At 40.6% G+C, this 138,040-nt stretch overlaps 2 protein-coding genes across 3 annotated transcripts; both read left to right on the forward strand.

The window, feature by feature from the left end:
- Nucleotides 1-5,525: 5,525 nt before the first annotated feature.
- On the forward strand, nt 5,526-90,994 carry tcf12 (transcription factor 12). Its single transcript, XM_080032549.1, has 20 exons — nt 5,526-5,668; nt 6,469-6,557; nt 6,780-6,852; nt 19,063-19,136; nt 28,072-28,174; nt 43,620-43,681; nt 47,254-47,386; nt 47,996-48,048; nt 71,641-71,740; nt 72,103-72,242; nt 72,876-73,017; nt 73,212-73,282; nt 76,609-76,750; nt 79,925-79,998; nt 82,487-82,678; nt 84,646-84,760; nt 84,885-85,035; nt 86,674-86,930; nt 87,457-87,610; nt 88,498-90,994. The coding sequence occupies exons 2-19, from the start codon at nt 6,486-6,488 to the stop codon at nt 87,597-87,599; spliced, it is 2,097 nt and encodes a 698-aa protein (XP_079888675.1). The 5' UTR covers nt 5,526-5,668; nt 6,469-6,485; the 3' UTR covers nt 87,600-87,610; nt 88,498-90,994.
- Nucleotides 90,995-95,265: 4,271 nt separating this feature from the next.
- Nucleotides 95,266-130,561, forward strand: cgnl1 (cingulin-like 1). 2 transcript variants are annotated; one of them, XM_080054001.1, is made up of 19 exons: nt 95,266-95,400; nt 97,792-99,522; nt 99,739-99,833; nt 101,730-101,835; nt 102,180-102,269; nt 108,808-108,944; nt 110,136-110,274; nt 110,814-111,026; nt 120,894-121,100; nt 121,372-121,476; nt 121,562-121,714; nt 122,151-122,321; nt 124,627-124,788; nt 125,388-125,477; nt 127,708-127,791; nt 128,023-128,147; nt 128,442-128,550; nt 128,691-128,854; nt 129,119-130,561. In XM_080054001.1, exons 2-19 carry the CDS (start codon nt 97,846-97,848, stop codon nt 129,270-129,272), a joined length of 3,981 nt encoding a protein of 1,326 aa, XP_079910127.1. In that variant the 5' UTR covers nt 95,266-95,400; nt 97,792-97,845; the 3' UTR covers nt 129,273-130,561. The 2 variants fall into 2 exon arrangements, with proteins under 2 accessions (XP_079910127.1, XP_079910128.1); XM_080054002.1 differs by having other exon boundaries at nt 108,811-108,944.
- The last annotated feature ends 7,479 nt before the right edge of the window (nt 130,562-138,040 follow it).

The following is a 138,040-nucleotide window of genomic DNA, read 5'->3' on the forward strand; positions in this document are numbered from 1 at the left end:
AAGGCCCCTGATCTAAGAAGGCCACGCACATTGTCATTTAAATAAATTATTGACTGGCTCATGATAGGCCCCTGATCTTAGGGGGGCGTAGAGAGATCAGGGGCCCGTCATGAACCAGTACATTTTTGTTATTTTTGTTTAAATAACATTGTTCGGGGCAACGCAGATCAAGGGCCTATATTGAGATGAGCCATTAAAAACAAAACGAAGAATTCAAAGAGAGAAGTAGCTTTGGGATAAGGGGTTATAAAAAAAAAAATTGGAATGCTGACTGACTGGATTTTTTAAACCTGTATATATTTGTTTCTGCTTTTTGGTATTTCTGTGTCTCCAAATGATTTCAGAAAATAGCTCACATAGGACACAGTTGATTTAGCCTTAGTTTTCTTCTCAAAGTGCACCAGATTGATGCATTTTACTTTAAAAGGTTCAAATTTTTCTTCCGGGGGGGCATGCCCCCGGACCCCCCTAGAAGGTCCTGGGTCCCCACCGCTGTCTCTTCAATAACTTGGAAAAACACAGTAACCAACCATGTGTGTTTGGTTATTAAAAGTCATTAGACCAGGAGGGGGTTTAAGTACATGTTACCTTAAGTGATTTTGTATTTCATCAATAGAGATATTGTGGTGTAGACTAACATGGCTTTAACGCATCTGTATTGCAAGACCGCCGCCCGGGGGGGCCTACAAAACCTCTCAGCCCCAGGGCCTAGTGGCAGGTAAAAGCAGCCCTGTGTCTGACCTCAGTCTCTTCTTTCTTTCTTTTTTCGGCGCTCTCCAGCGAGGAAAGGCTTCACCAATGGTTATCCGTGTTTGTCTTCGCCGTCGGTCACTTTCTTTTTTGAACAACTGAAACATTCTGTGGGCGCTTATTGGTGTTTTCAGCCATGCTTTCACCTATTGCTGTCATAGACTGTACTGTAAAAGGTAGCTGCTGTCCTATTTGTATCCAATCCTCTGTCGTGACTCGTGACGTTAAACTCCTCACTTCCTGTGCGCCTGCACGTCAATGTCGACGGACGACAATAGTTTGAAAACATTGCCATAGTACAGAGAGTTTTGTGGAACGGACAGGCTTAACTAACATTGGGTAAACTCGTTTTGCCAATGGCTTGAATGTGACGGACATATATCGATGAAAAAGCTACGCAATGCAGCTCATACTTTAACTAATTACGCACGTTGTGCATCGACAAGCCACAGCGACAGCCAAAGTGAACCCAACTCCACTGCAGTCCTCTTGTCTGGTTTCTCGCAAGCGCGGCGGAGGAAAAAGTAGTCCCACACATTGAAAGTAGGCTACAGGACTGTGTTATACACATAGATACTACCATATATAAAAGGTTTTACATCGGTCTCGGAGTAGCATATTCCAAGAAAAACATGTAAGTGTTTAAACACACCATGCACACCATTCTACATAGGCCCATTAAATATTTCTACAGGGTTTTACTTGACAATGGTGGACTGAAATCAAGTTGTATACATCTCTTTAGTACAATATACAACTCTGCTACTAATCTAGAAATTATCTGTTTCACTCTCTCACACGTAGGCTAGTGAAACACTTAGCCTAGTTATTCATTGATTGTTGAGTATAGGGCCGCAGCAACTTTAGTAAAAACTGATTGCAGACAACATACTGCAGAATAGTTTTTTCCATACAGCAGGACAGGTTATTAACAAGCAGACAACTGAGGTAGCAGCATTGTTTAAATAAAAAAGTGTGCTATGCTACATACCAGAAATAGATACACGGCGGTATCTGACTTCATCCCCTTTATGTTTCAACGCCTTCCACCTGAGCAAGGCTTCGCCAATTGTAATCCTGGTTTTTGCACGCTCAGGCCAAATATGCGCACAGTAGCCTACGTAGCCTAATAGGTTGACTGTTTTTTAGCCATTTTCATTATATATCAAATCAGAATGTTTACACTCTTCTATGACCTTATAATCATTGTCATTGTGAACATTGTGATCCCCTCAGAAAATCTGTAACTTTAAAGGTTTATATACTACGCATATTTAGATATTGCCTAATTTGCATATGTTATTAAATTTTATAGACAAAGTGTAGCCTAATAAAAAAAGTATTTCTCTTAATATGAAGATTAATCTTGTAGAAATGTATGAGGATATATATAAAGGAACAAAAAGTCCCATTCACCATGTAGTGTGTGATACTAGTGTCACCTGTTGTGGTCATTTTCAGGGCTTTCGTCCCGGGTAGAGATTTTGTCACACATCCCACGTTGTTCAATGGGGTCATATTAGTCTATAGCAGTTGAGATATTCTTTGCTAAATGAAGTGCATACAAATCGTATCCAGGACCTCTACTAAAGGGTTTATATAGGCTATGCATATTTAATGAGATATTGCCTCATTTGCATATTTTATAAAACATTTTAGACAAAGTGTAATTCTGGCACACATCCCATGTTGTTCAATGGGGTCATATTAGTCTATAACAGTTGAGATATCCTCCGCTAAATGAAACGCATACAAATCTTACCCAGGACCTAGACCATTGCTTCGGATTCAAAATTGAACGGTCTTCTTTCTTTATCTGTTTATCCACCATTGTGAGTCAATGGGCTACCTGCTGCGCCCGGTCAGTCACTAAAATGTGCTGCGCATTTGGATAATGCGGGAAATTCGGCACCGACCCTCAGATCGTAATAGGCCTACTGGGCAAAGCAGGAAATACAAGATATTTCATCAGTGGGTGGTAGGATCAATCACCATTGTTTTAACTCACTATGACCTTAAAGGTGAAGTAAGCGGTTTATTTATATTAATATAAGTGTTAAATCGCTCTTTATTCCTACAGTAATCACTTACACGATGTGCACGTTTCATAAAGCCAATCTCTTCGTCAGCTGCTCTGCATTTACTAAGCAATTACATTTTATGTAGTATCCCGAAATTTTATCCAATCACAAGAGAGAACGCTATAAACCGACACCCGTCCGCATCCGTCTCACTAATGGTCTCACTGCCGATGCACGCCAGAGCGACACATGGGTGAATGTTTATGCGCCAACAATGGCGGAGCAGGTAAAAATCCTTCTCAATGTCTGTTTTGATGGTTTTTATCATGTTTTATCACACTTATGGATCTGAGATGATGCTAGATAATTTTCTGCTCGAAGACCGCAGTGCATTAATGTGGTGACGTAGGGACGAGCGAGGGGACTGCTAACTGCAGTAACTGACAGGAAGTTAGCTAAAAGAACCATTCCGCTTACAGCTCCTTTAATATAATTGTTAAGAAGCTCTTTAGTCATACAGTGATCACTTTCATAATGTGCGCGTTTCATAGAGCCGATCTCTCAGTCAGCTGCTCTGCATGTAATCGGCAAATAAACTTATTGGAGGATCCCTAAATTTGTATCCAATCACAAGAGAGAACGTTACAAACCGACACCCGTCTCACCCATGGTCTCACTGCTGGTGCACGCCAGAGCAACAGATGGGTGAATGTTTAAGGGCCTACAATGGCGGAGCAGGTAAAAATCCTTCCCAATGTCTGTTTTGATGGTTTTTATCATGTTTTATCACACTTATGGATCTGAGATGATGCTATATAACTCGCTGCTTGAAGATCGCAGTGCATTAATGTGGTGACGTAGGGACGAGCGAGGGGACTGCTAACTGCAGTAACTGACAGGAAGTTAGCTAAAAGAACCATTCCGCTTACAGCACCTTTAACAGACAATAAACTAAATGTAATGCTAGGGATACCAACTTTAAAATGAGATAAAACCATGGACCTATAATTTACAGGAGATTGGATTTCAAGTACCGGTAAATTCCCGCCTGGTTTCCGTCAACAGCGACTACACTTCCTATCTGACCTTCAGATTAAAAGCACAATTTGACTAGAAGTTATACTGTAAAAATAACTTAAAGAGCACCTTGCAGGTTGGATACATGCTGGAAACATGGAAATAACATATATAATGTAGCTTTTTAATTTTTATGATATTTTTCATATGACTTCTGAAGGTCTTCCTGTAAGAGATTATTCTATTAATAGGTGATGTGCCCTTAGTTTAGGGGTTCAATGCCTTGCTCAGTTGTGGCCTGAATCTACACTCTGACTCTTACTATGATGGACTTGAAACGATGACCCTCTGGTTCCCAACCCAAGTCCCCACAGACCGAGCAACTAATGCGTGAATGATAACACAAAAAACAGCACATAGTACGAAGTTAAAATGTGTCAAAATATACATTAAAGTATTAAATAGATAAGAAATAGAATCGTAAAAAAATAATAGAATATTGGATACAGGTGGTATATTAGCCTGGCGCTACCAGACCATCGTACTTCATTTCATTTGTACAGAAGGTCTGGAAGTGCTGTAATTGGCAAACGTTCACTCACTTGGAGGCGGGTGTCTGTTGAAGTTAAAAACTATTGGATCTGCGCAGTGCCACTCTGGCTTATCCAACCAATCGCATAACGTTTGGTCGTGAGCCGGCTGTTGACGGTGCGTTCAGGGAACTCGGAAATTTCCGACTTCACTACATATTGTAGTCTATGGATCTACCGGTACCTGGCAACGGTAACTTGCTAGAGCCTAACGTTTAGTTATTTGGATGAGAAAGGTTGTAGGCGTCCATACTTTCCCGAGCAGATGCACTGGAACACAGACAGGTCGGAACTCGGAACTAACAAGTCGGAAGTTTCCGAGTTCCGAGCATCAGGGAACGCAGCATTCAACTGAAACTGGAGCGCGACTTCGACCCTCATCGTTCTCAGCCACTTCCTCTGTTCGCTGATTGGATACTCAGAAATCTGTTCGGAAAAATCTCACTAATACGCCCCACCACCAGACTGACTACTGCAGGGAAAATGAAATTTGGGCGGAAGTAGGTAGGCGGGCGGAGCCAGGCTAGTGGTATATAGTAAGACAAGTGTAAATATAAAAACATGTAGGCTATGTTCTGCATTCTAAACCTGCAGAAATAAGCTTTGTGATTGTGAGGAAAGATATGGACACAACTGCACAATCAGACAGCAGAGTGTTTGTAGTGGGAGTTCAACGGCAATCATTAGCCTACATGAGAGGACACTCCTCCATTTTAATGCACATTCTTGGTTTAAATGTGCACATTAGTAATATCTTGCATTAAAATCTTATCTATCTATCTATCTATCTGTCTGTCTGTCTGTCTGTCTGTCTGTCTGTCTGTCTGTCTGTCTGTCTGTCTGTCTGTCTGTCTGTCTGTCTGTCTGTCTATCTATCTGTCTATCTATCTCGGCCTATCTAATGCTGTAAAAATATAGCCTTTCAACCAGGACATTATTTGAACATAAAACTTATTCAAAATGAATGTTTAGTACTAGTAGGTATCTAACCTGTTGTAAAGATGTGTTTCTGTGATGCACCTTAGTGGAGGTAAAGCTGACTCCCTGCAGCATCCCCCGCTGAGTGGACCGTCATGTGGCTGAGCGCGGCGGAGGGATACAACACCCACTGTCATCGTGGTGCTGAGTCTTTCGCAAAGCAAAAATGTCTGCCTAAGGGAAACTCGTAACTGATAGAGGATATTTCCCCCTTATATTGCCATTTATGCCCACATTCTGCTTTTTTGACTCCTATTGCAAGAAAACAAGTCTTCACCAGATCACCCTAGTAGGGATTTTAATCGGAAAAAGGTAAAGTATCAGTTGGAGTTCGCCAAAAGCTTTCGGACAGGTCTGTGTGAAATAAGTTGGGGAGTTGAGAAAGAACCATCGTTTTGTATATTCTGGAGCTGGGGATTGAGATTGCCATGTGCATTATGTTTTAGGCTATGTAATTTATCTTGAATAACAATTTATTTTAGGCTATGTCAGAAAATGCATGTTTTGTGTGTACAAGTGTCTACATTGACAACCTCTGCAGCTCGCAATTAAGCTCCTGTTTAAAAAATCCACTCGAACCACTAACTGCAGCTAACGTTAGCTGAGTATCTGAGTGACGTGCGGTTCCTCCACTAAACGTAACCATCCTTAAGGTTTAAAACAAAAAATGCCATAAAAATCACTGACAGGCATCGTGAGTGACAGTCTAACAAATGCATGTCTTACAAGCGGAAACATGTGTTACGGCAATAATGCGATGCTTCAGGTCCCATGGCTCCTCATCCATTCAAAGCGCTTACACCTTTATCATTCTGTTAATCACTAGATAAAGGGGGTTTTAAAGTGTCAGTGTCTCATGATCCAACTTTAATTCACTGTGATGATCTTTTGTTCTGCATCTAGAACTCGTGCTATTCTATCTATCTATCTATCTATCTATCTATCTATCTATCTATCTATCTATCTATCTATCTATCTATCTATCTATCTATCTATCTATCTATCTATCTATCTATCTCGCTTTTATTCCCTCCTATGGAGGCAGTCATTTCCTGCGGCTACTAAATAAACTGACAGAGATGTGAACTGATGGGACGCTGTTTTTTCTTCAGGTCTCTAGATCGCCAGGATGAACCCTCAGCAGCGGATTGCCGCTCTCGGAACCGATAAGGAATTAAGTGACCTGCTAGACTTTAGTGCGGTAGGATGGCTTTTTGTTGTTGTTGTTCTCTTTTTCACCTCTAAGGACCAAATAGGCTAAAAAGCCTGACTCGTTGATCAATGCACATTAGTGGGGAAATTGCGATTTTTACAAAACACCTTTTCAGATGTATCTGCAGCTGTTAACCTTGAATGGTTGCTTATACCTTGTCGAGTCTTTGCTCTAAATGTAGGTGCATGTCTGATATTTTTCCCTTTTTAGATGTTTTCTCCACCTGTAAGCGGAGGGAAAAACAGGCCCACCACACTTGGAAGCAGTCAGTTCAGTGCATCAGGTAGGATCAGATCCCAGTTAAAACCCTATTCCTGCAAACTTGTTCAGTAGTCAGTCTTGCATTGCATGTGGTTCTTTTCCCTCCTCTTTGCTCGTCTTCGCTGTGCACATCTGGCACTTGAAACATAAGCTCTCCACCTGGAATTATAGTGGAGTTCTTTGGTGAATATGTAGAACAAAGCACGGTTTAGGCCATAGGCATGTGTAAATGTTTTTTTGATCTAAGTGCCATCAAGGTGAAACGCAGCACTCGTATTTTACCGTATCGTCAGATCCATAAAGGAGGCATTTCTTGGCCGCTTTGATCATCTTGTTTGATTGAATATAAGTTCACAGATACTGCATGTTGTGTTCTTATCAGGGGTTTGTTGTGAGGTCTTGTAGGCAGATTTCATTGAATTAGGTTAATTAATATGTCCGAGTGAGATCCTTCTGAGCATAATCAGAACTAGAGCTGCTGGTGAATTATAGTGAGTGATGTTATGGCGTTTCACATCTCATATCCCTGATTATCTTTATAGCTTAATAGGATTGTGGATGGTTCAGTCGTCATACCAAGAGTACAGAATTCCCCCGCCTCAAGATCGCTTCCTGGCTATAAATGCTACAGGACAAGAATCGAATCACATCTATTGTCTGATGTGCTACTAGAGACAGTCAACAATCAAGCATTATGTTTTCTGAAAGCATGTTTTGTGTGTGTCCACAAAGCCTTGTTGTAGTCGGTTATCTGTGAAACCAAAGTCGTGCACTTAGTGGACAAAGACAAATGACACAAGAACAGAGCTGTCACTCATGAACTGTTGGACTTGTGAGGATGAATTTAAGAATGCATAGTCATTCAAGTGTGTGTGTGTGTGCTCTTTTCAGTCACTCAAATTACAAGGAAATTTCAGTTAAATTGATTAAGTAATGTCTCGCATGCCAATTAAGGTTCCCACAAAAATGTTTATTTAATTTATTAAAGGTGAAGAAAGCGGTTTATTTATGTTAATATAAGTGTTAAATCGCACTTTATTCATACAGTGATCACTTTCATAATGTGCACATTTCATAAAGACGATTTCTCAGTCAGCTGCTCTGCATGTAATCGGCTAATAAACTTTTCGGGGAATCCCGAAATTATTATCCGATCACAAGAGAGAAAGACCCCCGTCTCACTCATGGTCTCACTGCCGGTGCACGCCAGAGCGACAGATGGGTGAATTTATGCGCCTACGATGGCGGGGCAGTTAAAAATCCTTCCCAATGTCTGTTTTGATGGTTTTTATCATGTTTTTATCACACTTATGGATCTTAGATGATGCTAGATAACTCGCTGCTTGAAGACCGCAGTGCATTAATGTGGTGATGTAGGGACGAGCGAGGGGACTGCTAACTGCAGTAACTGACAGGAAGTTAGCTAAAAGAACCATTCCGCTTACAGCACCTTTAATGACCCAGAAGTAGACATTGGATTTTATCGAAATGTCCTGTCCTGATTACCCTGGCCAAAATAATGATGATAACCCTATCTCACAAGACTGAATCATTGTTATCACGATCCTGAACAAAATATGAACTAAATATTGTTACTTAAAGGCCTACTTCACCGGATTGAATATGAAGGTGTATTGAATTCTGAGATCCTATGTAGTATAAATGTGCAAAAAAAATTAAAATCGGTTCATCCTAGCCTGAGAAAAGGCAGAAAGAGTGTTTTTTTTAACCCTATATTTCTCTTTCTCGTGACATCACAGAAAGAGAAATATAGGGTTAAAAAAAACCGTACTTTGTAAATATTACTGTGATGTCACAGTAAAAGACATCACAGTAATATTTACAAAGTAAGTTTTTTTTACCTTACAATTATTTAAGAATAAAATATTTTTATTACATCCTAGAAAGGACATGTATTTTTTTAATCAAACAATGTTAAAACTTTGTGGAGGATACAATAAGCAAGCCTAGCCTGCAGCCATGGTGACAGGTTCAGGAAAGATGTAGGGCTGGCCCGAATGCCATTTTTCAGGCTTCGAATATTTGTTGGTTTTTCCGAGCGAATATTCGAATATTCGTTCCAGAAAAACACACCATCAAAAACAACATAAAAAAAATATATATATATATATATATAGGGGAAGGTGGGGTGATTTGTGCAACTTTTTACTCAAAGTGATTTTAAAGTGAGGCCTTGACAGTTATGTCTCCAACTCAAATATGTACATATATTTCAGGATGTTGTGCATCCCTGGCAATAAAAACTTTGGATCTGGAATAAACTGTTTAAGAAATATAGCTTTCGGAAAAAAAGTTGTCTTGTCGCACAAATCACCCCACGTAGTGGGGTGATTTGTGCGTCATTGTGTCACAATGACAAAGTCACCATCATCATCTTTCTGGCCATCTGAACTCTCATCAGTGGTGTCGTTAAGTGGAATTGAGATGTCACCCTCTTCTGAGCTACTGTAGACAATCACTTTCTTTTGGTGACCAGCGTATACAGCCATGCCACTGGCACAACTCTCAGAAATGTACTTTGCACTAGTTGCTCCGTGCTTGTGGAACCAACTGCCACCTGACAAATGTGATTCCCCCTACATTTCTGCCTTTAAATCAAGGCTCAAAACCCATATGTACACCCTGGTGTTTCCTCCCCATTAACCTCTGCACTACTTACTTACCTCTGCACTACTATCTGTGTTTATGTGGATGTATGGGCTTTACGTCTTTTATTTTGGTTATTGTTATTTTACCTTCATTGTTTACCTACTGAATGCACTATGTACAGCACTTTGGACAGTGCAAACTGTCATAAATGTGCTTTTATAAATACATTTTACTTACTTACTTACTTATAACTCACCCAGGCCCTTGCGCACAAATCACCCCATCCCCAGAATTTTGGATAATAGGCATGATGCAGCAATTTAGGGTTGACATTGTGCTAACTATATAGACTCAAAGTATAGCATACCAAAGCACTAAAACATGTGTCAAATGTTTTCAAACGTGTCTATAATTGTTCAGACACAATAATCAAAAAACCTTGATCATGGAAATTTTACTTTGAAAGGCAAAACACAGTTTTTTGAGCTTAAATGTGCTTATATCTTATTCCTTGTGTCTCCCTTCTTTACAGGATGAGTCAAATGGATGGCTCTTCTTAAATATGTGGTCACATTTCCAATTTCTTCCACGGTTTTCTAGAAACAAGGGGTTTTGCAACTTCCAAAATGCACAAATCACCCCACCTTCCCCTATATATTTTTTTTTAATAAAAAAAAAAAAAAAAAAAAAAAGTTAATAATCCCTATATACTCCCTGGAACCGATTTTGACAGTATCTGCATATTTTGTTGAAGATTTACACACTCGGAGGTGAAGTAATGGATGCGCTATGACACTTAGTGATGTAATATCCTCCTAAATGAGCAATACTACTACTACTACTACTACAATATTACTAACTTTTATATCCAAATATAAAATTATTTGATGACATTATATTGCAGTACTAGCTTCTTGCAAAAAAAAAATGTTGAAAAAAAAAAAAAAAAAAAAAAAACGAAGCTCCGAATACCAATTTAAGCTCTGAATACTAATTTTCCGAACGAGTATTCGAATATTCGAATAATTCGGGCCAGCCCTAGAAAGATGCAGCACCCCCTTGAGGCAATTCAAAATAAATTAGGAAATCAATGAAGGACTGTGTGTTAGCGAGTTAGAAGCTTTATCCATTATCAGTCACTCATGACTGATAAAGAAAATTCCCCACGATTAACATAATGTGTATTTATAGCCATTTACGATACAATCTTATATCATTCCATACATAAACAAAGGTTTCATACTATACATTGTTATGTTTTTTTTTGGACCATGCTAAAAAGTCCATGACGTCATTGTGCTTTATTGAGAAGTTTACATTTACCGGAACTGCTTGGTTCTGTGCGGCTCAGCCCACTTTTCTTGAGTTTCCATTGCCAAAAGTTGGGTATGGCCCCAAAATAAGCGAGCTAAGCCGCTCCTATTTTCGGTACTCCTCCGTTGGGGTACCAAGCCGTCTGAAAGGTGCCGAAAGGGTGGAGCTACACACTGCTGTCCGTGGATTGGTCGAAAGAATAATTTTTGCGTTAAACAGCCGTGTGTAGTCACCTCGGCGAGAGTGAAGAGAGAAAAATGTCTGTGTCCAGCTCTCTATATTGTGTGGTGTTTTTCCTCTTTGAATTAATCAGCAGGCTACATTGTCCCGCTGCTACGATGTCCCCAAAGTTGCGTAGCTGCAAAAGCCAGCGCTGCTCGCTCATTGTGCCTGTTGGCTCGTCTCTGTGCATTTACCGTAAATATGCTTGCATTAGGGGTTGGCTTTAAATATATGACAGACAATCTTGCTATTGCTCCATAGATTTATTTTTTAAAGAGTTGTTGTTGGCTGATAGAAACACTGATTTCACTTTATCTGTGATGAACTAATTTCAGACGGGCTGATATATTGGTCTAGCTCTAGTTCACAGGTTTTGGCATAAAGCATAAATGATGACATTAGTATCTTATAAGTAATGTCGAGGTAGAAAGACTTGTTTTTATATTTCTAAGGAAACTAAATTATGCAAAATGAAACCTTTACAAAATGATGTCAGAATGAACCCCTGCCATATAAATCCCTTCTTCCTGCAGCCTGATACTATATGTCCTCCTGTGTCTCTCATCCTCAAGGCAGGGGGAGAAGCCACATAAGTGATTGTGAACATAAGGCAAGTGGGTGTGCAGACACAAGTGTGGAAATTGCATGGAATGAGGGTTTGGATTATTGCATCTCAGCTGGGCATAGCCAGATAATTGAGGCAGAGTGGGACTGGCAAGTCCCTTCAAACGTGCGCCAGAGAAAGATGGATGGGAAAAAATACATAAAGTGGCTCAAACCGAGATTCATCATTGCTCTCTTCCAGCTGTGTTGATGATGCAAATGTGATGAGACCATTGACTCTTCAGTGTAGCAGGCTAGTGGATGGCTGCTATTGAAAAAGTAATTTTCATTGTGGGATGTAGTGGAGCATTTGCTAGCTTAGATGAGCAGCTAGTGTGGGATGGTTTGTCAGTGGGGCCCAGAATAAAAGATTAACTGCATGTTTCATTGGTGGGCGACGCTACAAACAGCCTCACTGCTGACTCACTTTTGTTGCTGTCCGGTGATTGGTTGACTGGTTACAAATGACCAGTTATATTATCAGATTTATAATCACTGGAAATAATATTTTATTAATATTTTAGAGAAAATAAATTCAGGTTTTAAACAGGTTGTATTAACTACAACCTCTGCTCATGTAGATGTCGCAGTACAGCTAGTTGCCTCGAACTGCCGTGTTTGTAATTTGAATAAAGGTTTACACTTTACTGTCAAAATAATATGATGTGATGTATTAAGACCACCCATATCTTACACAGCAACTTGGATTTCAGCTCTGTTTTTACATTTTCATTGAACAATGTGGAATATTGCAATATATTGCAACATGCATTGCATTGAAATGCACAATATCATTACCACATCGTGATCCAACTATTGTGATGAGTATCGCATCATGTAGTCCTTGCCAATACACAGCCCTAATATCTTGGCAAATGTAGTGTTGACAACTCTTATTGTAAATGTATTAACGGATTTGAGTTTACTGTTTAAATCAGAAAGCAAATATACTTAGCTGCAAATTATCACTTCATGTTAATTTGAGTGACTCAATGTGCAGCATATTTGCTGCTATTAACTGCTTAAGTTAGATTTACTAAATAAAACACATTGGAATGACCTGAACCTCATTTGCGAAATTCAGGCCGTTACAGCCTAGCTGTTATGTATTTACTGTACTTCACACTGAATAATGCAGTTACCCTGTAAAGGGGCATCATGCAAGCCACAATACTGGGGGGGCACAACAAGAGAAAGGACCATAGGATCCTTCACTGGAAAAAGTATGCAACAAAAAAATTCTTAATTATGCAATTTGACAAATATATTCAATTGATCATAAAGTCCACTATGCCTATGTAAGTTTTAATTACAGTATACAGTCCTGCAAATAAGCCCTGAAAAAGGTGCGCTGTCAGAAAACTAAACCCCTGTAAGAGAGTCTGGGGGCCCCCCTATTTCCCCCTAAGCCTATTGATTTGGTCTTCAACCAAATCAATAGGCTTTCTCTCCTCTTTCCCTGACTTCTCTCTATAAGACAAATGTCCCCACTTCCTCTAGAATATTTCTCTGAATGAAGCAGTTTATACAGAGACATCAAAACCCTTTCTGACCCTGTCTCCATAAAATCTGTTTGGTTCTTCTCAGTCAGGTTTTTACTTCATTATTTGTATACATGCGTCTAATGCAGTCGTTGGTACAGCTCTGAGTTCATATATACAGGAAACCATTACCGGTATGTCAAATAGAGCCAAAGGCTTTGTTCAAGTCAGCAAAGCAGGGGTGTATTTGCTTACATTAACATAGACATAATACGCCAGACTCTGAATGTACATGATTTTCTTTTAGGAGTCAGGTCACTAATTACCCTGCAGTGTTAGTTACACATACTGTATATATTTTCATATTCTCATCAAACAGATGTAACAACTGTTCATCAATGTATTTGTGCAAAGGGACCATTCATTTATTGTGGTTCATACAGTATTTGTGCTGGGAACCAGGTCAACTAGTTTTTAAATGACTGACATTTCTCATTTCTCATTTTAGTCAAGATGCCGTCTGGACCAGATGCCTTTTTTTTCTCATCCATTCTGACCTTGTAGGTTTTGGTGCCAACAGTATGTGATTTGAGATCAATAATATAGATCAATATAAGTTGATCATAGATGCCGTTAATTCTTGCTTCTGAATGTATGGATCATGGTGTTTAAGAGTCTATTGGAAGCATATTAAAATGCCTGTTTGGGTTTATATTGTAAAGGTATGTTATACTGTATGTCCTGGGCAAAATTGTTTGGCCAGTTTAAAGTTTTGATGTTATCGCAGTTGTTATAAAATATGTAAAGCCTAGTATTGCCTGATTTAGATCATTTACAGTAAGCATGTGTTTAACTTTTATGTTTTACAGTCATTTTCTGTATTATCCACAACTGATTTGATTTAGTCAGTCTGTTTGTCTATTTTTCCTTCATAAAATACATCAAACTTTTATACCAATACAACCAAACGTCTTAACTATTTTGCAGCAGATTACAAACAGAACCAATTGTTGTGAATAAAATAAAACAGATCATCGCTCTACTGTATGTATGTATATTTGTATGTATGTATTAATTAACATTACTAATAATAAAGACACTATTGAGTTTATCAGTTAACATACATGTGTGCTATATAGTGATGTTAGAGTTAGAGCGGGAAAGATGAAGCTACACAGACTCATTGATTGGAAGGTTTTGTTGGCATCTTCCAGCTTCATCAGCGCTTCATGGACCCACACACGGTTATAAAGAGCTCACAAAGAAAGAAGTGTTCGTGAGCATTATTTTGTGTCATTTTCCTGCAAATTGATCGCATGTCATTATGAATTATGGGGTGTCTGTATGTGTCTTGTACTCTTGTGTTGTGTACCAGAGTGTGTTTTAACTGAACCGGACTACATGCAAACGCCACCATTATTTTTTGTCTTCTCAGTGCAGGAATGTCTGTTATAGAATGGTTACCGACATGAGACAGTATCACTAAATCGGACATGTTACATGTCAGTAAGCTGGAGGTTTTGCAATGTGGCATGATCTTTCATGATCAGGTGTATTTCCTAAGAGTCACTGAAACAAGTTATCCTTTATAGAGAAGACCTTAGTCTTTCTATTGGACTGGAGCTTGGTCAGGCTGTATATACGATATTTTGAATTCGACCACACCATTTGAAAATGTTCTTTATTTATGCATAGATACGTTATGAATAATGATGTTTCACCTGCATAACCAAGGTCACTCTTCTGATTATTGCCTGTGCACAGGAACTCAAATAGCCACTTTTACTGCAGCAGACAGGCTTTATATTGTGACCTAACAAATAGATGTCAGGGCTGCTTTAGTTCCAGATTTAATTAATACATCTTTAAAATTCTTGTGTGCGCTGAATCCTGACATCCAAGCAGTACAATCAGCACTTATAATTTATGCTGGATATAAAAACACTTCAGGGTCACCATGCTGTCAGGACATTCAAGGATCCAAAATGTATCCACCATTACGGTCTGTTATGAAAGTGCTGAATAAAATGTTTCTAGTCAAGTATTTTTTTATTAGGACTTCTCTCTGCATGTTCCATCACAAACAGCCAGGACAAGCTGAGTGACTGCATAATATTGAATCCTCAAGCAGTGTTGGGTGTAGTGACCACGACCGAAGCTAGACAGAAAAAGTAGAAATTTCCCTCCGGTGTTTCCCTCCAATGTAGCCTTCTTTCATTTAAGTTTTTGTCACTTTCAGTAGTTAAAACCTTTCCCAGAACGGACCCAAAATTTAACCGAACGAGCAAATATGACCCCTGATTTTCCAACACTTAAATCCTTTCCTTAAATTGTACATATCCACAGATTTACAAATAGTAATAGTTTTGTGTTTCTGTTGCATAATTCACACAATTGAAAGGCTGATATTTAGTCTACCCTCAATTATTTGAATGTTAAGGACAAAAGAAAATACATCTCAGTGTCTACCGCACCTCATACTGCATCCTCAAAACACCATTCTAAAAATTAAAATCAGAACTTCAAGGAGGTATGATTATTGCAGTGCTGTTGCGTTTGCTGTATCAAGATGTACACAATAAACTGACATTTGAGTGTGTGCTCATCAAATGATTGCAAACTTTTATTCTCTTGCAGTTTGGTAAATTTGAGGTATTTTTTGATGCTATGCTGGCGCCAATAAATCATGGTTGTTTAGGAAGAAGTTGCTCTATATCTAGTCACTGCATCTCCCCCACACCATTTTATTTAATTTGATAACTCCTTTCCTGCCATTCTGAATTATTAAAAAAAAATCAGTAAACATGCAATGAAATGTTTTTATTTAGTATTTTTCTTTACCCTGAATTGAAATGTCAACATTGGTACAGTGTTACAATAATAAGTGTCCCATCAACAACTGATTGGAACATTAACAATTTAGTCAAACCACACGCAGAACTGCAGTACACTATAATACTAATATAATATTAAAAGTCTTATATTTTGAATTACTAGTACAAATACCAGTAATAAGAATAACAATGTAATTGTTTAGTTATGATGATTATGATTACATTTCATAATGATCGCGATTTCTTGCCTGTCTTAAAAGTATTTATATCAATATATTGGGTGTGTAAATACTGTGTGTGTATGTACTATTATGTTTGTATTTGTGTAAGTTTACACAAGAGTGAAGTAAACCACACAGTACAAGATATATATGCACAGATACATAAAATGTAAAGGTTTTCCAAAACAATTTATTTTCACTGTTTCTTTACATGAGTTCAAAGTTTAACAATGGCTGGTTCTTAAATCTGTACAAATCAAGTTGGGCTGCATGGTAATGCAGCAGCAACAGCTGTAAAGAAACAACAACATCTAGAAGTCCAACATAATTTTTTGAAAAGGGACCTGGATTGACCTAATTACGTACTAATAATTAGCCTGTGGAATATGGATTGGTGACAGTCTAATATCTGATTAAGGTATTAAGGCCATATCAGCACCTGATACCAATATTGGATCGGAATCGGCCCCAGTTCTACAAATCCTTTGACCTAAATCAAAGCCAATGCATTTTTGCAGCTTTTTTCTCCTCTTATGATGCCAGTGAGTAATCTTGTTGTGCTGCCTGCCTGTGCTCAAAGGAGGAGAGGGGACCCTTGAGCACTGGTAGGAGATGGTAATCAGACGAGATGACAGCCAGTGGCCCAGAGAGCGAACACTGACCATTGTTACATTGAGTGCGTAAAAAAAAGGCCCCAGTTAGGCTACAATATGTCACATTCAGGTTGTCACGGCACCACAATTGAGACCAATTTAGTATATCCCTTCAAAGTTGTATAGTGAATGTGAATGATAGAAGTGAGACAATGAACTATTTTATATATTTTTACATTAAAGGTGCATTATACAGTGTCAGGGGAGGCCATGGGGGATTTGTTTAAATTTGCACAGCCTGTTAGTTAACGAAACATATTTTCTCCATATAGAATTCTTAGTATTCAATCATTCTATAATCATGACTGAATAAAAAATATTTTCAGGCAACTGGAACCAAATGTAAAACTAGAATATGTTTGTAAACAAAGCCGTGAGCTCTGCTGCTGTAAAAACTGACAGTGAAACAGCTACTTTTAATGTCGCTTTCTAACTTCAATCAGTGTCCAGGGATCCAATTTTCCTGTGAAGAAAGTTTGTTTATTCAGTTATATGAATGTAACTCACAAAATGTCCACTTCTCGGACACACCCAAAGTTAAGAGTCACCTTTAAGCCACTGAAGACTTTGAAAGAGGAAATGAATCTGCTGAGTGCTAGCAGCAAAACAACATGTTTACGAGGATGAAACTTATCTATAAGTGAAGATCGCTGGAGCATGATTTCTGGTGCGAAAAATGTCGCTGACTTTCTGGTTAAGTGTATAATTAGATTTCTGACTAAGAACTGATAGTTGATAGTTTCAGTAGTTTTGATCTGTGATTACCGACTTTGCTTGCTTTTTGTATGCATATTGTTGAACTTCAGCCTTTATAACTGTGTTCTGTACATTACATTTCATGCTTTGTTCTCATTACCTAACTGCATGCGGGGCACCGAATATCAATTGTTAAATTATAAAGTTGAAAATATTCTTAATATTGAATAGTTTTTATTTGTTTCATTGCTATATTACTTTTCTGAGCATACACATTTTTTTTAAATTATATATTTTTTATTTGGTGTAAAAATAAACAAATGATATTGCATTTTGAGACAGATGTAATGATGACAATCAATAACATGGAGAATGGTGATGCTTTATTTGCTCTGCAATTATATTTGAGGCGACTTTGGCTTTTACTGAAACACAATATTGTTTCGAACAGCAACAACAATTGAGGCATCAAATGTGTTTTGCAGACTATCGCTTAAATTAGATTCTGAAGATCCGATATTATATTTTTCAATATATGCCAGATGGTCTTTGCTTTGCAGTTGGTTGCAGTTATGGATTTTATTTGTTTATCTGTTTGACTTTATGAAACACAGAGGTTTTCTCTTATTTAAGAAGGAGTTGAATCAAGTTTAAGTGCTCAGCTGTCTGGAGTAGCCTGGCTTATATCAGTGCCTAATCATAAAGTTATAAATTGCTTTCTGGTACATTAATCTCATGAAACTTTGCTTAGTTTAGGCCTTGATTTATGAAAAGCAGACAAAATGACACCATGGAAAATGTTATTTTTGTATGTCATGAAGCTTAATATCGACCAGCCACTTTTCTAATTAATCTCCAATCAGAAATATACATGTACAGTTTTAAAATCACTTCCCATTCACACCCATTGTCAGTCGAATTAGTATGTGATACTTAAGTTCAATGTTAAATAGACTTTAGATATAACATAAGCCTGTCCTTTTAATTATCTGCAACATTTCAAACTTTTATAGAGGACACCTCTGAAGAGTAACTTCAATAGGCATATTTATTTGACTATTGACTATTAGCTTCCAATAGCTTCATAAATGCTTCTATTGGAAGATCAAGTTTTGATCAGTTTTTGGGTAAACACATGTGTTAAGCTGCTGACTGCACGTGTTTTTTTCATACCTGTTAATTATGGTTGTTACTATTGATTATATTATCATCAATAATTTCCTTGATTATTATTTTTTTGTCAGAACATTTAGAAATATATCAATAAAAAAGACACATTCACAGGTCTTGTTTGGTCCACCTGCTACATTATTCCCAAATATATTTTATGTATATGAGATAAGGCAAAGAAAAGCAAAAAATACAAACATTTAAGAAGCTGGTGATAACAAAAACAAGTGATTTAATGATTTATAAATTATCAAAATAGTTGCCGATTAATGTTTGTACAAAACAAGCAGAATTGTTTTTATGATTCCACTCTTCATTGTGTCTTTGTGATTCAGTTGTTTTTCACTGGAGAATATAGATGTTCTGTATGTACATTGAACTATGTGTGTTGACTTGTTGACTGAGTCGTGCATCTCTCTCTCTGACAGGTATGGAGGAGCGGACCAACCAAGCGTCTTGGGCCCCAGGTGGCGAGTCCAGTCCCCCCTTTGAGTCCTCCCGGGTAAGATGACACACACTTTAACACCTCTGGATGACCTTTCTGCTCCAACACACATCACTTAACACTAATTACATCCAAGCGCTACATTCACATTGTGTTATTCTCACTTATCCCACTCATGTTGTAAGAGACCGATGTCTCTGTGACAGAAAGGACTGGTTACCGTTTTCATGGGGGGTGGAATGGATGATTTTTTATTTTATTCAACCAAATACATTACAATACACAGGTATTGGAATCAGATATGATTTTCAGATTGAGTATCTTTTTCAAATATTTCAGATCAAATTATATGTTAATGCTGCAAACCTTTGAATATTCGCTATGTATTTTTTCTTACCCCCATGCTGGTTTCTGATACGAAAGAAAATGTTTTTTTGTCCCTCGAGATTGAAGTTATGTAATCTGTTTCTGTGCCATTGAGAAAATAACTTTGCTCTTGATAATTTTAAAATGAAACGGGTAACATTTAAATATCTTTTAAACAGCCTCATGTTTCCTCTGATAATCATAAATTACCTTTAACAGCAAACGAGACCATCAGTGCAAAGAAAGACGTTTTTATATAGTTTTTATTACTGCTTTTGGTCTGGTCGCACACCCAGTCCGATTTTCGGTTCGCTCGTGCAAGCTCTATGGTCACATATTTGAATTGGTCCCAGATTTCAGTGTGGAGCAGCAACGCGATTTGAGAAGCCTATCCCTCCAGGGGCCTCATTTATAAAGCTTGCGGCGCACAAAAACCTTCCGTAGACGGGAAGAAATTTGCGGGAAAATGTGCGGTGGCAAACGTTGGTATTTATAAAGACATTATTTGCGGAGAAGTGTGCGTATTCCTACGCCAACCTTCGACCATGCGTAGAGCTACCACAAGGTTTTCCTGACTCAGGGAATCAGCGACACTCAATGGCAACACCAAGAAATAAAGCTCAGTCATCAGAAAAACACAGACAAATTGTGCTTGGCACCCAATATATTTAGTCAATAAAATATATAAGCTTACCTATAGTTGTGAATATATGGCTACTGTAGTCTATGGCATGCAGTTGTGATGTAGGTTGAATTACTTATCAAGTAGCCTAGGTCTACATGCTTTGGTTATATTTTATAAGTTGAATCTTATAGCGCTACTTTATAATAATATCCTATACGTCGGGAGGTGTTTCCGTGAGTGGTCAGCGGGAGAGCAAATTTTAAGAGGTGTGTAAAAAGTAGTTTTGTACAAAGTTAAGCCCAACAGATATTAATTAAAACGGTAATTTCGTTAGATAAAATCATGTTATGAATTTAGCAAATCATTACACACATCTATTTCCCATAGCAATTCACCCTGGAAGATATAACTATAGGCTACTCTGACGTTGTTGGAAATGTGTGGATCTCACGGGAGATAAACAATTCTCTCGAATTGACTATAGGCATTATTTCACTTGTCACACCATATTTTATATGGGCCTACATATAGGACTACAGGTAGGCCTACGCTAATACGTGATATTTCATACAGTACAAAGTTGGGCGAAACTGCTTTACAAAGACTACAACGACTGTGCCAATCATGATATGTGATAAGCGCGCGGGTGTGTATGTGTGTGTGCCAGTTTCTGCAGCACATGCACGACGTCACAGGCTTTCTTCCTTCACAGTCGCTTTCTTTGCGGCCGCGTTGCCTCCCTTTTTTCCTCATGTCAGTCAAAATTCCGTGCTTATTAAGTGCGTCATCATATTCAGGAGCTATTTAGCATTCGCCATGTATGGTAGATTGTGGGATGAAACTGGGAGGTGAAGTGGGAGGACGGGGTGGAGATCGTCTGCGCACAATTCACCGCAGGTGGGTATTTATAAAGGGAAGATTGCGTGCAACTGTGCGCTGCACAGTTTTATAAATCTGATTTTTTTTTTTGCGCAGCACATTTTTGGCTTTCTGCGGACGCAATGTTTTAGGATGGTTTCTACGCACACCGTTATAAATGAGGCCCCAGGTGAGGGAAGGGGAGCGGGAGCCTTGTTTGAAACAGTTGTTTGTCGTCATAATGACTAATAACGGGGCTGAACCATTCAAGAAAAAAAGAGAAAGCAATGAAGAAAAGCTAAAAGGGAGAGTGATATAGGCTACGGGCGGGACGAGGGCATTGCCAAGCAACGTGTATACAATTTCACGAGAGCGAAACTAGACTGCAGTGTTTACTCCTAAATGAATGAGCGGTTGGTAGCCTACTAACACAAAGTTTGCTTTGCTTCACCATCATCAGATAACCATTATCTGAAATAGTCATTATTTACATCAACAACACAAACACATTACCTCATGGTGATCCATACTAACTGCCGTCTCTCGTTCATTCGCTTTCTGTGAGGACACGTAATCTTTCAGCTCCGTAAGAGAGAGTAGTTAGGTGACGCTGCTGCATCAACTCATTGCAATCAGGTGTGTGTAGCACTGACTGGCATTAGTTGATGCAGTGTCAAAACCACTCTCACGGAGCCGAAAAGAGTCCTCACACTTTCAACACACGGACATGCACTATGGTTGCGTTCCGAATCGCATACTTTCTACTATAGTATGTAGAAAAAAGATTTAGGATGTCCCGATTCTTGTGGCCAGATTTAGGATGGTTAGAATACCCGGATGGTCTACTTCATGCGGCCAAGATTGTTAGTGTTGAAAAGTGCATCCTATTTGGGCGATTCTGACCCACAATCCAGTGCGCACGTGAAGTGACGTAACATCGACGAAGCCTATAGGTCCATGTTATGAAAACAAACGGGGATGCGACGGATATAAAAGCAAGAGGCAAGATCAAGGCGCAATGTTATGATGAAATAAGAGAGAAAAGTATGTCCCAATAGTATGTCTACTGCATCCTAACTAGATTCTTTTTATCGTCGGATGTAGTATGTAGAATAGAAAAAAGAAAGAGTATGCGATTCGGAACGCAACCCATATTGCGCCCTTCTCAGTTCACACTCGCACGCCTGGCACGAGCTAGAAAACAGCTTTGCGACAGCGGGCGTCGTAAAAATACTACCGCTTTTGTCCAAAGGGGACGCCAACGTGCCATATTACTCGTAGTGGCCAAAATCTCCAACTCAACCAAGCTTCTTGTAGGTATTTTGAACTCTAAATAAATAGTGAGGAAATATTAGTAGGTTATATTACCTAAATATTTATTTTCATTATTGATTCATCTGGCAATAATTTCCCTGATTGATCAAATAATGAATTTAGTTGGCAAAATGTAAAAAAAAACAGTGGTAAAAATGTGCACCTCAATTTGTCAGTGTCTCTTGCTCTATATGTGAATAACTGTACAGGAACCAACATATTCAATTTAATTTAATTTAATATGTTGTAAAACAGAACCAGCAAAACGTCTGATTTGAGAATCTGCCACTGGATATTTCTTGGTATTTTTGCTTGAAAAACTTCTGAAGCAATTAAGGGCTGTTACAAGCTGTTTTATAGTTTGCGTCAGGGTCAGAGCAGCTTGTAAGAAGCTTTAAAAGCATCTAAATCAGGGGTTCTCAAACTTTTGATAGCTGAGGGCCAATTTAGGTACCCAACATTGGACCGAGGGCCGCCGAAGGAAAACATTTTTAAAAACTGAAATAATTTCAATGGCCAGCGTCTTTGCGTCTTTACAGTTTACATGTATTGGTCTGCATCCAGTAATGTGTAATTAACAGATTTTAATTAATTAATGAAGGGCTAGGTTTCATTTCAACATTGGGGGGACACATTAAAAGCGGGGGTCTGAGGGTATTTCCCCAGAAAAATGTGAGGTTCAAACACTTCATTTTGTGCATTGTGGTTAATTTTTATGCAGTAATTTGTTTCTTCTGTATTTATTTATGGTGGACATGTTAAGGAAAAGACAACTAGCTCCCATTGACACAAATCTAATGGAATATAAATCAGTAAGGCATTCTGTATTGCATTCAAATATTTATTCTACTTTATTGTTCAAAACTTTCTGCACATTGCTTTAGTAGTGTTTTTTTGTAGGACTCACTACTCATGATGCAGCAGCACAGCAGTGTTAACTATTATGACACTATACATCGGAAATAAACAGGGTGGGCTATCAGCAGTCAACTAGGCAGATAGTTCCATGGCTATCAGCAGCTAGCTAACGTTAGCTTGTTAGCTAAACTTTAGGCAAAAGAGTTAGAAACCAGATAATGTTAGCATCCATCCTTAGACACTTGACCTAATCTAATTCACCTTGAAGGTGAGAAAGTGCATCATATTGGGCTTAACAAGCTCACTATCTAACAACTTACATTGGGACCACTTCATTACCTGCTGCACTTTTGCTTTTTTTCTTCTTTTTTTTACCAACGTTGGCCCGTTTAGATCTGAGATCACTGACAAAATGTCAAAATATAATCTGAAGTATTGAACCAGTTGTTTATACTTTGACAATGATGACAATCACTGTACATGTGTCAACTGTCTGTGCTTCAATATTCCTTTTTTTTTAAATGTTGTCTGCCCCAGACAATTACTGTAAATGCAATATCTACAATATGCTCAGCATTTAAAAGCACAGAACCCAAGCCATTATTTGTCTCACTGTAAATGAGTGTTTAAGAGAGTTCACTCCCACTAGCTTTTACACAATAAGACTGCCCTGTATGTCCTTGAAGGTTTGCCAAATGGATCCCATTACAAAACAATGCTTAAAAACACCAGCAGTGGCTTTTTTTTATCGCTGTTGACAGAATGTTTTCAAATGCATGACCATGAGCAAGTATTCAGTGTCAGGCTCAACAGGTTTACGCCACAGTAATGATAATGTGATTCTGGGCTTGAATCACAAGTTTTATCCGTTTTGCTAAACCTGATTGGCAAGTTAAATATGATTAGATTTATCCTCTGCGGCATGATACTGGTAAAATGTGGTTCCTTGACAATTCAAACAACTCTACTATAATGAGATGAGATTTATTAAAAAAACTCATAAAAGAATAATGTTTTTTTTAAATAAATATATTATGAGAAAAACTCAATATACCTATACAGTATATTTAAAATATATATGACAGATTAACACAAAAAAAAGAAAATGTGAATTTCATTTTTAAAGAATGTATTGCATTTGTATAATAGGCTATACAGTAATAATGTTAATGATAATAATATTCAAAATATATTTTATTGTTGTTACTATTATATAGAAAAACTGAATAGAAGCTGTAGCTACATTGTTTTGTTTAGGTGAGAACATCTCAGTGTTTGTTTTGAATAGCTCTCCTCCCTGTTTGTTTGTCCCTCACACATTGGTTGTTCTGGATGCCCTGTATGAATTTCATTTAATGTCAATCTCCTGTCACTTTCTATTAGTATTCAGTTAAATGTCAGAGCCACTCTGGCTGCGTTACCTTGTTTACTTCTCTGTGCCCTTCCCGAATGAACATCTACAGGCTATGGTAACATAGGCAGCTTGATTTGAATTATAAGGCAGAGACACTTGAGATATCTTCGCTCCAGGTGCATATAAATGAGTGTTTTTGACATTGCAAGCCACAGCTCAGCCAGCAGACAGCTGTTTGCACCTCTGCATTCGCCACACTCACACACAGCTGCACACACACTTCATATGATACAGACTTGATTTATTTAGCCTATAGATTTTGATATCCTATATTCTGCTTTAGAACTGAGTGGTATTTCATCCTCAGATGTCTGTGATAAACTGTTTGTTTGAATGATTTCAGTTTTTCAATGAAAAACACATTTTAAGAATATAGTTAACCATAGGAATTGTGGCAAAATTAGAATCAGAGAAAAGTGACACATTCCTATTATGGATTATAATCAATAAATGATGATCAATACATCCAATTGAATTGAATTTGTTTGATTTATTTATTGATTGATTGATTGGTGAGTTGAGTAGGAATATATGAATGGATGGAAGTGGTTTATTGCTTTCTATTTCATTATTCATTTACCTCTGTTTTGGGACTAAAATTAAAGATACACTGTAAAATTGGCCTGTATGTGATCTGAAAACGATAATGCACATCATGGACAACTCAAACAGGCAGACTGGCTAATTATTAACGTTGTTGTTATTATGTTATAGGTATGGAAGGTTTGACTGCACTCATTGGGCAAGAGGCTCATGTTTACATCTAAAGCTTATACCCAGTTACATTTAAAAGAACCAACTGAAACGAATGTGTTATCTGTATGTTTCTTCCAATTTGCGCAGATGATCCTGTCCCTGAGATTTTAAGATTTCTGTTGTGCTTTAAGGACCTCACTGTCATTCTCTACTTTTCCTTGAGTTTGGATGGCACTGGTAACAGCAGTGTTGCATTGTATAAGACTCTGAGGTGAAGACATCGCTCATGGACACAAGATGTTTTTAGTAGTGACTTGTTTCCTTCTAATACTTTTTTGCATAATCGATTCGATTGAAAAAACATCAGACCAAGGCTCTAGGAAGAAAATCCTCAGCGCTTCATCTTTCAGTCTGTTACAAAGGGAATTCACCCTGTCCCTGAGCTTGTTTGAGCCGGTGAGCTACAAGTGTGTGATCAGTCAACTGTGAAGAGTCCCGAGCCCCACCGTGCTGACCTTGGCTCCCAGCCAGCCGCTATAGTATCCTGGGCAGCTGTAGCTGTAGGCTGGCGGTCTGACAGTCAGGGCTGTGCCCACTGCCACCACACCACAACCCCCATTTCCCCAGTGCCCTGCCCCGACTTGATACTCAACCCCACACGCATCCATCATGATATCATCACTTTCCAAAGCTGCCACACGCAGCCACACGTTCACCTGGAGACGCAGCACATACAGTAGTGTGGAAGAGATGACTTTTTAAACACTGTAGCGGGTGATTGGGGGACAAGGCGTGAGCTCGGGCCTGCCACCGTGATCTGACAGTTATTTAGCCAGTAGTGTACGCAGCCCCGTGGCAGCCATGACAGCGTGCGTTAGTGTCTCAGGATAGATGTAGGCCACCAATGTTTGGGAATGATGAGGGATTTGTGATTGATGATCTAGCTGTACAGTGTGGTGGCATTGACACACACACACACACACACCCACCTACGCACACACACACACACACACACGCACGCACGCACGCACACACACACACACACACACACACACACACACACACACACACCCACGCACACACACACGCACGCACGCACGCACGCACACACACACACACACACACACACACACACACGCAGATCCTGGATTGACATTAACAGTAATAACAATCTCTTCATCAAGTGTTCATTACCGCCAAGTGCTTTCTAATATTTAATTAAAGGAATAGTTTGTAATTTTGGGAAATATAGTTATTTGCTTTCTGGCAGAGAGTTAGATGATCAAATCATAATGACTCTGACATCAGTTTGTTAGATATAAGGCGGCAAATAAATAAATGTATAACATTATGATTAAGTTTTAGAGGTGCTTTCAAGTGTTTTTTAAATGTTAGGAAATAACCAAAGGCTAGCTGTATCTCGCTGTTGGCTGTAGCCTTATATTTAATGGACAGATATGATATCAAATGTAATTTACTAGAAAGAGAATAAATGTTGTTCTTAAAACATTGAACTATTTGTGGCATGTCAATCATTTTCTGTGTTTGGCTACAGAGGACAGGACATTAATTGTTTTGCTTGCTTACGTGAGCTGTGCATGTGTGTGTCTGTGTGTTAGTGTGCTGTAGCCTCTCACTGGGCTGTGATTGTTGTTGAGTCTGTTCATGGTGTGATTAACAGTGTGTGCAGCCTGGAAGAAGCACAATCTGGAGGCTCTGAGGATTCCATCCACACAGAACAGCAGTCCACTGCCTTTGAAATTACTCCATCACCATCCACTCACAAAAAAAAGATGGATAATAAGATATACTTTTTCTCTCTTTGTTTGTATGTTGAATGCAAAGGGTATGTGTCGGTGAATAAAGCGCTATAGAAATGCAAGCCCCAATGCGGCTCGGTCTCTCTGGTGGGAGTTAATGTAGTTTGGGGGGATGTGTTTGACTGGAGCACAGGAGAATTTTCACAGGGTTTGGGATTAGCACTGTAACAGAGTATCTTTTTTATAACGTTGGACCCCAAGTTTAAAAAAACAACATACAAAAAAACATACTGTGACCGATATTTAGACTTAAGACCTCGAAGCTGATAACTGTCATGAAAAGGCACTGTTAAGCTGCTGGAGAAAGAGGGAATTTCTTTTAAGCTGCAGGTACCTGGGAATGATGTAGGATTGCATCTATGTGTTTCTTCCCCCTCTATGTACACCTTATGAACTATGGCTTGGTATAAAAACCTGTTAACATATAGAGAAAACGGTCAAATCTAAAAGAAAACTTGAAGATAAACAGAAATACATTGATGAGGTTTAGGTATTGTTTGTTTTATAGATGCATGTTTAGATATAGGTTTCTGGTTGTTTTCTCTAAGCTAAGAAACCATCACAAGCTAACAATGTTTACAGCCTCTTATGGTGACGATAAGTTGGCAACATACAGTTCATATGCTGAAGAATATAGTTGTGTGTTAAATATTTTTTAAACTATGATTCTACTTTGCCATTATGACGGCCATAATGTTACACATCCTATAGGAGAGCACTATATCACGTTTATCGAAGTGTCTTCATTCCAGGCTAGTGAAAATTGTCCCAATTCCATGGCAAATAATGAGGTTATAAATGCAAATGTGATAGTAATATGAAACCAACAGTTAAGGTGTCATTTATAGAGGTATACAGCTCTGTATTATCCTCATCTTCATCCCTTTATTGGATTATTATACACAAGAAATAAGGCAGTCTGCTATCTTAAGAGACCAATTGTGCTCTTCTTCTCTCTAATTAGTTGTATGCCATATCACCCAATTAGTTAGCTCCCAAGTTGCCCCAAGAAGTGTTTAATATTCTGATCTCTTCCCCCAGGGTTTTGCGGAGAGCCCTCATTACGGCGATCATTTGAGTGACAGTCGATTAGTGTCCCATGAAGGATTGTCCCAAACACCTCTTATGAACTCCAACATAATGGGTAAGTAAGTGATTCTCTTCAGATCACCCATCACATGCCCGTTGGTAGCATAGAGAGCCATCATGTAAAATCATCTGATTGCGGTTAAGGCACATCATGAATCCGGAGGTTGTAGTGCTGTAGGGCTCGCCAAGCTACAGGGCTATTCCCCACCCCCCCCCCATAATCTCCTGCTTTCTTTATTTCCTCCCTTTATTTCCCTCCTCTCTCTGCATCTCACTGTTCTTCCTCCTGTGATGACCATCCCCCAGGCTAGTAGTCACGCCGTCAGTATAGCTTTCTGTCATAAGAAGCTATGTCCTAGACATCAAAAAACCTCCCCTGGCTACTGACACCGGCAGCACAGTGGTGGTTTTAAGGTGCAGGCCAGGGTTAAACAAACTGTGGTATCACAGATCTTATCACATACGAATCAAATATTTTGAATTTATTGGGAAGATTTTTGAATGGTGTTACATTTTCAGTCTTTAACTTTGACTTTGTCAATCGCTCTTGTCCTACTTATTTATGAAATTGTTAGTGCTGTAGTGATTCCCTTTTATTCTAGTCTTTCTTAGACCTGTTTGGTCAGATGTATCACCACAGCCCTATCAGATTAGCTCAAGTATCCTTTTGTCGACACCACCTGTCATGTTCCAGTATGTTCCCAAACTGGATGTTATTTCCCGCCATTATTTATATAAAGGTGAATATCAGCACTATATTATTTTTTGATAAAAGATCTAATTACTTTACCTTAGTCAAAGTTTGGTCTTGGTTTCTTTTCTCAGTACTGTAGGTTTGGTCCAGTTTACATTTGAACCACTTCATTAACATTTCTCATAGAATGTTTAAGCAATCGATTTTGACTTATGGTGCTTGTTTGGTAAATAGTTTTCAGACAATCTCCATTATTTACATCAATCATTTATAATGATAAATATACCATAGATTGGCCTGTGTTGGTCAATCACACGCACGCACGCACGTGCGCGCGCGCACACACACACACACACACACACACACACACACACACACACACACACACACACACACACACACGTATTACTTCTCACAAAAAAAACTCCCATCTACACTCTACAACTGGCTTGCAATATGTTCTCCTTTTATTACAAATAAAAGCTGTGTGATATCCAGCTCTTTGGCCTTGGTCTGTGATGTGTAACCGCTTGACAGTTTTATGGCTAACTACATCTGAGGTCATTATGTAATGGCCCTGGAGACTGATTTCCAAGAAAAGCGATTAGTTGGTTAATGGTTGGTGCTGAATTGAAACAAAATGTTATCTCTCTTGTAATTGATCACATGATTGTTTCACCCACACTGCGTATCTTTCCCCTTTTCAACTGCATCTGTAATTATGCTTATTAGCTGCAGAATAAAGATCTCACCCGTTGCAGTGATACATCAGATTTAGACAGTATGGGTGTGTACTTGGAATTGCTTGTTCTTATCTGAAATTTGGAATTCAAGATGACTTATTGTTTTTCCACAGTAATATCTTGAATTTACATAGATTTATGATCAATAAATCATCCCTGAGGAGCTATTCATCATCAAATATAAACAGGGTAATACAACCACGCAACAGTAAAACATACAGTTATAATAACAATATCTTTAGTAGTGTACAATAGTTCAGTTTCTGAACTGCTGAATGGTTCATTTCAAGTCATGGGGCATCTCCCATGTCTCTCTTGTGAATGGGTCTTCCTAGTAAAATAAAGGTCTTAGTTACTATGAAATAAATCTGTTTATCAGTAATAAATCAGTTTGTTCATTTCTGATATGATTTTTTAAACTGGTAATCAAACCAAGGAGAGAATCCATAACAGAATAGCATCAATACCCGCAAATACCCTGAGTCATCGCGAGTTTTATAGTTATTGTTGGATCCTAGTACGTAAAGATTTCACACACCAAAGTATTTGTAAGATAACATAATGTGGACTTTATGTAAATTCACATCTTCTGTCAAAAGTTACTTGATGACTTTGGCTGTATGTTATCCACCTGTGTGAGATAACATACAGATGAAAGCAAAAATGAAAAGCAGAAGAAACAGAGTTCCTGAAGGACAATCAAACAAACCAAGTTTGTTTTCTGTGTAAATGGAAGCATTGAAAACCAATTAGAATATGTTTGATGAAAATGTGAAACTGGCAATGTAAATAAATGTTTGCTTTGCCTTGCACTGGCATGTCAGTTCTCATTGGGTTGTGTAAAGGAAAAAGGCAACTAGTCTGATTTTCTCATTGACATCCTCCACTGTTAATTTGAAATTATATTTATTAGGTCTAGCTTACAAACCATGAAAGACCAACCTTGTTTTAGAAACTACTTAACAATGAGCCAACGGTGGCCAGCGAGCAGCTTGGTCAGCTTTTCATTTCTTATACAGTGTATTGTTCTTAATGGGGAGTACCCAATTCATAATGACAAACATTCCATGATCGCAAATATTTGTTTAGTCTAGGTTATCAGCACAGTGGATCTCAACCCTGCTTTGTATTAGAAAATGCAGCTCTGATTAGTAATTTCCCTTGGAAAAAATAATGACTAAAATATTTTCCTTTGCTGTTAAAGGAAATATGAGTCCTCATTTAAGATCAGTCATTTCCCTCCTGTTTATCAAATCAGTCATACTGCTGCTTATCCAAATAGCTTCAATATTATTTTAAAACGACTAAGAGTTGGAAAACAGTCTAGACACTTCTTATGATCCAATTTAAAAAGCAGAGTGCTCCTTGTTGAATCCAGTGTTCAACCTTCCATGAAAGCAGGAGCTGCTGCAACCTCTGTGGAATAAGCTGCTGCCCTCCAACATGTGTCTGCCAAATGTCAAAATAATAGTTATACTGCAGATCAAAGAAACCATACACATGCAATCACAAAATATTTGTTACACAGGTTTCTGATCTTGTATATTGTATGATTCGCATGGGCTTGAAATTTGGTCTACTCAAGAAAACTGGACCTTTGCACTTTTAAAACTCTCAGCCACTGCTCGACATCTAGAATAACATGATGACATGCCTGCTTACAAAAGCACGGGTCACATCCCTAGTCTGTGTATTGTCTGATAAATTACTAGTGTACAGTATATGTGATTTGAGTTCACTAAAGCCGTTTATACATACCATTGATTTTTACTGTCATTATGTATTTGTAAATGTGCGCAGAGTGATTCATAGTGAAGAGGAATCCCTTTAACACAGTGAATCGACAAACATTAATCATGTCGGTGTGTGTGTAGCTACTATAAACATTACGTTGTAAACATTTTCCTGTTAAGACACATTTTGTTTAGTAAAAGCAGCTTTCGGTTCTGTGCAATTATACAGTCATAGTGGGTGTTAGATGTTTGGCAAGGGGAGCTCGGACTTTCCTATTGATTTCATAATTGATAAGTCCAAACTCATGGCATGGTCCTATGTGTGTGGGATTTTGAAGCTGTAGATGACTCTGTTCTCCTAGGGGGGCTGACTCCCACGTTGGGGCGAGCGGCAGACTTTGGATAAGCTGGTCTGGGCGCCACGTGCAATCTTAGCCCCACCCTCTGGTCCTTCAATCCTCTAATATACCACACACACACACACACACACACACACACACACACACACACACACACACACACACACACACACACACACACACACACACACACACACACACACACACACACACACACACACACACACACACACACACACACACACACACACACACACACACACACACACACACACACACACACACACACACACACTTGAATGACTATGTATTTCTTAAATTCATCCTCACAAGACAGTCAGACAGACAGACAGACAGACAGACAGACAGACAGACAGACACTGATCCTGTGTCATTATCACCAAGCGTTCTAATATTATAGGATTATCAGACATATTTACATCTACTGTAGTGATGAGTTGCAATGGTCAGACCAACAACTGGCTGTATAAACCTGATCCAATTAGTTGAAATTATATTCATACAGTTGTATTTTAGTCATATGTGTCTGTTTTCTGGCATACTATATTTTGCTAGAAATATCGCTTTTGGAGAAAGAAAAACCTTCTTATACTTTGATATTATTTTACACTTTTCCATCCTGTTGGGATGACAGATAATTTCAATGATCTTTGCGTTACAGTTGTGCATTACTGATTTGCTGGCAATTAAAAGTATAATTTCATTGTTTATAATTAGTGGCATTCACTAATGACTTGCAACCATGATTAAATTGGACTCATAGACATAAGATAAATGCTTAATCCTCCAAATTTTCTAGGATTACACAATCTCTTATTAAAAAACGTCTTTCACACAGTTGTGATTCCCGATTGTTTCGTGTTTGTGCAGCTGATGATGGTTCATCCCTGAACCTTATTCTTCTCTGTGTAGTAAAGCCTGACTTAAAGTCTTCTGTAGGTCTTGTTCTGGAGGCATTATTGATTCTGTCCTTCTAATTGTTTAGTCACAGGGATAGCCAACAGTTCAATGCCCTGACAAGGATCGATTAGATCTAATTACCTGCTAATATTTTTCCCTTTGTTGTATGGCTTGATGAGGAGAAGCCAGTTGGGAAGGCTGATTTTAAGCAATTTGGGCAATTACCACATTCGATGAAAGAGCTGCACTCTGCTCCTTTCTTTCATGCTGTATTGTCATTGGACGTGTGTGTGTGTGTGTGTGTGCGTGTGTGTGTGCGTGTGCGTGTGCGTGTGCGTGTGTGTGTGTGTGTGTGTGTGTGTGTGTGTGTGTGTGCGTGCGTGCGTGTGTGTGTTGTAATGTATTCCTTTTTGTCATTATTTACTTAATGGACTGGTATTTTTTTCCACTAAGTGCAAAAAAGCCTTAGGCTTGTCAGGCCTAACCTCAGATGATGCTCTTATGTTGCTAATTAGCAACAGGCTTGATGTAGCTATTCACAGCTGTCATTGGTCACAGCCTGTGTCCCTTTATTGGATTCTGTCTCTCTCTCCCTATAACATTGTCATGCTTTCTCTTACTCACAAAGAAACACGTTGAGGACCAAGAGCTCAGACTTTGGTTCCTTGTCTATGTCTTGTGTAGTAATATTCACAGATCTTGTTTTCTGTAGTTCTAATACCTGGATTTGTATTTCTGCCAAAACCGATACTGATTCTGATACTATAGAGCTATTTTCTTTGTGAAAATGATTACTTTCATTATTATTGTACAAACAATGTCATGTAAAGTTAGTTACATGAGGCTGTAGTAAACCACACAGCACTTCTTATTAAAATTGCAAAAATACAATTTAAATGTTTTCCAGTGCAAATTATTTGAACTGCTTTTAATATTTTCTAAACATGAGTTCAGAAACAAAATTGACATCCCCTACATTTCAACGTGAGCAATTGAAATAAAAGTGCCATAACTGTAGCCTAGAGAACTACATTTCTACACCCTCAAATAAGTTAAAAACAACAATGGCCGCTTCTTAGAATCTAAACAGGACAAATCAAGGTCAGGCTTTATGGTAACGCAGCAGTAACAACTGTAAAGAAACCTAAGAACAGCATCGTTGAAGTCTGAGGGAATGGTTTGGAAAGGGACCTGGACTAACCTAATTAGCCTGCATTACTGCTGTTCTATGCAGCCACGTGCCTGAGGGCGTGATATCACAACTGCTGAGTAGTACTTTTCATAGGCTACTAGTGTTTCTCTGGTGTGCTCCATACATATTACACATACAGCTTTGAGCCAAGCATGCGACTTATCCAATTAACTCTGTCAACAACACATGCTAGTAGCCGCATGTATCCCGCTCTTGGCCTGTCGTTGTACACATGTTACCGTAGTGTGACAGTCGCAGAATTTGATTGGGTGTTGCAGGTACGTGTAACACCCAGCTCACATGATAGTTAAGTTACTTTCTGTTGTTTTTATAGAACTGCTCTATTTAATCTGTTTATTTTCATCAGACAGGTGGAGTTTTCTGTTGCCATGGAGTTAATTATTATTATTAAGGTATCAAGAAAATGTCAATACAATGCAGATTTCTCATGTGGCTAGAAGTCTTCTCCTAGCCAATGTTTTAGTTGTCATTTGATGGTTTTGCAAATACCTCAGGGTTATAGTCAAACTCTACACATTTGTCTGTTTGATGGTGAAGATGCCAAAAAGGCATGCAGGCATTTTACAACTGTGCGTCATAGTCTTTTGCATGTCAGCAGAATTTCTCTGTTTCAGCCCCTTCTCTTTTCATGTCTAATTGTTCGTCAAAGCTTTTTGTGAAGTGTCAAATCCCACATCACACTGGTATCCCCAGTGTTTTTACTGGGGCAGGTGTCATGTGCTAATGCTCTGTCCCATTAGAGACCGTCCTCACACCCAGGCTGTGAATGTGGCCAGGTGCTGTTCAGGTGTGTGCTTCTCTGCAGTGTGGGTCACCCCATCCCCACCCCCAACCCTGTCATTCACTCACACACACACACACACACACACACACACACACACACACACACACACACACACACACACACACACACACACACACACACACACACACACACACACACACACACACACACACACACACACATGTGCGCACACACACACACACACACACACACACACACACACACACACACACACACACACACACACACACACACACACACACACACACACACTCATAATACACTGCAAAGCCTCATAGTAAGTGTAAACTTAGGTAAACAACCTTTTGCACATTCACTCTATCAAAATGAACTGCACAATGTACTGTATATGTCTACTGAATGTGAATGTACGGCAAGAACAGTGAGCACAGAAGGGGAGAGGAGGACATTTAGTGGATGTAGCCATTCATTATGCAGAGCTGCAGGATGTGCTTATCTATTACCGCGGTCAGTGGAGCATGAAGAGCTGAAGACGAGGAGCTGAATGGGTAGAAAATCCCTTCTCTCCATCCCTACGCCGCCCACATCTTCCCAGCACTCCCTGGCCCCTGTGCTTCCCTCAGCCCATCCTGGCCCCTGCCCAGCCCGGGCCGTGCCTTCCTAAATGCGCCCAGCATGTGGCTGGAGACTAGGCCGTCCAGCTGCAGAGGATCAGCTGTAGTCCCAGAGGGCTGTTTCTCCAAAGAGTGGAGAAGAGATGGGGCAGGGCCGAGGTATGATGACATAACAATGTCTAGGGAAGCAGCTGCAGGGGTCAGAGCACCACGGCTGGAAGAGGTGGACAGGTGTCTTCAAGTACTGTAGATCATTGCACTGTATTTTATTGAGAGAATGATTGTTATGTTTGTTGATTGGCAATGTTAAGGGCAGGCAGCATTGTTGGTTATGAGATGCGTTCTCATGATTGCTTGCATTAAACTTTTATTATTTTTTGCTGAAAACATTAATTTAGTTCAGAAAAATCCAAAGTCTGTTGCTAAGACCCATTGTGTTTGTATATCCCACATCTCCCTCTTCTTTCCCACTATCTTCCTTCCTTCGTTTCTCCCCTCCCCCTTTCTCTTGCCAAATGCTTCCTGCAGCTGATGCCAAGAATAATGTTAGAGATTATTTAATACAAGCTTAAAGCTGAAAGGGAAATGATTCAGTCAGAAATAAATACTCCTAGTGGAACAATTAAAGTGTGCTGACTTCAGCACTTGATGCTGCTATTGTTGCAGACATTATTGAATATATTCTCAGTGTATGACCATTGAGTCTTGTCTTGAGGCTTTCTTCGCAGAAAGCCATACCTACTGTATAGGACTGTAAACACAAACCATGTGACTCACTATTTATTTAGATATTTTTTTTTGCAATACACAACAAACACATCGTTCAACTCTGAAGCATTATTGATCTTTGCGGATCTTTTTTTTCTTTTTCTTGAAACAGATTAACAGAGGATGCATTAAATGTATCCCTGATTCGTGGAGATCACTCGCTGGAACATGGAGATGTCAGGTCTAATGTGACCTTTGTAACGTTTCCATCACTTGAATCAGCAAATTTGAAAACACATCAAAGGTTGTGTCCTTAATTGATATGAGCCACAGACAACCTGGCCAACAGTTGTTGGTTAATTTCCATGCCCACTGTCGCTCATTAGACCCTCCTCCACTCTTTTCCACAGTCACAACTGCTCTCCCAGGCGTCCATGCTAGATGAACTGGTAAACATAACACTAAATAATGTTACACTCCTCGTTGGACTGTAGTGGATTGTGATTGGTTATTAAAATGCAAACATTTGTTTCGCCTTTACTCCCACTTGACAATGGCTGACATTTCCTCCTGCGCTGGCATAGCCCTGAGAGCCTGAATTGTGGGAAGTGTACAGAAAGGCAAGGCTCTCTGAGGCTAATTTATTTACTGCCAGGAATATGGGGGTGGGAAGGTACCTTTTTTCTCTTAACTTAAAATAAACAAGTCTTTTCAAATGGCTGCCCACATACAATGCCATCCCCCACAGTGTGCCATCATCAAAAGATGTATCCCCATCGAGCTGTTTTGATGTTTGATTTAGTGCAGACTTGTGTTCTTAAACTGTAGACCACTTGGGTTTGCAGGGGGTTTTCTGTGTTAGGAAATATGCCCACAGTACTTGGAGCTGGACCAGCATTCCTAACCCATGTGTATATCCTTCCTTGTCCTTTACCTCGACTGTTCTTTTCTGTTCAACAATTGTTTGGCGTCTAATACCAAACATCAACACTAAACTTTGATGTTACAAACTGACTGGATTTCTAATATCCAACTGGGAGACATTATCTTCAGCTTGTTAAATATGCCCTTGTTTCCCCTGACAGCCGCCTCTCAAGCTGAAGGGGACGATGTCGGCGAGCTCACATCTGAATGTGTGATGCGGCGTGTTAGAGTGTTATTGTGTTATTGTGTTAGCGTGTTAGCATCCCTACCAGAGCAGCATCCATTACACTGTTGGTGTTCACATGGTGGGAGACGTTATTAGGGAGCTCATCTCCTTTCTCCTCTGAGAGAATGGATGTGTGATTATGAAGTCATCAGCCATGAACCAGTGAGGCCATGGAGGAGCACCCCTCCTCATGGGTCCTGGGGGTGCCATTGATTGGTGACCATGTGTTTGTGCCTGATAGACTGTGAAATGGTGTGTTGCTGCGCGGCTGTGCCACACCTGCGTCCCACCGAGCTGATTGATTGGTTTGGTCATGTGGAATGTTCCCATCTGGTCCGCAGTAATGCATTTTTTTTTCCTCATTCGTGAATAACAAGCGCTGGCAGGAGAATTGCTAGGCTTGGAAAAAGGCAAAGGCCAAGTGAAAACATTTTCCCCCTTCACTCCTCCCCTTTTTCCTTTTTACCCAGTTAGAAGAAATTCAAATAGACCGAGCCATGGCACCTGATTATCCCGGGAGGGGATGAATGCAATCAGCGAATCCACATATCCTCTCTCACACAGAGATGAAAAAAGTAAACTGTTTAGCTTGTGCGAAGGACATCAGCTCCAGATTTTGAAAGTCATACTTCAGGGCCATTGATTGATCTTTGATCTAACTGAGAATTGAAAGACCTTTTCACCTTTTTGATTAGTAAACCATTCCAGATTTCTTGCCTAATCTAAAAGCAATGGAGGCAATATTTTTCCCCCCAAAGCCTAATGTGTTATTTTGTTTCCCGCTCCTGAATTCCTCCTGGTTTGATTTCTCTAAATCCTGGAGCCTCTCCCTTAATTGATCTATTCATTCTCCCTAATGGCGAATTACACATCAGGCCGCACGAGCAGACGATGTATCATCATAGTACGTAATAATCAGTGACATTTCAACAAAGAAAAAGATAAATATGCAAATAAGAACTCATTAACATTTGCTCTTGCTGTTTTGAATAATGTCAGTGCTGCTGATGAGGCTGTAAGCAGAAATTGATGTTGAGCTCAGGGCAAAGGGAGACATGTTTCCTCTGTGTTTCTCCGTCCAACTGTTGTTACTGATGCTGGGCTGCAGACGTTGTCCTCATCAAGGGAGGAAGTTGATTGAGGGAACATTACCTCACATAATCTAACCTGTAACCCAGCCAGCTTTTATTCACTGTCAAACAGAACCTGCTGGAAGCAACAAACGGCTTTACAGGATGGATGCACACAAACTATTGAGAAAAGGAAACAAAAGGAGGCATTTTAAAAGGTTCGGGGGAACAAGTGAGTGAGCATATGTACATCTGATAATTTGTCCTCTGATTTTATACATGGTAGAGTATGCCTGTTGTCAGTTTATGATTTAATTATGACAGAATCAGGTCCTTGTATTGCACTCCCTTTTATGAAAATCAACAACAAATTCAAAAAACAAAAGGCTGTACAGTATCGAGATCCAGGCTTTGAAATATAGTTTCTTTTGTGCCATGAATCAGTCTCTCAATACAGGCCCCGACATTAAGAAATTGTCTTTTCACTTCAGAGGATGAGTGTTTTGTGTTAAGATGCCATGGCAGTCATCGCATGGGAACATGAGCACAGACACACAGGGACATCAAAAGCAAACACATGTGTGCTCTAAGATGAAAACAAACCAAGTGAGCTGATGCGTGATAAGTTCAATTGGTTTTCTACACAACATTTCCTCATCCTGTATTATGTGTTTGTTGTCATGGTCTTGGCTTCTCTTAAAGCGAGGAAAATGGACCCGTTAACTGGCTTAAGAAAAAGAGAGGTCCTTGGAATGCATCTGAGAGGCGGTGAAGCACGCTCACTAATTGGCTGTTTTTGCGGCAAAGGTTTTGAATTGATCCCGTTAGACGCTTAGGTCACTACCTCTCACATTTTCAAAGGAAGGGTCTAGACAGAGTGCCATGCTGTGCTGTACTGCAACCCCTTGTGATCAATAAGTAGGCACGCTGTGAAGGACTGGCCTGCTTGCCCTTTATTTCAGGTGAATTCCAGCGCCTCCACATTTATATAATTTAAGCCAGATTTTCTAATTAATTAAAGGCAGTATTGGATCAATGATATTTACATAAATGAGTTTATTTATTTGAATTTAATTGTTTGGTTAATACAGTTTATATTTGAACTAACTCCACTTTATGTAACATACAAAGTGTATGTCATGTAATTTCCATTCTCTTTCACATATTAACTTAATAGATAGCCAAACATTTGTTGCTTTTTCACTCATGAAGTCTGATTTAAATTATTGTGCAACAGTCACTCTGTGATCTTCTGTAGGATAACAACTGGTGTGAATTTGTTGGAACTATGTTTACATGAAAAGTGGAATTGTAGCAGTTCCAGAAGCCAACCCATATTTATCAGATTTCTGGTTTAAAAATGATGTAATAGAAAAAAACATCTGGGTGAGGAAGCAAAAGAGAAACAGACTTCTTTCAGTTAAGGAAATAAGGAGAAGGTGGAAGAAGAGAGCTGAAACTGCTCATTCAACTTAGCAACCGGGTAAGGAAACCAACAAGCTCTAAGAAAAACTGATGTATTTATATGCACTTCCTTAGTTGTATTGAAAGAGAAACAAGACCCTCCTGATAAAAGGCACAGGACAGCAGCCTGGAATATGGAAAACAGTGTGAAAGACTGAAAAGCATGTGATTCTTGGGTCTGGCTAAACGTTAGCTTAACTCCAACGGGACGCCCTACCAACTGAGCTAAGGGCGCCCCTCACCTTTGCACATCTGAGTAATATTCTAATAAGATTTTTTTTCCTTTCAAGATTGACTTTTGTATGCATTGAAGATATACTCTGTGATGGCAGTCTGTCTACTAACATTTATATTATTGATTGTGATTGAAGTAATTAAGCTACTTTACTCATATTGGTTTTAGCATTAAGTATATTTGCATCTTTGGTTTCCTTTCAATCACAGCACTTATAGGCTCATCAGCAGGCCTGTGACTCAGAAAGAAAAAAACACACGCTTGGTCCCGCGTTGCCCTGCTTTCTCAACTGGCTCTATTCAAAACAATATAATGACAACAAGAGTGTTGCTCTTGTCGTGAGGCTGTGATCACACAAGACAGCTCAGAGGAGGGAAAACATTGCTTGAGTAACAACAAGCCTGTAACTCATGAAATTGGTTAATTCTGCTTTAATGTTTTTCCGCTTCCCTCACAGTAGGAATGGTCTTTGATTTACAAGCTAGCGTTTCAAACTTCAATACATCAATCAGGCAATTTAAGATTTAACGACTTGTTTTGAGTTTGGCTTTTTTAATGGGTAAAATACAGATTATTACAGTGGCCTATTTTCCTCACAGCATATGCACATCAGACAGGAGATTGTGTCCCTGCATGATAAGGGTATATTTTATTCAGCTAATTTAGGCTGCTGGCTTTAGAACCGGCCAACCCAGCAGTATGTTCCACTTCATATATCACTTTGTTCTACTTTCAGCATCATAAATATACATTCTCTTGAAATTTGAATAGCCACGTAGTCACAAACTGTAAATTTGACTCAGGCTTTTTATAAGCGTTGGGGTTGTTCCTAGGGCTGTTTCTTCATTGGGAGGTTTACAAGGCTGGATTTAAACAATGTTTCTGTTGTCTTACACTTTAAATAATATTTGCTTTATTTGCTAATGAAAGGAAAATACCTGCTATTTTTTTCCAGCATGACTTTCGAAGGAAAGCAGAAGGGCAGACTAGCAACTGATCAAGACATCTTTAGATCACTGCTCTAGCGCTGCTGAGGTCGGAGACAAGATACACAAATAGATCAAGTAGTCAGAGCTGCTGCGTCGTCAGCAAGGCATTCTGAACAAACTGAGAGATCTGCTCATCCATGACCTCAGAACATGGTGCTGAAGTTAATCCTTAAATTTGCTGCTATCCAGGCGTTCCCCATGGCACTGCTGCATCCTTCTCTTATTGCAGGTTGATTCAGGTCATGGGGGGTCGGTGGAGGCAGGAGCGTCTGAATGGGGGGGGGGGGGGGGTGGGCTTCAACGTGTAGTGCTTCTGCAGGCTTCAGTTTCTCAGAAAAGTTTTTGGTGTTGTTTGCAGTGACATGGTATGGCATTTTGAAAGACTTGCAAGGTGATTGAATACTTAATCTTGTATCTAACTCTATTTTTAAGTAGATCTATATTTCACAATATACAGAAATAATAATAAACTGACAATGAAGAGTGACCACTTCTTTTTGAGAAACTCCTTGCATATAAAAGAGTTGAATCAAGAAATAGACCAAAACAACAACATGTTAAAGACAATTACTTTAAACTTGTAGTAATACAGTGGTGTCCCTTAAAGGTCACATATTATGCTAAATGCACTTTTTAAATGTGTTCTAACATATCCATGGGTCCTCGGTTAAACTGTGTATTCTACGTTTGGGCTGCACTGTTGATTGAGCGTCTCAGCAGACTTTCTTTTGCCAGGCTCCACAGTGTGGTCGCTTCTCAGTGTCATGGTGTGGACCGACACATTGTTTTCACCAACACATCTGTCAGACCTGAAACTACATCGCTGACCATCAATTATTAACGTGAGACACAGTATGAGTGACTAAACACATGCTGCCAATTAATATTACACTCCTGCGCTTGGCCGGACCTCTCCCACCAAGGACATTCTAGGAATGAAACATAATTTCACAAAAGCACTTTTGGATATTAGACAGGAAATGAAGAAGAAAAAAAGGATCTTTCAAAAGAGATGTTTCATCATCCTGCCGTGATCTGGGAACATTGGTGGTAACCGACAACTTAATCCTATTTCCTTTTTTGCAAGAGCGATGGCTCAGAACTGTATCCCATTATTGTTACAAGAGAAGCAGCAGCTTTGCCAGTTAAACCATCTTCCCTGATTTCCTCAGCTCCTTTTAGTCTCTAGAGACTGTCTGCACAGATGCAGAACAACTGTCTCCTGCAGGACTGCTCAGATAAGCACAAGTGAATTCTCTTAGATCTGCCTCCGTTCACCTGCGCTCATGAAAGCAGTGTTCAGATCAGTCATCATGTAACAAAAGATCCGCGCTGTGCAAGTTTTTAACTCGCAAAACAAACAAAAAGATATTTACCTTTCCCCTGGAGTAAACAGAATTAAGTTCCGAAGCTTGTGTCTGTGCCTGCGTTGTTTGGAAGTCTGACAAAAAATAATGTACGATGCTGTTAAAGTTATTCATCACACTCCCAGAGGAGCTCTCATTTGTTTGTTTGTTTGTTTTTCCTTGGGAGTAAAACTGCTGAGTGTGGATATTGTGATGTGTGTGATTCATGTGTGCTGTGTGCCGTAAGCTTTATGTTTCCCCTGATGGCTGCTTCCTTTGAGGTGTGCAGAATGGAGGTGACACTGATAGAAGGACTCCCTGACGATTAGCACATTCAGTAATTAATCCAATGAAAACATGGCCTTGCATACTGAAAACTTTGTGACACATAGCATTGAAGTGCAGGTTTCCGTTTTAGGCTTTTCTTTAGAGGTTGCTCATAGTGACGCACCATTCTGCTACAACAATAGGAACTATGAACCACTGCATGGCTGTTAAATAGTTTAGTACATCCAGTACATTGTAACAGGACCTGAGAGTGTCCCATATGATGCAATGATGGAAACCAGAGTTAATTTGTTATGACTGTTTTGTAAGCTTGCGTAGGCAGTTTTATAGTGAAATATATCAAATAAATGTCAGTCCGTCAGTTAATTCATCCACTGATCCACTGCCTTCGTTCCCTATTTGCTTCCAGCAAGCATCTGATAATATGAAAGTAGAAGGCATTTAAAAGCGAAAGAAAACAAACAAAGCTAAGCTTTTAACACACGTATGATTTGCCATAATACGTGTAGTAAACAGCTCCTGCCCTCGCTACAGCCTCTGAAACTCACCCTGTATAGTATTTTTAAGTATTTCTGTGTATTTTTACATGTTATTACTCGTATGTACATGTTACGTCCGTGTAGAGCAACATATAGAAATATGCATTGTTTACATATAAGTTTTTAACCTGTAAGTCTAAAGGTTTCAGTTGTGATGGTTTAAATAGCCTAGTTCTACCAGACCATCATACTTCATTTCATTTGTACAGAAGGTCTGGAATCGCTCAATTGACAAACGTTAACTCACTTGAAGGTGGGTGTCTTAAAACTATTGGATCTGCCCAGTGCCACTCTGGATCTGCCAACCAACCATGTCATGCGCCGGCTTCTGAGCCACTCCTTCTGTTCGCTGATTGGACCGGCAGAAATCTGTCTGGAGAAAACCTAAGAATATACCGCACACCCAGACTGACTACTGAAGGGAAATTAAAATTTAGCGGAAGTAGTAGGCGGGCGGTGCCAGGCTATTAAATAACCACACTGGGACTGCATGTGTGCCTGGCTAAAGGGAATATTTGTGAGGAATTACATTGACTAATGTTACAACCTGTATTTCACTTCAGAACAAAACAATCAGGAAACTGAAGATATTCTGTTATTCTGTGTTAAATCAAGTGTGTGCCCTAGTATCATTAAAGATAACAATTGTTTTTACTGTGCTTTTACAGGTAAATCAGAGAGGGCTTCGTTTCTTGGCTATGGGAGGGATCCTGAAGCGTCTGGATGCCAGGTGAGATTCATTCACTTATGTCAAGTTCATATTTCTCATAAAGTTCTGTCAAGTGCAATTTTAAAACCATAAATCAAGTTTGAGACTCCCCAATATCAATGACACTGGTTGACTTGGAAACAAATAAAAGCAAACATTTTCTAAATTGTGGGACTAAATCTTATCCAAGCAAAATCCATAACAATGGTGAAACACATCCATTCATTCATTACTGCACACACGCATGCCCAGTTTTGACTCTCAGGTAAGAATGGTTGATAATTCAGGTTTTCTACATATTTTAAATAGTGCTAGGCCTTTCCTCTCTTCCAGTGATCCCCAAAAGGGAATCCATGCCTTGATTTAATCATGGTTGGATTATTGTAAATCCCTCTTTTCCTGTCTAAAATAGAGCTCCGTTCACTGTAACTTCATCAACTGGCTACATCAACATAACTATAAAATAACTACCTTTCATTGGCTACCTGTTGATTTAAGAATACATTTCAAGATCTTATTATTTTTTTAGGATAACAAAGATGTCACCTGGGGTTCAAGATGCCCCAAGAACTCAGTTCCAAGGAAATTACAAGAGTTTAAACCTTAAATTGCATCCGACTGGGAATCTGTCAGAGCCTTTCATAAAGCCAACAGAAGAGCCTGTCACTTAAAAATCCCTTCTGGTGTAAATGTCTTAATTTCTAGTTGTGACAAAATGTTTGGTCTCTCTATCATTACGGGATCAGGTACTATTGATCAGATACAGTGAACATAATACATACAGAATGATATAAGCTTTTTCATAGGGGATGCTATTTAAGACATTTTGAGTATGAGTTAAGGAATGTGTGCAGATCTGCAGCTGCACAGATCTGAGATTAATGGACAGGAAGACTAAAAAATAAATGTCTTTCCACAGATTATATGGCAAGAATGAATGGTGGGAATTACCATAACAACATTATGAAAGTAAATTGTAATCACTGGAATACGTAGTTACAAAGCACACCGTTATACATTTTGAGTATTTTAATCATATTATTCCCAAATAAAACTCGATTTATCCCCTGTCCTATATATTTCCTTCCAGAATGTGTTTTTTCAATTGGTTAAGATAAATAATTGAATGAGGCAACTGATCTCATGATCTACTTGATAGGTATGCGGCAAGTACTGCACATTATTAACCCAAAATTGCCCGACAAACATATGATTTATGAGGCTTGGTGTAGAGCCCCGCTATGGTTGTAATTCAGACTTTCACTCAGTGCCTCCTTCAGCACTTCACATAATCTGCACATGATTTTGTTAACATTTCAAATATAAATACTTGAATAGCTGCGTCACAAAGTCTCCCACTAAACTCTGCATATAATATGGACTTAAGTACAAACTCAAGATGCAAAGCAGTTTTGTTTTTCTGATTCTTCCCTTACTGCCTGCTCCCTTCTTTAATTGAGTTGCAAAAGCCCTCACAAATTGAATATTGGGTAGGGGAGAACGGGGTAATTTGTCACACGGGTTGGTTGTCACAATCGTTATATCTCGGAACCAGAAGGCGCTGTCTGTGAAATTTTGGTATGTAAATATCCAGAATTGGGATCAGAGGTCACCTACATAGTCTTCCTTGGAGTTAGACTGCTGAATTTGAGGTGAGACGACTGTTTGTGTTTTTCATGTCAAATTGAAAATATTTAGCTCCTCAGTATTTTTCTTCTAGGCTTTTACACAATGGGTTTCTAACAAAACACTTGTTACCCATACAAAGTGTGAAGGGTAAACTATAGTTTAGATTGTGGTTAGCAAGCTAATTTGTTGTCAGATGGTTGTTGGCCTTGATGCTAGCAACAAATTCAAGTTGGGGTTGGTCGTCATATTTTTTGGGGGGTTGGTTGTCACATGTTATCTCAAAGCTGCAGCCAGAAAAGGAACCCAATAACGAAAGAAATTGTCAAGCTGTATCCTCACTGACACCCCAGAGAAGGAAATAATAGAGCAGGAAAAGGCAGCTAGCATGCAAAAGAAAAAAGGGCAACAAAATCAAAACAACCCAGTGTATCCCAAACTAGACCAGCTGCCAAGGCTACAGTAAGTTATGTAGGCCTATTTGTTAAACTTTGCAATTAAACTTTCAAATTTAGTTCTACTTTCTTGCCTTCTTTTTAAGATTATTCCCATTAAGATAACATTGTGACAAACAACCCCATAGTGTTTGACAACCGACCCCTTGATGGGGTTGGTTGTCACAATGTGTAAGGGTGTCTTTGATGATTAATTTCTTCTTTATTACAATAAGATAGAAAAAGAGAGAGGTACACATTTCAAGCCAACACCTTAAGCTTCAATTTAATGTAGGAATGACTATTGAAAGATGTTTAGGTGACAAGCAATTCTCACTAGCAGGGCTGCCTTTACCTGCCACTAGGCCCTGGGGCTGAGAGGTTTCGTACGCTCCCCCCTCCCCCCCCCCCCCCCCCCCCCCCCCACGAAGATTAGGGGCCTATCATGAGCCAGTCAATAATCTATTGTTTTAAATGACAATGTTCGGGGCCTTCTTAGATTAGGGGCCTATATTGAGATTATTATTATTATTTTTTTTTGAGAGGCCCCTGATCTTCGTAGGCCCTGGGGCTTCAGCCCAGGTAAGCCCGTGCATTAAGGCGGCCCTGCTCACTGGAGTAAAAAGTGTGCCTACTTACCCCGTTCTCCCCTACATTCAATTATATTGAATAAAGCAAATTAAGAAGTGTTCACACAGTCACAAGTAAGGATAGGAGGATAAAATATTTTATTGTAATACAAAACAATTACTAACATATATTTTCCTTGTTGGGATAATATAATTTACAGCCCTTTATCGATTTCCTGATTTATTTTAAATGATCTCAAGGGGGCGCTGCATCTTTCCAGTCTTTCCGAAATTCACCACCATCACCACTGCTCATGAGTTAACTTAAATATAAATACAAAATTTAGAAAAATATAGTTGATGGGGCTTGAAATTACAAGGTGACTATGAGATATTTTTTTATGAAAAACAAAGAAAGCAAACAATGCACTGAAAAGGAAAGCTGATATTATCCTTTTGTTTTAAAGGTGCTGTAAGCGAAATGAATATTTTAGCTAACTTCCTGTCAGTGACTGCAGTTAGCAGTCCCCTCCCTCGTCCCTATGTCACCACATTAATGCACTGTGGTCTTCAAGCAGCGAGTTATCTAGCGTCATTTCAGACCTGCAAGTGCGATAAAACATGATAAAAACCATCAAAACAGACATTGTGAAGGATTTTTACCTGCTCCTCCATTGTAGGCGCATAAACATTCACCCATCTGTCGCTCTGCGCGTTCACCGGCAGTGAGACGTGCCGGTTTGTAGCGTTCTCTCTTCTGATTGGATATCAGTTGTGGGATCCCAGAAAAGTGTATTTGCCGATTACTTGCAGAGCAGGTGACTGAGAGATCGGAGTTATGAAACGTGCACACTATATACGTGATCACTGTATAAATATAGAGCGATTGAACACGCATATTAACATAAATATATCGCTTACTTCACCTTTAAGCATTTGCCGCATGGTTTGTTCTCTCTTTCAGTCTTCTGTGAGACCCGACATTGGATTGGCGAGTCCTAGTCCGGTGACTACGTCAGGAAAGTCAGCTGCGCCATTATTATCCTTCACTGCAGCCAATCCTAGAAGACGTCCTCAACAAGATCCTCCGCCAACCGGTTGGTGGCATTTCAGTAATTATAAGAAAAATCCCCTAAAATGAATCTTTAAAAACATTGTTTTCAGGGACAACTGTATCTCATGCAATATTTAAAATAACCATAACATGAATACTTCCTTTTGGTGACACAGTTTCACTTTACAGTAGTCTTTTACATTTTTTTTGTTTGTTTTTCACTCATTCACAACTGACAGAGATGTTCAGTAAAGATTGCACCAAATCTGAGCCTAAACTGTTTGTACAGTAGTCTTATTTAGTCCACTGCTTTAGTCCATTGTCAACACATGATTTTACCAATATCAACACACCCCAGTTTGGGCTTGAAATGTAGCTCTGCGCCATTAGCACTGTGCAAATGCATTGGAAAACCGTTAAAACTGATGTGCAATTAGGTTAAAGTTAGTAAATAAAGATATATTTATGCACTCAAATACAAAATGAAAATGTAATGTGAGATAATCTAAAATTGTAATATAATCACAGATAATACTTTAAACAGGACAATACCACAAAGCAGATTTTGTTGAGGAGTTGTTTACAACATCTATCATTGCTTCTTTTATCTTTTTGCCTGTGACTGAAAAGATGTGCTTTCATCTCTCCACAGATCCTGTACAAACAAAAAAGGTTCGCAAGGTCCCTCCTGGCCTGCCTTCATCTGTGAGTGGAAGATCATCTACCTCTCATATAAATAGATTTCACAGTGAGCTTACTTAAGCAGACACACACATACATCTATGCCACTCACACACGCCCTCCCTCTCAACACACAAAAAGCACTCTTGACTTCACTGCCACATCACTTGACATCAGTACTGGGAATTCAGTTTCTTTTGTGGGCCTTGCTAAGCAGTGACACAAACGATGGCTGTTCATTTACAATGCTCTGACTTTCAGTGTTTGTTGTTTACATGCATGATTTTTTCTATGAGTATGTAAATGTCTCTGTAGGGCATGTCTTTATTTACATTTCCTGTAGTTGTATGTGTGTGTGTGTGTGTGTGTGTGTGTACATGCATAAATGTGTGTGTGTGTGTGTGTGTGTGTGTGTGCGTGCGTGCGTGCGTGCGTGCGTGTGCGTGCACATGTGCACCTCGAGTTGATTGATTTCCAGTGCTGCCCTGTCACAGTGTAGCCTCCTCACAGCCTCTCCTGGGAGAAAGAGAGGCAGAGCGGATTCCCGGCTCTGCTTTTTTGATGTTTAATTAGTCATTACGTAGCCGAACAGGAGGACAGACAGAGATTAATAGCACAGAATATCTGACATTTCTATTGGTAATGATCCCGGTGGAGCAAAAAGCATTAGGATGCAGAGGAGTGTGGAGCTCAGCTTGCATTCGCTTAGACAGGGGGTGTTGAAGTTCATTAATATGCATAAATCAGCAAGTCAGATGTTCATTGTTAAAACCCTGGTGGATTGGTTTTTATTAAGCCTTGCGTTAAATTAATATAATTTCTTAACTTTTAATGAGAAGCAACTGGTTTGACAAAATCCCACCCTTTTTTTTTAACTTAAACAATGAAAGTACGAATATGAGTCTGAGACTGGATTTGCCTTTCAGAGCTTTGATAATCTTCACCTCTGCTGCTGTGTTTCTCAAATCGAATATGGAGCAGGCCTCTGAACATAAAAGGCTGACATGTGTTTTATTTCTGGATTTGTATTTGAAAAGAAGTTTGTCAGAGCGTGAGGGAGAGATGGAGTGTCTGGCAGCAGCGGGAACGTGTGCTGCCTTCTTCTTAAGTAAGTGATATATTTGAGGTCTTGTCAGATGCTCGCGGGTTACATCTCTTTTGTTGTGTAAATGGACGCCAGGCTTTTATTTGTCAGTACTTAACACATGAGCGCAGGTGCGGTTATGTGACTCATAAGAGTATAATCAAGCAGTACAATGCAAGACGGGGAAAAACAGGGACAGAGCACGGGATAAAATACAGCTTCTTTTTGTCACTCAGCGCTTCTCAGAAGATAAAGCCTGCAGCTTGGAGGAATTATCCCCGTTAGACTTTGATCCCATTTGAGAGAATTAAGATGCTACTGTTGAATAAAGGGCTATAGGTCTCTTCTAACCTGCTGACAGAGACAGGAAAACACAAAGCCATTTTTCGATAGGTGGCATATGTGGAAAATGTTTGAGTGGGAGGTTGTCTGGCAGCTTTCAGGAGGTGTTAGGATGTAGGTATTAATCGGACTAATAGGAAACATAGGTGAGCTCTGGTGGCATTAACCCCGGATGGTGAAAAGAGCTTTTGTGGCCCTTAAAATGTGTATGGTGACTGTTTCACAGTGTGATCGCTGTCATCTGATTGATCAGTCATGACCTATGTTTGCGTCTCTGACAGTGACACTGGCAGTAGCGAGGGTGGTGTTGAAGAAGTGTCGGGGGGAAGGCGCACCTGGAGCCAGAGCTACTTTGCCATAGGCAGCTGTATGAAGTGCCTGCAGCATACCTGTAAAGCATGAATGCAGCTGCAGATGCCAGTGAAAGCTTTTGCTTGTGTAAGCAAGCTTGAGAGCCTCACCAGAGACTTGAATAGAACACAACGCTTCCTATCATTATGTCTACTGCTGGGAATTTTCTTATTTATTTATTTTTTCTCTCAAATCCTCCTTTTCCCTTTAGCTTGTACTCTTGTTCCTCACTCTAAAAATACAATTCGGAGTTTTAAATCACATAGGCGATGTAAGTCACAAGCCCAAGCATGGTGTGTATGTGTACACTTCACGATGGAGCCGAATCAAAATATTTACGGGAGCACATCCTCTGTACATTTAGGTTTTGACACTGCAGAGCACCGGGATGTGAAGGCTATCGAGACAGGCCAGCTGGTGATTGCAAACATTTAAATGTTTCTTCTTTTTTTGTCTTATATACAGAAACCCTCGTCCCTCAGCCACACACACAAACTTCCCTCTGTGGTCCGCTGGATGTATGCTCGCAGACATGGGATACTAACGATGTGATTGTAACTGTGTGATGCATATGCCTAACAGTTGTTATCCTTATATAATTCAGGAAAGTTCAGCATAGTCTGTTATGAGCTTTGGCGTGGAACAATTAAAAAAATCCTTGCTTACAATTTTGCATTAAAAGATAAACCTCTATAAAGTGCTCATGCATGAAAGATTTCCCTTGTATTGATGTTACAGTAGACACCTTTGCTCTGATAAGCTAGCTGCATTATTTGACTGTATAAACTGAGTGCTGAGAGCAATGGACAGAGCATGTTGTCATTGGACAGACAGGCTGCTACTAGGCTAAAGGGATGCTGATGGGCAGCTGCATGGGCACCTGTCTGACGGGAGAGGGAAAGAGAGAGGGTTCTCTGGCTTGTGGGGGGAATGTTACATCTTGTGGGAGATATTTATGGAAAGCTGCAAGGGCATGTTGTGTGTGTGTGTGCATGTCAGTTTGTTTGTGTAAATAGTGCCCCCCCCTCCCCTTGAAACTCTTGTTAGAGGCACTGCGGCTTGATGTGACACTCACTCCCTGGCTTTGGTAACGATATGGCTGCAGGAATTAGAGAAAGAAAGTGGTGGGCTGAAATTTGCAAAGGGAGAACCCTGAGTGTGGATAGATTGACATTTGCTTTTGACACATCACTCAGACAGAATCCCCTTGTTTCTGAGAGGTTTGTACTGTACTGAGCTGTAAGAAAGGAACGTTTCCTCCAGGCTCTGATTCTTAAGACCTAGAAATGTTCCTTGCCCTGCCGTCTGGTGGATGACTTTCAAACACATAGATTTTGTCTCCCTCCATGCATCTGTCTATAACAGCTCAGACACAAGAGATCATAAAATGGCACTACAGCAGTAACCTAATGTTCCTGTTGCTGAGGAAGCGGCTCTTTTGTGTTTCTTCCTATGAACCACACCCAGCCGGCACACAGTAATAGAGCTTGGTGAATACACTATGGATGAAATGCATCAGTAAAGTGTTGCACCCTTAAAGAACGACTCCGTCTTCTTTCGTTTTGGCAACTTTATTCTCCCCGGACTGCATATATTTTTTTTAGAAAGGTTTTCACGAAGCAGCCGGACTTTTTCACAGCATGTCTTATTCACGGTCAACTTTTCAACACCTCACAATCAGGAACGCATCCTGATGACGTACAAGGTCATACTACTACTTCCGCTTTTTAACAAGAAAATAAAGCTATAAAATAACATAGATTTAACTTGTTAAATCTTATTCCCATGTACATTTTTAGCTCAGTGCAATTTAGATATATTACAATTCTAGGTCGCAACACCCTCCCCCACTGAAAAAAATGTTGCCTTACATTTCCTTTTCAAACAATGATACTAAACATGTATCAACAATCAAACTCTTGGTGACGGGTAAATTGTAACACACATTATTACATATAACAGGGTTAGGTAGTACTATCTCTCTTTAGTGTCTCAGTTCTCATCTCTTCAACAGCCATGGCAAAAATACTCGACTCAGTGTCCAAAGTCCAACAGTATTGAAGTGTGAATAGTCCATAGAAGTATTGGTGGGTGCCCAATCTTCACTTAGGGACAAGGAAATTACCATATACACACAATATTATGTTTTAACATATTTCAATGCCACGCATTCAGCTAGTCTATCCAAACAAGTGTACACACAATTCCTTTTCTCATTATCGTGTGAGCCACATGTTGCTTTAACTCGATATAAACCCATTTACTCAGATAGTTACCCTTCACTGTACTTATTCTAACTCAAAGAAAATGTACAGATTGCCTGTTTCTCTATTACTTGTAATACAGGTAGTCACATTACTTCACCATGAACTGTAGCATTGGTTATAGTAGGCCACAATTATAACTTGTCAAATAAACTTAGTGTCTCTGCCTCATTTTTATCTACTCATTACAAGGATACATGGATGATCTAGAAGAGATGGCATGGTTGGTTCTGGGAGATGTTGTGGCGCCAACAGTGCAGGTTTTCAGCAGTTGAAAGGTCGGTTGACCTAGCTGGTCGTACGTGTAGATACGCCTGGGCTGTCTGGCTCTCATCGGTCTTTCAGTCCCTGTTTCCACATCCACCTGTTCGTCCTCAGATCCAGTAGAAGATGCTTCTGCCTGTTCTTCCATCGGGTTTTCATCCTGTACTTGCTCCTCTTCAAGGTTCACCTCAGGTATGAGCAGCTCCTCGGCTCTCTCTTGCTGTGTCTCTCTTTGAGGGCAGAATTCCTGTGCCTCTGCATTAAAGGGAAATTCTTCTTGTCTTGCTTCAGTCCAAACATGATATTCCTCTTCATCAGAGCTGTCTGTATCTGTCAGGTTACGATCATATTTGACTTTCTGATTTTTCTTTACCCTGTGTTTTTCTTTGTTCTCCTTCTCTCTTGGGTTGGGGTCACTGACCTTTCGCTCTTCAACCAGGTAGGGACACGGCAGGAGCAGGTTACGATGCAACACTCGTTTTCTCCCTGTTCCTTGTAGTGGCTCAACTGAATATACAGGGCTGTCAGGGCCTTTCCTCCCACTGACCACATGGACCGTATCCTCCCAGTAGCTACGCAGCTTTCCTGGCCCCCCTCTCGGCGTTAAGTTTCTCACCAGAACATGATCACCTGTCTTGAGAGTGGAGCTCCATGCACGCTGATTGTAGTTTCTCTGTCCTCTTTTTGCACACTTTTTCATGTTTTGCATTGCAATAACATATGCTTCATGCATAGCTTCTCTCCATTTATCTGCGTAGTCAGCGTGTGACCTGTTTCCCTCTTCTGTCCTCCTTGGGAACAATATATCGATTGGCAGACATGGCTCACGCCCAAATAGGAGGAAAAACGGAGAGAACCCTGTCGCTTCATGCACTGTCGAGTTGTAGGCGTGGACTACTTTATTCAAATGCTCTTTCCACTTGGATTTCTGGGTCTCCTCTAATGTGCGCAACATTCCCAGCAGAGTCCTGTTAAAGCGTTCTGCAGGGTTGCCCTGTGGATGGTATGGGCTTGTGCGGGAATGACGAATGCCACAGTAACCTTGGAGTTTGTGAAAGAGGTTATTCTCAAACTCTTTCCCTTGGTCGTGGTGGACCCGAGATGGGAAGCCGAAGCGCATGATATAATCATCATAGAGTTTTCTGGCTGCTGTCTTCCCAGACTTGTCCTTGGTTGCATATGCCTGTGCATATTTCGTGAAATGGTCCACAACAACGAGTATATATTCTTCACCTCCACTGCTCTTCTCCAAGTGTACATAGTCGATTGAAATCATTTCAAAAGGTGCAGAGGTCTCAATGTTTTGGAGTGGCGTCCTAGTTATCCTGTTTGGTTTTTTCCTTTTTACACATTGGCACACATGAGAAATATAGTGCTCTGCTTCCTGTCTCATCTTAGGCCAGAAAAAGCGTTCCCTAGCGAGAGCAACCATCCGATCTCCACCTAAGTGTCCCATTTCCTCGTGGAGGTGTTTGTAGATGAGGGGCTTTAAGGACTCAGGAACCACCAGCTGTGTTCTGGATGCCGTCTCCCTCCTGAGGATCCCCTCGTCGTCGATCTTCAAACGGGGCCACTCTCTGATGAGCTGTCTGACATTTTCATTCTCTGCTAGCTTGTGTTTATGTTTTAGGAATGCATGTGTTTTTTTCAGTGCAAGGATTCTGCTGATGGTTGGGTCTGTGTTTTGGGCAGCTCTGATGTCTTCTACTGCAACAGGCTGAATGGACTCTGGAACAATGGTCTCTTCTGGTAATGCATCTATATTACAGGTGACAGAAGAGATCCAATTCATTTCTCCTGTTCTCTCCCCCTTCAGAGCTTTTCCGATGGCCTCCATAGCTTCCTCTTGAAACTCCTCTGTGCATTCCTGCATAATTTCTTCCATGGGCTTTGGTCGCCGGGAGAGGAAATCTGCATCTCCATTTGATGATCCAGGCCTGTACTTGAGGGTGAACCGGTAATCCGCTAGCTCTGCCACCCAGCGGTGTCCTGTGGCATTGAGTTTTGCTGACTTGGTGACATACGTCAGTGGGTTATTGTCACTGTACACAGTAAAATGAGGTGCATGAAACAAATAGTCACGAAAGCGCTCTGTTACTGCCCATTTCAGCGCCAGGAATTCCAATTTGCCAGAGTGTAACTTGTAGTTCTTTTCGGCGGCTGTCAGTGTCCTGGATCCATATGCGATCACTCTGAGCGCTCCATCTTGTCGCTGGTATACAACAGCACCCAGGCCCTCTTCTGAAGCATCTGTATGCAAGATAAAGGGTTTTTCCAAGTCTGGGTAGGCCATAACAGGTGGGTTTGTCAGCTGATGTATCAACTTACTCAGTATCTCTTGATGGGTTTCTGTCCACAGAATTGGGTGAGATGGTGGTAATTGAGCAGCTTGGCGACTAGACCCCTTTTTCTTTTGAGTGTTCTTTTGTCCAGTCTTTGGCTTGGCTAGAAGCTCATAGAGAGGCTTGGCTGTCCTAGAGAAGTCTGGTATGTACGACCGGTAGTAACTGAGGAAACCCATCAGCTTTCTCACCTCTCGTACAGTAGTTGGCGTCTCATGTCTCAGAGCTTGTACTGCTTCCACCTCTCTAGGATTCATTTTGTAGCCCTCTTCAGAGATCACTCGACCCACATAACACACCTCTCGTTTGAAAAAGTCACATTTCTTTGCCCTCAACTTTATTCCACTCTCCCTTTGTCGCTGCAATACCTGCCTCACGTGTTGGAGGTGTTGCTCGAAGCTGCGGCTGAAAACAAGCACATCGTCCAGGTATGGGACACAAATCTCATCTCTTAGGTCCCCTAGGCATCCCTCCATGTAGCGCTGAAAAGCCGCTGGCGCATTGGTGAGGCCAAATGGGATCCTAGACCATTCGTAAAGTCCCCATGGTGTTATGAATGCCGTACAGGGTCTGCTTTTCTCACTCATGAAGCCCTGATGATAGGCCTTCCCCTGGTCCAGCACTGTGAACCAGGAGTTGCCTCCCAGGTTTTCCAGGATCTCCTGTATTCTCGGGATTGGATGCCGGTCAGGTATTGTCTTCCCATTCAAAAGCCTGTAGTCTATGCACAAGCGAAGACTCCCATCCTTTTTCCGGACGCAAACCACAGGTGAGGAATATGAAGAGCAGGACTTCTGGATCCAGCCTCGGTGTAGTAAGTCCTGTATGTGTGCTTTGACTTCTTGGTAGAGGTGACGAGGGATTGCATTGTAGGTTTTTTGTACTGGGCGATTATCTGTTAGCAGAATGTCCATCTGTAAATCTTTTATGCACCCTGTGTCCCAATCATCCTTTGCAAATATGTCACACTCCTCCCTCAGCATTTGCTTTACCTGCTGTCTTTGTTCCTCTGATAGGTGACTCACGTCCACATCTGGATCCCAGGGCTCACCCTGCGGCGTCTGGCATGGCTGCTTCAATGGAGGTGCAACATCGCTGTCCGATAACTGGGGCTCCTGACACTCCATAGACTCAGTTTCCAGCGGATAAATTGCATCAACACTGTGTAGCCAGCCCAGTGTGGTGCGTCCAGCCAGTGTAATGTCGTTGTCCGTTGTGTTTCTAACAGTCACTACAATTTTCCCTTCATCCTCTTGGGGCAGTTGAATTAACTGTTCTCTGATGGTTAGTCCTGCGGGCCATGTTGCCTCTTGATCTGGCTCCAACAGCACATGTGACCCGCTCAGAACACTTTTATTCAAATGACCACATTTTATTTCCATGGTTTTGTTTTTCGGTATGATAACTGGTAGTCTGCCCAGTCTGGCTATGTGAGGACTGCTTTCTGCCTTTTGTTTTTTTAAAACAGATAATACAGCTCTTGCAGTTTTGCGTCTCACCGCTAGTGCTGAACATAGTCTCTGTACCATGTGATCACGGTGAATACAATCTCCAGAAGTGTCATTTGCCATTGCCAGCTCTTCGATTACATTGAATCCAATGATGGGGCGTTCAAGGTCACCGCTAGCAACCAGAATTGGGACTAGTACTGGTTTGTCACTCATTCCAGACACAGCGTTTTTGGACAGAGTAAACTCGATTCCCATCCATCCTTCATAGGGGATAGCTGTTCCATTTGCTGCTGAAAGATCAAGTTCTTTTTCATCCATCAGTTCTTCAACTGGTCTCACTTCAACATCTGGAAGATATTTTCTTTTCCAGCTGTCTCCCACTATTGACACCTGAGAGCCAGTGTCCCACAGTACTGTTGTATCGACACCACCAAGGAACGCTCGGACAAGACATCTCTTCCCTACCAGCTTAGCGGCTTGTTGTTGCTTACCAGAGAGAGGTGCTGTCAGGGTGAACTGGTCCACTTTATCCTTATCTCCTCCAGGATGTGGAGAGATTTCAATCTTATTGGTGGTGGCTGAGATCTTTTTAGCACGACAACCCGCTGACCAGTGTTCTGCGCTGCCACATTTGTAACAGTGATTACACCTTCCCTCCGGATTGGACACCTGACACTGCTGACATTGTCTTGCGTTTGTGGTACTGGGCTGCAGCTGATATTTCCGATTCGGTTGTTCACTCGCTCTCATTGTTTGGGGTGGGGGCATCTGATTTAGGCTTGCAATGTGAGTGGTAAGGCTTTGGATAGCTTCACATATCGCTTTGTTACCTTGGTCAACCTTTTCCATCAATGTGTCACGTTTTTGTCTTTCACTTTTTTTTAACTTGTCTGGTTCTTGTGTGTCGCTTTCTTCTTCAGTGTTATCATTCGCTTTGCTCACCATTGCAACTCTTGTCGTTCTTGCTTTTGCTGCAGCTGACAACTTGTTCTTTCTTTCCATTTCCAACGTGTATGCAGCCGTCATTTTTTCCAAAAGAGTTTCATCTTTTACTTTTGAGTCTTGTAAATATGGCTTTAAGTCAGCTCGAATAGTGTCATCATGGATACCAGTGATTACCGTTTGTAGGAACTGGTTTTGAATCAATTCAGAGCTATACTTCAGTCCAGACTCAACTCTTTCTGAGGCAAAGAGGATTTGTTGTCGCAGGTCCATTGCCCTCATCAAAAACTGAATTGGCGTTTCCTTTGGCTCCTGGGCCGCAAGAGTGAGGGTGTGATACAGCTCTGTTGCATCCTTTTCGATATAATGCGTCCGTAATATTTGTCTGAGAGCCTGTAATGTCAAATCAACCCTGCTTTCCAGGTAACTCTTCAGCATAGTTCCCGGGACAATGGCTAGAATGACGGCCTCCACAACTTCCCCCTCATCATATCCTTTTTGTAATGCACTTCGGATTTGTCTTTCCAGGCTGGCATATCCCAATTTGTCCTTTTGATTGGGTTCTCCTATTTGCCCAACGATTTTTAAATCTCGTCTGAAGAATGGGTGGACAATTCTGGGTTTTTTGACAGAGACAGTGGCTGATTTTGTGACATTTGGAGCAGGATCGCATTCTCTACCGTCATCTGGACTATTGGGTGCAGTACCATCTATGTCCACCAGGTCGCGCCGTTGCTCTATCTGTCTAGCCTGGGGCTCATCACAGCCGTCACGTTTCCCCTTTATCTCGTCAATAGTGTCATTTATCGTCAGTAATATGGCCATTCCCTCATCTTCTTGGGACGTTACATCTTCACTTTCCAAATATTCAAGGATAAGTCTCCTCAACTTACGTGGTAAGTCTTTGTCACTCTCCTTCACGATCACACTTAGTGCTTCACAGACGTCATTTAGCCTCGGTGCAGATAACGTCAATAACTTTTCTTCTATCTCCGCCAATACACTCTCCCAAGCGAGCGACATTGGTTCTGCCTCAGCCATGATAGAAAACTTTTACCTTCACTACTGCTTTGGTTCGTTTGGTTCACGTTGTTTCAGGTTGTTAGTATGCTAGCTTAGCAGCTATTGTTGCTGTCCGTGTGTCGCGGTATTGCGTTGGTCCGTCTGTTTCCTTTACAATCCATTTGCTTCGTTTCCACAAACTATAAGACCGGGCGGAAACACCAAAATTATGTTGCACCCTTAAAGAACGACTCCGTCTTCTTTCGTTTTGGCAACTTTATTCTCCCCGGACTGCATATATTTTTTTTAGAAAGGTTTTCACGAAGCAGCCGGACTTTTTCACAGCATGTCTTATTCACGGTCAACTTTTCAACACCTCACAATCAGGAACGCATCCTGATGACGTACAAGGTCATACTACTACTTCCGCTTTTTAACAAGAAAATAAAGCTATAAAATAACATAGATTTAACTTGTTAAATCTTATTCCCATGTACATTTTTAGCTCAGTGCAATTTAGATATATTACAATTCTAGGTCGCAACAAAAGCCTTAAGTCAACAGCCAGGACCAGCCCCAGGCCCTTACAAGTCTCTGGGCAAAATTTAGATTCTAGATCTATTCTTATGTTGTCAAAGCACACGCAAATACATTTATCATCAACACAGGGAGGATGAAAACATATAAATAAGTGTGCATGCATACATTTTTCCATGCAAATTTTCTAATAAGTGTTTTTATAATTGTCAATGAGTCACCTCCACCCAGCAGCATAACATCATGGTGATAGGCCCCAATGCAAATTTTTTTTTTGTGCCCCCGCCCTAAACACAGGTGCACACACACACACACACACGCACGCACGCACGCGCACACACACACACACACACACACACACACACACACACACACACACACACACACACACACACACACACACACCCACCCACAGCCACTTGAGAGAACTGCTATTGTCACCATGTAGGCTAACGTTACAGGTAAACATGATGATGCTACCTTTTCTAGTCAACTTACTTTTCTTTCCTGCTGAAAGGAGAAACAACCATAGATAGTATATAAAAGGTAGCAACTCACGTCACGTCATTGCAACTCATCATGACTGACAGCTATCAAGGTGATTGGACAAATGATTATTTCCTATTAAAGGTGCTGTAAGCGGAATGGTTCTTTTAGCTAACTTCCTGTCAGTTACTGCAGTTAGCAGTCCCGTCGCTTGTCCCTACTACGTCACCACATTAATGCACTGCGGTCTTCAAACAGCGAGTTATCTAGCATCATCTCAGATAAGTAATTGTGATAAAACATGATAAAAACCATCAAAACAGATTTTGGGAAGGATTTTTACCTGCTCCGCCATTGTAGGCGCATAAACATTCACCCATCTGTCCTCTGGCGTGCACTGGCAGTGAGACCATGAGTGAGACGGGTGTCGGTGTGTAGCGTTCTCTCTTGTGATTGGATATTAATTTCAGGATCCGACAAAAAGTTTATTTGACGATTACATGCAGAGCAGCTGACTGAGAGATCGGCTTTATGAAACGCGCACATTATGTAAGTGATCACTGTATGAATAAAGAGCGATTTAACACTTATATTAACATAAATAAATCGCTTACTTCACCTTTAAGTATTAAGGCTAAATGAAACTGGTTGCTGCCTAAATGCTTTGGGAGTTGTTCCTCCACGGCTTATTTCAGACTGTGTTTTGATTCACACTATACGTCTGTGTGCGCTGCCGGCTGCCACTAACTTAAATTCATTTTTCGGTTTGTGCACAGTGTTACAAGTTAGCGGCCTTTTGCAAATGACAGGCTTTCTTTTCTGTTCTTTCACCGAGCTGCCCCAGAGTCACAAACGGAAGACTCTGCCAGTGAAGGATGTAGTGCATGTAGTGAGGCTATGTTCCGGTTTGTGCTTCCAAATAAACGTAAATTTTTACTTGACGTTTAGCCGTTTTGCCAGTTAAATGATTTTAATGTGAAGTTACACTGTAGGAAATGTTCAGTTTGAATAAACAGTAACTTAACTGCGAGATAGGCCTACATGTATAGTTTGTGGTGTTGTAGTGTTTTAGCCGACCCAAGCTATTTCATTCACAAAAACAATACAGCTGACAGCTTTTTTTTTTCTTCCTCCATGGGCCCCTGACGGCGCCTGGGCCCACGATATTATTTACGCCACTGCTTGCACCCCAGTCCAGTGTCATTATGAGTATGATGAAGACAGGCAGGTTAGGAAAGAGAAACAGTAAGCGAAGATTAAGGCCAGTAATGTGTTTGTGCCTGCAAGAAGGTCAGACTTTCCAAACTGTTTTCGAGCAGCAGAGTAAGCCAGCAGAATACTTGTTCGCAGTTTATACACCACTGACAACTACAATTACTGGGGTTGTATATATTTTTCATTTTCTATCAAATTTACATCAGTTTTATATCAGTGATTCTTTTTGATAAATTAACAACTTAGAGTCTCAGAGCTTTGCATATTTTTGCATTATATTTGCATACTGGTATTTCTGCATTTAATTTGCATCTTAGGCTTAAACGCTAAGTTAAGTTATACAAATGACCATTTGAGTGCATAAGTTTGAGATGTACATTTGTATTTATTTTGTCCTCTAAATAATTATACCAAATGTGAAAATTGTTGGATAAAGCTTTTTCTTCAATTTTTGAACAGACATTTTGCACAAATGTAAACTTGTACGTTCCAGCTAATTAACCTTTTGATATATACATTCCCAAAACATTGTTTGGGACAATATTTGTTATCTATATACATTCATATATTTCCTTTTGTTACACATTTACATTATATACTAGTGCTTGATTGTATCTAAATATGCAGAGAAAACCGAATCTAAAAAAGTTGATCAGTTAAATAAAAAATAAAAATTGGAATGAGAAGGCTGCTCATTGTGTTATTTTGCCTCCCAATGCCAGTGTCAGAATAACCAGATATTAACAATAAAACAAATAACTACATGTGCTGTGTAAGGTTTGCTCGTGATGCAAAACCTACAGAAAGTTAACAGCCATCTCTGCAGCACTTAGCAACTTTCACCTTCCTGTATATCATTCTTTTGGCTTTCAGGGTCAACAACTGTATCCATATCAAACTATAGTGCCTATGAAACTTCAGAGATGTGGTCATTGCTTTTCATCTATATATAAATAGGTTATTTATCTTCAGTGTACTGTTCAGTGATGGTTATATTTGCAGTTGAAACATGACCGAATTGGACTTTAGTGTATTACAAATTGTAAAGTGTGAATTAAACGTTAGTAAAATGTAAAAGCTATTAGTTCTGTCCGTGTTTATTATTTGCAGGTGCTAGAATTGTTGGGCAGAAAAGTATATTTTAGTGTCTGACCTGACCCTGGTTACTGAGCCCCCCTAGAGACGACCTCATCAGATGGCTGATAAGATAGACACCCTTGGTTTGACAGGGATGATGCTGAACAGTCGCGGCCACCTCTGGGACCTCTGGGCTTTGTGTTTATCTTTGTTTGGGTTGGTGAAATTTACCACTGACATTACAGGCTGCAGATAATGGAACAGGCCCGACCCTCTTTCATGTGCGAGGAGAACAAGGGGTTAAAAGGACAAAGAGTACGAAAATAATGCGCAGATTAAAGTCATTACTCACATTCTGGCCTGTTGTAAATTATTCATGTAGAGTTTGCGTGACTGTACGGCATTAATGCAAACCTTGATTTTTAGATTGCTGGCAGGCTCAAGAACACAGCCTGTCAACAATCACTACTAAGGTAGAGTGTTTGTTATTTAGAGAGCATCAAAGCCAGGCTGCGATGACCTGCAAAGTATGTCTCTAGAACATCGCTGAAGTCCTTGCTGAGGTTCCTAACTCCAGGACTCAGCTGCAGGTCAGAGGTTATGTGTAATGTGAAGTGTGTTAGGGATAGATCACAGCAGTTCCAAAGTAATGTTAACAGTAGGGTGGCCATGCTGCTCAGTTAGTTTTGTTTCCCTTGTTTTGCTAATGCCAGGTGCTTCTATAAATATATATAGGGTTTCCACTGATCCCGTTTTCTTTTCTGATGCCGTTTATAAACTCAAAATAATTGTTAGCATTTAAATCATTTACAAATGCCTTACACATTAAAATCACGCAGATTTAGCATTGCGTGACCTGATATTGTAATGTTGAGACATTTAAGTGACACGTTATTATTTTAAGCTTTATAGTATCATATATATCTTTTAAACATTTGAAGATAATCAGACTTTTTAAATGGACCAAAAGTCATGTTTAATGTTACAAAACAGTAAGTCATATACATTGTGTTTCTTCACTCTTGGTTACTGTAAAATAGTTCTTAAATTTCTCTTCGAGTAGCATTGAAAAAGTCTTTAAAATTCTTCAACCCAACATGCTTTAAGCTGTTGGAACCCTGAGTATAACATGATTGATCAGCTCAGTGGTTACATTTTTGTTTCACTACCCTTACTTTTTTTAGATGTTGATGAATGAATGAGCTTGCCGTCACGTTGTCTAATTGACAGAATAAGTTGTTAGAGTTTTTATAAATGACGATTGAAACAATGTTTCTGTTGGATAGAAAGATCAGTGACTAAGAAGGCAAGAGAGAGTTGGCTAACATTGAGAGTGTTAGGGAAATTCAGCCAACCGGACGATATGATTTTGGTTGTGTGCAGTCAGTTGGTCTGTCCTTGAATCACCCTGTCTCTCTTTCTCGTGTCATTTCTGGCGACCCACTCATGCAGGCACCGTCCTGGTCCTGCAAGAACCGAAGAATCACTGACACTAAACTTTCCATCTCTCCTTCACTTCTTCACATCTCTCTTATACACTTCTGATTAGCATTGCCAGCATTTGTTCTACAATGTGAAACCATACAAATCTGTTTGTGGGAACACAAGAATGTAAACAAAGTGAGCTGTTTGTTAGGGAAACTAATATTTTTAGATTTCAAGGTTTTTAGTTTTTCCAGCATATTGTTTAGCACATATGTCCAACAAATGTGGTGAGTCAGGTTTTCTTTTCCTCTCTTTTTGCTAGCTTGGGAAATGGACATAGTTGCTACGTTCATTTACTGCCATCAGACTTTCAGAGCAACTTTAAAGAGCCGTTGTTTGAAGGCCGCTGCGCCCAGATATTAATCTGTGCAAAGCCTTCTTGCTGCCTTGTAAACTTGATTGAAAACATAAATGCATGTACATCAAAGCAAAATGTAATGTGCAGGAATAGTACAACTTTGCTGCCTAATGATTACCACGCACTGTTTAGTAATGCATTATATATTATTCTATTGTTTTCCACTACATGGAAGTCATGAAAAACTTAAAAGATAGATTCAAAACCAAGTTTCTGCTGCAGAACTGTAGGTTATATATTTGTCAAAATCAAACCCATGCACATAGGAAACCTTGGTTTCTTGTATACATGACATTTAGGAAATAAAATCTCTGCTGAATGGTTAGAACCATTTAAAACAAATTAAGTGCAGCATGCTGGTTAGATTGATTGTTTAAGTAAATCTATTTAATTAATTTCCCTCCCTTTTTAAAAATAACTTTAATGGTCATTAAGCTTAAGATGCAATTTCAAACAAATGCCCTAAATCCCAGAATATTCTTTATTCTTCAATTTAATATATTTCCTCTGTGCGTGGGTCTGCCTTATAAGAGCTGAGGCATTTAAATGAGCAAAAACACATGTTGTGGTTAACAGCTGTGGTTGACTGACGCACAGTCTGAGGTAGTTGTCAATCAAGTTCATATTGATTTCAGATGTATTAAAGTTCATGATGTCTTCTTCGATAACTGTATGTAAGTAGATTATTCTTCTACAGTCACAACATCTCTATCTCTTTCTCTAGAAACAGTGTTGTAGCATAGATGTGTGACACAGGAAGTAAATCACAAAACTATTTGTGACTTGAGCATTTTTTCTACGATACAGTTCACTGTCTTAATGACAATGTTCATGTCATCTTCATGTTGTATGTACATTCGGGTCCAAGAGTCTGTGACCACATTAAAAATATCTATTATTTCCATGGTAACCTTGAAATACCCCAAAAGGTTTAAAGAAACACTGAAAAACACAGATCATATGAAATACGTCTGCACAATTGCAAAATAAAAGTATCTTGACTAGTGGTAGGACCTTTAGATCCCACTGTATGTTGTGCAATGCAATGGGCTTTGCTTACTCTCTCACAAAGACACAAATGTCCCTACTTTACTTTTGAGTCCAGCTGCTTAGCTTGGTTTGCGATTCTCTGTACATTGTTTTCTCTCATTTCTCTACTGTCGGAGGTCGATGCTTGAAAAAGATTTTGGGGGAATGAAAGAGGTCAGTCTGCTCCGTTCGTCCCTCATGAACATTTGTGGTTGTTCGGTTTCTGCAGTGGCGGCTTTCAATACCATTTAAATGCGGGGACATAACTTCATACCACACTTATTTCTTGTTCTATTAAACTCTGATGATTAGGTATGTTGTGGAAGAGGCATGCTGTCATCAAACCCTATGACAAACATGGGTCAGCATCAGTTGCACTTGTATTTGGAATGAAAATATTAAGCAATAGAGACCCTGCACTTTTTCATTGATTATTGAAAATCTGAACAATGTTTTGGGTAAGTGTTTTAAAACCTTATTATTTTCAAGGATTCCGAATTTGTCTCTTCACAGCACAATACTTTCTGGAGAGTAAGTAAAGTCACATCAAATGGTATTCTTATCAAAATATCACAAAAACCCAGCAATTTGCAAAAACTAATTTGAAATGTCTATCAATATTGCTTTTAAAATAAGTTTTAGTCAAATATTTAAAAAAATTATAACTGAATAGATAAAGCAACACATTTTTATAACTAGAGTATTGAATCAAAATAATATTCACATTTAGCAGAATAGATGCAAAAACTGGTACATTTTCCTTTACAGCACGACTATTAACTAAAAACACTATTAACTGATCAAACCAAATTACACATTGCAAGTCATCATAATATCGTTTGTGATCGAGGGACAAATTAAAACAGGAAACACTGTTAAAACTGAAATAGTGATGAGCTGGTAGCTGATTAATGTGGTACTTAAATGTGCTTATTTTGACACAAGTAAAGGAGGAAAACAACACTTATTATATGCTCTTTTGACACTAATAAGTAAAGGAGGAAGAAAGAAATATGCTGCAGAGAGAAAAACTAAATGTAACGTAAAAGTAATAATAAGGCTCTGAATCCCCCATGCACCCCTCACTCTCCTCAGAGCTCTTTAATTAGAGCCAGAGCCTCTTACAGGAAACAATCTTCCTGTTTGATGACATCATCCCTAAATCCATGCACGAGGTGGAGGTGACCTCAGCCTGTGGATTTGCTCTGGGTTTTTTTAAACACCCAAACAAATCCCAAGAAATGTGATGCCTTTAAGGGCACAGTGGGAACAGTTGGGTGGAGCTGAGTCAGAGCAGGGTTTTTTAAAGTCTGACCCTGTAAGCCTAAAGGGTCATGTCCCCCAATTGTTTTTTTAATAACAATCCAACACTTAAATATCTTTAAATTAATTGAAATTACTAAAATGTTCTTAAAATAAGACTTTGACAGACTACAGAATATTTTCTATAATATCAAGTCTTTGACTTGCGTAATGGACATTCATTCATAAGGTTTGATAAATAAAAAACTTCCAAATGCTTGAAATACACAGACATTGTGTCTCCTGCACAGTTAGTATTTATAGAAACATGGTAATGTCCAGTATCAGCCAGCACTGGTATGATACGTGTGCATCATTTCAACAAATGAATGCCCATTTTCCCCCTCTGCTTTCATGTATTTTCCTCGCTACACTGCGCCGTCTGTCTGGACTTGTTTTGGACCCCTTCAAACACTTCTATCATTACCATTTCCCCTTAAAGCATCAACTTGAAACGGCGCCAGATTTAAAGCGGTAACCGCATGTAGAGCCAGTGTTTGGGATGAGTCCCGGAGAAGAAAGGGTTGGATAAATAATAACAGTACTAAAAGGAAAAAAGCATAATTTGGGCCTAGTTTTCTTAGGGAAGTGGAAGCTTTCATCTTTCTATAACAATAATGTTCTCATTGAGGCTACAGGCCTGTGTTTAGTCCAGGAAGCTTGGAGTGGTAGACATGAAAGGGCTCCAGTCAGGGCTGTACAGACCAGGGCTCTCACTGGAATATGGTGTCTGTCCTCTCTCCTTTCTTCTCCTCTCCTTTGCTCTCCTCCCCTCCTCCCACATGATAAAGGTGATGGGGAGCTGTGTGGCTCGCAGTGACAGTTAACCGTGGTGAAATGGCTGTCGATGTGTTGCCCCCCTACCTTCCAGTGCTATACCCTCCTGTTTAAGGCCCCTAGGGTTTAAGAAATGAAGCATTATTTTCATGTTGTGACGTCACGAGCCAGGCCCCTTTGCAGCTGTTGCGTGCTTTACAACTGTGTTTGCTGGCACTTCTCAGCCAAAGGTCTCGCTCTGACAACACCAACACTCTCATATTTCACATTTCATCAGTAGACTGTTAGTCCATCTTTTTCCCCCATCATTTCCTCACCTCCATAATTTTGATTAATTAATTTGCTTTTCCTTTACATGTTGAGCCTTTACTTTCTCTCACTATATGATTCCTAATTGGTGTGCGAGCCGTGTGAGGGAACAGGTTAAAATGTGTTGCCGGATGGTTGTGTTCAAAAGCCATATTTTACCTCACTGCCTGCAGCAGACTCATTTAATCATTGCCAAGACAAAAAAAGATTACACACTTCAGGATTACAGCGTGTGGAAGCGAACAAGCTCACTGCACGTATTTATGCCCCTCTTTTTGTATTGCCTTTTGATTTCACATATTAATGTTAAAATCCTGCATGGAAAATCCTTATTTTAGTTCCAGTTTGTAAGTGCTCCCATGCAGAATATTTTCTTTTTTTATGCCTGGAATTAATTTTTTTCTCTCTCTCTCTCTCTCTCTTTCTCTTTCTCTTTCTCTCTCTTCCTAAATCCGCTCACACATTTGTTTTTCGGTCCCACCCACTTCCCTTTATCTTTTTTTCTACACCCACCTCCCCTCCTCCTTCAGCCTCTTTCCTCTTTGCCTCAGCACTCAGAGGCTTAAGAGAGGGACGTACCACATGAGCCACTCCCTTCTTACAGCCACCCCCTTACCACGGCGCGGAATGGTACAGCCCTGCTTTGCATACGTTTCCTCTGAGTTGGTCCTGTGTGTGGAGGAGGCCAGTACTGCAAGAATTATTAGTCCCTTTTGAACGGTTTGGATGTATGTGTAGAGAGAGAGCCAGTGTGCTGCTGTAGTCTTTCTTGTTCACTTAAATTGTTGAAGCTATAATGTATTGCGCCTACCCAGTCCCTGGAATGGGCAGTAACTCTTTAATGTATTACTACAACGGGAAATCGGTGAGTATTTCTCTTTGGGAAAATGTGTGTATTGGACATAGTAGAGCTGGAAGAAGTGTGAGTGTGTGAGTGTATCCCCCTGACTGTCTGTGTCAGTCTGCTAGTCCACCTGTCATTTTTTGTATTTTATCTATTACAAGATAAAAGCACTGTGTTTCTCCGGGTTAGTGAATGCATGTCTCAGGCTTCTCTATTTGATTTTCCATTTCATCAGATGTGTGACAGTTCAATTTAATAACTCAATGCAAGTGTCTGAAGTGTGTTTTTAACTCGTACAAGCTGGCAAAACAAGTACATATTCTTGGCTACACATTTCATAAAAGAAGAAGTCATCCCATTTTAAAAACTTTTTTTCTCACAAGCAGAATGAAACGCTGTGGCAGAGAAAAAGTTTTTTGCAGCCTTGAATTTATTTTTATTGGCTCGGTGCTTCAGCTCCGAGACTGGGTTGAAATAATAACAAGTGGGAGCCTGGGAATGATTAAGGGAAAGAGGCTGCCTGTTGAGGTTAGACTTTCCTGTTTGCAGATTGAGCTCCAAGCACCAGTGTTGCTGTAATTCCATCTGTGTTTAATCACGTTGGCATTTTTGACACCACAGGGAGCCTAATGTGATCTCTGAACTTCTCTGTAATGACCTCTTTGATTTTTGTGACTTTTTTATGTGTGTGTGTGTGTGTGTGTGTTAGTGTGCGTGCGTGTGTGCGTGCGTGCCTGCGTGTTTGCTGGACTTGGGGCTTGATGGAGTTTTGACTGTTTTGAGTAATGTTATTGATGTACAGATGGTCTGTGTTTGTCAGTGGGATTATGAATCTGCTCAAGGCATAGTTCTGACAATAGCTGAATTAACTCTTTAGTGCATGTCAGTAATCCTTGAGTAATGATCCTTTCATAAGCAAATTATACAGGCACCTGTCATTTCATGTCCTAGTTTTACTATTACTTAGGCACATGAAGGTGCTGCGAGCTTTTTTATGATATTGTTTTGAAAGAGGTCATCTTACTAGCTTGTGTTCAACTTTCCTCATAACCCGCTACAGCATTTCCCCTTTGTTCCCTGCTGCACAAAAGATGACTTTGATCTTTTGCATATTAACTATTAACAGGCTTGTGTTACAGTTGGTGATGGGGAGAAAATTGATAGCATGTGGACAGAACGGGCAAACTTTATGATCAAAAGATCAAGATGCTCATTCTTTGCATCTACTTGATCCACATTAATTTGTTATAATACAGAGTTGCATAGCAGGCTCACCATCTGGAGCACTGGGAGAATTCACTGTGGGCCATTGGCTTGTGAGCTGGTGGCATGAAACCAATACAGATGGCACAACTCGCTGATCTTTCTTTCGTTGCCCATTAGTGAACAAGGAAAAACTGAAGTGAAAGCCCTGCAGTTTTGTTTGTTGTTTGCTTTACCCCACAGCAAGCTGACATCCAAAAGTGAAATTACTTCAAATTAGACAAATGAAATGGTTACACAAACCTGCTCTTTAAGAGTGTGACTTGCCTGTTGTTGTTGATCATTAATGCAACAGGTTACACCATGCTTTTTAGAGGTCAGCAGCACTCATCGCCAGAAGCTAATGTTCACGTCCCCCAAATGTGCAAATGGGTTGCACATTCTCTGGAGCATGCAAGCTTGGGTGGGGGCAGTGTGGTGGTTTGTTTGTGTGTGTGTGTTGACCTATTATATTTTGTATAGTATACTGTGCAAATATGTCGCACATGTGGTGAGTAGTTAATGAGGTTGCATTGATGCCAAAACCAAATGTCTGTGGTGTTAACGACTGGAAGGTAGTATTTGGCAGTGTGGCTGCTCCATTTTTACTATTAATTTTTTTAGACTCCTAGTAGGCTGCGTTGTTGTTAGAATAGGCACTTGAATATATGTTTTAACTGTTTTCCTAAAGAAGAAGAAAACTAAACATGCCAACAAGTGTGAAATGTACAAGACAAGCTCATGGCATCATCAACCTAAAACACTCTAGAAATCTTTGTGAGACTGTAGCTTCATGAAAATACAGAGCTCTTTATTTTCCTGAAAACATTGGCAGCTATCAGGCACAAATGTCGAACAACGCCCCTCCAAGCAGACTGAGCTGAGCAGTAGTTTGAGTCTGTCATGCACAATAAGCCCTGGTGTGGAGGATTTGGACTTGAAACAAAATGCCCCAGAGACACTCACATACATTGCAATAACAGGATATGTCATGCCACTTCATTTTCGTTCCTTTCCTGTTATTTTGTTACATACTTAGTGTAAATTGAACACTGGATAATCAACTTAAAAGCAGCGGCTGATACTTACCAGTTTTCTTTTTTCTGCAATATCTTTTTTCCCCATGGTGGAGTGTTAAATAGAAGCTAATGCTTACATGTTACATTTGATTGTATGAAAAGTGCTATATAAATAAAGTTTGATTGATTTATTGATTAATAATGCAACTTCATTATTGACTGTTACAATTGATAGTATTGGTGTTTATTTGATGTTTTGTCAATGTGTGATCCCAAACACAGCTAAAATACAAGGATAGTATTTATGCCTCTGAGCCTCAGTTTATGTTATGTGAACACTGCTAAAATAAAGGGTACAGGCAGGAATTTTTTTTCTCTATATAAATGAAGCTTGCTGGTGCTTAAACAACTGGTGTACTGTAGGTCTGTGTTGGTGTGCTGATCCATGTGAGTGACGGCTTCTAATTAATGGCCTTGTAAAGGAAACCCAGACGGGCCCTCTCTTCCATAGGCCCGGCGGAATGAGGTACCCAGTGTTTGGGATGGTTTATTAATGCTTTGACTGGTTAGCCCAGGGTAAAAAGGACAATTAGCATTATCCGCTGCCATATGCTGCCCATTGAGCTTCTGACAGAGGCGAAAGACAAAAGCCCGGGCTAACCTGAGATCCTCCATGGAACTACGATCAACCCCGGTCACATGTGTAAACCAGAGGGACCCATGAGAGCCCCACCCTCCTCCCAGAGCACTTTAATTACACACACCCAGACGACAACACGCTGGAGTCCAGCTCACTCTAACAGTCTCACTTAAGCGGCGTCTCTGGATTGATATCATGCTCATGTGTGTGCTGATGTGTGTGTAGCGAGTGATTGAATTTATATACTTGAATTTGTATACTTGGTTGTGCGGAGTATTTCCCATCAGTGCTGTGTGCCATAAAGCATCTTAAGCAAGTAAACAACCTTTGTGGCCCAGCATAATATCGGCAGGCATTAAGAAAAACAATCTTTGAGGTGTGAGCTGTCTTAAATGCCAGTGTGTGGACATTTAATAAGGGGATTCATAGCGGGAAATGTGCAGGTGGAATGTGGCTGGCAGGTCTGTTACACAGCGGCAGTATGGTCATCCATCTCCAGTCCGTGTGAGGGAGAATTTGTTCAGACCTTCTCTCCCTTCTCCCACACCCTCTCTCCCTCCATCTGGAGTGGATGAAGTCAGAGACCACATCACTGGTGTTTGGCCTGCACGTCTCTTTGATCTTCTCCGCCTAGCTTGGCACACGCACAGCTGTACAACAGCGTGCCCATTGTGCCTCTCCTTGCGCCGTATAGCCACCACCAGCTCACAGGTATACAAACATAAAGAAAAAGCAGAGCCGGTTGTTTTTGTACCACTCATTGTCATTGTCTCTCTGGGAATGCTGTACTTTGCCAGGCATTTAGTCTCTACGCAATGTAAGCTGGTATCATTATACTTCCATTAGATGATGAGCTGATCTGAAATGCAAATACCCCTGATAATCCTCTCCTCCCTTCATGAGCTTGATTGCCCGCTAGTCATTAAAGCGTGTGCGTGTTTGTGTTTTTAGGGCCATATCTGTGAGCTTGTGAGATCACATGCTTTTATGTACCCGGATTCCTTACTGTGATTGTACTTTTCATTTACGTTGTAAATTGTTTACTTTACTAGCATTGAGCTAAGGTAACTGACAGCTTTTATGGGTTTCAGCATCATGATACTTGGCACTAAGTTTGTGTGAGCGCCCATGCCTCTATATTCTACACTTGAACTATTCTAAACAAATAATCAGTTGGGTTAGACCCCACAATGTTTTACTGTATGAAGTCCCTCAGGCTGTTTTTGCTAATAACATCCATGTTTTCTCCTGCAGGTGTACGCGCCATCTCCAAACTCTGAAGACTTCAACAGAGATTCAAATTCTTACTCTTCTCCCAAACCCTCCAGCAGTATGTTTGCAAGCACTTTCTTTGGTAAGATCTGTATGTGCTGTCATTTGGAGCAGTTATCAGAAAAACCTGAATATTCTATCAAACTACTTTTAATACTGATATTTTAATGTTGCCGGACAGATTCAGTTTTCTTCTTTCTTTTAGCCTGTTTCCATTTCCATTTATTTCAGTGGGACTGACTCCCAGATCTAGACAGAAAAACAGACTTGTTTGTAGATTCTAGCTTTGTAATCTCAGCTGTGTTCAGAACAAGGAACATGTTTCAGTCCCAAGAGCAAAAGTAAGGTTCCTAGGGTTGTAGGTCAGCTGCCGTCTGTGTCAGAACTAAAGTGCGTGTTGTGTATTGATAACGAGCTGAAACCATTAATTTATTGTTTTTTTAGATGGTACCCACAGTTCGTCTGACCCTTGGAACTCGTCCAATGGGATCAGTCAGCCCGCCTATGGGGGAATGCTCGCCGGATCTTCATCTCACATGCCGCAGTCAGGAAACTACAGCAGCCTGCACTCACACGACCGTCTGGTAAGCAGTATACCTCTCAGCTGGTGATGCCTAAGCATGCTGTATAAACGGGTGATAAACGATGTACAGCCGCTCTGTTTGGCTTCACGCTTACGTCAGAGATCAAACAGGACTTGTTAAAGCCCATGCTGCACGTAAATTACCCCAACCCCTCACACACGCACACACACACACACACACACACACACACACACACACACACACACACACACACACACACACACACACACACACACACACACACACACACACACAGTTGGAGTGAGCGTGTGCGTCTTAAGTTGTTGTCTGGTTTTTATCAGTGGAGACTCTGCTGCTGCTGACCCTCTTTGTGTCATTGTTTGATCTTGTCCGGCCTGCTTCAGCTGGCTGGGCATCACAGGGAGCCTGCAGATGCTGCCTGCCCTCTCTGCCCCCCCCCCCCCTCTCCCACAGTTACTTTTACTGCATTACAGCCTGTGAGACGTTAAAGGAGAATAAATAATTTAGAGAATAGAATAAATACACTACTTCTTTCTCAGTCTCACACACACACACACACACACACACACACACACACACACACACACACACACACACACACACACGTTTGTTACCGAAAATAAAGCGTTTCTGTTTTTCTTTATATTCCAGAATTACCCCGCACACTCGGTCTCTCCAGACATCATTGCCAGTCTTCCTCCAATGTCCAGCTTCCACCGGAGCAACAGCAACACTTCTCCATACGTCAGCACAGCACACACCCCGTCCGCCAACACAGGCGATGGGGTCATGGGTACGTTATTTTGTTCACAGTTCAGCTACCTGCTCATAATGGCAAATTCAATGGCCCCTGATGTAATCATTTCTGCAACATCCATTCTGTAAAAAGTTGTGAGTCAGGCAGTTGGACAGCTGCATTGTGTACCATGACCACTCTTCATTTGTCTGAGTTTGCTGTTACAAAGCCTCCCCTCTGTGTGTTTTTAGCTGCTGCAAATCGGGGGAACGCCACTGGGAGCTCACAGACTGGAGATGCACTGGGCAAAGCTTTAGCCTCGGTGAGTTACAACCCCACATTTAAATTGGATTTGGAGTTTATTTTGCCTGACGAAAGTGAACGATGGGCTTGGAATTGAAACAGAGTTGCACTCTACTATGTATAAATGGCTGCATTTATATAGAACATTTATCCAAAGCTTCACTAGGTTTTTGCCGCTCATTCATCCAGTCATACACACACACTGATGGCAGCTAAGTACCAAGCAAGCGGCTGGCCTGACCATCATGAGCAATATGGGGTTGGGTGTAATCCAAATCTGATGTTAAACATAAAAAACATATTCATATGCCCCTGTAAACATGATTATAACTATATCTAATCTGTGCACAGCTGTGTCCTGATTTCTCAACATCTCAGTCACTTATTTTTCTGCACCAACAAAGAATCTTCTAATGCCTATAGACAAGGTGTTTGTGTGCCACAATATCACGATTTCTATCGGGATTCTCCAGGTAGCATATCCAGCTTTGATATGGTGTTTACACATGGAACACATAACCTCCTAGAACCTGAACATAACCAGGATACTCATACGCTGTTAACTCACTCAATCTGGTTTAACTGTTTGAGAAGCTATACTGTATATTCTTCTGGTCTGACTTTTTCTCAGGGCCTGAAACAACTTAACATCTACAGTATGCATCCATTCTCTCAAATCATTTTATTTAATTTTTTTCTCTGCAAAATAGAATAATGGTCCGTTTCTGTCTCCAAAGAAGGTGACCTGTGTAATCATGCAGGGAATTCAGTGCTATACTGACTGCTGATTAAAAAAGCCCAGAGGAGATGTTTGTAGTTGTTTTTTGGTCTAAGCCAGGATAATTGTGGGCTTAAACTAAGAGTATTCAAGAAAGGGAATTGTATATTGAAAAATACTCCTTAAGCCAGCGGATTACACTTCACTTTGGAAAACCAGCGCTTGATATTTGTGCCATCCTGTGACGTGATGTTAAATAGACAGTTGGTTTTAAGTGTGATTCAGACTCTATTCTGTAAAACGGCACGTCATATCATAGTGACAGTCTAACTGTATGTAACAATGTATACTGTACGATGGTTGGAAGGATCACGCTAGACTGGGCACAAGACTCATTTTCAAGTTTGATTGAAAAGAAAGCTTTGATTTTTACCTAAAAGGGGAATTTCCCCATTTAATTAAAGTGGCGAGCTAAGCAATCCAAGCTATGGCTTAATGTTTGCCCTATAACCTAAACAGTGAGGGAATGGAGAGATGTGTCAGAGACATGATGCAATAAGGAGACTGTGAAGCATAGGAAGCAAGAAATTGACAACCTGAAGTTAGCACAAAATAATGAACTTGAGTTGACATATCTCACAGGTCCACAAACTGTCTAATCGGAATAATAATAATCTTTCTTCTGGGAATGGATTTCTCATTTGTCTTCTTAAATACTGTTGTGTAAGATTTTACGTGTGCTCGTTTTGGAAGAATATTTCTTACCAGTGTAAAGAGAAAATATGAGAGTTGAGCGATGGTAAAAAAAAAACAAATTAGGTTATTTATATCTGCAGACTCAATTCTATTAGCATGACAAAGCTGGAGTGAAATGGACACGGTTGGACTGGGTTGTGGTGGGGGGGCTGGGTGGATGGAGATGAGCACAGAGGGGAGTTTATAACTGCTGTGGCTCAACTCCACGGGCCACCCTTTGTAGAGCTTTTTGTTATCCGCCCTTTTAAATTGGCCTTGCTTATTGGCCCCACGCCGCCTGCGGGACCGTAACTGATGAGGAGGCGCGGCTTCATTTATTCCAGAAAAATTAGCCATGTTTCACTTCTGAAGGCAGTATAAGTAGCCAGTGAGTGAAAAGAATAGAACGTCGTCATACATTGTCCGGTCCGAAGTCACGCTTATAAACAGGTCGCTTTGAGAAAACCAAGCAACATTTTGAAATCGGTCTGTCCTCATCTGTTTCCTCATTAGTTTGTGACTAAATAGTGAGAGAGAAAATGCTGAGGTATGATAAAAAAAAATATATAATCTCAGAGTGTTTACAGTAAAAGCAAAAGTACTCCTTCAACAGCCAATCCCCCTCTACACTCAATGAAACACACTGAACACAGCACAATGACAACCGCTGTCCTGATGCGCGCAAGTTGATTGAAAAACTAAAGCCCAGAGATCAAGATAGAATAAGGAGATTATGAATAATGAATGCATTCTATCATCCCCATACAGAAGTCCAACAGTTTCTAGCAAGCTCAATTTGATCTCAACTTGTAGGAGAAATCTCTGTGGACTCGATATGCAGTTTTTTTCTCTGCTAATTAGTCAGAATGCAGCAGTAATACCCTGAGTTCTCTGAGAAATGTTCCATAATGGCACAATATCCTCTTATTTCAGAAAAAAAAACCTTAGGGATGTGTCTATGCTTTAATCCAGCATTTGTTTAAATATAGGAAATCCCTGTGGAAGTTCTGAAGAGGTAATCTCCTTTTTCCCTTGTGATTGACATGTCATCGTAAAACCCAGTGACCTCGGTCAAACCGAGCGGAGGATGCACTGCCTGGCACAGTGAAATTACTGTGAATTGTTTGTTATTGTAGAAAGAAACCTGAAGCAACTCAAACTTAACTTGGAGCATCAAGCGAAAAAATAATCAATGCATTCGTACTAGTTGTTCTCTTCAGAAAGTTTAGAGACATGCAAAAATATCCAGAAGTTCAATCATAAAAGATACTGATATAATAGATGCTTCACAATAATACAGCATCCGATGCAAGCTGTAATGAGATTTACTTTTGTTGGCTTAGCCGGGTATCCAGGTTTAGCTTTGAGCGCACTTTTTTGAAGCCACAGGGGAATAAAAACTGAGGTGACGTGTACAGGAATAATTGAATTTACAGTTTAAATTCAGTGTCAGTGCAATAAACAGTCGCAAACAAACAGCAACCAAAACTAAACTAAGCTTTATATTAACACTCCCTAATTCGGCAACATTTGTTTAAAATAATTAAAGTAATCCAATATACAATGTTTGTCTCTTGGTGCTCATTCATATAAAGCAAGACACAAGACTTCAAAGTTTGTATAATATAGTTCATTTTGTCGATTATTCTGAGTACAGATGACTGTTAATGGTCCATATGTATGCTCTGAGCATTTTATGACATACATGCACCGTAAAATCATCCACGTGATTGATGATACATGTTTGGCTTGAAGATGGTAATAGCTGTAAAAAAAATATACTGTATATGAAGAAACAGTAACAAATGGATGATTAATGTTACCTCTCTCTCTCTCTCTCTCTCTCTCTCTCTCTCTCTCTCTCTCTCTCTCTCTCTCTCTCTCTCTCTCAGATTTACTCACCTGACCACACTAGCAGCAGTTTTCCCTCCAACCCGTCAACACCCGTGGGTTCTCCTTCACCTCTGACGGCCACAGCAGGTGCTGCCTCAGCAGGCTCTGTGACTGCAGCCGGGATCCCGTCAGGACGGCAAGGTAGAGAAAAACTGCTGCTGTTAAAGACCTACACTCTCATACCAGAATATAACATTTTGTGAGGTGGTATGGGATTAACATTTTTGAAAATGTACAATGTTTTTTTTTCTTTAGTAGAACTGTTATCCTAGTTTCTATGGCTTATAATAGTGGCTCATGGCACCCAAGCTACTTTGCAATTTTGATGTATTATTACATAACCCTGTTTTTCCAGAAAGTTCGTGTTTTCATGGCAGCGTGATTTTTGAGGATGGACAGACAAGCTTTCCCTCCGAGTTGTTTTAATGTTGTGCAACAAGTGCAGAGAACCAAAACAGGAAATATATATAAAAAAACATACATTGTATAGCCCGTGTTGTAACCCATACACAGGAGAGACGACGTGAAGGATGTTCCTGTTTATAATTTTGGGCACAGTGAAAATTGATTTCTATAAGAACAATATAAATTGTCAGATGTGTTGACAGAGGCTAGAGAGTAATGGAGAACCAATAAGGTGGGACAGCAAGGGAAAGCCCAGCGTGTTGTTTTAGCGGGCAGTTGTGTCATGTGCGGTAATGGAGTGGCGACAGCTGTCTCTACGTATGCCCCCCTCATCCTCAGCTGTTGCCCTGCCCCATAAACAGCTGTTCCCCAACACACACACACACACACACACACACACACACACACACACACACACACACACACACACACACACACACACACACACACACACACACACACACACACACACACACACACAGGCTGCAAAAGGCCTCGTTTATCTGCCAGTGGGCGAAGTAGGGTGGCTGTGACTCAGCTGATGAGGAGGACTATGACAGCACATAGGGAGATTCCCCCTCCTGACCTATTTAAAGTACAGCACGCCACACCTGGCAGCGTAACACTGTCCTTTATAGCCTATTATATGTAATATGTTGAGAAATTGAAAATGGATGTGACATGTTCTTATCGGTGTTTTATAATGGGAAAATATATATATATTTTTTAAATGAACAAGTTCAGTGTACATTTTTGTTAATAGTTTTCATAAATGTAGGCACATAAAACATGAATACATCTGAGATTGTAGGAAATAGATATTATGTATCTAACTATTCACCCTGATTACGCTTCTGGGCTTAGAAAGAGAAGGACACTTTGAAATTGGCACCAAATTTGGCTTGCCGTTGAAAATCCATTCATCATTAGGATAACACCAACATACAGCACATTACTCAAGACCGGTTTGTTCAATTAGCCCTCTCCGGAGCACACAGGGACCAGGGCCCTTGGATCATTTTTCATTCTAACTATGAAGAACAGGCTCATCTGGACTTACCGTCTCACTCATTTGGGATATAGCTCTCTTTTTTCTTTTTTTCTCTCCTCGAAAGTCACTTTGTCTGTTAATTAAAGCCAGATTTTTTTTCAAGATTGAAACGAAACATTAAAAAACTTGAGTACAGAAAAACACAGAAGTTTAGCGAGACAGGAATGAATTAATGATAAAACTTATTTTTTTTATTTTGTTTCCTGAGCCTAATGGATGGTGAGATTATTCTTTTCTCTGTCCCAAAATAAACTTATAATTAGGTGCTTATTCTCTTTTCCTGTCCGTGCAATTTACTCATTTAATTTTAGGCCTTGATTTGTTAAAAAAAAATACCAATGAACAGTTGGGAGTAAAAATATTGCATCATTCTACTCACATAACAGCAGTCTATTGTAGCTTTTAGAGACACCCTAAATGAGAGATCACCAAAACAAAGTCTCCATATGAAGAGTAAGATGGGGACTTTGGCAATTTACCAGAATGTAGGCCGGGCTTGGCATCCTTCCACCATAATAGACACCAGAAGAGCACCGGGAGCTCTGAGCTGGAAAGACCCACGGACATCCTATCCTGTAAATAACATTGAAAGCTTCATTATTGTCAGAGTACATTAAGGTTATTTGATTGTATAATGTATTGCCTCCTTTAGCACATGTGCACGCAGGAAAAAAGATAAATGTTGATCAGGAAATGTGACGAGCAGATGTGCATTCCTTTCTCTTTGCGCTAATTTACACCAGATCAAATCGGCTTGCTTGGCTTTCCTTTGCTGGCCTGTAGATTAACTTCTTGGCTAAGAATGAATGTACAAAAAAAATCCACTGTGAAATTATTCCAGGCAAAGGTAAATTGTAATATCTAGAGCAGAGTATATTTAAGTTCCTCCAAATTTAGAATGCCATGATTTGAAAAAGCATGATTTTCTTTTGGAATGAAAAGAAGAAAAGTGCATCATGGATTTGGCTTCATGAGACATACTAGTATAAATGATGAAGCAATGCTACTCAGATGTTTCCCAAAAAAATCAATTAAGAAGTCCAGTCAAATAGGTGTTTTACTGACGAAAAAACTGACTACAGGGATAATTTGACAACACTATAAATGAATTGGAATAGTATGAACTCGATTGAACTCAGATGTTTGGCCTATTTCTTTCAACATCGCTTCTAGAGACTCAAAAGTTTCTAGTAAAAAGGAAGTGTGAAGCAAAACCAGTGTTTCAAAAATCCGATCTGTCAGTGCTCATATATTGTCCTCCATCCTTTTTCATAACTGCACTTATTAATGTGCAGAGTGGAAGTGGGCATGACACAAACTCCTCCGCTGCCTCACTTGTCAGGATGCGGTCCAGCCATCAGGAACTGATGCAGTCGAGCCCCGCAGGATACAAATATCCTGTTATAGAACAACGAGAAAGCAGAAAATCAGGATGTCAGTGTGTTATGACTGCGTGTTATTGTTGTTACGGTAGCTGGTGGGCAGGCAGGCAAGAAGGACCCAGATGCAGACGGTTAAAGTAAGGGTCATTTATTAGCTCCAAATACAAAGCAACAGTTCCAGATGGCAAAAAGGGAAAAACACAGAGAACACAGGTATCACAGGTAACACAGGTAACTCACAGGACAAGAACTCACCAAATTTGACAGGACATCAAACAAGACAGACATACCAAAATAAAACAGGAAACACAGGGACACCACCAAAACAAGACAAGACACAGACAGACCATGACACATGTGTGTGTCAGTTAAGCTTTTGTATGGGTGTACCCCAGTAGAGGCAGGATATATCGACCATGTTGATATGAAACTGACTAACACCTGAATTCTGCTACATCTCCTGTTCTCTCTCCTCAGGCACCAACCAGTGGCCCCGCGCTAGTGGACAGAGCCCTGCCTCTCCAAATTATGAGAACTCCCTTCACTCACTGGTAAGCCCCGCCTCCACCTCCGTCATTCAATCAGATCCGGATATAATGATATGATGGATGCTCACTTTAAGATAAGTTCTTTGGGAAGGACTGAGCTGCTGGGAGATTCCTGCCTGACAAATGTTTTGCTGGGGAAGGTGGGGGGTGGGGGTGGATATCCAATCAGAACAATACCTATCCCTAGGGGCTGGCCATATGTCCTCTACTCCGCAGGCCAGGACAGGGATGACAGTTGGAGGATGGGTTTAGTTAAAGGGGGCTGGAGTGGGGTGGTGGCGGGGTGGCAGCTGTTTGGTGAACCACTTCTGCAAAATTCCTTTGCGGCCATGCGACCAAGCTGCAGATCAGCTTTCATCCAGGCTACTACCTGATGTGAATGTAAAGAATTCACTTTACCTACTAGATGGCTTATTATAGGTTATATGACAAACAGTATAGAGCCCTTATTATATCAGAAGTACAAACAGATTCTTATTATGGATATAAATAAATAATACAAAAAACAGTTTCAGGATCATCAAAGCAAAACAATATTATAATAATAATAGGTATTTTATCAATGATAATATTGTTTATTAAACTAAATTCATGAACCCAATTTGTTTGCCCCAATAAACCATTTTCTTATCGCCTGGCCAAACTTTATAAGGCCACGATCATTCATGCCACAATCTTATCACATTGTTCCATTCAATCAGCCAATCACATGTGGTGAGGATAATGAACATGGCCGTGTGGTTGTTTCCTCCCACTCTGCCTCCAGCATTGTTTTGTCTCGTCATGGCCCCTGGAGATAAGCCAGAGAGCAAGAGTGAAGCTAACAGTGAAAGGGGATGCTATCAGATAGTGCCTGAAAATGAACTACTGATGAAAGTAATGTGGGAACAAAATTCAATTCACGTCCAGTTTGACATGAAGTGTAACAAACGCAGAACTACAGTCAGTTGCTTGAATATTTGATTTGACATCTTATACTGTAGCTGTTAAAACTGGTTCCTTTAACAAAGTGTACAGTAGTGGGGCCATACAATCACTTCACATTGCTGATTTTTTCCCTAATCTTAACTGTAGGAACTGTAGAGTCTTAATAGTTCTTCAACTACCTGAGGAGCCACGTTAATTTTTACTTAAAAATATTCCATTACTGTTTTGAATGACTAAATTATTCCTCTGGCGGGCAATGAAGTAGAGTTCAATTGACAACGTATTCTCTGCTGTTTTTCAAGCCTGTGTTGAAAAACAAGCATGGATCAACAGTTCACTGGTAGCTGAGTCAAACTCTTGGGAAAATTGGGATGAACAACTACGTAAACATGCGGGTTGAGGATTAGATTACAGTTTAAATTACTAATCCCGTTTGTGAATAGGGTTTGTAGGCCACTGACAGTCCTTTATCGGGTATATCTGTATTAATTGATGTAAAACAGAATGTTTTTATCATCCACAAAACATTCCTGTAAAGTGGCCCATTGCTTCTTATCAATTGCGTAAAGCAAAAGGCACTGCTGGCTGCTGGGTATAATGAATATAACAATGCAAAGGGATATTGTGCTGTACCACTGTATCCCTCAGGTGAAACAGGACAATGGAGAAGGCATCGAACAAAGACATTTATTCCTACAGAGAAATAACAAAAACTTATATAATGTGGAGCAAGTTAACTTTGTCTGCAATGGCATACGAGGCCAAAGAAAATGAGAAAAGACCAATACTGTAGAAGCATTGATTAAAAGTGCAAAAAATAAACACTTTCATCCTTAAGAAGTGAATGGTCAGCAGCTTAGGGCTTTTTTTCTCCAAATGTGTTTACAAAAACAATCTTTATCCACAGTGTGTTTAATATTTATAGATCGTATTCTGATCTTTTTCTCATAATCCTCTCTTATTCTTATTTGACTTTGCCAGAAAAACAGAGTTCATCAGCAGTTACATGAGCATCTCCAGGATGCCATGTCTTTCTTAAAGGATGTCTGCGAGGTACTTCTTCTTCCAATGGAGCCTTTTTTCAATCCATTACGTGTTCCATACGTCTTTCCCCGTTTAATTTACTCTCACAAGTTTAACTTGCCGTCACAGTGAAATTCAGTTTTATTTTTTATTACCTTTGTTGCCATAATGCCATGTTATGTTGTCTTTTTTCTTTTTTGCCATTCCAGCTTGCAGTGATCAGTTCAGATGTTAAAATCTAAATTGATTGTTGAAGCAGTCCCAGAGGCTGTTGTGCATCTGTCAATTATTCAGTCTTAAGGAAATGAAGACATTTGTTGACTTTAACAACTCAAGCTGAAGCGGCTCAATTGATCTGTTGAATTTGCTGTCTTTATCATGTGTTTCTGAGTTTTTTTTGTTTCATGTCCACACCATGCAATCAGTCTTTTTGAATTTCTGTTCTTATATGATTATACTAAGCTGCTCTGCCCTTATTTCCCTCTCTTCTTCCTCTCCCTCTCCCTAACCCTTCACTCTTCAATCCCTCTGGTCCTCCCAGTCTCGAATGGAGGATCGTCTGGACAGACTGGATGATGCAATCCTCGTTCTGAGGAACCATGCAGTGGGCTCCACCACCAGTCTGCCCAGCGACATCCACAGTCTGCTGGGACAGGCACAAAACGGGCCAATAGCAACAATCGGAGCAAACTTCCCTGCCTCTGCATTGGTTCCAAGTCGGACAGCCGCGATGGTATGAGACTTTCACATAAGTATCAGGTTCTTAAATTTGATATGTATTCGGGATGTTGCATTAAGTGAAGGGGAAAAGTAGTTTGCTCTTCTATGGTATGTGCGAGGCCTCGGCCACCTGCTCTAAAAACGTCTGCTGCCATGTGTAAAAACTAGACATTTTCTACTCATGACCGGCTGAATTTATCTTGACATATTTTCCATAAGTGTAATGGCTGGCCTAAAACTCACCCTGCTCTTGAGAGCGGCTGTATACACAAGGGTGAAAGAGAAATGAGAAAAACAGGCATCATGGAGTGGAGTTGTGCTTTGTTTGTGTGTTGCGCCCCTTTTTAGAGTTGAAGAGCAAACCTTTTGAGAAACAAGGGATTGCATGTCTCAGTATAAATCATTGTGTGTTGTTCACCCATTCTCCACCCGAGGTATTTCATTTGAAAGAGCCCAGAGACTTGACAACATCTGCAGTGGAAATTAAAAAGGAGCAACTCGTCCAACTAATGCGGAGGTTTTTGGAAATAATTTGGGTCACACAGGAAAAAATCTAAACAATCGGGATTAGCTCAAAGTACGTTGTTCTGATGAATCATCTGGAAAGATCCTGTATATAAATTATGGAAGGCATACACAATTAAACATAAACGCTCGCACACACACACACACACACACACACACACACACACACACACACACACACACACACATAATTATCTCCAATATTTAAACACCCTTTACCACATTTTAATGTTTAATTTTCACCAAAAATATTTCTTGTTTTTGGGCAGCTTGTCAAAGCTGTACTGTACTGTCCCAAAAAATGTACCTCTCTGGTCTGTCGTCCAGAATCTCCTTGTCTGTTGAAAGACTCTGGGTTTTTCTGTCACTCAGTGTTTTCACTCGGCTGCTAAAGTTATTGGACCTTTCTGTGTTGCTTGTTTTGTCCCCCAAACAAGAATTTTTCTGTGGTTGTCAGAAGAGCTCAGTTTGACCTATTTGTTACAGAGAGCTGTGTTGTAGCAGTGACGATGACCGACTGCTACTGTGAGATGGATAGAAACATACTGTGTCTGCGCGAGCACAGCACCTCCTGTGTTGGTAGAGCTCCCTTCAGACAGAGCTCACCAGCCTCGGCGCGGCACAGCCCACAGGCTCTTTACTCTGGCAGACACCCCTCTCTCCACCTCCTTCCAGCCCCTTTTCATCACTTCTTTTTTAACAACCCAGGAAATCTGAATCGTTGGAAACGTATGTCTGAACACACGGTCTCCACCCAAATAGCGCCTCCTCAGCTGTATGCTAATCAGGCCCAGCCATGAAAATGGCAGTGTTCTTTTCTTGCCCCCCCCCCCCCCTTGCTTCTCTCCTCCTCCTCCTCCAGACAAAGAGTTGTTTGGACACCTGTTGAGAGCACAGCAAAGATTAGCGCAGCGCGGAGGCAAGGGGAGGGGTTCTGAGTGGTGGGGTTAACACAGGCCAACAGTGACTGTGGATCACATTCCTATTAGAAAACAGGGGGAAGACGCTCCACCATCAGGGTTTCTAAATCTTTCATAATCTTTTTTTTTATTTTGAAAGTATCATTACACAGGTGGCTTTTATTTTGTGTTTTCCACCCTTGGTTGTGCATTTTCTTTTTTACAACATACTACTGTGAATCAACCCCCCAGTGTTGGAAATACAGAAGTGCTTGTTTGACACCCACATTGTATTTGCAAAAAAATCGCTTTCCATATGAGTACTTAAATCTTTTAAATATACGCAGGGCTGTCCAATAGCATCCAACCAAACCTGTGAAAACTTTTTCTAAAATCCTTGACCTTAGAGGCTCTACCATAAAACAGTATCTCCCTTTTTTTTAATCAGGCCCTCTTCTTCTGCTGAAAAGTTTTGTTTGATATTCATTGTTGGATATGTTGTCTCCAAAGAGTGCGGCTTCCTTTGTTGACACTGGCCTTCCTGTGTGTGTTGCAGCAGGGTGGTAGCCACGCTGACGATGCTGCCAGCCTGAACAACAGCCACGGAGGTTTGCCCAGCGCCGGCTCCACATCCACCGCAGAACTCATGCACCAAGTGGAAGTGTTCAGAGGTCAGATTGACCCTCCCTCACCCATCCAATATTGTCAACTCTTTATATGGCATTATATGGGTGTGGCACACTTTATTTATTTTTTATAATGTCTTACCTTTACATTTAACATTGTCTGCTGCAGGTCTTACTTCTGTCCTGGCCAGCCACATGGAGTTGAAGGTGGAGAAACAGGATAAAGATGAGATGCACGATAACTTCTCCAACGACGACAAGTCAGACGATGACAGCGACAGAAGAGAAATGAGGACGCCCAGAGATAGCACACGCACCAGGTGTGAACATGTCCATACACAAACAGACAAAAGTGTTATGATTTAAGGTTGAAGTGTTGACATTCTTTGTCGAACCAGCGGAAATATTGGATTAGTTTTTAGTTGTTTCCAGTTTCCCTTGATGTTTAATAATGATGTGAACCTACAGTACAGTTAACACTGAGAGAAGGGATAACCTGTTTGAACAAAATCTTGAACTTAATGACAGGTTTTCTGACATCAGTGAATGATGAGTAGGGTTGCAAAATTCCAGGAATTTTCAAAGTTGGAAACTTTCCATGGGAATTAACGGGAATTTATGGGAATTATCGGGAATTTTGGGAATTAACGGGAATTTACTCAATTTAAAGCAACCCAAATGCACTAAATCCTTCTAACTATGTTATTTCAGTCCTGGCAAATGTTCTAGACAGTAAAAAGCAGTTTTTTCAACTAAGTATTATAATATTTATGAACATTTGATTTCAAATCAGATTTTTTTTAAAGCCTATTAAGAAACCCAACTTGATATCATACATTGATTTTTACTAGACCGGGTTTACAGAGGCTTAAACAGTGATTTTAAATATAGTTGTGGAAAATATATTTTAACATAATCTTGACTTAAAACAACCAGATTTCATGCAAGTACACTTGGCAAGTTGCACATAGCACACTGCTTACTGCAGGGGTACTGAGGCCACGCCCCCTACATGCACTGTGCATTCCTCCATCACATGGGGGGGCATTTTACTTAATTTATTGAATGGGTGGGGTCAGACAGATGAGTTATATTTTACTCAACATTCATCTTTTTGTTTTCAGTGAAATTATTGATTGTTCATAAAATAATCAAAACTTGATAAAGTTCTACTTACAAATAAATCTGTTCAAATGTAATGTTTTTTAATTGTTTTAGTTTGCATGAACATCTGCCTGCCTATGACAAAATATAGTGTTTATATGTTTAGATTTATGTTTGGATATGAACAAAAATTATTTAAATGACCGCCATTTAGTTAATTCCTATAATTCCCAATTTTGAATATTCCCAAAATTCCCGAACGAAAGTTCCCGTGGAAAGTTTCCGGAAACTTTCCACCCCTTTGCAACCCTAGTTATGAGCTCCACTTCAAACAACACAGAGAAAGAGAAAGCAAAATATTTTAAAGCAAACATACTATCACTCATAAGTTGAGCTGGATAGGGACTTTCCTCCCTGTTCTTCTTATTAATGTAGCAGCTACAATAATTTGGGAAGCAACTAGTTGAAACTGAATAACGTAAAGGTTCAGGTCGTTAAGTCAATCTATGTAATGTTATATTGATAAGCTTTCATTTACATCAGATGGGAGTCATTTATTTGATTTAATTAAGTTAACACATTTAATGTTGTTGTTGTTGCTCACCCAGGTTGTAGTGCTTAATAATCTTGCTTGCCAACTGGTCCTTCAACATAATGAGTTCTCACATTTAGAAATCAGTTGGTTATTATCATTTTAGCTAATTGTTTTTAGGCCGTAGCACCCTGGTGACCTGTGAATTTAAGGCTGTTGCTCTCTCATCTCTCTACTGCTGTCTCACCATCTAAGGAATAAAATGTCCCCTGAACTAATATTAATGAAGACAATATTTTTCTGCTATCCCTTCTGACTGCAGGTGTGTCTCCTCACCATCACGCAGTATCACTGAAGACGAATCCGACTTGAACCCGGAGCAGAAGGCTGAGCGTGAGCGCGAGAGGAGGATGTCTAACAACGCCCGCGAACGCCTCAGGGTGCGAGACATCAACGAGGCCTTCAAGGAGCTGGGCCGCATGTGCCAGCTGCACCTGAAGAGCGAGAAGCCCCAGACTAAACTGCTCATCCTCCATCAGGCTGTGGCCGTCATACTAAACCTGGAGCAGCAAGTCAGAGGTCAGTATCCCACTATTCAAAGCGTTATCCTGTTTAGCCCTTTTTATCAATGCTCACATCAATTCAGTTTTGATACACACACCTTTCCTGCAGGTGGTATTTTGATTTAAGTGTCACATCCTGGGAGGATACTGTTATGTATACAGATTTATACAAAGGAGAGCTGCAGTAAAATGTGCTGCACTAGTCTGATTTATAGGAAGCTATTCCACTGACTGAGCCTCCAAATATGGATATCACAACACTAGTAGGGAAAGAGCTGCTGAAGTCAATTGATGTAATGCTGTTGCTGATGAACTTTTTGTTTGCTTTGTTATTATATTTATATGATAATTTTACAGCAATGCACAAATACATTTGAACTTATATTACATTTGGTTAGTCAACAATAGTTAATAATAAATGAATGCTTTATTCACTCATGGAAATGCTTGACTAGTATGATGTTATATAATAAAAGGAAGATGGACCGATATAGGAGCTCACTATTGTTAAGAAATCTCTGCGTGTCTGTCTGAACCCACAGAGAGGAATTTGAACCCCAAAGCGGCCTGTCTTAAGAGAAGGGAGGAGGAGAAGGTGTCTGGCGGCTTGGGTGATGCCCAACAAGCCCACACAGGGGGCCATCCAGGCCATACCGACGCATCAAACCCCATGGGCCACATCTGAGTAGCAGACAGGTACTGTTACCTCTATTTTCTACTCTCCCTATTATTTTGTGAAGGGGCAATAATTAGAGGAAAATCGCTTAATTTCTGACTTTGAAGTAATATATTAAGAAATAAAAGTCTGATATGTTTCTTTAATGAAAGTGGTACATTTATAAAAAATGTACCACTTTAATTAAAGAATTAATATTCCCTGTGATTATGAAGTCATTCATAATTCTTATGAATCAGCCCAATTCATGTCCATATCTCTTAAAAGTCCAGATGCTTAATGTGATGTGTTTGTACTAAACACTAACTCAGTTTATTAAAGGAGAGAAGAGACGGTTTAGTCACATGATGTAAAGGTTCTAACAAGCCATGCTGAACCTGATGCACATTTGCAATCTGTCCTAATAAAACAGCTTTATTTCACACTTACCTCTGTTTAAAATCGGACTTAACGCACAGCAATTTGTGAATTTGTTTGAGTATGGCAAAATGTACAACTTTAATCTGGTAAAGTTTTTTCTCTGACTATACCCCTGCCTCGGCTCCAATTTTTTTTTTAAATATCCGCAATGGCCCTTATACACTTTTAAATAATTTATGTTTTTGGATTTTATTTACTTTATATTATTTCTGGTGTCAGTTTTTATTATTGTTATTGTTATAAAATGGTAAAAATTGTCCATCACAATTTCCCCCTTGATGTTTAGCATTGTTGCATGATAGATGCCTTAAACCAATAATCAAATAGTTGCTGATTCCTTTAATCAATCATAATCATAACAGTAGCAATATAACCATAACATCAATGCTGTTGAACCACAAATATAAATAGAGTGAGTTTTATACCTTGTGTGATGTATTGATTATTTTGACCTCTAATCTGTTTGTTTCTCCCTCTCTCTGTCCAGATCAGAACCATCCACTTCACTTCTGTCCCGTCTGAGTGTGTGACCTTGCTTCATTGACAGACAGGACTCACAGTTTGTGACACCAATTGAAGGAGACAGACCACTTGAAGCAAACCTATGAGACTATGAGACACAATCCAATCCTGAGATTGAAGAGGAGCCTAGCGTCCAGCTCCCTGTGACCAGTTTCCATCTGCAAAAATTCTCCCCCAACAAAGATTACAGAAAAACCTTCAGCACAGATCACTGTCTGCAAGAAGTGTTTTGCTTCTGAACAATCAGAGACGTTGCAATCTCCTTCAAACGTACGTGGAAATTGCCTTGTGCCTAAACTGAATTGACGAATGCATTGTAACAGCAATTGATTTTGTTTGTCTTGTTTCTTTTTTTTTCTATTTATTATGTTACTGAGCTATGAAGTGTATGTCCAAAGGGAAAGTTAAGCAAGTATGTAGCTTTATCAGTTGATCTACAGTTTGCCTGGGTCACCATTTAAACTGAGCACTCCACCCCTGTAAAATCTTTGGCGAATACAAGATGTAGGGAAAATATTTGAGCACTGAGAAGATTAATTTATTGGCCAGTTTACAGTAATATTTATACCCAATGAAAGTAACCAGTAGCTCTTAGAACTGAAAACTTAAGCGACCCCACATTTAAAAAAAAAAAAGATGATATATTATTTATATTTATATTTCTATTCATTCTGCCATTGGCCACATGTGTAACCAAAACTACCTATGTTTGTTCCTGTGTAGTTTAGATGCTGTGCTACTGAGCAGCCGATTAAAAGGTCCGTTTACATTAAACACAGTAAATATTGTCCTTAAAGGTGACAGATGAACGGCAAACTCTAGGTTTACTGAAAGCTCAGATTCAGTTGTGTTGTTTTTTTCCCCCTCTGGTAATGAGAAGTGAAAACACAAAGAGACAACTTTTTGCAGACCTTAGCATTCCCTGAATATTTTTTAATGTGTCTTAACTAAAGGTAAAGGGCACTTTGTCACCCTTCGGCTCCGTCGCCATATAGTGTTAAATGTAAAAGCAGTGACATGTTATTTTGCACATTCTTGTCTTTGTTAAGCCTCTCGACAGTTACGTGCTCCAGCCAATCAGTGACTTGCTTGCTGAAGATTTACTTAGAAAACGAAACAAAACAAAACAACAACAAAAAGATAACGACGACCACGCTCTCTCCTGGCCCGATGAACATGTCACTCAGTTTTTCTTTTTGTTTGTATCTCAAGGCTTTACATTTTCAACAGCAGTAAAAAATGTAGTTAGGCTTATTTGTGTTGATCTTTTGGGGGGGTTCCAGCGTCATAATGTCCACTTTGAGTTCGCGGAGGAACCTTCTAAGTTATTTTTCAATTATGTTTTTTGATCCGAGCCATGATATACTCAGTACAATAAACCAGACTAGATATTTCATGGACTTTGTTGAATATCATACAGCTTTAGCACAATAATGAACACGTTACAGGACTTTTCTTTTATGTTTCATGCTCATGGCTTTATTTTTGTTTTCATTATCAGTGTGCATGCTTTTTGTTCCTCCTATTATGAAGTTGTTTTGGTCTTGAGACTTGCTTTATATTCCAGTTATTTATTTATATACTGTCTTCTATCCTAATCTACACCTTAAACAAGGCTGCCACAGTAATAATATCTATTCTACACCAACACGAAAGGGACTTCAATTAGAGTAGAATATGCCACAAATAAGAGTTTACATTAAAGATTTACAATTTTAACAACTTTGTTTTAGTGGGGAAAAAAACAATTGTTTGTGTATTCTGACTGAATGTGGCCTTGTTCTTCATTTCATTATTCATTAGCTTGTAATCATGTTGTCAGACTTTGACTGAAGGTATAATGTACACCACTTCCTGCTCTCTTTCCTTTTCTTTTTTCTTCCTATATTTCTTTACTCCTCTGTTTGCCAAGTTAGATTTTGCTGTATACCCAGATGCTTTCCCTTGTATAATATATGAAAAAAAAGAAAATCAAAAGGAAAAAAACAACGTTTGGCTTATTTTTCACTGTAGTTAGTCTTTTATACAATAATACTGTAAGCATATTTCTTGAATTCTGAATATTACTCTTTCTAGATTTTTGAAAGCAAAAGTTTTGAGTAAAAAGTTTCTTACTTTATTTTACTATATTAGATAGTAAAATGTACGGTTATTTACAGTAACCTGTCCATTATTACAGGAAAATTTACAAACGGCATTTACAAACATAGCTGAATTGTTGCTCATGGTCTAGCATAAAGCCTGAACGAGCTCCAGATTCCTAAAAGTGCGACCTCTGTCTTATTCTTCCATCTCCGTTGTTGAGTGATAAAAGATTTGTTGTTGTGTCAAATGGAAAAGGTATTGTTGATGTCAAAAAACTGCGACAACGAGAATTTAAATTTTCTGTCTTTTTCAACAGAAAAACACAATGTATATAACATTTATGTTGCAATAAATGTGCCATCTTTTTTTAAACTCAATGTATCGTGCATTTATTTCCCTCACTAAGCAAACACATTTATTTACATTTCTTCTCCATATTTACATTTGTTTAAACAAGTTTTATTTTATTGAAAAGGAATTGAAGGATGAAGTATCAGGAGGTTCAGTTAGATGTTTTTAGTTTTTGTTAGTTTAAAAAAAAACATTTCTACAGTGGATTTAGGCTAAATGAGTGTTTTATAAAACAAAACAAATTTGTTGACCATTGGACCATTGTAGTCTGTATGAAAAGTGCTATAAAAAAATTCTATTTTTAATTAAGCGTAATAAAGCGTGTTAGTAGCATACTGTACATGTGCTTTCAATTGTCAACTGCTTAATTTAGATTTATGTTGTATGAAGAAAGGATGCTAGCCATCCCTGCAGAAAGAAAAAGTATTAATATATCTCAACAGGAGAAATGGAATTATCTTTTATTATAATCATTGAATGTGATTTTTTTACCATGAATAATGTAACGCTGAAGCCAAAAACATAAACACAAACAGAGTTTGCCGTTCTCTATATGCTAGGAGTACTCGTTGTGACTGAATCCCAAACATGTGGTGAAAACGCCACTGTGAACTAGGAGGAACTGTATAGTGCTGTAAATCTCAGACCCACGTACACATCTGCACAGTATCATCCTGTAGATCCACCTCCTGAGAGCGAGGCCTGATCCCGGTTCAGCTTTCTGACAGAGGTGACACACGGCAAAAAAACTGCTGACTGCCGTCCTGGCTGTAGTGTCCACGTAAATCATGACTGTCTTCTTCAGATACTCTTCAGGGACAAAAAAGAACGCCCAATCCTGTGGGGATGCTTCTGCTGTTGGTGGTGGAGGGTGTGTGCACGTTTTCCGTAGGAGTGGGGACCACCATGTCTGAAGAAGAATGACTTCCTCTCATGACTACTGGGCCAGCTGACACACAAAGTCCTTGGCTCACATCCTTGAAGCTCCAACCAAAGAGCCTGCTGCTGCTCCTCCTGCTCCCAATAGTAAGATCATCCGCCTCTCTGGATGCATGCTGCTGCACCTAACATTAAATCTAAATTTTTCATTCAAGCAAATTCATATTGTCCTCCTCACATAGGAAACTTCTCGAAATGTACAATGAAATAAGAAGAGGCTTGAGAAATTGAGTGTTACCTTTTGTTTTTTTTTCCCTTTACATCCTAGCTGCACAGCATGCTGAGTTAACTATAACATTTTATGAACATTCAGTCACATTAAACAACAGTACAGGAACATAGAACCTGCATCTCAGGCTCTGTTTGGTGATGCAATTATATTTCCTATAATACCTGTTCACAAGAGCGTCAGTGTGGATTTGCTGTTTGCAGATGTCATGCAGCCTCTCTTCATCTCCAGTGTGAACTAAATACTTTAACTCCGGATGCACTTTCTGAAGCAACGGCAACACTTGAGAGCTCTGGTTCTTCTGTGACATGTCTCTGAAGGACATGTGGATGGGCCTTGCCTTTCTCATGTCTGTGCCCTGCGGCCTTGGTATCTCATAATCAGTCCATGATAGGATTACAGCCCTTTACGAAGGAGAATAATAGCAGCACTTTGGTCATTTAGGCCATTACCCGCAGTCTTTTTAAAAGAAAGGTTGTTTAGTTGAAAAAAAATGGTTAGCAGGAGGAGATGGAATCCATGAGAATCTTGTGTCTTTCCATTTCAACAGGGACCATGACTTGATGCATTTTGCAGAGTTTTTGTCCATATGTTTCCTGTCTTATTGTGCTGAGGTGTGTCAGCACCACCCAGTCAATCCAGAGGTCAGGATCAATCCCAGCGCGATTAAACTGCATCACACCGTCCCCCTGTGATGCGGAAGCTTTTCCAGCTGCCATAAGAAGTAAACATCTCTTTGGTTTTCTTCTACCGCTGTACTGTTGACTTCCCATTTTAGAAAAAGACGAGATTTTGTTACACCCAAGGATTAGCTGCTCTCCATCTGTCCAAATTCCTGACCAAAGGTGGATCACTTCTCTGATGATCCATAACAAGTCACATTAAAACACTCAGAATATTCACAATATTCACAATATCTCTTACTAAAAAGACTTGTACCTATACAGATATCCTGTAAACTGTGCTCATCTTTGACTTGTTAAAATAATATTGCCTGGTATTCTCCCATCATAAAACTCTTGATGGCAGACTGGAGGTCTCACACCTATATTGGGTCATTTTTTCACCAAATATTCAGTTAACAATTGCCAAAGTAACTTATACACTACGGTCAACAACTTCTCCAACTCCAAGTTGCACACTAGTCCACCAAACATTTAACAATCAAACACACAGGGAGTGGGAAATACAATTCCTGTCAATCATCCACAATGGTACAGATGAAATTCCAGTGAGCTAAATGCATGCACCTCTGTGGCATCTTTGGCACATGTCACTTAGATTGAGTTGCCTGGAGTCCTTCTAATCAGGATAAGACTGAGCTGTGTACTGAGCATGCCCAGAGGTCCCAGCTGTGGCACCTCAGCAGAGAACAGAGCGCCCATTGTGTGCTGCTGTAACCAAACGCAGTGGCACAGAACTTAGATTAAAGGCTGTGCTGCTGTGCGGCTTCTCTCTGTGGACACAAACACAAACAGAGGCTCACTACAAAAGGCACAGGGGCAGCCGGGCCTCCAGTTTGATGCAGCTTGTGCTGCCATGGTGAGGTTTATCAAAAGTGTGTTTGAGTGAATCATTTCTTCACAATCTCAGTATCTGTCACAGTAAACATTACAATTCGACCATCTGTCATAGTCAGTGATGGAAATGAACTAATTAGGTACAGTACATTCACTAGAGTACTGCGCTTAAGGTTGAATGTACTTTAATTGACTGTTGTCTTTACAGGCTAACAGTGTGTGAATAGTAACAATTTCCCCAGCTACAACATTGAATTGTTTCTTACACGTCAATGCATCAGTAATAATGATCCTCTATGTACAGCATATATACAACCCTTATTAATCAATAATTATTAATCAATATGTTGAGGTAATAGTTATTTAATAAAACAGTTTTATACAATATAGCTCATAGGTATGACTATTTTTAGATGTATTAAAAACTAAATATGATCAGATATTGTTATTGTTCTACGAGATATTTTGCAGGCCAGTTTATGTGGACATTCATACACATCTCTCAGTGCTCCTACAATATCCACGAATCTATCTGTAATCCTCCTGCTGCTACCTACTTTAAGTCACCCATATTATTTATTGCTGCTCACTGTTGTTTGCTTAGTCCTGCACTTCCTTTTTAAAGTACATGTACACCACATGCGCTTTATTTCTAAAATAAACTCGTCCCACTCAGCATAATACCTGCTTCATGTTGTATCCTAATGCTTGACACCCTCACCAGCCCTGTGTGCATTCCCACTGGGTGTAACCACGGCGAGGCGTTTACTGCACGGCCTGTGTGAGTTGCATGAGCCACCAATACAGCTCCTCACTAACTAACCGCATGGTCAGCTCACTGGCCACTAGATGACGCTCTCGGTTTTTAAAGACATGCAACTGCAAATTGCATTTATGGAGGGTGCACATCATTAAACTGATATCGAGTTTGAGACATATAATTACGCATGTAATTCCCCACAGGACGTTAAATAATACATACAACGTATAGTTTGTACAAGAAATTAACATTGATGAAACTTAGGTGCTTCACCTATCATTTTATTCTCCCAATATGTATTAATTATTTCAGGGTGTTTCTGTATATTTTATTTTATTTTACAGTATTCCCCAAAATGATATATTGGGTTTATGACTATCTACTGGGTCCACCCATGTAGCCTACTTATTTCCCACTCACCAAAAAGTGACTCATAGCTCAAAACCTATGCACTCAGCCATTTTTTATTCATTTATTTCCCGTTTTTTTTATTTGTCCAGCTTCTTCCAAACAGGCATTTATCCTATTTAGCCTACTGTATGGATATAGCCTATAAAATCAATGAGGTGTAATAATAAACTGAAACATTATTTCACACAGTGAGTGTCAGCCTGTTCCCGGCTGCTTTCAGAGCCTGTCAGGACCCTGCTGAGCTGAACCGTGCCGGTCCAAACCATGGTCCAAACTCTGCAAGTCGTGCCAAAGGCCTCGGGCAGGTTTGGCGATGTGAAATCTGTTTCTGGACCAGCGGGCTGCTTTTTGAGTGGGTGGGCGGGTTTGTGTGCTTGTTTGGAGGCGGAGCGGCCCGGAGGGTCGGACGTCCTTCTCAAACTGTCTTTCTCTCCCTCTCTCTCTTAGAAAACAACACAGGACTTAATAAGTTTCTTAGCAGTGCCGTGGGCATTATTTTTTTCCTTTTTAAAAACATTTTTAAACAAACGAGTAAAAGCTGCGATAACTGCACTAGGGAGAAAAACTACGCTGGTGAGTAACGAGCAACAACTCTTCATTCAATCTGCTGTGGGAGCGTTAACAGGCTTTTTAACTCGACCATAGGCAAACTACTCAGCATTTTACACCAAAACAGAACATTTTACTTGCTCTAAACTCGACTTAAATGAAGTGACGTGAGGAACATGTGAAAGAAAGGTTTGAGTTTTCCAATAAATCTAAGGCTGCAATGTTCCATGCCACCTGTTGCACTGAGCAGCAGAAACTGCGCCAAACCGTCGTTTCTTCCCTCTGGTTCACTAATGAGCTACTTAAATGTTTCAGCTGGTCCTGTATGATTGACATATTAGCGCTAAGATTTGACATGTTGTTTAGTCTACAGCTGCTCCCTGTGCGCTCACGGTGCCTTCACCTGACCGCTGCAGATTAGTGAACTCCCATTCACGTTACGTAACTTTAACATTTTCCCACAGTGTAAACCCTCGATGTCTTCACCATAGACTTTGGGCCTAATGTAAAAGGTTTTCACTGACTTGGTTATTCTTTTACATTCACTCTTTCAAGGATGTCTGCTCTGAACTGATTTGTTGACTAGTGGTGCGAGTCACTGCGGCTGTGTAAACTCTCTGTGACACAAAGAGCTGATGAGTTCACATGAGGAGATAAAAATCTGCATGGTTTAATCTTTGCAGTCCCCCCCCCCTCTGCACAGATCAAAGGCAGGGCCTTGACATCTAACCTGTGCTCCCTGCTGCTGACCTCTCTGCTCTACCGCACTTCCGTCAGTGAAGGCAGAACGGCCACTAAATGTAGGACAGTGCTGGGACAGCCGAAAAGGGTTTCCTCCTTTTGTAGATACAGATACAATGGGAGAGTGGAAAAAAGCTGCACATTTGTTTTGGATACATGTAACACTGAGGATGAGAGTCCATTGTGTCACTCTAGCTTTGATCCTCCACTGTATTCCTCCTGCCTAACAGCACATTTCACCTGTGAGCCCTCTACTACTGTCCTGTGTGGGCTAAGGAGTGTGAAGCTGACTTCCAACACATTCATTCATTGACTTGTCAAAACCAAGCTGGGGTAAATTATTCTTGTGGTGTTGCATGGGAGTGACCGACGTGTGTATTCTAATTGGTTTCTTGCAGCGACAGAAGTGAGCACCTCACCTGGAACAAAGATAAAACTAACATTGTTTAAAAAATACACTTACACCAAAAATTGTACTCTTGGGGAGGGGGGGGGGGGGGGGGGCGCTGGCGCTAAGAAAATATCATATGTTTAAGATCTGACAGGGATTTTTCAACTTGGGTACATGTGATTTTAGATTGCAATATCGATATATATCCGAATGTGATACATTTGTTTGCGAGAAACCATTTTATTGATGACACCACCATATCTCCCAACACAGTGCTGTATTTCTTTTCTCTCAGTTCAGTCCACACATCTTTTTGACCCATTCTATGCTCATGTGCTACATCCTGCCTTCTCCTTTGTTGTCAGTCTTATCAGTGTCCTCCTTCCTGGCCTATGTTGGGCCTAGTCTGTAGTGTGACCTCAGGTAGAATAAGGTGCTATCAGCAGGGTAAACAGGAACCCTTTAGAAGCCCATTGTCCAATGAAACACATGGTCACTGCTGATGGCTTTGTCTCCAGCTGCTTCCCAGGCATGAATGTGTCTGAAGAAACATTCAGCAGCTTACTTTAATATTTTGTACACAGTTTGATGTTTATTAATCGCCAGCTGTGTTCTCACGATTGAGTTACCAAATCTGTCAACTCTGACAACCGTGCAATTAATATAAATGCGACACCATTTTGCTTTTTCAGGGTATTTCCTTCACAAGTGTGGGCTGCAAATTACAATGTCATTTACAATCAACAACTGCACGCACGCACCCACTGCATAGTCCTAACACCCTCTAAGCTTAGTAGAGATAACAGAGCTCATACACTTTTCTTAAGTCTGAATGACTCATGGTGGAGTGTTAATCTTTTCTAACCTCTTTCTTAACCTGTGAAACCTAAATTCTATGTCACGCACCGTAAACAGTCATTATTATCATACTGCACCTGTTAGTCACACACCTGTAAGGCCAGTACCTGGTCATTTTTGCTGTTAAAAAGAATGTGACTGTTACATTATGAGCTCTAAAATGCTATGAGCAACACAGGGAGCTTATTGTTTCCATTAGCTGAGCAACCTGATAGAAAGGATCTCTGTGTAGACACAACAGTGATACCAACACAAAACAAGGAAAGAAAATGAAAGCAGACAACATAATTACTAGCCACAAAGCTTTTATGTTTCATTAGAGGCTAGTAGAGTGTGGATCTGAGAAACATTTAGTTGATAGTACTGAGGTATGTACTGCAGTGTCTCATCTCTGACTAATAGTGTTGGAAATCTTTTGCTTGCAGAGGTGGACCACTTGATCCGGGCAGAGAGGGGTTTATTTTCCTCCTGCATTCCTGATGGAGTCGTACAGAGTGACTGGCATTCCTGGCAACAGCGGACCGCAGCGGGGCCTCACTCACCCGCCCCGCCCCTCCAGGCCCCACAGTAACGGAGCCGGTACCTACGGTCTCAGCATCCGAGTCCAGGGTATCGGTGGACACCCCTACGTAGTTCTCAACAACCAGGACCGGGCTTCTCAATCCTATGTCGACCCCAACAGTAACGACTACATCGACACGGAAGGCTCTTTCATCGAGAACTACAGTGAGTATGACTTCAGGGGATCCAAGGAGGCTGGATCCATCAGCCCCTTCATGGAGTACAGGTCTCAGAAGATGGTGCAACACCCCGGTCCACCTCACAACGGCCTCGCGGACTCACAAGCGAATAAATCGTCCACGTCCCTTCTGAACTTTCAGAAGCACCCCGAGATACTGCAGCCGTACGATCCACACACCAACAACCTGAACCTGGATGCTTTCCACAGCTTGCCGTCAAGGCCTCTGCCTGGGTCTGACGTCGGCAAATCTGTGGTACCTGCACCGTCCAAAGCTAAGTCCTCCAGCCCGGAGCAGAACAAAGCTCCTGTGCAGCGAGACAACAACAGGCAGCTTCCATCCCAGAGCCGTGTGAGTGAGCCGGCCCTTCCTCAGCCAAAGTCCCAGCCTCAGTCTTCACCTCCAGCACAGCCACAGAGGAGGTCACAACCGCAAGCTGCCACTCAACCGCAGATCAAACCTCATCTCAGCAACCTCAATCCAACTCAGTACAAACCAGGCTCTAAAGCTCAACAGCACCTAGCAGCGCCTGCAGCAGCCCAACCTCAGCCTCAGCCCTCCACCGTGTCCAGTCCCACCACTGAGCCCAGCAAGACATCATGCAGATCCCCCAGTTCCATGATGAGCAGCACCGAGTCCAGCCTGGAGCGCAACAACAACCGGCGTGAGCCTGACGTGCTCCCCCTGCGCAGGACGGACTCCAGTGGACCTGTTCTCCAGACCTCCTCCTCGCGCTCTCGCCACTCCTCCTCGTCTTCCACCTCTAGGGCTGTGGTGGACGAAGAGATGGAGGCCCTGTACGCGGACACCATCAACCGCCACGAGAACCGCCGCTACATCCCCTTCCTCCCCGGCTCAGGCAGGGACATCGACACGGGCCCCATCGCCGGCGTCGACGAGCTCATTGACAAGTTCGATGGCAAAGATGACGGCGGCAACCACCAGCGCAGGGGCCGAACGGGGCGCAGGAACCGGATCAATCCGGACGACAGGAAGCGGTCGCGCAGTGTGGACAGCGCCCTGGGCCTGAAGCAAGGCTCCAGCTTCATGGACGAGTTCAGCCCTAAGCGAGGCACGTCGATGGAGCACGTGCTGAGGCCCTCGCAGCTCCGATTGCAGGGAAAAGCCGGCAGTCAGGACTCCTGGATCTCGGCAGTAGACGGCAAGGCCGACTCCAGAGCTCCCTCTCGTGCCACCAGTGAGCCCGGCTCCCCGCAGAGCACCGTCTCTAAAGGTGTGGGCCTCATCCAGGGTTACAAAAAGCCACAGACTCGGGCATCTTCACTGCCATTCAAGAGCAGAGAGCAGAGTGTGGACAGTGCCCCTTCCGCCGCAAGGTCTTCGACAACATCACTGTCGACATCTCTATCCAAGCCCTCCGCAGACAAGAAATCAAGTGCAGAGGCAGATGTTCAGGTAAAAGTCTAGATGTCTGTGCTGGGCCGTAATGATCTGATCTTACACTCGTTTCTTATCACTTGTGTCCTAATTTATGTCAATTAGTGTATGGTCCAACAGATGATGGCGTCTGATCAAAATGAACATCTGTGAGAGTAGAGCACCTTTTTTCGTTTGCTTTCTTAACATCTCTAATATCATTAAAATCTCACTCTCATTTCCTGTCATTTCCAGGCAACACCTGATCTACTGAAAGGTCAGCAGGAGCTTTCACAACAAACAAACGAGGAGACGGCAAAACAAATTTTGTTCAGCTACCTTAAGGACGGGTGAGTTCTCTTACCCATAGCTTTATATGCCCATATTTGTTTTAAAAAAAATATATATTTTTTTTTACATTGGTTGTGAAGTTGTAACAGTCCTAATCACTGGCTGTTAGTTGAATCATGAGCAGAGCTTGTTGTCGTCTCTAAACCTTCCACTTATTGCACCATAAGGCTATGCATCATAAAGGAGGAGACTGTTCTGTGGGAGCGTAAATGGTTTTAATCAGAGCTGGACTGTTTGTGATAAAACGAAGGAATGCACTCGTCCTTCCCTCCCGTGCAGGCTGCGAGGTATCCAGCTGTCTGGAGTTTGTTTTCTTGCGAAATCCCACTTTTTCCCTCCACTGTTTTCTCTTTGCTGCAGTGTGAAACGAGTGCCCAAGGTTCTGTTTGCTTCTGTAATCAGATACTTGCTGCCTGTTAAGAAAGGTCATGCTGGGTTAAAAAGTTAAATGCAACTTAGCCAAATATGATGGTTCATGTCTTAATGTATAAGTTAAGCACACATGCCAGTAGAACTCTGCTCATTGGCAGGTTTGTTAGTAAGTTGAGCCTTGATTTTACAGTGAAAAACAGTTTTCATGTTTATACTGTTCTTGCGAGAGCTACATGCTCCTGATAATACAGAAACGGGAACGGGAAGCAGCTTGGGTGTGTCGAGCCACAGGTCAGGAGTCACAGGACAAAGGAAAGGAAACACAGATGGAAGTACTGGGGCTGAAACTGAGCTACATTCCCAAGGCCCAGAAGATAAACATTCACCAATAGGGGCTATATAAAGGTTTAATGAAAATCATCTGTATGAGGAGAAGAGATGGGGAGTGGGGGGGCGTTTTTTCTCTCTGTGGCAGCATTGTAATTTATTGAAATAATACATCACTGCTGTCGTGTGAAAGTGGGGTAACTCCAGTCTTGTGGATTCTGGTGTTTTCTCCACTTTAGCAGCATGATTAAATATTGTTCTGCTGTGGGTTGAGAAAGAAACCCTCCCATCTTTGGGATTTCAAACGTCTGGCAGCAAACTCTCAGAAATGCTCAGTGTTTCATACCAAAGCAGAAACTGCTTTTCTGAGCTCCCGGGAAGTTAATGATTGGAAAGACGTTTTAACAAGACTGTTATCACCTTGTTATTTTGAAACACAGAACATAAACTATATTACCATCAGAGAGAATGCCCCCGAGGTAGAAAGTGTATGAGAGTGGCTGGTAACACAACAACACTACTACACCATTGTTTACTATATCATACACTTTTTTATCATATTATTGGAATGCCACTAGCAAACAATCCTTTAATAATTATAAAAAAGAATCTCACAATTCTCATGATGTTTGCATTTGAGGCGTTAGAATTTGGGACATTTCTTAACCCCTGCACAGGAGCTGCTACATGATTAGGCTCTGGTTCTTACTTATTACCAGGTGATGATATGTGACTCTTCAGAAATCCCATTATACAGCCCGTATGTTAGATTCTTCTGCTCATGTGCCTTATAGTTAGCTAGACGGGTGAAATGGGGCTGTATGTGCTGTGAGGTGACACATCAAAGCAGTGTGATCCTTCCTGACCCTCGCTAAGCTGGGAATGACCTGCTCTGTTCCCAGAACAGTCTGGAATTCATACCTACCCCCAATGTTTAATAACCAGAGTATGTTAACCTGTGTGTGTGTGTGTGTGTGTGTGTGTGTGTGTGTGTGTGTGTGTGTGTGTGTGTGTGTGTGTGTGTGTGTGTGTGTGTGTGTGTGTGTGTGTGTGTGTGTGTGTGTGTGTGTGTGTGTGTGTGTGTGTGTGTGTGTGTGTGTGTGTGTGTGTGTGTGTGTGTGTGTGTGTGTGTGTGTGTGTGTGTGTGTGTGTGTGTGTGTGTGTGTGTGTGTGTGTGTGCGTGCGCGTGCGTGCAGAAGCACCGACAATGATGAAACGACAAAGAGAAAGGTCAACCTCGTCTTTGAGAAGATACAGACGTTGAAGTCCCGGGCCACAGCAAGCGCACAAGTCGGCAGCAAAGTGAGACATGTCACCTATGTTGTCGTTAATTACTTACAGATAATCTATGCACCAAATGTATTTGTGCTGACGTAAAATTTCAAAGTCATTCTGCTTTAACGTCCTATTTGATTCAGACCAATGAAGAAGATTGAGATCTCAAAGACAGTTTTTGGGACTTTTTAAAACTGTGTGCATATAATCCAAAAGCTTGTTTACTTTGCAAAACAGACACTGTCAGTGTCAGCTATTGAATATTTACTATTCATTAATAACAGTGCTAATGCTGTAGTCCAAATATTCAGACTGTATTTTCATTCATAATGGATCAATAGGAAATAACCGACTCAGTCTTCTCCTGTCAGTCACCGGACCTTTCTGCTCAGACCAAAGCTCTACAAGAACAAAATGCTGAACTGGAGAAGGAAATGGCCGACCTGAAGAGACAGATAGAGGTAACCACAGACTCGGCTTAAACTGTGCCTTTGATACCAGCCTGTTGTTGGCATTTCAATTTATTGCTAAACGTGTTGTTGTTTGAAAATACCCTTAAACCAACGGTTTGGTTGGGAAGTAGGTTTAAGGGATTACTGCTCAACTAAATTAATTCACAGAGATATTTTGGTACTACTGTTTGGATGTAGAGTTAGCTCAGCTTAACACAAAGGCTCATTTTCATACTCATGGACAGACTAACAGAAAAAAAAACTCTAATTCTATTGTGTGTTTGTGGGTGTTTCAATAATAATAAGTAAGTAGGAATTTCAAACATTGATTTGCTATGCATTGAAAGTTAAATAAATAAGAAAGTCAACGAGTAGATCGATTCAAGCCAAATGCCAAAAGCTCAGTGCAGGACATGTAAAAGACAAGGTGTGCGTATCGACTTTGAAGTGCCAACATACACATATGTTACGTTAATAACAAACAAAACTAGAACTGCAAGCAGTTGTGAACGGGGGCCAAGCCTCCCACGCGACTCGGGATCGGGCGTCGTCGTCCGCAGCGCCGGCCCCTCGCTTCACGGAATCCGGGGATGTAAAGTTTTTGAATGTGGGATGTTCGGCGTGGGAGTTATAGCCCCAAACGCGTTTTCTTTGCTTTTTGCGGTTTTGGTGCCTCCTATGGATGACATTCGCAAAACTGTGTTATGTAGAAAGATGCAACTGACTTGTGGGCATCTGTGGATATAAAGTGTTTGACTGTGGGATGTTTGGTGTGGAAGTTATAGCCCCAAACGCGTTTTCTTTGCTTTTTGTGGTTTTGGCGCCCCCTATGGATGACATTTGCAAAACTGTGTTTGATAGAAAGATGTTGCTCAATGTACCGAACAAGTGGATGTCAAGTTTTTGAATGTGCGATGTTCGGTTGGGGAGTTATAGCAAAATGAAATTGTCAACCTCTCCATTGTAAAGACACTTTTTTGAATTTTCCCATTTTCCCGCCTAAAGACTTAGAAAATGGCGAAAACAGGCAAAAAAAATTAAAAACTCTTTTTTTTAATAAGTCCGGCCCACATAAAAATTTCTTTCCCATATTTTTGCCATAGGCTCAGGTATGCCCCATGATAGTCTCCCTTGAGTTTCAAGAAAATCCCTCTTTTTTTTTTTTTTAACGGATTTTCGCAAATCTTTAAAGCGCTACCGTTTGGTCTTCCGATGGTCGTAGAAAAATTATTTGACCAACTTTTGCTCGTGGGAGTCGGTAGAGCATAATGCTTTTGGTTTCGTCCAAATCGGGCGAAAACTGTAGGAGAAGTATGTTTTGGTGACCGACACAGTTTTTGCGATGTGGCGAAAAATGTATATATACGCAAATGGGCGTGGCCTATCTCAAAAGATGCAGCTGACTTGTGGGCATCTGTGGATATAAAGTTTTTGACTGTCGGACTTTCGGTGCGGGAGTTATAGCCCCTAATGCGTTTTTCTGCTGTTATAGCGCCACCTAGTGGCCGGCATGTCTGAATTTTTTTGTCTGCGTACGTACCATGGACCTGGATAAGCCATGCAAGTGGCATGTCCAAACCCTTTACGGTTTGGGCTGCAGCACCACTTTTACGCATGGAAGAATAAAGAATAACTAGAACTGCGAGCAGTTGTGAACGGGGGCCAAGCCTCCCACGCGACTCGGGATCGGGGGTCGTCGTCGTCCGCGGCGCCGGTCCCTCGCTTCACGGAATCCGGGGATGTAAAGTTTTTGAATGTGCGATGTTCGGTGTGGGAGTTATAGCCCCAAACGCGTTTTCTTTGCTTTTTGTGGTTTTGGCGCCCCCTATGGATGACATTCGCAAAACTACGTTAGATAGAAAGATGCAGCTCAATGTACCAAACAAGTGGATGTCAAGTTTTTGAATGTGCGATATTCGGTTGGGGAGTTATAGCAAAATGAAATTGTCAACCTCTCCATTGTAAAGACACTTTTTTGAATTTTCCCATTTTCCCGCCTAAAGACTTAGAAAATGGCGAAAACAGGCAAAAAAATGTAAAAACTATTTTTTTTAATAAGTCCGGCCCACATAGCAATTTCTTGCCCTTATTGTTTCTATAGGCTCAGGTATGCCCCATGATAGTCTCCCTTCAGTTTCAAGAAAATCCCCCTTTTTTTTTTTTTTAAGGAATTTTCGCGAATCTTTAAAGCGCTACCGTTTGGTCTTCCAGTGGTCGTAGAAAAACTATTTGACCCACCTTTGCTCGTGGGAGTCGGTAGAGCATAATGCTTTTGGTTTCGTCCAAATCGGGCAAAAACTGTAGGAGGAGTATGTTTTGGTGACTGACACAGTTTTTGCGACGTAGCAAAAAATCTATCCTATCGCAAATGGGCGTGGCCTATCTCAAAAGATGCAGCTGACTTGTGGGCATCTGTGGATATAAAGTTTTTGACTGTCGGACTTTCGGTGCGGAAGTTATAGCCCAAAACGCCTTTTCCTTTGTTGTAGCGCCACCTAGTGGCCGGGATGTCTGAATTTTTTTGTCTGCATACGGGGTACGGACCTGGATATGCCCTGGAAGTGGCATGTCCCTACCCTTTACGGTTTGGGCTGCAGCACCACTTTTACGCGGAGAAGAATAATAGGAACTAGAACTGCAAGCAGTTGTGAACGGGGGCCAAGCCTCCCACGCGACTCGGGATCGGGCGTCGTCGTCCGCGGCGCCGGCCCCTCGCCTCACGGAATCCGGGGATGTAAAGTTTTTGAATGTGGGATGTTTGGTTTGGGAGTTATAGACCAAAAGACAAAAGTAATGGCAGAGAAAGATGCTCAAGTGTGTTTTTGGCTCCCCCTTTTGGAGCAATTTAAGGAAAAAGTAGAACCAGCCTGAGAACCATAGGACAAACACATGTGTGAAGTTTGGTGTTAATAGGATAAATCGTTTTGGATTTAGGAGCAGTTTGGTAAAAGGTAGCTATGTGCAAATCTTTAAAGCGCTACCGTTTGGTCTTCCGATGGTCGTAGAAAAATTCTTTACACAACATTTGCTCGTGGGAGTCAGTAGAGCATAATGCTTTTGGTTTCGTCGAAATCGGAGAAAAACTGTAGGAGGAGTGTGTTTTGGTGACTGACACAGTTTTTGCAATGTAGCGAAAGAAAATCCCATATGCAAATGGGCGTGGCCTATCTCAAAAGATGCAGCTGACTTGTTGGCATCTGTGGATATAAAGTGTTTGACTGTGGGATGTTCGGTGTGGAAGTTATAGCCCCAAACGCGTTTTCTTTGCTTTTTGTGGTTTTGGCGCCCCCTATGGATGACATTTGCAAAATTACGTTGGGTAGAGAGATGCGGCTCAATGTACCGAAGAAGTGGATGTGAAGTTTTTGAATGTGCGATGTTCGGTTGGGGAGTTATAGCAAAATGAAATTGTCAACCTCTCCATTGTAAAGACACTTTTTTGAATTTTCCCATTTTCCCGCCGAAAGACTTAGGAAATGGCGAAAAGAGGCAAAAAAATTGAAAAACTCTTTTTTTAAATAAGTCTGGCCCACATAGGAATTTCTTGCCCATATTTTTTTTATAGACTCAGGTATGCCCCATGATAGTCTCCCTTGAGTTTCAAGAAAATCCCTCTTTTTTTTTTTTTTTACGGATTTTTGCAAATCTTTAAAGCGCTACCGTTTGGTCTTCCGATGGTCGTAGAAGAATTATTTGACCAACTTTTGCTCGTGGGAGTTGGTACAGCATAATGTTTTTGGTTTCGTATAAATCGGGCAAAAACTGTAGGAGGAGTATGTTTTGGTGACTGACACAGTTTTTGCGATATAGCGAAAAATCTATATATACGCAAATGGGCGTGGCCTATCTCAAAAGATGCATCTAACTTGTGTGCATCAGTGGATATAAAGTTTTTGACTGTCGGACTTTCGGTGCGGAAGTTATAGCCCAAAACGCCTTTTCCTTTGTTGTAGCGCCACCTAGTGGCCGGGATGTCTGAATTTTTTCCTCTGCGTACGTACCATGGACCTGGATAAGCCATGCAAGTGGCATGTCCCAACCCTTTACGGTTTGGGCTGCAGCACCACTTTTACGCATGGAAGAATAAGAATAAAGAATAATCCCAGCAAAAACAATAGGGTTCCCTGCCCCGCAGGGCTTGGGAACCGCGTTGCTCTGCAAAACGCGGTCCCAGCCCTTCTCGGGCTTGGCCCCCTAATAATAATAAAAGGCCCAACAAAAACAATAGGGTTCCCTGCCCCGCAGGGCTTGGGAACCGCGTTGCTCTGCAAAACGCGGTCCCAGCCCTACTCGGGCTTGGCCCCCTAACTAGAACTGCAAGCAGTTGTGAACGGGGGCCAAGCCTCCCACGCGACTCGGGATCGGGCGTCGTCGTCCGCGGCGCCGGCCACTCGCTTCACGGATTCCGGGGATGTAAAGTTTTTGAATGTGGGATGTTTGGTTTGGGAGTTATAGACCAAAAGGCAAAACAATCGCAGAGAAAGATGCTCAAGTGTGTTTTTGGCGCCCCCTTTTGGAGCAATTTAAGGAAAAAGTAGAACCAACCTGAGAACCATAGGACAAACACGTGTGAAGTTTGGTGTTAATAGGATGAATCGTTTTGGATTTAGGAGCAGTTTGGTACAAGGTAGCCAATGTGCAAATCGAAGTAGCGAAAAAAAATCCCATACGCAAATGGGCGTGGCCTATCTCAAAAGATGCAGCTGACTTGTGGGCATCTGAGGATATAAAGTGTTTGACTGTGGGATGTTCGGTGTGGAAGTTATAGCCCCAAACGCGTTTTCTTTGCTTTTTGTGGTTTTGGTGCCCCCTATGGATGACATTCGCAAAACTGTGTTATATAGAAAGATGCAGCTCAATGTACCGAACAAGTGGATGTCAAGTTTTTGAATGTGGGATGTTCGGTGTGGAAGTTATAGCCCCACACGCGTTTTCTTTGCTGTTTGTGGTTTTGGAGCCCCCTATGGATGACATTTGCAAAACTATGTTAGATGGAAAGATGCAGCTCAACGTACCAAACAAGTGGTTGTCAAGTTTTTGAATGTGGGATGTTCGGTTTGGGAGTTATTGACCAAAAGGCAAACAAATTGCAGAGAAAGATGCTCAAGTGGATAAGGAGATGTATACTTTTTGTGTTTTTGGTGCCCCCTTTTGGTGAAATTTTCCAATTTTTTTTGAGGATGTTCATTAGAACTGTACAACCATATTTCTAAAATATTGTCTTGATACGATGTATAGTTTTGGATTTATGATCACTTACGTACAAGGTATTACAAGGAAGCTAATCGGCAAATCTTTAAAGCGCTACCGTTTGGTCTTCCGATGGTCGTAGAAAAATTATTTGACCAACTTTTGCTCGTGGGAGTCGGTAGAGCATAATGCTTTTGGTTTCGTCCAAATCGGGCGAAAACTGTAGGAGGAGTATGTTTTGGTGACTGACACAGTTTTTGCGATGTAGCGAAAAATTTATATATACGCAAATGGGCGTGGCCTATCTCAAAAGATGCAGCTGACCTGTGGGCATCTGTGGATATAAAGTTTTTGACTGTGGGATCTTCGGTGTGGAAGTTATAGTCCCAAACGCGTTTTCTTTTGTTGTAGCGCCACCTAGTGGCCGGCATGTCTGAATTAGTTTGTCTGTGTACCAGGCACAGACCTGGATCTAGTTATGCAAGTGGCATGTCCCAAACCTTTACGGTTTGGGCTGCAGCACCAGTTTTACGCGTAGAAGAATAGAAAGAAGAAGAAATGTTCCAAATCGAAAAATGTAATCTTTAAAACGCAACCATTTGTTCTTCCGATGGTCGTAGAAAAATTATTTGACCAACTTTTGCTCGTGGGAGTCAGTAGAGCATAATGCTTTTGGTTTCGTCCAATTCGGGCGAAAACTGTAGGAGGAGTATGTTTTGGTGACTGACTCAGTTTTTGCAACGTAGCAAAAAATCTATATATACGCAAATGGGCGTGGCCTATCTCAAAAGATGCGTCTGGTTTGTGTGAATCTGTGGGTATAAAGTTTTTGACTGTTGGAGGTTCGGTGTGGGAGTTATATAAATTTTTCTCTTTTTGTAGCGCCACCTAGTGGTCGGCATGTCTGAATTTTTTTGTCTGCGTACCAGGCACGGACCTGGATAAGCCCTGCAAGTGGCATGTCCCAACCCTTTACGGTTTGGGCTGCAGCACCACTTTTACGTAAGGAATAGGAAGAATAAAAGGCCCAACAAGATCAATAGGGTTCCCTGCCCCGCAGGGCTTGGGAACCGCGTTGCTCTGCAAAACGCGGTCCCAGCCCTACTCGGGCTTGGCCCCCTAATAATAATAATCCCTACAAGAACAATAGGGTTCCCTGCCCCGCAGGGCTTGGGAACCGCGTTGCTCTGCAAAACGCGGTCCCAGCCCTACTCGGGCTTGGCCCCCTAATAATAATCCCTACAAGAACAATAGGGTTCCCTGCCCCGCAGGGCTTGGGAACCGCGTTGCTCTGCAAAACGCGGTCCCAGCTCCTGCTCGGGCTTGGCCCCCTAATAATTGTGTGCTTCAACATCAGAAGAATCAGACAGACAAAAGGACTGCAGCAGGTCTGAAGGAGCTGCAGCAGGAGCTGGAGCGGTGTGCAGAGGAGTGCAAGCATCTGAAGGAAAAACTGACCAAAGCAGAGGCCGAGCTGCAGACCACAGTGGAAGAGTAAGTTCAAAGACGATGCACACCTGCTAGCTTAAAGTTGATTGGCTTAGAGCAAAACACCAAAGTTCAGCTTAATTTACTTGTATCTCCATCTTGGTTGTATCTGCTAATGCATGCAATTGGCCTTTGTATGTGGCTGGATGCTGGTGAGGGGTCATGTTCTCATTGCTGTGTTGTTGATCCATACTGATTTGTGGAGGAATCCTGTCCAAAAGGTTGTGGGGAGGCATAGCCTGAACCTACTGCATTATACGCCCTCCTGATGAAACTCCTTGTTGGCAGGTGGAATAAAGAAGGGGCTTATCTAAAGAACCGTGTTGCTGTAACACCTTTTTACTGTCATTTAGTGATAAATAATATTGGTTAGCTAGATATGTTGTGATTCATACCCGGCATTTCCATAAACTGTCTTGCTGAAATGTTGCTGAATGCTTGCTGAAATCAGTGCAGGGTGTTTGTTGATGAAACCACTCAGACTGTTGGTAGTTACAGAAGCTGTTACCATGTCAGTACAATCTATTGTGTCTTGTGGTTTGGTTGGTTTATCTTTCCCATCATTTATATTAATGTGTCCTTGTTGTTTGGTGACTGATTTATTATTCATTCTGACAGCGTTTACTGTCCTGCTTCATTACCTCCCCTTTACATATCATACCACTATTATTTCTATTTCCAAAGTGTTGCCAGTATTCATACCTTTCTGGTTTCAAATACAAATGATCACTTAGCTCTACTTTTTTTTCTTCTTTTTTCTCAACACTAATTTTTGTCAAATTTGTCCTTCATTAGAGAGTGGATACTGAAAGAGCAAACAGGAAATGAGTATTAGCGTATGCTAGAGAGACGTGAAGCAAATGTGCATGGCTGGAATATATATATTGACTCTTAAACTACCGGACCCTTCTTGTCTATTCTAACACTAGGAATGGATGTTCTGCTTGAGCCCACATGATTTGTTTGAGGTGCCTCACATCACTTATCAACCTCCCCCTCAGTGTCGCCAATGCAAAAGCACTGTAGACATTCTTGGCCTACCATCTTGCAGGTTAATCTTTAGGCCTCGCACCCAGAGCCATGCACAGGTGCTGCCATATGTACGTGTGAATTAAAGGTGCAGGTGTGTGTGCTGGTGCATATATGTAACATGTATAGTGGCTGCACTGTGCTGTGACATGTTGGCTGGTTTGTCAGGTTATTCCAGGTGAAGATGGAGAGGGAGCAATACCAGACAGAGATCAGAGACCTGCAGGACCAGCTGTCAGAGATGCATGACGAGCTCGACACGGCCAAGAAGTCGGCCCCCGATGGAGAGAAAGACATCATTATGGAGGTAATGCACAGGGTTCATTGTCCCAGTGTGTTTGAAGGCAGCTGCTCACCTAAACCACCGTGATAGATGAAAGCTTTTTTTGTTCTACCTCTTTGAAACTGAAACCATATTATAAAATGTAGCTTTGGTTTGAGTTTTACATTGAATGTAAAAGTTTAAACATGATTGCAACCAATATAGATAGTAACTGGTCTGGAATGGTTTGATACATTCTATACTACAGCACCATGGTGACATTCTTTTCCACATCTAACTGTCTCAAAGGAAAACAATAATGGAACAGTATAACTAAAATGATCCGATACCAAGATGTTTTAACACTTTAATGAATGCACCAATAAAAGGTATGTGGTACCAAAGACACAAGACAACTCAACGGTCAAATTCTGACAAATTCCTAAATCAAAATCGTATTTTATTTAGTTTTCAAGACATGAAAAAGCTCAAAGTTTTTCATTTGTTGTTGAGTGTTCAAAAATAATAAATAAAAAAACAACTTAAGTGATAAAAAGGTTATTAACTGCTCATTTTCCCCACAGGACCTGATGCAGCTAAAAGCGGAGATGCAGGACGTTCTCTTGGCCAAAGAGGAGCAGGAGGATGTGCTGAGGAGGAGAGAGAGGGAGCTGACTGCTCTGAAAGGAGCTCTGAAGGAGGAGGTGGCCGCTCATGACCAGGAGGTGGACAAGATGAGGGAGCAGTACGAGAAGGAAATAAGCCGACTGCAGACGTCTGTGGAGGAGGCCAAGCAGGTAACCAGCCTCTCTCCTCTCTCTGTTCTCCACTCTCACCCTCCCCCATTGACAGCCACACACCCTGTCACAGTGGAGTGTGGAGATAAGCACAGCATCAGGGCAGCTGGGACTGTGTCTATGAATGTGTGTTTTGTATTGCAACTTGTGCCATATGTTCGCCATCAGAGCAGAAGTTGGGGGGGCGCTGCTTTGAAGTGGTTATTCCAATAGTTTCACTTTCAAAAACATGTTGGTTTTAAAACTGTATAATAATAATAATAATAATAATAATAATAATAATAATAATAATAATAATAATATGTAGAAAGAATTTGCAGGAAGAGAAGGGAAAGGAGGCAATGAGGGCTTGTTTCATTGGCCGTCTCCATTGCACTTGTAAAATACACAATACCAACTTACAATTTACTGTACCAGGCAAAGATCAGAGAGCACAGAAAAGTCCTGAGTAAAACAATAATCTTGAATATTATTAAAACAAGAGATGTAAATAGTTGTCATTCAACATCAGGAATCCACAGACCTGCACTTAGCATACTATTCTTCATTTTGAATCCTAGTAAATAATGAATTATAGCTTCAGCCTATGTACCTGCTGAAAAAACAAGTTAGCAGTTGACTTTTCAATATATATTTTCAATAAGTTCCTCCCACACTGATGTGATGTTAATCTATTTAAATTCCAGTTATATCTGTACATACATACATACATACATACATCTTATAAGGAGCGAAGCAGATGTCTTTGTGTGTGCACATCTGCTGTGTTAGTCATAAATGGGTGATTTGGATATTTGGTTTTGCTGGCTATAGCAGAGAAAACGCTGATGATAAAGACTTTAAACATTACAGTTATTTGATACTAGTTGAACTTCTCAACTTGAGTTCACACACTTGAACTGTGTCAACGCACCATACTGATAATGACAACAAAACACTATGTTACAGTTGAATGTAGCGCGTCATCATTTTTCATGAGAAGTCTTTCTGGTTGGTCATGCGTGGAGGTGTTTTCTTATCTCTCTTTCAGGGAGGAACATTCACAGGAAGAACAAATGTTGATGATACTTTAGGAGAGACATTTATCTGTTACTGATACTTTTAGTTAGTGCTTTACTGGCAAGGTCACTATTGTAGCTTAGTAGCAAGTCTCAATCAAAGGCCCTTAATATAACTCACATTTCGGTTTTTACTACATTGGCAAAAAGTAAAACGTCTGAAAAGCTACACATCCCAATGTAGAACATCAGTGTTACTCTGCGTCATTAGGAGAATAACAGCAGTGGTGAAGCATCCACCCTGTCTGCTCTTCAGGGGGTTTGCCAACTGTTGTGTCGAGTAAAAAGAGGAAGGTGAGCCAAGATGAGAGGAGCACCAGTGCATGGCAGGAGGCAGCTCACTGAAAGGACTGAAGTCACATTGTTTCCAGTGACTCACATGTTTCCTGTTTTTGTCTCAAAGAGTGGAAGTTGTCCTTGTTCAAGGCTTCCTGCAGGCCTGCTGGGGGGTCCACAGCAGCATTCTGCATCAAAAGTCTATGAGAGCATTTCCTTTTGTCCAACAGAGGTACTACTCCCTTGGGGGAGAACGTCATCAGGGTTTTACCCACAGTGCTTTGGGAAACACTTGGAAAGATGAAGTCATTGTTTGTCAACTCTTTAACACATAAAAGAGTTGAGGAACCTTTTGTTTATGTCCTGGAATTAATGTTCTGTCCTCAACTTAGTGATACTTATAGTGAGACACTTGTAGATTGGAAGACTGTGCCTAGCCATTAGTATGCAGAAACATAAACTAAAATGAATACATTAATTAATACAGTGGCACCACCATCTATGGCTAACCTACTTATACAGCTCTGGAAATGCTTTTTATTTTACTCTATAGCCTACTGACAACATTTCTTCCACAATCCAAATAAAAATATTGTCTTTCAATCAATTAATTTAGAAATGTCAATTTAAGAAACAATTAGAATGGCCTCTTCATTCTTTCCAGAGCTGTTTGTGTGCTGTTTATGTCTGTTTGTGCAATATGGAAACAGATGAGAAGATCTGATAAATCAGCATATATAAGACACATTTATTTGAATCATGTTGTAGTAACAGCTATAGAATAAGAGTTTTTGAAAGTATGCATTAATAAATACTGCGTGTGCCTTGTGTGATGAGCACAAATGCCTAAATAAATGAGCTAACTATCCATAGAAAGAAACCATGAAACCCAAAACCTTTTTAAGTCCAAAATGTTCACAGCATGTAGTTTGAGCTACTAAGATATAAGAAAAAAAGAACTTATCATTATCTTATGTACACTTCTGCCAGGATGTCAGACAGACAGGAGAAAGAAGAGCCGATGTGAACTGTGAATCTTTATATGCTTTATGGCTGCCCCCCCCCTCTCTTTTTTTGAGCGGCCCTGACATTTGCAATGACCAGAGCGGCCCATGCAAAGAAGAATGCTGGAAACTGGAGCACTCAATTGCTCTGAATCCTGGTTAATTGCAGTGGCAAGCCATCACTAATCTAATGAGCTGCCATTCCTGGGCTGCGTCGTGTCCCCTCTTCTTTCTGTGGCCCTGAAAGAGTGGGGGTAATTGCGAACCTCAGTCGATGATGAATGATGAGTTTGTTTCACACAATAAAAGCAGCGGGGGTTGGGGACGTGCTGAATAAGTGGGTCAGTATGCTGAAGAAAAGGGGATGCGTGGCTGACCCCCTGAAAGGAGCGAGGGGCCTGTTTTGCATCTTTAAATTGAAAGCGGCATTGTGTTTTCCATGAGCTGAAATCTGTGGAATTTCATGGAGGGTGAAATATCTCCGTCATACATTCTTGAAGACATATGAATTTGCTTATTTAACTTAATAAGATTAAATAGGAGAAACAAAATGGCAGGGGGTGCGGGGGGGTGGGGGGGGGGGGGATGCTTCTGGTATCCTTCATACCATGGAAAGATTAAAGTTGACGGAGAGAAGGAAGAGTTATGACCCAAAAATCATAAATAATCCATGTCCAGTCACTCAAAAGTAGGTTACAAAAATATAAAAAGGCCTTTAATTCATATGGCAAGACACATTAAAAGTACACCGTGTGTCGGCTTGAGACTTCTTCGGGGTGTAGTGACAGGAAGAGAGTCTCCGTTAATAACATAAGATGTCTGCACGTTTTTGGAAGTGGATTTGATGTTTCTTGTCATGTGCACGTGCTGGTGGTATGCAGAAAATGTGGAAAGTAGAGGTGCGGTTGAGGAAAGAGAAGGGCTTGTTTTTCAGGAATGTCGGGGTCAAAGTAGATGATGTGCACCCTGCAGACCTCCTTCCTCACCCAGGCCCAGCTCTGTTACAGTGCAACCCGCTCCCACCTGCTGTGGGGAAAGGGCTCGGACCTTTTCCTTCCTGCCTCTTCAGGGTGCTGCTGCAGTGGCATCTCCATCTCCTCAGAGAGGCCTTTTAATAGGTCTCAGCTGTACACTTCCCTTCCCACCTGTAAAGACAGAGCCTGCTGCTTATCACAGAGCGCCCGTGCCACAGTGTGTAACACAGCCACATTGTTATCACACTCTCATCCGTAACCCCAATCCCAAATGCTGTATTTTTTTCTTCATTTCCTAACTCCACAGTTTCCACACCAGACTATGCAGTGATCTCACACTCACCTAAATGCAGTTAGTTTTCCTCCCTGTCTAAGTCATTCTGGCCCCGTATCTCCAGCCTCACTCCAGTAATCTCTGCCAGTGTGTGTGAACTGAAGTCTCACTGTCTGATCATCAAACTTAACGTATAGCCCCAGTGGAGAGTTCTCCCCCCTCTTATTTTGAAAGCAAAGACTCCTGCACGGGTCTGTGTGTTTGATGATAGCGCTCTATATTTCTCAGCGTAGCTTTAGGAGCTGATTTAGCAGACGACTGGAAAGAAGAGGAAGAAGCAGAGGAAGAGCAGCGAGTGAGAAAGGATTGAGATAGTTTCTGGATCTTGAAAGAGGCGGAAAGGAATCGGCATTTTTTTTTAAATATTTGGTCTTCATATAGCTTGAATGATAACTTTGTAGATTTATGACTTTAAAACTGGAACTAAAAAATGACCCAGCAGTTCAGTCAGGAAATGTTGCCATGCAGACATATGAGGGTGAGTTCTGTGTGAAAGCAGGTAGTGGCCTGGATTTGGGGCGTTTCTTGTTCCTTTTACCTGGCTGCCCATGAGCAATGACGTGGTTGGAGCGTAATCTGCCAAAACCACTTGCAGAGGAGTTGAGTTAAATACCTGTTTGCTATAGAGATGACCAATAACATTTAAAACCTGAGATTTTAACGTTCGGGCAGTGCTTTTAAATGCAGTCGCTGTATATTTTTTGCAAAGTTATTTCATTTTTCGCTTGGCACCTTGTCTTGATGTTCCACCCTCTTCTCATCCACAGGACTATGAAATAGTGAGTCTGAGTATATCTGCATTTTAAATTTCATCTAGATCTTACATTTGTAGCTATGGCAGAAGACTGGTCCAGTGCATGAATTTGGACTTCATTGCCTAAGTGTGGGCTGAGATCTCCATGTTTGAGTTGTTCAACTGCTGTGTGGGATGAGGATTTTGGAATTTTTGGGTGTTCCTCCTCTCGCTCACAAGTTTATTCCGACCATGTCTTCTTTGGCCTTTGGCCTTGAAAGCTGGAACAGGAGTTTTCTCCCCTCTTTGTCTTGCTGCAGAGACTTTGATGGAGTTTTGGCACCATAATGAATCACACTAAGCTTCACTTCAAACCTTCTTTATTTTGACAAACGCCATGTAGTTAATGTAATGCTTCACATATTTGATAATAAATGGCTTTACAAAGCTTTGCTGAGTATTGTCTATACAAATAGATTAAAGATGATAATCTTTGTTTTTTAGATCCAGAACCATGAGATGAGATCACTGACTCTAATGTGATCAAATCTGATCCCAATAAATTGACAACAAATGACTGCTTTTATATATTTTTCTGCATTAACTACAGTCCTGACAGCCTGTGGGAAGGAAACAGTGACTGTACTGATGGCCAGGGAGTGGAAAAATAGTTTTTGTTTTTCTAGTTGTTTTTCTGTGCTGCCCAGAGACCATAGAGAGCCGCCTCTGCTGCTGATCAGTACAGACAATGTGTTCACTGTTTTCTAAAGAATTTGTTGATTTTTAAAAAATCTTGCAAGCTAGGTGCACTGAGATGAAGGCACACCAAAACACCTTCACATCTTATAGCCATGCTTGTTTGTATGAGGATAGTTGTCAGCAAATAGTGTTTGTGGTATCAACAGCCAAATCACAGAGTCCAACTTACACATTCAGGAGGACTTAGAAAAGTAGTAACTAGTAACAAAAAAAAATATTTCATGTAAAGCAATCGTCTTTTAAAAAAATATATATTTCTCAATTTTTCTCGGGAACAGCAGTGTCTCATCTGCATGATCACAGTTCCTGGAAGCTCTGTAATCCCTCTTGTAACCTTACACCCATGCAAGCTTGCAGTTTGGCTCTGCACAGAGACTCCCTCAAAAGCAGGTTTTCTGTTTCCATCTCTTTAAGGACAAGACAGGATTTGATTACTGTCCTCCTTTGACCAAAGGGAGGCCAACGCTTCTCAGCTGTGGCGTTTTAATTTCTACCTCAATCCTTCCTTTCAGTCCACGACTGCCCTCTGTTCCAGCTAACTTCAGGTCTGGGTACCTTCTTTATTGAGGAATGCTGCTGTATTTGTAACACACACTTGGTGCTGGCAAACAAAAAATCAAGGCTCCTACACTGTCAGCCAACAATGTTTCTTTTATTTCCTTACCTGATATGAGGGCTTGGTTCAGATAATGAAACTGTACTCTGAGTAACCTTGGATCACTCGATTTTAGTAAGTCATGTCTGGATTTGTGGCCTCTCCTCCAATGGCAACAAAGACATTTCTTTTTTTCCTTTGACACATCAAGGCTATATCACTTCATCTGTTAAAAAAACTCAAACCCACATTAAGGGGGTGACTTTATCTCTTACCAACACAACAGTGAGCAGCTAACTGGGCAAAACACAGACATATACTTGCAACACGCATGGTGCTGCTGAGAACAATTCAACAAGGGCTAGAAGGCTCAATTTAGTGTTTTTGGTTTAAGTGGAGTTGTAAGAGCATGGGGTAGTAACATCTTCATAGCAAGTAGGCTCATGAATGTAGCCTTAATGAATGCTCATGAGTGCTTGGGGTCTATAGATGCTTGTGGTGGTGCAGCACTAGCAGGTGAATGCTCAAAGCCTCCTATTATGGATCGGCAGTACTGTCTGCAAGTGAAGGCAGAGACGGTGGTGAGTTGGAGGCAATGGTTTGATCCAAAAGAAGGAATCATTATATAGATTAGTTTGTACTGCGAAAGATAAATGAACAGATATCAGTGATTCTATGAAATTTGCGAGTGAGATGAGCATTTGACAGCACAGCAAAGAGGAAACCACTGGAAACGTGTGTGTGTGTGTGTGTGTGTGTGTGTGTGTGTGTGTGTGTGTGTGTGTGTGTGTGTGTGTGTGTGTGTGTGTGTGTGTGTGTGTGTGTGTGTGTGTGTGTGTGTGTGTGTGTGTGTGTGTGTGTGTGTGTGTGTGTGTGTGTGTGTGTGTGTGTGTGTGTGTGTGTGTGTGTGTGTGTGTGTGTGTGTGTGTGTGTGTGTGTGTGTGTGTGTAAAAAAACAGGAAGAGCAGGAAAGAGAAAATAAGAGAGAGAGAGGAAACGAGAGATATATTGTCTTCCTTGTGGAACTTTTGCTGAAGCTTCATATCTGGCATCGGTCGGTCAGTTTGTCAGTGTTGATGTGGTGGGCCTGTTTGTTTTTGCAGCTGCTTGTTGAAGGAAGTCATGTGTTGAATCATGGTTAGAAGTACCTGCAGCTGAGTGCACAAGTGCAATCAGAAACATGTAGCACTATAGCATTTATGATTGATGTGGTTACTGTTCTATATGTTTGTGATATAAATTAGACGTGTGAAAAATGATTTACTGTATTATGAGTCTTTATGGACAAACTGAATCTTTTATACCTGAAAATGAGTTTGACATTTAAGACATTTCCAGAAATATTAAACTAACACGTTCAGGAGAATGATCGACACTCTGCCTGCTGTTGCAGGTTTCTTCAAGCTGTATATCTTTAGACACTCAGCTCTTTCTTCTTTTTGTTATACTGGAAGCTGATTTGGTGGAAATAACTGAGAGAGCCAAGATTTCACTTCAGCACACGACCTGGGGCACATACTCAACTTTCAGCATGCGTGCTGCGCTTCAAAGACTGCACAATGTTAGTTAATGTGCAACCTTAGTCAAACAGTTTGACTACACACAAGAACCCAAGTCAAACTTTGAGTTAGGGTAGAGGAGAGGGGGGGGGGGGTATGATATAACCACATATTCTTCCATGATATTGTACTAATACACTGAGGTATGTGAAGCTTGTGTTTCTAGTGTTACATTTGTATTTAAATAGGTAATAAATAATTAACAAAAACAATAACAAATCACTTTCTAACAGCTGATGAAGTGATTATTTTCAGTGATCCTTTAGTATTTTCAAATAGTGCTTTTAATGAATGATTAACCTTTTGTAGCAGTGAACAAACAAATGAAATAAGTGAAGCCTTTATAAGAAATGGAGTAACTCTTGCATGGGAAATTAGTTGACTTTTAGGTGATATTGCCAGTTCTCAATCATGAGTTTGTCTTGAGATTTAAGAAAAGTTGATCTCTCCACAAGCGGTTTTAACACTTTAGTTGCTGGCGTCACTTCATCCCCTCCCCTTCCTCTCTGCGACAGCAGCAAGGTCTCTGTGTCTGTGTCTGGGCGGCTTTGCCTGTGTGTTTTTATGACCCAGTGTGGGAAGTGGGACAGGCGGGAGAAGTGTGAAGGATGAACTAGTTTGTGTATGTTAAAATGGAGCACTGTCACAATCCTAACAGCCTCTGTCAATGCTTTATTATTGTTGTGAAAGCTGTGTTTAACTCCCACATCCAACCCAACCCCCTTTTTTCCATTCCTGAGCTTCCACGCTCACCGCAATTGCTCTATAAACCAAGACAACTGGATTACAGAATTCTTTCACATGGATGGGTGTGACATATATCAATGTAAACCTTCCTAGAAAATTACATAACAACATTAGCACACTGATGCAGATTTAGGTCATTTTAATTTGAATGCAAGTAAGCAGCATTTGTCCGCCGTAAAAAGAAAAACAATTGGCAACAAACACTGTCATATCTGAATTTTTCAGAGCAACTTGAGAACGCTGCATGAGATCATACCATCTGGGCCCAAACTGCAGAGGCATCAGTCCAGAAAACAGAACAAATCTAAAAGTATACCAAGTTGAAACTTTCATGGAGTTTGATGTTAATACAACAGTATTGGAGTAAATAATTCAACCTTATAGTGGTGACTTGTGGTGAATTGTGCGGCATTAAACTAAAAGGTGTTTCTAAAAATCTACTGGAGTTTAATGTCTGTTATACAGTATGACATCTGCAATGTTTGCAATGGTGATGTGTAACAGGGTTATCAATATCATGGTAGATCTAGCAGGACTGATTCTGTACAGTGCTCCTGGCTCTTCGTCCCTTTGACCAAACAAAACGACTCGGTGAGGTGGAGATGAGGGCGGCTCTGAGCGGATAGGGGAAACGGGTCTGACTGGCCTGTCACCACTGAAGCAGGGAGGCCCCTGTCACCTCTCCAGTACAGGACGTGCCTCTATTCAAGCAAGACCACGAACCAGGCCAGCTGACTGACGAGGGCCTTTTAGCTATAGTCACACAGGCTGCTCAAGGTTATGGAGAAATGAACAGTGGATCCTCCATACAGAAACTAAAATTTCGCATTTGTAAATAAGTGATCACCTTAAAAACTTCCAGTGACACTAACTACAGTGCCATAACTCACATCACTAGAAACCTTTACCCGCTGCAGTTCATATCAGCTATGATCATTTGTTTCTTTGGCATCTTTTTTTTAAAACAGGAACCCACACTTTATGATCCCTTCCTCCTGCAGATAGTAGGTTCTTTAGGGCAGAATTGTGTCTCATCCTGGGACGTAGATTGTCACATCTTGAACATTTATTTTATTTCCTTTTTCACCCGTTTCACCAGCTCTGTTACATGAAGAGACGGTAACAATACATCTGCAGTTCTGTGTCAGTAGGTGTACAGCCGCAGGCCTCCCTCACTGTACCGAGATAAACAGGATTGTCAAACCAGTTTCCTGACATTCCAAAAAATCTTGTTTCCAAACAAAGTCACCTGTGAACAGCAACTGTCATTCACTGGAAGGGTGCTATCACAGCTGAAACCTGTTGTATGGATTGAGCTGTGTTGTAGTTGTCAGTTGTTTCTTTGTCTCTGCTTCTCTTCTTCTCGCGCACAGACATGCATTTCCGACTGTCTCGTGTTTCTTTTGGTCCGCACAGCTCCTCCACCCTGAAATGTCAGAGGCAAAGCGCACTCTTCTCTCATTCAATTGACCCCCTGTTAAATCTGCCAAAGGTCCAAACTAACCAGTGTGTAACTCTGGTATCAGGACACATCTACAAAGCCTTCTGACAGCAGAATATTAAGCCAAAAAAATGTAAACTAGTGACACAGGAGAAAAGCAGGTCTGTCTTACTGACTTTGCGTGGGCCTGTACCAACAAAGGCGAATGAAACCTCCAATTTAGTCTCCTTCATTCTTTTTTATATTTTTATTTTAGTGGTTTTATTTTTTATTTTTTTACATATGGACAAAAAAAAATTCTCAGATGTTTCCATCATTCATCACTGCTCAAGTTGAGTGTCCTGCTCCCTTTGTACTGAGGCCTGGTGTATCTCCTCCTCTGTGCAGAGCAGCGCAGCAGTGGTCCGTGAGAAGGCTGCAGTGGAGGCAGCTAAAGGTGCAGCGGAGGGCCAAGCAGGGCGGCTCAACCTAGAGACGGAGAGGCTGCGCAGGCGGGCACAGGAGCTGGAGAATGAAGTGGCCAAACTCAACCGCATCATTGACGAGGACAAGCTGCAGGAGAGCCGGCTGGGGGACAGAGTGGGTCGACTGGAGGTGAGGGGGTTGCAGAACTTCAAGTGATGCTATAGCTTTATTATATGGCTGGTTTAAGGTGTTTTGTGTGATTGTGTTCTTGTCACAATCCCTTTTTTTTTTTTTTTTTTTTTCAAAATCAGTGAATACCTCCTCACGATCAGTACTGTGTGTGCGCGGGCTTTGTATTAACACTGGATTCTGAGGAGATATTCACTGATTTATAAGGTGTCCTACACTGCCACTTCAGAGTATTTTACTATATGAAAGGCTGATGTGTTCAATTCCACAGAGAGATAAAAAGCTTCTGGAAGAATCTTTGGCTGAGATTAAGGAACAAGAAGAGGAGATGTCACGCGCCAATCGGGCGTTGACCGTTCGTTTAGAGGATGTGCAGGTGAGATAAGCAGCATGTAAAAAAAAAAGTGTGGATTTCTATCAACAACACAGATTGACGTCTGTAATATCACGTCCTTCCACAGAGGAACTTGACCAAATTAAACAGTGAACACAAGGAGATGGAGGAGAGGTTACAAGAGGAGAGGACTCAGAAGGAGCAGTTCAAGAGCATGAAGAACAACATAGAGGATGAGAGGAGGTTGTTGGACCGGACAGTGGAGAAACTCCAGAAGGAGGTGAGTGCACTGGAGTTTGTCCCAGCAGACAGAGCATTAGTAGAGCTGGTCTCAGACCGCAGGTTAAATTTTGGTAAAATGCGCCCATTAATTAATCTTAAATCAGATCTTTTTTTTTTATCAAATTTCTTATCTTTTATTTTTATGGTTTATAGTTCTTAAACAATGATTTAAAAAAAAAAAATCTTGCAGTTAGTCCAAATGACATTATTTGGCTGGTCACAGGAAATAAAATGTTCTATAGGCACTCTTTGGCAGATTAAAGGGTATATTAAAAGCTACATTTACTCGGTCATGATGGTAAGAGTGCCTGAGGAAAATGTTCCGTTTTAAAAGAGATTTTATTTAGATTTAAGGGATTTGGTTTGATATGTGGATCTAATGCATCTTTCCCTCCTGTTTCTTCCTGTCTCACTCCATCTGGCTGTGCCTGCAGATGAACGATATAGTGGATGCGTCCCAGTCGTCCACTCTGGAGTTGCAGGAGCAGATAGATATTTACAAAGAGAAGAACCGGCGGGAGCTGTCGGATCTGCAGAAGCTTCTGAAGGAGCGAGGACAGGAGCTGGACAAGTACCTGCTAGCTGCCCAAACCCTGCAAGAAGAGGTATGGAGGCCTTCGTCAGCCTCGTCTAACTTAATGGAGAGAAACAGAGACTGGTCAAATCAGGGCCATCGTTATTCAGCCCAAGCCGAGTGCTCCCATGCAGTACAGCAGATGATAAAGCCTTTGTGCCAACTCCCTCACCTCAATATCATCCTCCCCTTTCAAAGGGCGATGTCACAACTTCGATATCCCTGCTCCATGCTGCCCCCTCAAACTCAAAATATAGAATTAAAGTCATGCAGGCGAGGCAAGTTGAGCCATAGCAAAAATCTTTGTTCTTTATTACAATTAACGTTTATTCTCAAGATTAAAATTAAAAGGGAAATATGGCAAATTCCTTTAAAATCCTTTGACTTGACAGCCTATGATCACCCTCCATAGTTTAGATTGAAGTAATGTATTCTCGTCAGCACATTGGAATGTGAAGAATGCTTTTTGTTTGCAGTAGAAATACTTGAATGTGAATGATTTATGATGGAAAATATGGCGGCTTGTGTTTTTTTATTTATCCATCAAACATTTATTTAATGAGGCGGAGCCAGTGAGTTTTGAATTAACGGTGACCACACAGAAACAGCTTTATTTGCTCAGTGGGAGAAGAAATGCTCCAGAACATAGTGAGATATAATGCAGTTCATGGAGGGAAAGGGACGGAGTCACAAATAGGTGATCATTTATAGTCACACCTCAACAAACCAACAAACAAAACTGACACTTTCTGTTTTAGTGAGTACAAAGTGGGATGTGTTGGCATTGGATATGGTCATGTTAAAAGAAGAGAAAATATCTAAATCGCACACCATGTGGAGTTTTTCACCACTAGTGGTTCTGCGAAATTATGTTTTTTAGATGGATGGGTCCCTGTATTGTTTGTGCACCACTAGCGCATGATGCACACTTCTGCTGACTTCACAGGGAAGTAACATTTGTTAGAGGTTCTGTGCCCTATAAGGAATTAAATGTGCCAATTAAGGGAGATGAAAAGACAGCTGGAAAGAGGCTGATGTAAACCATGCAGATTTGTTTTAAATAAATGCATCCATCGTGTTTGTTAAGCCGTCAGTACACACACAATGTACCCCGACTCTATCCCTGTAAACAAAACCGTGTCTTTTTATAATGAAAACTCCGGGGGTGCTTTTTTCAACAGAGGTTTTGCCAGGCTACGCCCTGATTTTTTTTTAGCTCATGAAGCTTACAAGCAAAGAAAAAAGAAGAGTATTGACATTCGCTTTTTTTCTCTGGGACTGGAACCTGAAGTCATTGTTAAACATTTTCAGTCTTTATTTGACATAAACATGCTGTCACTCAGATTTACTGATCTGAATGTTTTTGTGATATGGACTGAAGTGTGCTAATGAGCACAAGGCCAGCATCCTTTCTGCCTGTCCATGTCCATGCTGATATATCTTTGTCCAGCTGGAGTACAGGAAGGAGGGGGATGTCAGCGGTGTGATATCATTGTTGTGAGAGCTGTGCTGGCAGGATCCACATCCTCCTCCTCCTCCTCCACCTCCTGAGAAACTGATGGCCCTGCATTGGGCCCAGCGACTCCACTTTTCCAGCTGCTTTCAAATGGTGGCCTGACTCCACCCATATAAACCTGGCAGACTATCACTAAAATTACAAGTGTAGGCCATATCCTTTTAGTCTTTCTCCTCAAGAAAGACCTGGCCGAGGAAGGCATTCTAAAATCGACAGTTAATCATTGCAGGTTCCAGATTTCAATTTGTTAATACAGTAATTTATTCATTTCCACACTTGCTTATAGCCTTTCAGGGCCTGAGCGGATGCATTATTGTCCCATTACACCTATTACCAAGCCTTTGTATGCTAAGATTTAGCTCAATGGCTTAAATTAGGTCTCACTAATGTATTTACATGATGAAATATGGAATCATTCTGCACTAATGGCTAAATATTTGTTCTTTGCGACATATAAGGGCAGATGATGAATTTTCATTGTTGAAGCATTAAGCAGCAGGGGGGCATTTTTCCAGCTGTGTTGGGCCTTGCTAATGAATATACACAGGGGGAAACACTAGCTGAACTGGATTTATTAGTCACTCAAGGGAACCATATAACCATTCCCCTAATGAGAAACTACATGTAAATGTTTGCCATCGCTTCTGGATCAGTTTTCAATGATCTGCAGTGATCAAAAATGCGTGGTATAATATTTCCCATAAGAATATGTGGTTCAGGTGTTTATACAGGGCAATCAAATGTGTTCAGGGACAAGCAATGATTTTGCAGTTCTTCTGCAGGTGTTAATGTAGTGTACTGTATGTCATTGTGGTTTTAGTTGGCACATCGGGAGGAAGACCTGCGACAGAGTGACAGGGAAAGAGACGAGGCCGTGCTCAGACAGAAGATGCTGGAGCAAAAGATTCTTGATCTGGAGGAGGAGATTGATACCAAGTGCAACGCTAAGGAAGACAAATCTCGACAAGTCAAACTCATGGAAGTAAGGAATGATGTCAAGCGAAGCCACTGATGATGAGGCAGTATTAGTGCAGAAATGCTTCTAAGAGCCTGAAATGTAACAACTGCTTGATAATTTAACAAAAATGCTGACCCCAAAATGCAGTTCAAAAATAAACAATAAAACCCGAAATGTATGTATGTATACTGGTTGATACTGTAACAAAATACTGAGCCCTAAACATTATAACTGTTTGCCCATAGTGTAACAGTTAATTGCATTTTGGGTCAGTTATTACATTATGGCCAGGAAATGAAATACTTTTCTTCTATTGGTGTAATAATTTCATTACATTACAGAGTGAGTCAATCATTTATGGATTAAATGGCCAATTACTTCAATGTAGAATGCAGAATCGTACACAAACTCCCAAAATGTTATTTGTTGTTACAATATGGGCAGAAAAGTTGTTGTGTTTGGGCTCAGCATTTTGTTACATCATCGACCAGTTACTGCATTTTTGGTTTTATGAAAAAAAATGTTTATTACATTTCGAGTCGTTGTTACATTTATCTCAGGATACTTGAACACATCAGTAAAGCCCAGTTGTCTCATACTCAATGAACTTCTCCATTTTGCAGGACAGGATGGCTCAGCTGGAGTTGGACCTGGATGAGGAACGTCAGAGTGGAGACCAGCTGATGGACAGGATAGACCGAGGAAGAGAGCAGGTACAACACACACACACACACACACACACACTCTCATTATAAGTGCTCACCCGTGTCAGTGACCCGCTGCCCATTTTCACTTTAGTTCACACAGACGTGTCTCTGTTCCATCTCAACCTGTAAATGATATCCAGATCTCCTGTTGCTTTGTCTTCCACCTCTAACATCATGACCGATATCACTAATCTCTGAATGAATCCAACATCTGATCCACACCAAACAGTGTCAGGTCTCAGATTAAAAAAAAACTCAGGGAGTCAACACATGTAATTCAAATGCAGGCTAATGGGTCATATCAGTGCGTTGGTGCGTGTGTATGTCTTCACATATAATACCCACATGTCCATAGTTTATTTCTGGTCTGCTTAAAGTGGAAGGGGTGATAGCTTTGTTAGATTATCATGCCAGCATGGTCCAAGAGTGTCTATCCAATTTTCATGCATCAGCCACAAAAGACCCTTCTTAACGCACCGCCCCGAGCCAAAATATGCGTGCTGCCAAATGTCTCAAGTTTTTGGGTTGTGGAGTTCATTCGGAAATCGCGAGTAACTTCATCTTGAGAACAAATCCAGTTCTTGTGCTTGAAGTCAGTCTCTTTATCCTCAAAAGCAAATGCTCCAGTTTTCCTTCCTCCCCTATTAAAGCTGCTGACAGAGGCCCTGTGAAGTAACATTTCGATACGGTACATGTGCTTTTAGGATTGTTGTTTGTCCGTCCAAGAGTGCTTACTAATCAGAGGGAGGATCTTGTTTCTGAATTTTTTTTTTTTTTAAATAACACTGCTTTACTGCAACCCTGCTGATTGAATGCTGACCTGTACGTTTCGTGGCAACCTTTCAATTCCTTTTTATATTAAATGTAGAACTATGAGCTCCAAGTACAGGCCTAACACTTTTGGCTTACATGGTTACAGGTTATGACCACAATTTGAAATTAATGTGCGTAGCGACTTTGACAGAAGCTTAGTGTCTGTTGAGTAGAGTATTTAAATCTCCTTAAATTATTTATCTGTATAAAAAAAATTTAAAATAAAAAAATCCTGGCAGGGAGAAAATAGTGACAAAGTGGCATGGGTTTCGGCATTAGGCTGAGGTGGGTTGTCAAGGCAACCCCTGAGCTTTGTGCAGTCAGAGTGGAATAGGTTGAGTGCTGGTGGTGTGTGTGTGTGTGTGTGTGTCTGCAAGTTCTCGCACACACAGTGGTGCATGTGGGTATTTGCTGGCTTGTGTGTGTGTGTGCTCTAATGTCTGTGGGGAGAAGAGGAGGGACTGTATGGCTATGGGGTGGAGGGGTGCTGGGGTTGAGGCAGCAGGAAGAACACCTGCGTCTCTCCTGGCACCAGGTGCTCCTGTCCTGTCTAAATGAGAGTAATCTCCCCTCTCCTCTCCTGCCGTCTTTCACAAAGCAGATTAGTTTCGCTGTATGTTCCAGTCTGCTGATTCAGCTCCCTCAAGCACTGTGCAGGGTGCACCAGTTATAGGGGCCATCGTTCATCAGAGCAGCCCACTGTCACCCACTAATTGGCATAAAATATCACCAATTCTAAGCTCCCCTCACAAAGAAAGAACCATCACCGCTCTATCAATTAGTTTTCACCCTCTTTTTCTTTTTGAACTAAGCTATCACCCAACAGTCATGTTCGCCCACTCAGGTCTCTCCGAGTTTCTTTTGTGTTCAGTTAGTGGATATAAGATGACATATTGGTTTTAAAGGTATAGTTTGACATGACTTGGGATACACATTTATTCACTTTCTTGCCGAGAGTTGGATGAGAGGATCTTTACCACTTTCATATTGGTATCCTGTCTTAGCTGGAGCGTTTATTAGCATAACGACTGGGTACAGCAGGTATCACAATCTGACTGGCAGCACCTCTTAAGCTTAACATCTTTTATTCTTACAATTATTTTTTTAAACAAATGTGGAACAAACCAAACATGAGGTTTGATATTATTTCTCAAAATAAATAGATACGGTACATCATCCAAGTGTCACTGACAGTTGACACTTGGAGAAAAAAAAATGGAATGCAGCCAAACCAGAAAATCCCACTCACCAATTAACTGAGGCATTTTGAGACAAACAACTCTTCTATTGTTTAGCATTTTGACTCACTGAGCACCGCAGTGGTTTCTGTTGCGCGAGCGAGACTCTGGCGGTGTCTGATAATAATTGTCATCAGACTGTGTGTGCAGCGATGATGACAGTGTGTGTGGACTGGGTTTGACAGGTGGAGCAGATGAGGAATGAACTCCTGCAGGAGAGGTCTAGCAGACAGGACCTGGAGTGTGACAAGATGGCTCTGGAGAGACAGGTACACACACACTCCTGTCTGCAGCAAAAACAACTACACACACATACAGTGCTCCTCTACACACTCGGAACAAAGCACCAACTCATTCCGTTCACAAGTCCTTTCATTTTCATTTCGATTGTGTCCATTCTCACATCAATTTTCCAATGGGTAGTTTTAATACACTGATATTATTATGGCGTATTTGCCCAGTGAAGCGCCTCACTAGTTCTCTCTTTATTACCTCTTTAGAACAAAGACCTGAAGAGCAGAGTGTCTCATCTAGAGGGTTCCCAGAAGTCCAACAAAGAGGGCCAGGTAGCCCAGCTGGAGGACCGACTACAGGAGCTGGAGGAGAGGCTGGAAGTGGAGGAAAGGTGAGACCAAAGCTCCCATTGGGAATAGAGATGACTCTGAGGTGTGCTGTGGTTAAGGTAGAGAGCTTCATTTGGTCGGTATGACAGCCAGAGTTGGGACTGCTCAGTTTCAGATGAAAGTTAGAGTTTATACTTAAAACACTGATGGATTTAGACCACAGTGTCGGCGCAGGAGAAGGAGGCACTTTTATAACTATCACAACTAGCCTATTGACTAAAATCTCCCTGACCATTTGGCATTGGGACTTTGGATACTTTTTATTTGACTTAAAAAAAAGACTGCATGTGTTTCAGGGAGCGAGCCAACCTGCAGCTGGTGAACCGCAGGCTGGAGAGGAAGGTAAAAGAGATGGCGATGCAAAGTGAAGAAGAACATAACTCAATGCAGGATCAAAAGGACCAAGTGAGTTATACACACTATCACACTCAGACTTACAGTCAATAAACTCAATGACATAGCCTGTCAATCTGTCATAGAGTCAAAACACGTGTTGGTCTTTGTTGGACCCTTTTTAACCCTGTTTGTGTTGATTCTTCTTGAAGTTGAATCTGCGTCTAAAGGCCTTGAAGAGGCAGATGGATGAGGCTGAGGAGGAGATCGACCGGCTGGAGCACAGCAAGAAGAAGCTTCAGAGAGACCTGGACGAGCAGCAGGAGGCCAACGAGCAGACCCAGAGCCAGCTCAAAGCTCTGCGAAACGAGATGAGGTAAACAAACCACTATATCCAGTTGTCCACTTGACAATATGTCATCATTGGTAACTCACACAGATCAATATTTATAAGTTAGTGTGTCAGGATGGTTTATTTTCTTAGTATTAAAAATTTTAAGCACCTATTTTGGGTTTCTGGTCTGTTTGTTTTAATAATGGTGTCTTGTAAGCTGTTGTGGGCTGGGCCTATTGTTTATGCATGACGCAATAATACAATTACATCGATCAATCAAAATCCATATGATTCTGTCTCATCCAGGCGTAAGAGCAACTCTGCTCCGCTGCTCAACAACCTGGATGATGATGACGATGACGATGACATCAGCACTGACGGGGAGACGTACTTCAGCTCAGCGTCAACCTACAAGCGCTCCTCCAGTCAGGACAACATCCTGTCCACCTTCAATCTGTAAAGCAGCCCACAGCTCCAGGTTAAAGCTGCTTCACATGCCGAACTGTTGGACCCAACAGCTTTTTTTGAACAAATGTGTAGATATTGCACCCAAGCATCTGTGTGAATATTCAGAGACTAATTCTGGGTACAATCTTGATGTCCATAAATACTCCTCAGTATTATTTGAGCAGCTCTGAGATGAATGGATGAAAATCACAAAGGCTTTGAAGTTTTAGGCCATCCCGTACTAATCAAATGTACAGTATATACTTTTTAATTCGTTTTTTTTTTATATTCCCACATGTCATTTTCACACCTTTGTAAATGTGTCAGTTCCGTCCCGAGTGGATAACCTTTCACACACGCTTGTCAGTGATTATCTTTGGTAAACTTGAAAACAAACTTTTGAATGCACTGTATAACAACCAGGTCTGCGTTCCTGAACAAATTGATTATTAACCCATTTCTATGCCTATCAAATATGTTAAGCTTACATACAGTAACTGAATATGCATTTTTGTACCATTCACTCAAAATATATTTTCCTTTTTTTTTATATAAATGAAGATCAAATCCGAATATATGAAGCAGCGAGGATGTTTTTTTTTAAATTTATTTATTCATGGTTGAATTTACAAAATTCTGGCTCAGTGAGTGTTTTAGGGAACAGAAAATAAGGGATTTTGGACACATCCATTTTTATACAGTTTTATATGGTTTGATGACAACAAAATATTAAATAAAATGTTATAAACATGCATTTAATTGTAGTTTTGTTACACAGGTTACATACACATGTTTGTGACATAACAGTATTGCTTCCACATCTACTGGAAAACGCTGCATCATATAATCATATGACAATATGTAAATTAACTTCCTACAGTCTTTTCCATGATTATTCCCTCCAAATTGGACTCGATTGCAGCATTAAGCAAAACTATTTAATCTCTAAAACCGTTATCATACTGGAAACAATTTGATTACATTTTCTTTATCTTAAATAGCAATATCTCTCCTGAACGAGACTTTGTTAATACTGAATCCCTTTCTTTCACCTAATACGTGTATATTTTTATTGTACCACTGTGTATACACATTAAGCCTTGCAATGCCTTCCAATAAACAGACAATTTATGTTTTTGCTACACTGTGATGATTTGCACTCTTTGTTGGCTCTGTGCTGTGGTCTGACGCCCTATGCAGGGAGAGTGGATTGAGACAAATTCCTGCCGCTACCTCTCTGTACACTTTTGTATGTTCATAAATCCTGCTGAGACTAAAATAAAGTTATTTTCAGTTACTCTCACATGCTTGTTCCTTTTTGAATAACATCTGGCAACTGAATCTAACTTCTAAATATCCCCTCCAGGCATATTTTAAGACATATAAAATGCAAAATTACAATGCATCTACTTTTTTTCCCCTCATTTAAAAATATGTCTTTATGAATATGAAAATGTTGTAAATGTAAATTCAAGTGCTTTTCACTGGTGATGGATGAATTATTTTTGAATTAAAGTGTAATTCTTAATTCTTCTTAATTAAGAATGATCAACAAACTATAGATAAAAGAATCAATATCAATAGGTATCATTATGCAGAACAGCTGTTTTCAGAGTTTTTCATTACATGGCATTACATTTGTATCACCTATTTTTTTATGTATGCAGCATTTCAATGTTGCACAATCCAATCAATTGCGCTGATAGCTGTGTATATGACAATCCAAATGTGTTTCCTTTCTAAAATAAATGCTGGTGGATTATTTGACACCTGTTTCTGACAGCAAATTTTTAGTTCAAGATGTCAGATTCAAGAGAATTCATAAAACTATCAAAAACACTAAAACAGGTTGAAAAGGTTGTATCACTTGTATGAAGAATGTAAGAGTATTTTTATTTTGTATACACTGTATATGTTTGCAGTATTTGAACAGTGCAAATTGTGAATCTACGAAGTAACTCAAGCAATCAGATAAATGTAGTGTATTAAAAAAGTACAGCACCTGAGTAAATGTCCTTCCCATCAATGGTTGAGATGATTTTATCAGACTCTACAGTCTAGTGATCACTGTGCTGTCTTCACTCCTCACACCCTTAGATCAAATCTCTGCTGTGTCAATAGTAGCTCCTTATCTTACATTTCGTGCTCGGCGGGCCAGTATTTTCCCTGCTGGGACAAATGAAGCATACTGTATGTACCACTAGTTTGGGCCTGATCACCTTTCTATGCAGAGCTTTGACCTCCTTCAGTCTCTGAGGTATATTATTAATAAAAAAGATCGATTCCTCATTAAGAGCTGGAGTTGTCAAAGGTTTATGTATTTTCTAATTAATCCAGATCACTGAATTCTGTTTCTGTTGACCAATAACGCCACATTAAATCTACTTTGCTTTAATGTTTTAAAGTAATAAAACATGTAAACGGCCGGTGTAAAAGTCCCAGTCTGAAAACGTTCCTCACATTGGTTCCTACTACAGCAGAACAAGGAGTGAATAGATGGGGCTTTTCTTATTCGTAGCAGCTGACGGGCTATTGTCAGCAGGGCATGACCTTCATTTGTTGCTATTCTGTGTGGAACAAACAAATCAACCTTTCGAGTGCCACAGTATTATCTCCCCTCTCTCTTGTGTCAAGCCAAGCAGTAAACTAATAGAGGCTGCAGGCTGGACAGCTTAAGGGGGGAGGGGGGAGGGGGTTCTTGTGTATGCTTAACAAGGTGATCATTCCTGGGATTCCTTAATGTGCTTGAGTGACTTCAGCCAGAGTGACTGTAGGGAAGTGGAGAGGTGGACAGCTGAGAAAGAGAGTTGTCTTGGAGTGAACGTATTGTTACTGATACTATATGTGAAGCTGTAGATTTAGAGGTCTGTAAAGCTCCCCTCTTTCACACACAGCTCCCTGTTTCACTATTGTAAAAAGGAAACATACAAGTTTTACAAGTATTTCAGGGATTTAGAAACAACTCTTCAAGGTGGTTCAGAGAAGGCGGAGAGAAAATGTCACAGTGCCATGCTGCCCCCTAGCTTCCACAATTGGACAAAAATAAATAGATTTCTAAATCCTGGTTCTCAGGGTTAACATTTCCTAAAAACTGCTGTAAGAGGTGACAGACGATCAGAAATAAACAGAAACTAAAATGTTTAGCTGGACTAATAATGCAAAGTCATACATTTGGAGTTAATTGATGCCACAAATGTTGTCATTGTCAATGTAAAGGGGCTGTACTACTTCTATGCTCCTTTGCTTTCCCACAAGTACACTGTGTGCACAATTATTAGGCAAGTGAGGATTTTGGCCATATCATAATTTTTATGCATATTTCCAAACTTCAAGCTGTATAAACCTGTATAAAGTGCTTATTGGATTTAAGCATACCAGGTGATGTGTATTTGTGTAATGAGTGAGGGTGTGGCCTAAGGAGATCAACACTCTATATCAAGGTGTGCATAATTAATTGGCAGTTTCTCTTCCTGAGGCAAAATGGGCAAAAAAAGAGATTTAACGGACTCTGAAAAGTCAAAAATTGTAAAAAGTATTTCAGAGGTATGCAGCACTCTTGAAATTGCTAAGATATTGGGGTGTGACCACAGAACCATCAAACATTTTGTTGCAAATAGCCAACAAGGTCGCAAGAAACGTATTGAGTAAAAAAAGGCGCAAATTAACTGCCAAAGATTTGAGAAGAATCAAACGTGAAGCTACCAGGAACCATTATCCTCCAGTTCTGCCATATTCCAGAACTGCAACCTACCCGGAGTGCTCAGAAGTACAAGGTGTTCAGTGCTTAGAGACATGGCCAAGGTAAGGTAGGCTGAAACCCGACCACCACTGAACAAAACACACAAGTTGAAACGTCAAGACTGGGCCAAGAAATATCTGAAGACAGATTTTTCAAAGGTTTTATGGACTGATGAGATGAGAGTGACTCTTGATGGACCAGACGGATGGGCCCCATGGCTGGATCAGTAACGGACACAGAGCTCCACTTCGACTCAGACGCCAGCAAGGTGGAGGTGGGGTACTGGTATGGGCTGGTATAAATAAAGATGAGCTAGTTGGACCTTTTCGGGTTGAAGATGGCCTCAAAATCAACTCCCAAACCTACTGCCAGTTTCTAGAAGATACTTTCTTCAAGCAGTGGTACAGGAAAAAGTCTGTATCTTTCAAGAAGACCATGCATTTTATGCAGGACAATGCTCCATCACATGCATCGAAGTACCCAACTGCATGGCTAGCCAGTAAAGGCCTTAAGGATGTAAAAATAATGACATGACCCCCTTCCTCACCTGACTTAAACCCTATTGAGAACCTGTGGGCCCTGCTTAACGGGATATTTACAGTGAAGGAAATCAGTACACCTCTCGGAACAGTTTCTGGGAGGCTGTGGTTGCTGCTGCACAAAAAGTTGATCGTCAACAGATCAAGAAACTGACAGACTCCATGAATGGAAGGCTTGTTATAGTTATTGAAAAGAAGGGTGGCAAAATTGGTCACTGATTTTTTTTTTTTACATGTCGGAAATTTTTATTTGTAAATTTTGAGTTGTTTTATTATTCTCACTTTAACAGATGAAAATAAAAAAGTGAGATGGGAAAATTTGTTTTTTTATTTAGTTGCATAATAATTCTGCACACTAATAGTTGCCTAATAATTGTGCATATATATATATATATATATATATATATATATATATATATATATATATATATTCTCGTAAGAAAGACAAAACCTCACTTTTACTTTCTTAAACATTCAGGTTTATGTTCATTAACATTTTGGATTGACCGAGAGCACTGTAGTTGTTCAATAATAAAATTAATCCTCAAAAATACAACTTGCCTAATAATTGTGCACACAGTGTATGAGCATTACGAATTAAGTCAATATGTTGAAAGGAGGAGTGGGGACTGGTTTTTATCACAAAGCAGAGCTGTCAGATCTCTGCAGACCCACAGGGACGTAAATGGGAGAGGTGGTCTCCCCCTCAAAACAACTCACATAACTCCCGTACTCTCCATCTTATTGTAAGGGCGCACGACTGGTTGTTATTTATTGTTGGTCTTCTGAACATGTTAAGAGGTGGATTAGCTTTTGGAAAGTTTAATGACAGAACTTACTTCCTGATCGACACCCTCAACAAGTTTATTGTGTTTTTTGTTTGGAGTAATACTCGTAGCATTACTCAGAGTCTGTACAATAACAAGCCTCGGGCACTGAATACCTCAGTGCAGCAGGACTAACCTGCTTTGAGGGCTTGTGTGTCTATAGAGTCACTGTCATTTTTCTCATGATAAACACTAAGTTCTTCATATAACTCGTATGTACTTTACACTGCTGGGTCGTCCAGATAAGCTTAACCTGACCCATAGATTCAGATGAATTGGCCTGACAGGTTATCAGATTGGTGTCAGTTTAGTATATTTTTACTGCTACTGTAGGCTACATAACAATATTCAACCCATCATTATCACAGTGTCAGTCGTCACAGGACCGTGACGTGCGTATTAAATAAGAACGTCAACAATAACCAGTTCAACGTGCCCCTCCCTGTTTGGATTAAGTCAGTGAGCAGGTGATTAAACTAGAGGCTATACAGCCACAATGCTGTTGTTATTTCCTTTTTATTTTGGAGCCTTCCATTGAAAAAACTTTCTGAATAAAAGTCTCTGTACTTCCTTTCATTGGGTAAGTTAAAGGAGAGTTTCTTTTTTTCTATTTTTTGGCATCTTTATGCTTTATTGATAGTGTAGAGACAGAGTTGAAATGGGGCAGAGAGAGGAGTGACATGCAGAGTACGACCGCGGGCTGGAATCGAACCCGGGTCCGCTGCTGGCCGAGCCCCATGGGGGGGACGCCCTACCAACTGAGCTAAGGGCGCCCCCAAAGGAGAGTTTCTTCTTCAATTCTATTTCAATGCATTGAATGTGATCTGGCTTTTCATCGAGTTAATGATCGCTGGGCATTCAACTTGAAATTAAAATGTTATAGTGGTGAGAAAATCCACAGTCCTCATTACATTCCAGTTCAGCCAATGATAAGGAAGCTTTGGCATTTGCAGAAATCAGCTGGAGATCTTCCACATTTTCTTTGTTTTTAGTGCCATTATAGTTAACAGGCTTGGGTTGAGTGCCCCTAAGCACGACCCCCCCCGTCCCCCCACACACACACACACTTTATTGTAATGATTTTTCACTTCACAAGACACTGAACCGACTTGTGTTTTGAAAATTTTAATTTAAATTCAAGTAATGTACGAAATAAGCATGTAAAGACTTGTAAATCCATTTGGGCTATTCCTTCTGATTTTCTTCGTTTAAATCTATTCATTTGTAGTGACACAGTTCCAATTGTGTTGATTATAAAGTATATATTTTCGGAGACCAGGGGGCCTAACCAACTGCTTTCTTGCTTATCGTGTAGAGCTGACTCTGTGAACAGACTATACACTTTAGAACACCGGAAGATCATCTCTGCTGAACTTTAGAAGTTTACAGAAAAATTAGTGTGGAGTCTGTCCACAGTCACTTACATGAAACATTCCTGTCTGGAAAGAGAATATGTGACCATTAACACATGTTGGGATTGTTTTAAGACTTAATTTGAAAAAAAAGAATGTACCTATCCCTTCAAGAGTACATATTGCTATGAACATACATTTGTTCAGGCTGTAACATTTGGCCTCAAATGTTTCCGTCTGGCTTCACATTACCAGAAAAGCATGTTTATGAACAACCCCAAAACACGTGGACCTAACTGTGGACTGCTTTTTAAAAGTTGCCACACAGTTGAAATGGTGCTTTTCCATCAAGACATCACCAAAACACAAGTCAAGCTGAATTCCACAGCTGCAGGGATGTTGAACAGACAGTGTTGCTGGTCTCAACAGCAAAATATCACACAAGCAACTGCTGCCACACAGGAGGGTGGATCAAACAACTGTACTGCAACCTGCACACAGCATCAAAGATCAACGCTAAATTTTACAGGGACACGGTGAATTCCTAGGTATCACTATCTTTCAGTTGTGGAGAAAGATACTTAACTTAAGTAGAAGTAGCAAACACCACGCAGAAATGATGACCTGAAGTCTGACTTGAAAATATTGAGTAAAGGTCATTTCAAAATAATCCTCCACTCCCTTGAGTGTGTCATACTATTATATGTAACACTATTTGATTGTATTGAAACATTCAGGTTCAAACAGCATTTAAATGTGTGGTAAGTGGAGCTTATGTTTAATAACCACTATATTTAGGATCAACTAATGGTTGTTGTAATTTGTGGATTATTTCCTGGATTAAATAATTCATTGTTTGAAAAAAGTCACAGCGGCCAAAGGGCCACTTTCATATTGCCTATTTTGTTTGACCAATACTCCAACACCCGGTTTATTGTAATAAACCTTAAAGAATTGAGAACCATGGTTAATCAACTAATTGTTTCAGCTTTAATGAGTTATTATAGGGAAGTTTAGTCTATAACAAATCATATTTTATAAACTCTTCGTGTTCTTTTGTATGTTAAATGATAATCTGTAACGTGACCATTAACTAAAGCTGTCAAATAACGGTAGAAGCTTAAAAAGTAAATATTTCCCTCTGAATTGTATTTAAGGTCCTCAAATGGAAAACTTTAACTACAAGTACCTCAGATAAGCACTTAAGAACCAGTACTTCAGTGAATGTAGATGTTGCTCATCTGCTTGTTGGCATGAGTTAAATGAACATGCAGGAGCTTGAAAGAGTGAATGAATGTAATATATTGGTCGTTTTCAGTTGTATTTCCTTAATGTTAATTGGTCGTTCTTGTAAATCTCGCCTGGTGGAATTAATTTTACGCTTAATCAGCATAACCACAAAACAATACAGTTGAGTACAATCACTACAACAAGTGGTTATCATATGTTTATGCAAAAATATTTGAACATGACATTAGATTTGGCCTGGCAGAGGCCTGGCTGAGAAACTGCCTCACTGATTGCATGAGTAAAGAACCGCATTTGTTTGACGTCTGGCTAATAATTAACTACTCAGAGTTGTAAAAATGCCTCATATACTGTTCTGAGAATTGTTGGACAATAGCAACAGCCGATCTTTGTCACAATATAATGTACGGCTCATCAAGCCATTGCTTGGCAACGTCAGCCTATAAACTTGGCTCTTTGCCTCTGTGTTTCTAGTTTCTATTAAAAGGGAGTGACTGCAGGCTATTCACACCAGGAATGTGACCTTGTGGTCAGGATGGTTGTCTGTGTGTTCCTTAAAGATATTTGACAGGACGAGCGAGTATGAAATGATGAGCATCAATTAATCTTGCCAAGTGACAGAGTATTTGTGGGGCTGAATGTAACAATTACATTAAAAAATGATGTACTCCTATTCATCACTATCCACTATCAACATCATCAATAATGAATTGGCTGAAGACACTCCTGCACTTCAAGACACCTCATGTACCTTTAGTATCAAACCAGTTGACTTTATTTGAACAGATGCCAATGTTTTTACTCCCACAGCGCTGGGAAAGTTATTCACATCATTTCATTCAATAATAGCTTTACACATTATAAAAAATACTGAATTACATGTCAAAGTCATACATTCAAAATGGTATAGGTGTAAAATAACTATTAGCAATAAATCAACTAGAAAATGAATGTATTCACAAAGTTCTTATTATGCAGAATGATCCCTACAGTATCAGTTTTCTATTACTATATTCTTCTTGAAGTAAGTAGTTCTGAAATTGATCATGTTGGTCCTCATTTACATATATTATGGG

This window comes from Ammodytes marinus (assembly GCF_949987685.1).
Source record: "Ammodytes marinus genome assembly, chromosome: 1".
NCBI classification, from domain to species: domain Eukaryota; kingdom Metazoa; phylum Chordata; class Actinopteri; order Uranoscopiformes; family Ammodytidae; genus Ammodytes; species Ammodytes marinus.

Coding starts and splice junctions, on each gene's coding strand:
- cgnl1 (XM_080054001.1), top strand. CDS start 97,846: ATGGAGTCGTACAGAGTGACTGGCATTCCTGGCAACAGCGGACCGCAG. Junction 99,523..99,738: donor GTGCAGAGGCAGATGTTCAG/GTAAAAGTCTAG, acceptor TGTCATTTCCAG/GCAACACCTGATCTACTGAA. Junction 121,101..121,371: donor ACAGAGTGGGTCGACTGGAG/GTGAGGGGGTTG, acceptor TCAATTCCACAG/AGAGATAAAAAGCTTCTGGA.
- tcf12 (XM_080032549.1), top strand. CDS start 6,486: ATGAACCCTCAGCAGCGGATTGCCGCTCTCGGAACCGATAAGGAATTA. Junction 85,036..86,673: donor AGAGATAGCACACGCACCAG/GTGTGAACATGT, acceptor TTCTGACTGCAG/GTGTGTCTCCTCACCATCAC. Junction 86,931..87,456: donor CCTGGAGCAGCAAGTCAGAG/GTCAGTATCCCA, acceptor CTGAACCCACAG/AGAGGAATTTGAACCCCAAA.